This window comes from Sminthopsis crassicaudata, chromosome 1 (assembly GCF_048593235.1).
Source record: "Sminthopsis crassicaudata isolate SCR6 chromosome 1, ASM4859323v1, whole genome shotgun sequence".
Lineage (NCBI taxonomy): Eukaryota > Metazoa > Chordata > Mammalia > Dasyuromorphia > Dasyuridae > Sminthopsis > Sminthopsis crassicaudata.
In genome coordinates, this window is record NC_133617.1 from 252801498 (window position 1) to 252945676 (window position 144179).

General features: G+C 34.4%; 2 long non-coding RNA genes across 3 annotated transcripts; both read left to right on the forward strand.

Moving 5' to 3' along the window:
* The first annotated feature begins 27938 nt into the window (after positions 1-27938).
* LOC141553795 (uncharacterized) lies at positions 27939-96148 on the forward strand. Of its 2 annotated transcripts, none has more exons than XR_012485645.1 (5): positions 27939-28172; positions 86293-86368; positions 86586-86638; positions 95362-95571; positions 95931-96148. It is a non-coding gene; the product is annotated as an uncharacterized LOC141553795 (long non-coding RNA). The 2 variants fall into 2 exon arrangements; XR_012485649.1 differs by lacking the exon at positions 27939-28172 and adding an exon at positions 83143-83300.
* A 7020-nt stretch (positions 96149-103168) lies between these two features.
* On the forward strand, positions 103169-108512 carry LOC141553807 (uncharacterized). Its single transcript, XR_012485651.1, has 2 exons — positions 103169-103281; positions 108424-108512. It is a non-coding gene; the product is annotated as an uncharacterized LOC141553807 (long non-coding RNA).
* Positions 108513-144179: the final 35667 nt, after the last annotated feature.

A 144179-nucleotide genomic window follows, 5' to 3' on the forward strand; every position in this document is an offset into this window, starting at 1 on the left:
GTCCCTCTCATAAGTAAAATATTAAATGAAGATTGAATTCTCAAAACTTATCTTGATAATTATTTTAAAATCTGTAATATTTCCACATAACTCTGTTGTTTCTTTTGAATTCTCTTCCTTCTACCTTGATTTATTCAAATGGTGTTTTAAACCGTTATCTTCCCCTCATTCCCTGGCAGTTGGGGTTAAGTAACTTACCCAGGGTCACACATCCAGGAAGTGTTAAGTATCTGAGGTCACATTTGAACTCAGGTCCTCCTGATTTCAGGGTAGATGCTCTATCCATTATACCAACAAGCTGCCTTAAACTCCTTTGCCATTTTGAATGGCTCTTTTGCCATTCAGATTTTTTCTATTGATTTTTAAAAAAATCCATTGCTTGTTGCTTCATCAAATTCAAATACTCTTCCTTTTTAGACTTTGTCATTTCCTTCTTCCTGTTTACTCATCTCATCACTCAAAGGTGAGCTTACCTTTGTTCTGAATCCCTTTTAAAACCTAGCAATTTTAAAGTGAAGTATTTTAAGAATTCTGTTATGGTTTTTAGGAAGTTGACACTGATCTTCAGGGATCCATTCTCAGGTTGAAGGCAAGTATTAGCTGTTGGCAGGGAAGGGGAACTTTTTATGTCTATGACATTTTTTTTCTTGTTTGATTTCCAACTAGTAAATAATGGAGTCAGTATGACATGGTGGAAAGAACAATGATTTGAAAGTTAGAAGACTTCTGTTTGAAGCCCGCCTCTGACCTTTGTTACTTGTGGGACTTTAAGCAATTTGGGCTTCAGTTTCCTCATCTGTAAAGCAAGGAAGTTAGATATCTTAGATGGCTAGTTATTAGGATTTTTGTGATTATTTCTAACTATAGCACTTTGACTTGGAGGGAACATATTATTTTAATTGTTTATCCAAAATTACTTTGGAACAATTTGGTAGCATTATGGAGATTAAAAATTAGGATTCATTTGTAAGCCTCCTGCTTGAAAAGTAGGAAGCATTTCAATTTACTAGTAATTATACAACAATGAAAAACTTAAACTTGGGTAGGGAAACAAAGCTTTGTGAACTATAAGACATCGTTCTTTAGAGCAGAAGGAATTTTTAGTTTTTCTAATTTAACCATCATTTTACAGATGAGGAAACTGAGCCAAGAGGTGGTGTCTTATTCATGATGACATATTAATAAGTGTCTATGGTGGGATTTGAACTCAGGTTTTCATGACTCTTAAGTCTAGGATTCTCTATCTACTTTCTCCCTTCAGTATGACTTTCCACAGCAAAGTATAGAGCCTCATTCAAAAAGTGGCAAATATATCTTTATTAGCTGGTCAGAGTTGCTGTTTTGTATCACTTTTTCATGCTGATTATTTTAAATAACTTCACTGAAATATATTTGTAATAGGGCCTTTGGCTCAATAGAGAAGGATCAAATTCATGAAGTTTAAAAGCTGACCTAATTCATTTTAATGAATGTTCCTATGAGGTAGCAAGAGCAAATCAATTAAGAAACATTTATGTACTAAGCTAGGTTCTAGGAGAAAAAGGAGACTTTGCTAAAACATTCTTTCTTATCATGAGCCATATCTGTTATTCTGTTCAATTCAGCAAGCATTTATTAAGTAATTATTATGTGGTAGGTGCTGGGGTAGGTGTTAGAAATACAAGGTCAAAATTGAAATAGTTTTTGATCTCAAAAACATTTTTTTTTGGTTGGGGGAATGGATTTTTAAATATATAGTGATTTTGCTATGGGCTAGAAGTTCAAAAAAGGTGACACCTGAACTGGTACTTATAGGGACCCAGGGATTCTGAGAGGTAGAGGTGAGCAGAAAGAATATTGTAGGCATTAAATTTAGGTATGAAGACAGGAGTTGGAAGTCTGAATTTGAAGAAGTACCCAGGCCAGTCTGGTGAGAATATAAAGACCTTTCTAATACTCTTTAATACTAGTAACTGTTCACTGTTAAGAATATCCAATTTATCCTATGTATATCTTGTTTTTATATGGTTATTTGCATTTCTTCTCCTCCTGATGCTTTATCATGTCAGGGAGGTGGCCTTGAATTTTCAGAGGCATAGTATATGCTTTGACAGTACTTTGCTGATCTGGAAAGTCTTAGTCTCAGTGATGCACTGTCTGTTATTTTAGGACCAGCCTAGCTAAGTTAGGAAAGACCTATCATTAGTTTGGTCATGGGAGGATCAAGTTTTTGCCACAGCAATCTGTAAGACTTTTCCAAATTTTAGAGAGTGCCACAGTAATTTGCACATGACATGCCCTTAATAAATGTTTATTAAGTTGAATTGAACTGCCTTACAGTCTTTTTTGGGGGGAGAGAGTACCCATATTGAGATAATGCTATTATTCAATGTAGTAAACCATTTTTCTTAGCTCTGCAAATTTGATAGTCATGCAGTATGCATTCACCAAAGTCATTAATAAAGAGGTTAGACAGGTCAGACCAAGGATATATCACTGAGATACTCTAATAGCCATTTTCTTCCAGGTGGGCACAAATCTGTTGGGTTTTGCCATTCAACCAGATCTGAATCTATATAGTTATATTAAAATTTTAGCCTATATCACTTTCCTGATCATATGAATATTGAGAAACTTTGTCAAATATCCAGGTATATCACTTTTATATTATACTAACACAGTCAATCAATTAAAAAAATAAGCACCTACTATGAGCCTGACACTATGTTATACACTAACAAAAGTGAATTGTATTAAGTTGGAAATGACTTATTTTTAAACCTAGAGTGGCTCATAGTATTCATTGCTTCTATTCCAAGTGCTCATAAAACTACTCCTTTAATAATCAGTTTTAGAATTTTTTTCAGAAATTGACATCAAGCTTTCCCAGTCTATAGTTATGGGTTTCACCTTTTCCCTTTTTTTAGAAATTGTAACAACATTTGCTATTTTTAGTTCTGTGGCACTAATTCTCTATGATTTTTCAAAGATTGCTAACTGTGACTTTAGGATCATATCTACAATTTCTTTTATTATGACTGCCAAGTCAGCTACTGTAGAAAGCAACAATTATGGCATAGAAGGAAAAACAAAAATGGACAGAGTCAGTAATTCACAGGAGAAGATAACAAAAAAGGGAGGCATAAACAATATGTGTGGGCTCCTATACCTTGTTATATCTACATGTAGAAATCCATAATCCTATGGTAGAAATGTAGTGAAGAATAGTTGGACACATTTATATTATATGTTGTTTACAGGAAACACACCTGAAACAGGGTGAGACATTCAAACTAAAAGTAAAAGGGTGGAGCAGAATCTATTATGCTTCAGGCAAAACCAAAAAAGCAGGAGTAGCCATCCTCATCTCAGATCAAGCAAAAACAAAAATTGATCTAATTAAAAGAGATAAGGAAGGGCATTATATCCTGCTAAAGGGCAGCATCAATAATGAAGCAGTATCAATATTAAACATATATGCACCAAGTGGTGCAGCATCTAAATTCTTAAAAGAGAAATTAAGAAAGCTGCAAGAGGAAATAGATAGCAAAACTATAATAGCGGGAGATCTCAACCTTGCACTCTCAGAATTAGATAAATCAAACCACAAAATAAATAAGAAAGAAGTCAAAGAGGTAAATAGAATACTAGAAGAGTTTGATATGATAGATCTTTGGCGAAAGCTAAATGGAGACAGAAAGGAATATACTTTCTTCTCAGCAGTTCATGGAACCTATACAAAAATTGATCATATACTAGGGCATAAAAACCTCAAAATCAAATGCAGTAAGGCAGAAATAGTAAATGCATCCTTTTCAGACCATAATGCAATCAAAATAACATTTAATAAAAAGCCAGGGGAAAATAGACCAAAAAATAATTGGAAACTAAATAATCTTATACTAAAGAATGATTGGGTAAAACAGCAAATCATAGACATAATTAATAACTTCACCCAAGAAAATGACAATAATGGACACATTTAAAAAGAAGAAGAAACACAAGTCAACAAACATGGTCAGAATACTAGATCACTTGACTAATATGAAGTAGTGAATGGGGAGCAGAGGAAATAACTCTAGATTATGAGTCAGAAGACAGGATCAAAGCTTAATTCCATATTTACAAGGTATCTTTCAAAAGGTATATTCAGAAAGGATATTAGAGGCTGCTTTTAGAACCTGGTTCAGAATAACTTGGAGGTATTATTTGGTGAACTGTGGAAACTTTAGGAGAAAACAAGCCTGTCTTCTTCAAATTTATGATGGAAGAGGAAGGGAACACTAGATACAGTCTAATATGAATTCAATACCACACATTTCAAGAAGATCAAGAAAAAGTGGAATCCTGTCATCTCAAGGCAGATGGAGAAAATCAAGAAAAAAACCCAGACAATGTAGTCACAAATGATCCTGCTGATGAAAAAAATAAGAAGCAACTAACATGGCTACAAAAAAACCCAAACAAAAAACAAAAAAACAAAAACAACAAAAACAAAACAAAACAAAAAAACAAAACAAAAAACAAAACCCTCTCCAATGAGCTCAGTATTTACAGAGTTAAAAAGATATACAGAGGGGGCTGTAATCAAGAAGAACCCAAAAAGGCATGGATCAGTAATAATGTAATGTAGGAAAGACTAAACCCACTATATAAACTGAAGGCTGAAAAATACTGAGATCAAAATAAAGGGGCTTTGAAGTGATTTTAGAATTAAAAAAAATTAACAATGAATGGTAGGTCCACTTCTTGAAATATTTGGGATGATGACAGAACATTAAAGAGACTTTGAAGCCAGAACTACTCAACACATTTTGCTTTAGTTTTTCTATTTAGGAGAGTGTTCCTTCAATAAGAGAGATAATGGCAAAATATGTAAAGAGAAATTAAAAGAAAAGTCAAGTAATTATTAAACAATGCTTAACTAATATCAGCAAGTTCAAATCATCTTGTCCTGTCAAAGTATATTCTTTGGCAAGTCACTTACCCTATCTGAGCCTCAGTTTCCTCATCCATCAAATGACAAGGATAATATTTGTCTAACTATTAAACTTTACAGAAAAGTGAGTTATTTTAAAGAAGATATACGGTCCCATTCACATAGTATCTATCTATCTTCTCTGTTATTTTTCTCCTGTGAATGAATTATTGGATATACCTACTTTTATTCTATTGATGGCCTAGATTGCAAGATACAGTATCTGAATTAGCAGTATCTGATTGTACTTTCCCTTCCCACCAATGGCATCTAGAGGACCTGATGTATCATTCGGATGTAACCTCAGCTCACAGTAGGCCCTTATGGAATGCTGGCAATTGTTGGGAGTGACAGTATTCCTTTGCTTTTTTTTTTTTTTTTGATGGCTTTTACCCTATTTCCTTGTCTTCCCACACTTCTTCCCTTGAAGCTTGTCCTTTTTCTTTACTGGACCTTGCTAATAATTAGCTGTGGGATCTTGGGAAAATCTTCCTACATCTCATATTCTATTAAAATAAGCAAATTGAATGAAATGACTTCAAAGGCTTCTTCCAGTTCTAAAATTCTGAGTGTCTGGCCTAGGGTTATATTTTCCTTTACTCTTCCTTTAGCTTCTACTACCTTCCCCTCCATATCTACTGACTACTTTCCTTCATTGATTGGCAAAGGAAGTGGAGGTATTTAGGACTGGAGGTACTGGAAAAAATAGGTTTGGCTCAATTTCTCCCTACCTTGCCCCCTTTAAGTACTGATTCTAGTGCTTAATTCAGCTTGTTCCTCATTTTACAGGATCAAGGCGATGAGAGGACCCTGGGGGCTGGAAATTAGGTCCACAGATTGTATCCTGACGTTAATGATCTAGAGAAAAAGTACTGCTAATCTTTCTTAGAAATGATTTTATTAGTTTCTTTGACATTAATACAGTATATGCAATTGCAAATAAAAACTCATCTTTTTCAACTAGTCTTTTCTCAAATGGTCAAACGGAACAAAACCAACATATTTTGCATACCATGATTTAGAAATTGGTGCATTTTTGTGTATACACAATTGGTCTGTGGAATCTCTAAGTACTCTCTTGATTAGAAATGGCAGGCATGGGGTTATACAAACTTATGACTAACTGAGGAGTTCCTGAATATTGCTGTTGAAGTAAGGGGAACAAAGGCCATGAGAGGGTGTTTGTAAATTACTTGCTCAGGATGGCTCAACCTAGTTGTTCCATCTGTTTTTTAATTAAGGTGCTACTTAATTTAACAGTAGGGCTAATTGTCGCACCAGAAGGTCAGATGCCCTGTTCAAGGTCACATAGCAAATTAGTATTTTAGACTATATTGGAAAACAGGCTTATGGAATTTTCACCAGTCACCCCCACTGTTTCTCTGTGATCCCAACCACTTTAAAAAATCACAAAAATCACAAAAATGATTCTGTTGAATAATAATGAAGTAATTAACAATGAATGATAATGAAAAAACATGCTGAAGATGATGACACACATTCCATCATCATTATAAATCTTTAGATTTAGATCATTATAAATTTAGAGCTGAAAGAGGCACCCTTATCAACCATTTAGTCGAATCCCCACATGTTTACATTTATGGAAACTAGGTAGAGCAAGGTTCAAAGACTTGCTATACTTCACATAGCTAGTGTTTCAGGTTGAATTTGAACTTGTTTTGCTTTTTAAAAATTCTCTCCTGATTCCCAATACTGTGCTCTTTCCAGTATACCATAATGCTTTGTGAATCTTGTAAGAAGATCTGAATAGAAAGGCCTGGAACAGGGGTTCTTAACCTTTACCATGACCCTCTTTGACAGTTTGATGAAGCCTATCCCTTCTCAGAATAATATTTTCTCTTACATTCATAATTGAAGGGAAAGCTAAATTTCATTTAGAGGCTAGTGAAAATAAAGATTTTTTTTTTCCATTCAAGTTCATGGACCCTCTGAAATCTATCTGTGAACCTCTTGGGAGTACATGAACTCCAGGTTAAGAAACTTTGAACCAGGCTGAACAATATGGAAGGCTTTCACATTTGCCCTGGAGTCTATAAAGTTGAAGGCTGACTGTGCAATTCCTGTTAGGATCCTGCCCATAGATGTAAGGTAGCTCTTTAGCACTGAAGTTTTTCATTGGTCAAGTAACCATTTACTTAGGGCCAGGGCAATTAAAATTTTGTCTCCTGGAGCTCTTTTCTTTGATCCTGGAGGGTCCTCTTTAAAGAAGGAAACTTCACCACTGATTGTGTATTTCCATTTCCTCCCCCTTAGGAAAATTCACTTCAGGTTACGCTAAATTTTTGATTATATGTTAAAAGGGGAAGCACAAAAGAGTATTGAGGACAGCTAGACCAGCAAAGTTTCTAGTAATTCTAGGATCTGTAATACATTATAATGTTTCAAAGATTATATTTAACAAGTTCAACTTTGTAATTATAACTGTATTAATATGTATTATTTTCAATACAATGTTATTTTAAATGCAATGAAAGTATCCTCTTAAAGTGAGCAAAGAACGAAGGAGAGGAAAATCCTCCTCCAAAAATATACTAATGTCTTCACTTTGAATACGAAGCTCTTTATGACTCAAACCCTTCCACACAAACTGCTCTGCAATAATTATCCCCAAGCATCCTGTTTGAAAGCCGGTGCTAGTTCCACACAGAACTTTCCTTCTATTTTTCAGCAACATAATATGAGGCAAAGGCCAAGGGTTAAAGGCAGGATCTGTCCAAAGTGTTTTTTGAAGGGGCCTGTTCACCGATATTTTTGAAGTGGCAGAGAGGAAGCACCGGGGCAGTGTCCTTCCTGTCTTTGCACAGCTTCCTGTATGCTTCCCTGATGGAATGTTAGTCAGCGGGACAGTTACAATTCATGCTAAGCCTCCCACGCCATCCTCTGCCTGGCTTGGATTTTCCTAGTCTGTACTATCTGTCCTCTTGTCGGTCTTGCTTTCTGACTGCATGGTGAGTGTACAGGTGGCAGAGGAAGTATGCATGAGGATCCTTGCTGTGATTCAGTCGGAGAATATGAAGACTGATAGACCCAACTCTGAATACACCTGTCTAATTAAATGGGAGCAGACATGATTGCATAACTCAGGAAGATTACAGTCTGTGAATGCCCCAGGATGAACCTTTTGTGGTTAAAGATTCAGAAGCAACTATTTGTTTGCTGACTAATGCATTTTTACACATACACACACACACACACACATACACACACACACAAATCTAGTTCTCTTAATAATATATTTCTAATGTCATTTCACTTGTGCTACAGTTAAAACACAAACTCCCTGCACAGCAATTAGACGTTTAAAAAAATAAACATCATACAAAGCTGCATATCCGATTTCCTGTTAAAGTGGTAAACCTTAGGAGACTATACTTATTTTGGTAATGCTGCTTTTGCTCAAAATATTTTCTAAACTCTTGGAAATCTTCTGAGTTATATTATGAGCCATCAGAGAAATGCTGTTTCATTATTTTATAGTGCCTATTTTTTACTTTCTTGGAAAAGAGGAAAGAACATCATCCTTGTAGCCATATTACCTAGATTTTAAATACCAACTGTACCACTTTCTACCTGTGTGATCTCAGGAAATTCATTGGATTTCTCTGGCTCTGAATTTTCTCATGTGCAAAATTGGGGGCTGGACTCTGTGTTCTCTTTAATGTTTTGTTTATCTCATTAAATATTTTCCAATTACATGTAAAAATTATTAATATTCACTTAAATTTTTTGAGTTCAAAATTCTCTCTTTCCTTCTGATACCTCCCCCACCATTGGAGAAACAATATATCAATTATATATGTGAAGTCATGCAAAACATATCTTCAAATTAGCCACATTGCAAAGGAAAACACATTAACATAAACAAGAAATATAATGAAAGTCAAAAAGTATGCTTCAATATGCATTCAGAGTTCATTAGTTTTCTCTTTGGAAGTAGATAATATTTTTCATCATGGGTCTTTTGGAATTGTCTTGGATCATTGTTTTGATCAGAGTAACCAATTTTCTCATAGTTGAAAATCCTTATGTTATTATTTATACTGTGTATATTTTCCTAGTTTTGCTTACTTTATTTTGCATCAGTTCAAATAAGTCTTCCCAGGTTTCTCTGAAATTATCCCCTACAGCACAATAGTATTTCATTATAATTATATACCACAACTTGTTTAGCAATTCCCTAATTGAGGAATCCTTTGATTTCCAATTCTTTGTTTCCACAAAAAGCACTGCTACAAATACTTTGCATTTATAAATAGTATTTTTTGGACTTTACTGGACTATATGTTCTCCAAAGCTCTTCATTCTCTAAAAATATCGTAATGTACTTCTGAAGGAGGGACTAATTTATTTTTGTTTTTGTATCCCCAAATCCTAGAACAGTGCCTAAAAAATGTCTCTGATTTTATGAAGAAACAATATTACTTGGCTTAATCAAACAATTAAATCAACAAATTTGGTCCCAAGTGAATTTGGCATTTTCTACAAGTCATTTCACCAAAAAGGAAAATTTATCACCAAAAGTTGTTACTAATCAATAAACATCTATTAAGTATAATATAACATAAGCCAGACACAGTGCTAAGCTCTGGAGATCCTAAAAGAGGCAAAAGACTACAGGAAATGTTTTGAATCCTTCCCTGGCAATAGAGTATAATGACTTTTCAAAGACCACTCTAGTAAAGAATGAGAGGCTTATTCCTAGTGGGTTAATCTTTTTATGAGAATAATATTTTGGTTATGGCAACTCATGGCATCAATATAAAATCAAATTGATCCTCTTTGACTGCCTTTTACTTCTGCTAGATCCTCATTCTCTTGATTTCTCAGTAGCCAGTAACATTGTCAATCACTTTCTTGAAACTTTCTTCTCTCTAGGTTTTTGGAACTATTCTATGTTAAATCTCTTCCTACCTCTCTAATTGCTCCTCAGTGTCCTTTAGTGGATTTTTATTCAAGACAGGTCTACTAATTATGGTTGCCCCTTGGGGCACTTTGGTTTTGGCAACTGAGGAGATAATGGAATAGAGTGGGGACAGACGAAGTTGGGAAGCCACCCTGAGGCTATTACAGTAGTCCAAGTGGAGATAGGGACCTATAGTAGGGTGGAAGAAGGAGGAAGGAGAAAAAGAGGCATATATTCATGATGTTACAAAAGTGCAATCTCCAGACCTTGCAAAGATTGAATATGGGGGGTTAAAATATGAAACTTTTTCCCTTTATACTGTTTCATATATTGATCTTGACAAACACCATGAATTTAATTATCATCTCTAAGCTGATGATTCTTAAATCTTCTTTTCCAACCCTAATCTTTCTGATAGCCTCACATCTCCCACTGCTTGTTAGTCATTTCAAACCCGATATATCTGAAAATTAATTAAATATTTTTTCTCCAAACCCTCTTACTGTTAAATGGACTATCCTTCTAGTCCTTCAGGCTTGAACAAACAACAACAAACAACCCAGGAGTTGTCCTTGATTTCTCACTATGTTTCGCCCTCCCCTCTCCCCTCTATTTCCTTATCATTCTACCTCCTCTCCAATCTTTCTTAGGCTTTGAGATTTTGCTTTTGCAACATCTCTTAAATATGCCTCCTTGAAAGGTCTCCCCCTTCCAAATTCATTAATTAATTTATTTAGATTTTTCAGGATTAGGTGAAAGAGGAGATTCTTTGCCTCAATTGCTACCTAGCTTTAACCACTGAATGAGTCTGATCTCAGTCAAATCAAGAGCTGTTGAAGATCTTAGCTTATAAAGGCCAAGGTCTCCCATTTCATCCAGGGCCATCTCCAGTTGTCCTGATCTGTATCTTGCCACTAGACCCAGATAGCTCTGGAGAAGAAAGTGATGTAGGTGACTTTAAACAGCCCTCCCTCAAATCCAATTCATTTGCATGTCATGGCTTCACTGCCATTATGTCAAGAATGAAGGACAAATAACACCCTGCTGTAAGCCCCCATCAACACAGACTTGGATTGTTGTAATAGCTTACTGCTAAGAGTTTCCCCCCTTTCCACTCTATTCAGCTGCCAAAGTGACCTTCTCAAATCATAGGTCTGACTCCCTATCACCTCTAGGATCAAATACAAAATCTGTTTGGCATTCAAAAACTACCTACCCTTCTAGTCTTCATACATTTTATACTCCACCAAATTCTCTTCAAGGCAGTGACCATGATCTCCAGGCAATTTTTGGATTTTTTTTTTTTTGTTCTCCATTCCTTAAAGACACTCTTTCCTTATCTTTGTGTCTTGGATTCTCTGATTTCCTTCAAATTCTAGCTAAAATTTCACCTTTTCCAGGATCCCTCCAATCCCTCTTCTCCAATCCCTCTTATTTCTAGAGTCTTTTTTCAATTTAGGAAATATTATAATAATAATAGAGCTAGTGGTTTAGTAGATAGAATACTGAGCCTTGAGTCAGAAATATTTATGTTCAAATTTGGCCTCAGAAATTTACTAGTTGTGTGAACTTAAGCAAGTCATCACAATGAAGAGACAGACTAAAAAAACAAAAAATCCTAGAAGTATCACAGCCAGAAATCCCTTCATCTCTCTGAGAGGCAGAATGATATAAGATGTAGGAAACAGAATAAGGAAGGTAACGTTTCAAATCCCGCCTCAGACACTTACTAGCATTGTGATTGGAGAAATCATTAGCCTCTTTGAGTATAACTTTCTGTATCAGTGAATTATTGTGTTTCCTGGTCCAATCCAGTTTCAAATCAGTAATCCTAGAATCCTTTACAGGTAGAAAAATATGGTAGCTAAGGGCCATCTAGGTTTCAAAATCAAAATATATGTAATATCTAATAGATGAAGAGGAAAACTAGAGAGGGAAACACAGATTTATGGAAAGTTGGGCATATGATCTAGGTATACCAGATCATCCTGAGAGCTTTCAAATATGAAACTATAATAAGGACAGCATGGAAAAGATCTTTGAAGATTTTTATATTAAATTATTTTCTCTATCAATGACAATAGAACCAACACTTTTCACAATGCTACATGAGAAAGTAGAAATGGTACTAAACCAACAAAGATAAAAGAGCAATTGGACAACAATGAGTAGAGTATACACAAAGAAATATATGCTGGAGATGATGTTGTTTTGAAGGCACTGGTGGAATGTTTCTCAAGAAATGTGAAAAAAGGGGAGATGTTTAAAAAATCATGGTCCCTATAATTTCCAAAGAAAGTTGACAAAGGCTAAGTGAGTTACAGTGCAAAGGTCCCTCGTTCTAGAGGCAGAGGACCTGGGTTCAAATCCTTGGATTCAAATGAAAGAGGAATGGCCAATAGATTTTTAGAATATCTAGACAGTTTATCTCATATATATCTTACAAAATAAATCAATTATGTCAGTGTTATTTTGAAATGAAATGATAGTTGAAAAAATTTCAAATGGACATGCTTCTACAAGTTTTATTAATGTTCAGTGACATATGGAACATGGCTAAAGATTATGTAGATGGGAAACATGGTTTAATTGAAAGGTTATGATATTCGAAAATATAGTTCTAGTCTCAACTCTGTTCTTTACTAACTATATGACCTTAGGAAAGTAATTTCATCTCTTAATTTTAGTTGCATTATTTGTAATTTGTGATTTAATATCCATTTTGCCTGTTTCAAATAATATTTATTGTCAGCATCAAATGATATAATTTATGTGAAAGAGCCTTCTAAATTAAAAAAAATCTATATAAATGTGCATCCTTCCTTCCTTCTTTCCTTCTTTTCTTCCTCCTTTTTTCCTTCCTTTCTTCCTACCTCTTTTCCTTCCCAGAATGAATGGAATGTTGTCTTTGATTCAGAACAGTATGGTGGAAAGATTATTAGGCTGGTTTTCAGGAAAATTTGATTGATTTTGATTTCATTATCCCTAAATTCTTTAGGATTTGATTCTAAATCTGTTAAATGGAGTGAGGGGAAAAGAGGGAAGATGGTTAATAACAGTAACAACAAAATAAAACAACAGCTTAGGTGCTTTAGAATCTGTTCTATTTGGCATTCATTTTTTGGCTGAATAAAGAGAATAAGAAATGTAATACTTTTATCCTTTCATATTATAGAAGAGTGCAGGATAAAATACCATTCTAATGTTATTGGCAAAGACATTCCTAAGTTCAATATACTTATACCAGCTCAAATTTAACCACTACTTTAAGGTATAAGAAAGCACTTTCCTTAAATTAGCTTCAGTAGAGACCAGTAGACACACCATCTTAATAGAATCCTAAAGCTGGAAGGGATCTTACAAGGTGTCAAGTTCATGCCCACCTTGGACAGGAATTCCTTCTACAATGTGCATGAAACATATCCAACTTTGGAGTCTGAGTTTTCTTGGCTTCAAGTGCTTTGTTCTTTTGATACTTACCAACTCACCAATTATATTTCAATTATTCTCTCTATGATAATTAATTTTTAATTGTAAAAGAATTCAAACAATGTAATTCAGTCTTTGAATGAATGAGGTTCATAAAGACATATTTCTAAATAATGAGATAATAGTGCCAAGAAAATGTTTTAACAATCTTAAATTTTAAAATTTAAAGACATTTCAAATTGAATTAAGATTATTTCCTCTTAATTATAGAATGGAAGTACAAATGCATAGATACATACTAAGAGGAAAATAACATTTCCTGCTAAAGGTTGATTTATTGGGTTCTCTATGGGCTAACCTATTTGTGGTTAATGGTTTAGTATTCCTCTTCGGTTAAGGTGATGATTTACTCATGCCAGTTAATAGCTTATGGTCCTATAAAATGGTTGGGTTGGACTTCATCCCAAGAAGATTCTGAATAGGGACCCTTAACTTACAATTTGGGGGTCTGTATGATTTTTTCTGCATCCCTATGTTGATCTTCATTCCGTGATGTAGACCTAACCAGCTAATTTATCTGAACAGGTTTGATGAAGGAGTAGAAGCAGGATTGTTTTTCTATTTTCTCATTGAGCTCTAATTCACTTTTAAGCCACTTGTGATTATTTCAGTTATTTTCCTGAAGACAAAGTGTCTGATAATAGCATGAAACCCCATTTACAAATATAGCTTCATTCTTTTACCTTTTCTGTTCATTTAAACATAAATTTGATATCAAAGGATTTTGAGTAGGAAGAGAATGTAGAGATATCTAGTGGAGAGCTTCATTTTAAAGAAGAAACTAATACCTCAGAGAGTTAAGGGACTTGAGTGACTGAGTTGGTATTTTAACTTCATTCTCCAGACTTCAAATCCAGGGTTCTTTTTTACCATACAATTTATTTTTCAGTCTCTTTCTTTTATAATTGAAGAAAATGAGGCTCAGGAAAGCTAAGAAAATTACTTAGATAGTAAATGTTCAAAATTAAATGTTAAGAATTCAGGCTCACAAACCTACCCTCTGGTTATAAATTTTATGACTCTGTTTCCTAAACTATGATACTTTATTTCTTTTCACATTATTTGTTTTTTTTTTAATTGTCTTGATAATCTCTTTTCTCTTCTTTTCAGAGATGGGGTGAGTATGAACACCTGTTATCATATATTTAATATATTGTTTAGTTTTATAGTTTTTTCTTTTTCCTTATTCTTTACTATAAGGTAGAGAGTAGGCCTCTGCTGTTTTGCAGAAAGAGAAAGAAAAGGACATATCAGAAAACATAGATGATGTAAAGATCTAAATATCTTTATTGATATCAATCAAAGATATCAATAACATTTGTTTTTAAAAAATAATCTTGGTGAGAAAAAATGGCAAATCTGGTAAATATAGCAAGAGTGAGATAAATAATATACAGTTAGAGTTCTCCAGTAATCTCCAGTAATACTTACAGATTATTGAAAGACCTGAAGGGGTGCCACCAATTGGTACATCTTTTAATGGATTATTAATGAGAGTTCATGAATGAGAATCTCATGAGGTGAAAGGGAGTGTTGTTGAGATCTGTACCGGTAAAGTGAATATTCACATTAATGAGACCTTGGGTATATGTTAAATATGGAAGGAATGGTATGAGCATTATTCATAATTATCCATGCAGTTACAATCTCCTTAAAGATCTATATATTTGTTATACTGGCCTAATTTTCTTCAATCCACCGTCTTCTTCCAAAGGTATTGAATAATGGGGAATATAGGCCAGTTTGAAATTTCCCTTTCTCTTTTTGGGAGATTTTTCTTCATTTGAAAATCTTGCTCTGGGCACAAAATTTCATTTGGCAGCTTGGGTCCTATTGAAATTTAAGGGATTTAAAAAAAGGAAAAAACAAGATTTTGTTTAAAAATAGTTTTAGAGAACTAGCAGAACTTTGGTTAAAGTGCTTTGTGTTTTATTCTGAGAAATTAAAGCAACATTTAAATTTTACACAGATTTTCCAGATTGTGGGGATGATAACCCTAACCCCCTGCAACATGGAAGGGATATCTGGATTTCACTTTTCATAATCTTCCATTGGCCATTCACCAGGAATTTAAGATCCTTTTTTTCTTTATTTCCAAATTTCATAAATATAGTTTCCATGACAATACTTAGTTGGATTGCCATATCCCTCCCCTCCCCTCAAAGAAAAAGAAACAATTACCATATGACAATTCTAGGAAAATTGGGATGTGGGTCCAGTTTAATGACTTCTACTTCCTTGCCTCTAGGCCAGGAGAAATAGCTAATATAGATATTCAAATAACAGCAAAAACTCTCTCTTCCAAATTTACGAAAAAGGGAGCAATATCCTATGAAAGTTTGAGAAAACTCAAATTTCCTGAAGAAATAAGGGGTAACACCAGGTAAAGATAGCCAGGTAATTCAGTGGACAAGGTAATTGACTTAAGAGTCAGGAAGATCTGAGTTCAAATCTGGTCTTAGATACTTATCAGCTGTGGGGTCCTGTAAAATCAGTTAATGCCTGCCTATTTTACTTTTCTCACCTGCAAACAGGGTTAATGATAGTAGCACTTACTTTCTGGGGTGGTTGTAAGGACAAAATGAGATAGTATTTGTAAAGTTCCTTTATAAACCTTAAAATGCTAGATATTTACTATTGTTGTTATTCTCTTGTTGCTGGATTGATAAAGCTATGTGAACTGTAAAATGCAATGAAATATTTCCTAAAGGAGTCATATGCTCAATCTATTCCTTCTTTCTTTTGGATGCTTGCAGATACTACCATGAAATGAGAATTGAGATCCTAGTCTTTAGGTATATTGTAATTTCCCATTAAATTTTATAGGTTCTTTTACTTTATCTAGTGAGTGTAGCAATGTCTTTTTTGTTTCAAGATCAGGTCTTTTGCTCAGTAGCTGTATCTAAGGACACTTTTCCAAACATAAAATGAATATATAGCATTCGGTATCCAGTGACAAGTGAATAAGTATATAAGAATAGAGCTACTTTCTCTGTCCAGCTCTGTAGTTGATCAAAGTGGACCATTTTAAAAATGCATAATCCAGGTCAGTTTCCTCTATTTGCTTATTTATTCCCTCCCACCCCTATTGCTGATATTAATTTAGAGGAAGCCTTTCCTTTGTGACCAATTCTTACTTTGTAGTACATTTTTAAGGATTGCATGCAATGCCTTCTACACTGTTGCTGAGCTGGAGCACAGGGATCTTTGGATCTCTGGGGTGGTGTTGCTCTCATGTGAATGATTTCAGTCATGTTTTCCCTTGTGTAGATTGTTCCCAAACTAATGATGCAATTCTCTTTGTAGGAGAGAGATCTTCACTGACCATTGACCATTTCTTGCAACTCCGGAAATCATCTGTACAAAAACTGAATGGGGAAATCAGTCTAGTTGTCTGCAGTTCTATATGTCCAAAGCATTGGCAACATACAGTATAAGGTTAAATTGCTCTAGTTTTTAATGCAGAAGTATAAAATTAAAACTTTTGCCTCCTATAACATTCTGTTTATGGCTTAGAAATTGTATGGTAAGTCCTAAGTGACTTTTAATGTATCACCAAGGAAAAAATATGTTGCAATTGCTTTGTATGTTATCTCATGGCTATTGCTTTTATTCTAAATAATCTTTGTGTTGTTTCCATCCATTTGGGGTTGAGGGTGGGTCACACATAACAGCAGTATTTGTTGTGGTTTCCCCATGACCTCTGGCTTTTTTCTCATCAGCCATGCTAGTAAGAACCTTTTTCTCAGCCCCAACCCCAGAGGTAGTTTGGAAGTTTACTACTGCTGAGAACCTTGTCAGCCATATGGCCAATTCCTACTGCTGCCTTTGCTTTTTTATTTATATCATTCTTAGGTCTTGTTCTCCTCTTCAACTTCTTGATTAGAAAGATGAAATGAGTGGTATAACCAAGATTTGCCATCACATACTAGATTGACTTCATCACTGTTTTTTAAGGTGTGATAACAAAGTGAAAGCAATTATTAAGTCTTCTCTTAAGAAAATAAATACCACCTATATGACTAAATGGTGATGGGAACCAAGTACTCAGAGGGATGCTCTTAAGAGATTTTTGGGTGGAAGTTTGACTCCTGTTTTGCTCTTTACACAGTTCATTGGAAGTATATTTAACTTAGACTGTCATGTACGTGTCAGCAATGTCAATTTTTAGAGAGCACAAGAACAACAGGAACATGTAAATGAAAAAAATATACTTGGCCAGTATTAATTTCCCAAATCCCCTTTTCGATTATTGAAAATATTTGTGTTTTAATAATAACTCTTTTCCTCATGGTTCTGCTTCTCATTTGGCTGGATCCTGCAATGAAGTCATAATTTTGTGTTTATGGTATTAGTTAGTTGCCAACATGGAAATGCTTGTGATATCACTAATTCACAAAGGTTAGGCAAGTGAACTGAGTAAAAAATAGCCATCAACCTTATTTTTGTCCTAAAGTTATCTTTGTTTTAATCTTCCATTTTGAGTCCAGTCCAAAACTAGTCTGCAATTTTCTAGTATAGTCTGTCAATTCCAATGTTTTTCCTCAGGAGTTGGGTGATCATTTCTGGACCAAATTTTATTTCTGTTCTCTTAGGTCCCTGAGATTTTCTTAGGAATAAGGGAAGATGATGTTTTCTGATATTATTTTCAGGTTTATGTATTCTCTCCTCCAAAGCTACTTGTTGAGGGCAACTGGTCAAAATCTGACAAAGAATAGTATATATTAAGTGGAAAATGTTTCTGTGAGGAAGAAATGAGTTTAAACATGCATTTGAAGAAGTACATGGAGAAAAAGGTCAATGAAATTTTAAATACAAGCATACCCCACATAATGTTACCCCAACTATCACTGTGTTATAATAACATCCTTTATACTTTATAACCAGATTTCACTATAAAGTTTTGAAATTCTGCTGAGATGTCATTTAGCCAGTGATTCATAACATTGTCCATTCATAACATTTACAGTGCTTCTCTTCTGGAAAAAACTTATCCCCTATAATGTTTCATAGACTCACATAATTGCAGAGTTTTAAAGGAACCCTGGTAGTTATGAATGCCATTCACACCTCAACAGCAATCCCTTTGAGTGTGGTCATTTTGAAGACTCCTGTGATAGGAAATTGGCTATTTCATTTCAAGAGGCGGCCCATTCAGTGTTTGAATTTATTGTGTTAATTTAGTCATTATTGACTCTTTGTGACCCCATTTGGGGTTTCTTTGGCAAAGATACTGGAGTGGTTTACTATTTCTTTCTCCACCTCATTTTATAGACAAGAAACTGAGGCAAACTGGGTTAAGTGACTTGCCCAGGGTCATAGAAAGTGTCTGAGGCTGGATTGGAACTCAGGTCTTCCTGACTTTAGGTTGTTATTCTATTCATTGTGCCACCTACCCATCTTTAGTACTTGAATAGCTCTAATTATTAGGACATTTTTCCTTATATCAATATGAAATGTACTTAGGCAATTGCTGTGCATTGATCTGAGTTCTTCATTCTGTGGCTAAGCAGATTAAGCCTAATTTCTCTTCTACCTGACAGACTTTCAGATATTTGAAGATAACTCTATAATTTCCCTATTTATGCTTGTTTAATCCAGGAAAAGTTCTATTGTTCAGCCAACAAGCATTTATAAAGCACCATCTATGTGGCCAGGTACTGGGAATGCAAAGACAAGAAAAAATGAAAACTCTATGTTCTCAGAAAGCTTTCTAGCAGGGTGAGATAATATATCATGATATAAGTATAAGTAGAATATATTTTATATATGAATAATGTTGTTTCCCATAAACTAGATAGATGATAGCTAAGTAGACCCACTCTCATTCTATTTCTTTCAATAACTAATGTTCATATGGCACATTTTCTTTTAAATCTACTCACTATCTTAATGTTTACTCTAGGCTCACTTTGTTTTGTTGATAGTCCTAAAATGTAGCATTAAGATCCAAATTTAGTACTCCAGATGTGGTCTAAGAGACTGTCTTGCATTTCTTATTCTGGATATTGCTTCTGTTCTATTTAAGGCTGTCATTTTCCACATGCTACCATGTTTAACAAGAGATTCTTTTTTAAAAAAAATATTTGATTTTTAATTTATGGAATAAAACAAACATTTTCATAATATTGTATAATTAAAACGATGATTATACATGAAAAGCAAATCTATTATGTACAATTTGCTATTTTTAAAAATATATAATAAATTTATGTAAATTTCTTTCTTTTTCTCTCTTCCCACTCTAGAGATGACTACCATTAGACACAACTATATACATATGCAGTAGGTATATATGTGTATATATATGTATATGTTATATATATAAGAAATTATTCTATATATAACTTTTGTTTATAAGTTATTTCTCTGGATGCAGATTGCACCTTTCTTCATATGTCCTTTAGAGTTAATTTAAGTATTTATAATTTTTACAGTCTACTGCAGCTCTCAAATATTTTTCACATATATTAGCATCTATGTCATCCTTTCCCTTTGTTTGTATAATTGATAATTTTTAAGTGTAAGTATAGGATGTCATATTTATCTCTATTAAATTTGTCTCATTAGATTTAACATGTTGTTATAGTCCATCAAATCTATTTAGAGCTAAATTCTGTCATTCAAAGGATTAAGCTATTCTAACTAGCTTCATGCCATTTACAAATATGTTAAACATTTTGAAATTATTCATAATAAGTAACATTTATATAGCACTTAAAATTTACAAGATACTTTCCTCACAACAGGCTGTAGAGAATACATTATAATCATTTTTTTTAATAGATAAGGAAAATGAAGCTAAGGAAAGTAAAGTGATTTGCCAGTAGTTAAATAGTAAGTTTTAGAACCAGAATTGGTTAACAAAAAAGAAGACGAAAAGAGAAAATAAGATTGAACAAAAGAGGATTCAGGATTCCTACACCAATTCAGTGACTTACCTAAAATCGTACAAATGGTAAGCAGCAGATGTGAGATTTGAACCCAAATCACTGAACTTGTCTCATGTAAACTTTATAGCTTTCACAGTGCCCAGAGCAATTACTCAGGACACAGCACATGTAAATATAAATGTTGAATAGAATTGATTGCGGATTAAATTTTCACTTTTTTAGCAAAAGTGATTCACTCTTCCCTTCTCATTTCATAGGAGGGAGAAAACTTCAGTTTCTCCTTATGTCTGCCAACATTTTTAAAAAAGAAAAAGAAAAAAACCCAAGAAACCTGACTTCTTCCAGCTTCTTTCAATGTACAGTAAGCTCAGCTTTTTACCAGGGTGTCCATACTTTTTGGATGTCTTTGGTGTCTGTTGCTTTTTTAGTTATTCCCACAAATATTCTAGTCATTCTGTTAACAAAATAAGTTGGGCAAAGGATAAGATCTGGATCCAACTAGGGACAAATCTGTCTTTTTCTGAAAAATTGTAATTAACATGCCCATGAAAAAGAGAATATATACTGCATTACTGGCTCTGGACTTTAGCCTGATACAGGGTGTTTGTTAGTTTTGCCAGTGAGGGGAGTTCCTCTTTAAACCATTTTGATGAAGGCGTGTGGGAAAGGTTACACTGAATTTGCCCTCACATAGGAATCACTTTAGAGCAAATAACAGTCCTGACATGAGAAAATGATTTTGAGGCATGAGAAAGCTGAAACATTGTTCAAGGACTTGTCAGATCTGTTTTCTGCATTCCCTTCTTCATGTATTTTAGGTTAGGTAAAAACTGAGGGTTTGCAGGATCTCTTCTCTTCCCTGTGGGCTTACTTTAATCAAACTATCACATACTGTCTCCACTTTGCTGGGGTCTACATTACATGTAATTGGGGGGTAATCAACATAAAGAACACTCAGGATGAAGTAGTTCAAAGCTGGACTTGGAACTGAATGCACTATTTTTTCCCCCTTGTTGTTGTAATTTTGGTATTACATTGTGGATTGTAAATCTGCTTGCCAGCACACAAATAATCATATTCATTGGATCTCTTTAGAAATAACTTCATCTTATATCCTATGAAGAGTAGTAGCTCATTGAAAATACTGAGGCAATCATCAATAATTACATCAGCAGCAAGCATTTCTCATTAAGGTGCCCTTTGACAGTCAGACTGTTACTCTAAAAGACAGAAGAATCAGGTCTAATGTGACCTGAAGAGACAAAGTTTTGCGGCTGTTGGAGCCAGTTTGCCAAGGAAGATCTGTTTGCTGCTGCTTTCTCTGTTTGCTTCCGGAGTTATGAATGTGCTCAGTGCCTTCCTGTTATGTTTGTCTGCCTACGCCTAGAGTTTTTGAAGACTAACAAAGGGATTTGATTTCCACTTTGCAGAAGGACTGAGTCAAGTCCTTTTTAACTTCCTCACTAGGGCCAAATTAAAGGAGTCATTGCTGCCCGTTAAGGAAGAGATATAAATGAGTGACAGGACTCAACTCTGGCCCATAGTAAAGACCTCATACAAAATGACTCCATCAGTTTATTTTGGATCTAGATGGGGTGAATGAGAATGTGATGATAGTTAACTAATGACATTGTCACTATATTTTGCATTTAGTGACTATAAAGTACTTCTGAGAAATGGCTTCTTTTAGGAGTTAAATTCACAAGACCATCCCTGACTTAAGATCATATTTTTGATCTTGGAGGCCATCTTGTACAATATCTTAATTTTACAGATAAGGAAACTGAGGCCCAGAAAGATCAAGTGCTTTTCCAATGTCAAATACTTAGTAGTTGCAGAGGCACAATTCTATTTTAACTATACTGCCTTTCTTCATGAGCTTCATTATTGACCATTTTCCGAGACATCTCTTCAAATAGTATAACAGTTTTTGAGACCATTACAGATAATTGCTGCTGGGAACTTAGGTTTCTGGTAGAAGTTTATTTCATGGGCCAATGCTACTGTGGAGTCAGAAGTAATTTGGTTTAGACAACTGGCCATATTTTGAAAGTGGTTGTTGCAGATGATTCCAGATAAACTTTGCCAGATTGGACAAAACATATAAGACTTTAAGATCTATTACATACTTTCCTTACAATTGCTTAAGAAATGATTCAGTTAATTAAAGCTGTGTTTACATGAGATAAGTGTATCCAATTGTACTTTGTTATTTGCCCTAAGCTGTTTTCTCTCCCCACTCCATTTTGGTTATCTGCTCCAAATCTAATAAAACAGAATGAAGGAATCAAGGCATAGTTATGTGTGGGTGTCATAGGTATAAATACTGCTGAATCAGTCCCTAAAGTAATGGGAGGAGATGGAAGAAGAACGCTGTTCAGGGTGGTTTTCAAAGATTTGCTTTGGATATGAAGTATTTGAAGTTAGTATCTTTTAAAAATTTGTGTGGTGGAGATAGACTTAAAAATTAAGTCTCTGAGTTTGTATTAGTAATGATGGGGAGTAGTCCTGTCATAGGACATTTGCTTTAACGAGGAAAGAGAGAGAAAACGGAGGAAATTCATAAGGAGAAGCAGATCTGGGAAGAGCTGTGGCTCAACAAAGTTAATAGACTCATTTTCATTTTAAGAGTGATTCTCTAAGCATATCAAAAATTCTTTCATTCCTTTAACCCTTTTCACTCTAATGATGTCATCAATAATTTCCCTCCTTTTAAAAATCTTGATCTATAAGATGAGGAAATAGCATAATATAGTGGAAAACAGTGGAGTAAGACCAGGAAGCTCCAATTTTTAGTGCTTGTTAAACTGGAAAAGCCATTTAGGCTCTTGGAGTCTCAGTTTCTCTTCTGTAAAATGGCGATAACAGTATGTGCATAACTTTCAAGATCATTGTGAGGAAATATTAAAGACTATATAAATGGAAAAAAAAACTGTATAAATGTTTACAAAATGAGATGGTTGCACTAGATAACATCTAAAGTAACTCAGCTTAAACTTTATATCTATGTTGAAATGCCAGATGGTATAACTAGTCACTAAAAGGGACAGGGTCCTGAAAAGTCACATGCTCAGACTACTAGGTATATGGTTCATCTCCTTGAGAGGGTACTACTCAGGAAAGGCTAAGTGCTCTGTAGTTCTTAGAGAGTGGGTGGCCTTTCATTCTAGCCTGTATGTCTCTCTAGGTGGCCAGACTTCTACTCCAAGGCATTAGTGTAAGGGGCCAGATTCTCCTAGTCTAAGGAATGTGTTTATTATGAATTTACCCAGTCAAAATTTGTACTGGAACCATCAACCAATAAAAACTCCCCCCCTCCCCAATGTACAATATTTAACTGAGCCCTGGACCACTGACCTTGACATAATAAAGTTGCTGGCCAAGTGAAGAGGACTTGCTTAACTGTATAGCATTTTTACCTTTTGCCTAGAATCCTTAAAAGGAAAAAAAAGATATACGTTATATACAAACATACATATACATATACATATACAGACACTGACATACATTAATACACACACATACAATTACCATGCACTTGGATTTATATAGCTTTCCTCAGACCCAGACTGCTCCAAACAGTATTATAGGCAGTCACATGCCCTCCAAAATACATTTTAATGTTCTTGCCCTCTGTAAAAACACAACTCATGATGCAGACAGGAATTCCTATAGTCAATGTTTCTCTGTTCAGAGGTCTGCCATTGGCCTGGACTCCTTACTGTTTCTCTTGACAGCTTAATCATCACTCGTGGAACTAGGGGAATGGACTGAAAGGCAGACCCCAGCAAGGAAAGCCAGATAGCACTCTGCCTTCTTTTCTCTCACCTTAATAACCCATAGCCCTTTCCCTTAGTTGCTACCTCTGGTCACTGCTTCTTACATACATACTCCTCATTCCCATCCTGCTCCAGCTGGTGTGAAGATCTGAACATCAAGGAGGTAGAATTACTTTCCTCTTAACTATTGCTCTTCTGGATCATTTCATTGTCTTCCTCTCTTATCCCTTATAAACAATATATGAAGTGATGTGTAAAGCCATTCTATATTCCCCCACCCCCATCAACCTCAAAACTGGATGAATTACTTTTTCTCACTTTTCAGGAACTTCTTTTAGAGGATTAGCCCTGCCCTATATAGCCAGACAGACTTTTCTTGCCTTAGCTCTAGGAAATTCTTTCAGTGACCTTCGTATTTCTCACCTTCACTTCCCAAATATTTGTGCTTTCCAGGAGAGTTTTTAAGCAGAACAAGAAGCAGAAATCAGAAAGCCACCTCCAGGCACTACCCCCAAGTCAGGGAATATGGAAAATTTTCCTGAAATGTAGTCTCAGAACAGTCCAGTTTTGAAGAATCCTTAAAGCTTGGCCTTAAAAATGGAAGTGCCAGTCTTCTGTGGATATAGAAACTCTTTGTTTAGATGATTTTTATTCCCCAGTCTCTACATTTTTATTTCTTTCAGCAATGTCTAGCATACTTTCTTATTTGGATTCATGATTTCCTTGGTGTATATACTTTACCTATGACAAAGTTCATAACTCCTCTGATCTTGGTAGATAAGTTTTTTTGTTGCTGTGACATTTTCCTGCAATGCAAATTCATTCCCTACCATCTTATGATTGTGATTTATGCTTCATCTTCTGTATAAATCTTTCTTGATTTCCCACCAGGGGAAAATATTTCCCCCCAAAATGACCTTGTACTTATTTTTGTCTCTATTTTTGTAAAAACAGTTGTCTCCTCTAATAGAATCCAATCTTCTTGAGGGCAAAAAATGTTTCATTTTTGTCATTGCATCTCCAGGACCTACCAGAGAGCCTGTATGTAGTAGGAATTTATTAAATTCTTTATTAGGCCTGTTTGCTATTCATTTTTTGCTGGAGTAGGTACTTATGAAGTTAAGGCTTCAACACTCAAGCTTGAATCTCAAGCTTTTCCAGATTCAGAGAATTTGCCATATTTTGTACTCTGCTGATCTAACCTACTAGCCTCCATAGTCATCTTCATGCCAGAATTTCATGTCAGAAAATTTCAATGAAGGATTCTGCACATTTTAGAAACACAAAATGGTTGGTGAACAGAATTTATTTAACTGATCATATCACTACTGGTGATAAAGCATATTTTCCTCATACATTTGTGCTTTATTGCAAGTTACTGCAAAAATATTTGCTATTTGTTGAAATGCTAGCAAATTGTTTTTAGGAATGGTGGGAAATATTTTTTTCAGTTATCATATAGTAGAAAGGTTTATTGCTTGCACTGTAATTTTTGCTCAAAATTATCTCATTGATATTTGCACAGTTCTGTGCTTAGTCCTACAATCAGAAAATATTTCTTTAATTGATGATAAATTGATTTATCAAAACACATTTTCTTACATTAACAGATAAAATTATTAATGGAATAAATGAATAAAACTAAATAACAACCACTACAGAACATTAGAGTTTTTCTGTCATAATCTATTTAAAAAAATCAATGTGTCAATCTTAGACATTATACCAACAAACTCCTTAATAAAGGCTGTATGAAAATCTGAAAAGGCAATGGGACAGCTTTCTTTTATAAAAGCTGTAACCCCAGAACCCCAATAAATGGGAATCTATGGCACACTCTCTAGCTATTGTGCATCCAAAAACGATTATGGAAATTATCCTGGTAAGTCTCAATGACTTCCACATTGTTTGGCTTTATTCCAAGACTACTTTTCTTCCCACTCCTCTTCTGTCATGCTATTCTTTTCATATCCTGGTCTCCGAGGGGGCTCAAACAGCATCCAATAAAATGAGAAGATGTGAATTTGGAGTAGGCATTTTTTCCCTCATAATTATCTCTTGCTCAGTCATCACCTTAGCAAGACTTCTTGGCTTGGGTTAAGGGGGTCAATGGAAATCTCTGTATGGGTCAACTACCCTTGTTTAGTCATCAGTTTGATGAATTTTATGGCCATGGTTATGGCCTATTTTTGCCCATTACTTTTCCCATTCTTTTTTTGTCCTTATAAAAACAATTCTTTAAGCCTCCTATTATCCTCCTTTTTCTTCACCAATTTCTAAGGAAAATACCAGCTCTGAAATTTTCTTTCCAGTTTTTTCATTCCAGTTTGCATTTAGGAAACTAGAATTTTCATCTAATAGGTTTATTTTTTTTCCTTTTTGCAAAGCTTCATAACCTCTGGGTATGCTAGCGGTTTGTACTACATGATTCATTCACCTGATGTTTGTTATCCATAACTGTGCTAAGCATTAAGAGAGAAAAGCATGAGGTTGTAAGGAGGTTGTGGTGCTTTATGTCTTGTAATTTTTTTTTTTTTGATTAATTATCTTCTAAGTTTCTAAAGGTTTTTAGTATGGGAAATTGAATTTAAATAAGGAGACAATGAGAGTGTCATGGAAAGTACTGGATATAAAGTCAGGATATGGGTTCTGACTCTGCCTCTTACTTGCTGTGTGACCTTCATCAAGTTTGTATACTTCTCTGGGGGTCAATCTTCTCTTTAAAATAGGGGAATTGAACCAGATGAGTTCTGATTGAAATCAGAAATCTAATTTGAAGTCAGTGATCCTAAATCCTATCATCCTACACCAACTGAATAGGAGATTAACTATAAAAAAGGAAAGTTTCCAGCCTTGTAGAATAAAAGGATGGACTCTGAAGTCCCTTTTAGCTCTAATTCTTTGATCAACAATTCCTTGAACAATAATGGTATCTTAGATTCATTTGACAATTCTCTTTACATTTGTGTAGCAGCCTATAAAATATTTTGATTTCTCACTGCAACTTTATGAGTTAGGCAGGGATTTTCACTCCTAGTTTACATAGAGAGAAAAGAATGAAATTTAATGTTAGAGTTAGAAAATATCAAGTGATTTGCCTATAGTCACATAGATATGTGTAATTGAAGATAGCATGTGTAATGGAAAAACCAGGAATACCACTTCAGTTTTTTTGAAGCCTTCTCTGCCATCTTCTAATATGGTTCTAACATTTATTTACTTGTGGATCTTTATTTATGAGAAGTTCAGTAAGAGGAAGGTTAACATTGGAGGAAGCAGTCTCCGGAATCAAATTTTCCTCTAATTAAAAAAAAAATTCTCAGCAAGTATACATGATCTGTGAATAAATAAATGAAAGATGATATAATCTTAGAAAGAGGTAACCTAGTGACTTGTGGACAGGTCCCCACTCTGGTACCTTGGCTTCTCTAATCCTATCTTGCTCCCAAAAAGCAAATGCCCTGGTATGTTCAGAGTTTCCCAGGGCTTAAATGGGCTGAAGATGGTTTCACTGTGGTTGGATACTTCCTGGGTAGTTACTAAGGAAGCATAGAAAGAACTGCAGTTTGAAAACTTTCTTGCCTACTTGGTAGAACACTCTCCCTTGCACACACACACCTTCCCTCAATACATAGTCCCTGAGGAGATAGGGCTCTTCCTGGCTTTGGCATATCTTTATTCCCTTCATGAATCCACATGTGAGTACCTTTAAGTATCAATCTCTGAATCATATGAATACTGTACATGAATATAATAAAGATTTGAGAATTGATTGATATTGCTGAGATATGTAGATTGTGTAATTAAAAGAATCGCACACATATATTTCCTTCTACCCCTGACAGCTCTTTGAGACTATTGAAATTATTGAACTGGAGACACACCCAGGAGTTGTTAAAAAAGAATCTGTAGGAATGAACTGAGAGGAAGGAGTCAGGACTGTAAAAACTGAGGAACAGCTGCAGCTGCAGTGAAGAGACAGTTTTCCTAGCTCTGCTTGGGACTTAACAAGCTGAGCCCAAAAGAATGGAAGGCACAATGGCAAAAAGCAAAAGAAGAAAGACAAAGGAAGAAAAGAAGTAAGAAGGGAAGAAAGGAAGAATGGAAGAAAGGAAGTAATGAAAGAAGTAAGCATTTATTAAATAGCTATTATGTTCCAGACACTGAGCTATTTTTTTTAATTACCTCATATGATCTTCACAACAACCCTGGAGGTAGGTGCTATTATTTTACAGTTAAGGAAACTGAGGCAAATAGAGGGTAAATTACTTTCTCGTAGTCAAATAGCCAGTAAGGGTCTTCTTAACTGCAGACCCAGTCCTCTAGCTACTGCATCATGAGACTGAAAAATTAATGAATAGTTGGCTAAATTCAGCAGAAAAGGGATCAGTTCCCTACTGGCAAATTAGAGGAAAGGACTTGGGGAGGGGCAGTTTTGGTTGTACTCACCTCGTCAAGAACTAATGGAAGTTCCAGGAAAAATAAAAAGATTAGTTCTTTCCTCAACTTCCCCTCTTTCGCATTGTTATATATTCTACTTGCTTCTTTTACTAAAATATTTTCTGTATCCTATTTTTGCTTCACGCATAACAAGATAAAAAGTTAGAGATCTGTAAAAATTTAAATTAAGGCAGGAAACCAAACCTGTCTAAATAGTAGGACTTTTCCTAATTGGTGGCTTTGAGACATTCATTGTAATTGTATTGGTAATGAGTTGACCATAGTGAACAGATTCTCCTTTATACAGAATTTCTTCCTGTCATACTCATTTATTACCCTTCACTGAGACATGTTTCCTTTCTGACAACATTATATCCCTAAATATCCTTTCTAGCATTGTTTGTACTTTCTCTCACTTCCCCTTTCCCCATCAAACTAGTCCTAGAGAGGCAATTAGAATATTCCTTTTCCTCATTGTTACTTCCGGTCTTTCAATTTACCTCTTCATTCAGTGACTTTCATGTTTTGAAATCTACTAAATTAAAAAATTTCCACTCATGAATCCTTTTCCTTTCTTAAGGAGAATTGAGGGTCTGACTCATCATCTTCCTCTTCTCCTCAATTCCTTCTTACTTATGAGGGGACTTAAATATCAATGTAGATATTCCCCCAAAACCTTAACTTTCTATTTCCTCAACATTTTTCAGTCCTATAACCTACTACTTCGCTCTACCTGATCCATTACATAGGATTGCTTCATCACACACTAAGTCTCATCACATCTCAAAGTGTTCAAGTTTCCTAATTAGAAACTATTAGACCATTACTTTTTATCTTTTTACCTCTCCTACATCCTCTCTACATCTATTCTTCTCCCTTAACAAATCCTTTAATTGTCCTATCCTCCAGTATCTTCTCAGGCCATAGCCATGTCTTTTGAATCCTTTCAAACTCAACTCAATAATGAGCCATTTTGGTTCTATGCTTTACTGTGACCAACGTGAGGATTTATTTTAAATTTGTCACAAGCTTTTTTTTTTTTTTTTTCTTTTCAATGAGGGGCGTGGTATAAAGAGGAGAGAAAGTAGATTTTTGTTCATTGAACTAATAAAATTAAATATAAAAATAATTTTTAGGGAACAAAGTAAAAAAGGGGCCTTCATACTCTCCTCTGCTCGTGAATCCCTATTCCCTTCTTCTTTCACTTTTCCCCTTTTTCTTCTTCTTTTTTTTAAACCAAATCTTAGTCCTGGATTACTCCTACCATTCTCCTCTTCAACCCCTACTGATAAACTGCTGAAAAAATGCTTGAGGAAGCTTCACAAACTTTCTAATTGGATACACAATAAATGCATCTTCTCCAACTTTAACTGGGCTTTCACTAATGCCAGGCAATCCTTTTCTTTTCCCCTAATTCATCCTATCTTTGTCTTCACAGAAGCTATTCCAAACATTTTTCTTGCCTAACGCTCTACAATTTTCTTTAATTTCTGACAAAGAAATGGCTCTTCATCTTATGAAAGTCAGCCCCTTTATAAGTATATTTGATCCTTTCTGTCCCATTTTTTCTGGCAATTTGATTTTTCAATTATTCTCTTAAATCTTTAATCTCTCTCTCATATTCTCTTCTCTTTCTCAGTCACATTCTTTGTATTTTAAAAATTTTAATATTTTACTCCTCATAATTATGTGTAAAAATAATGTTAATATTAGTTTTTAAATTTTTTTGAGTTGCAAATTCTGTCCCTCAATCCCTCCATTGAGAAGATAAGAAATTTAATATGGTAATACATATTTCCATGTTAGTTTTGTTGTGAAAGAAAATGCAGATAAAAAAAACCTCAAGAAAAATTTTAAAAGCATGCTTCAATCTGCATTCAGACAGCATCATAAATCTTTTATAATACTCTGTATTTCTGAGAATAGCTAAATTATTTACAATAGATCATCATACAATATTTCTGGGACCGCATACAATGTTCTCTTGGTTCTGCTTATTTCACTTTGTATCAGTTCATGTAAGTGTTTTCAAGACAGCCAAACTCTTTGAAGAAGTTGTCTGAACTCATTGTTTTAACTGGATCTCTTTTCATTCACTCCTCATTCCTTTGCAATCTGGATTCTAGCAGCACTCAATTGAAACTGCTTTCTTCAAAATTACCAATCATTTTTTATCTGACAAGTCTGATTGTCTTGTTTCAGTCCCTTTTTCTTCATTTGACACTATTGTTAATCTTCTCCTATTGCACAGTCTCTTCTCTTAAGGTTTTCATGCTACTACTTTCTCCTTGTTTTCCTTTATTTAGCTAAGACTCCTTCTGAGTCTTATCAAAAACATTATGCCCTCTAGTTCTCTGTCTTCCCTAGTATTCTATTTTTGGTACTCTTTCTCCATTTATATGCTCTCTCTTAATAATTTCATGAACTATCATGGATTTAATTATCATCTCTATGTAAATGACTCCCAGATCTACGTATATAGCCCCAGTCTCTGTCATGAGCTTTAGTCAGATATAGCCAATTTCAAACTAGTTATGCCAGAGTTATCTTAAAAGTGACATATTTAAGACTGAACTCATGATCTTCCCTCATAACACCCTTTCCCTTCTTCCAAATGTAGTTCTTTATACTGAAGGCACTACCATAATTGTATATTTGGCATTGCTCTGGACTCTATATTCTCCTTCACTCCACATATCCTATAAGTTGCTAAATTTGCTGTTTTATTACCTTCACAATATTGCTCTCATCTGAGTCCTCTCCATATACCCAGATTATCAGCTTCATATTATTTCCACAGCATCCTAATTTGTCTTCCTTCCTCAAGTCTCTACACCACTCTAATACATTGTTGACAAAGTAATTTTCTTTAAGCACAGTTATTTTCATATAACTTCCTTATTCAGTCAATTATGATGGTTTCTTATTAATTTTGAGATGGGATATAAATTTCTTTCTTTAATTTTTGAAGTCCTATATAGCTTTCCCAATTCCTCATTGAAGCTGGCTTCCTTGGATACTACTCTTCCTCCTATGCTCTGAGATTCAATCAAATTGGTTTTCTCCTTTTCCCTCACAAACAGCACTCAATCTCCAACTTTATCCATTTTTAGTGGCTAACACTCAGACTTGGAAGGCACTTCAACATCATCTCAGTCTTTTAAAAGCCTTTTCTTCATTTAAGATAAAGCTCAGAAGCCATCTTGTGCAGAAAAACTTTTTGTTTCTAACCCAAACCTCTCAAACTAGTTTGTATTTAATAACTTTGCATATACTTGTTTTATTAAATTCATATTTATACTTTTTGCTTTTTATTCATATTTTTCTCTTGAATTAAAGATGTCAGCTCATTATTATCTGAATCTTTTAAGATACATAGAAGGCAATTTAATAAATACTTGACGGCTGATTGATTGATAAATATCAACTATGTCAAAATGTAAAATAGATAAGAGGATCAAGTAAAACTGAGAGCCAATATAATTTTAAAAGTTAATTAATTGTTGTAACACATAAAATATATACCAACATATACATCTATTATATATATATATATATATATATATATATATATATATATATGTACAAACACACACATATACACATTTACATTATATACCTATGTATATACAAATGCAAATAGGTAGATAGATATAGTCTCTCCCAAATACAATTCATTCTCAATTCAGCTAACAAAGTGATTTTCCTAAAGCATAGGCCTGACCATTTTATGACCCCTTGCTCCCTAACTCCCTACTCAATAAAATCTTGTGACTTTTTATTGCTTCTAGGATCAAATACAAATCCTCTGTTTGGCATTCAAAACTCTTAATATCCTAGTCCTTTCTCTATTTTTCTTGTCTTTTTACCTTACTCCCTGACTATATTCTTCAATTCAGTGACATTGGCCTTCTGGGTGTTCCACAACTTACTCAATCTCTTGTTTGGACCATTTTCTCTGGCTGTCTTTCAATGTCTGTGGTGCTCTACATTCTCAAATCCACTTCTCAACTAAAATACCACGTTTTGTGAGAAGCCTTTTTCGATCTCCTTAATTTTAGTGCCTTCCCTCTGTTAATTATTTCCTATTTATCCTGTAGATAGCTTGCTTTATATATATTTATTTGCTTTTTTTTGGTATCCTCAGTGTTTAGCATAGTGCCTGATTATATGTTTATTTACTGGTTAATGTATATTCTAGGAGAAGGTAAGCATTGTTAGGACATGTACTTATTTGTTTTTGTCTCTATATTCCCAGCAATATGATCATAGAAAGTGCTCAATATATTTATTGAATTGAATCTACAGAATGGAGGAGATAAAATAGATAATCCCTCTGATATTACTTGTCTGACCCTGGGCAAATCACTGTATACCTCTGAACTTCAGCTTCTTCATCTATAAAAGAGAGACAATTAAACCTGCAATTCTTAACCTCCTAGGGTTGTTGTGAAAAGCCAAAGAAATAAAGGAGTAAATTATTACTCAGCAATAAGACAGTAATAACTACAATATCAAAGCTTTGTGCTATGCACTGGAATATAAGTATAAGCAAAAAGAAAGGCAGTCCTGTCTTCAATGTTCTAATGTTCTAATACAGGAAAACAACATAATAATGAAGCCAAACATTTGTATATAGTAGGGAGATGAAGATGACCAGAGGAGAATATTAGTATAGTCTAGAGAAGGAGGGGGGATGGCTGGCCTGGAGTCCTCCCCCAAAATGCCAGTTCTGGGGAGAATTCACCGATGGGAGAAGAGGCCTGGAGGAGTAGATTCAGCTAAGACACAGTGACATAGTCTGGAGAATGAGGGATGGCTGATCTGGAATCCACTAAAATATTGCTCATGTTCTGTGGAGACTAAGGTCCAGTTCATACTTGAATTTTGGTGTGCCAGGCACCAACAATCCTGAAGCTCTCAAACTTTAAACTGGTAAATAAATGTCAGTTATTAATATTTGTTATAATTTTCCTACTATAAATAACCTCAAAGATCTTTTCTAGTTTGAACATTTTCTGATTAATGAGGGATTAAATATTCACATTTTCATTTTACAAGTTTTACAAACTGAAGGATAGAGAAGTAAGACTGACTATAGCTCAAGTAAAAATAAAGTAAGAGTTGGCATAACATCCTGAATTTTCCACTTGCTAGGTTGGGCATTATATAGAGCATTGCATGGTATCTCTCATAATATTGTGTACATGCTTCAGAAAACAGGAGATTTATAATAGTTCCTTTTTCTGTGAAATTGTTTTAAAATTTTGGTAATAAGGTAGCTTTCATATCTCAGAAAAGATGGAGCAGCTAGGTGGCATTGTAGATAGAGTGCCCGGTAGAGTCATGAAGATTCATCTTGTGAAGTTCAAATCTGACCTGAGATGATTACTAACTGTATGATCCTAGATAAGTCACTTAACCCTGTTTTTCTCAAATTCTTCAATTATAAAATGAGTTGGAAAAGGAAATGATAAGTCCTTTCAATATCTTTGCCAAGGAAACCCCAAATAGGATAACAGATTCAGACATAAATAACAAAAAATTAAATTGGAAATACTTAATCATCCCCATTGACAAAACTGCAATTGACTCCTAAGGTATTTCCTTTAATTACTTTCTTTATGTCTCTGCTCGGCAAAGACTTAGAAATCATATCAAAGGAATCATACCTCCTAAAATAAAATATTGTATAAGTCATCACAATCATGTATTAAATATCCATCTCATTGCGACTGGTGCTACTCAGTGAGAGTGAGCATAAATGATACAATCCCTTCCTTTTTTATTTAATAGTTTTTATTTACCAGATATATGCATGGATAATTTTACAACATTGACAATTTCCAAACCTTTTGTTCTAATTTTTCCTCTCCTCCCCCCATGGCAGGTTGACCAATACATGCTAAATATGTTAAATTACATACAATCCCTTCCTTTGAGGAGTTACAACCAAAAATAATAATACAAACATCTGTTCAAATGGTCTTTTAATTATAGTCTACTCCTAATTTTCCATGTTGGAAATTGTAGAAATTGTCTTTAAATTGTAGAAATTTTGGTAAACTTCTCTTTTTCACCTTCAAATGAAAAAATTTGACTTCTAGTTCTAGATCTAGGATTAGAATATCGTTTCCTAATTTCTACTATAGTGGGTTTAAAAAATTCCATTGCATTGTCAGCATACTATTTTTTTCATTTTTTTTTTCCTTTGGTGAGGAAATTGGGTTTAAGTGACTTCCCAGTGTTATATAGCTAGGAAATATTAAGTATCTGAGGCTGGATTTGAACTCAGATCCTCCTGACTGGATGAGTACTCTCTAGGTGCCCCCATTATACTCTTAATTTAGTAGGATTTAGTTGTGCATATTTAAATTTTCAATTCACAGCTAGGAGGCACACTATTAAGAGTACTGAACATGGAGTCAGGAAAACATGAGTTCAAATCCAGCCTCAAACACTGATTAACTTTGTGATTTTAGGCAAATTATTTAATTTGTTTATCTCAGTTTCCTCTTCTGTAAAATGGGTAATAATAATATTTTGTAACGAGCTGTCGTCTCTAGAAGCTGCCGGATTACTCTCTGGGAAGAGATCTGCTGTGTCTTCTACTCAAATCTCTCCAACAGATTCTTCTTCCTGTAACGAACCGTTGTCTCCAGGCAGTTGCTGTTAACTCTTGTCCAGAGAAGTGACTTCCCTTCCTGCAGGGAGCCCCGTCAAGCCTGATGCAATGCAGAGTCTTCTTCTATCTCTGGGAGTCCTCTCTTTTATTCTCCCAGAGAATGGGCGTGGGATAATGCAAGGGCTTCTGGGAAGAACCACCTCAGCCAATGAGCCTGCTCCTTCCATCAAGTCAACCTGAGTTCTCACCTTGTAATTGTCCAACCTGAATTCTCACCTTGTCACTATCCAGACAACCCGAGTTCTCACCTAGTAATCCCAACATCTCCCCCTTTCTTTTGATTTAGAACATAGGACAGTCATGATCTTGAAACATAAATCCATCAATATGGGAAGTATTACACATAATTACATAAATTACATAAGCACATAGTAACATAGTAACATAATACATGCTAGAAGTATATGACAAATAACATAATCAAATAATCATAAATTGAAAATTTATAAATGTCCATAAGTCCATTGTCCATTAGTCTCATCTTGTGTGAGGAAGTCCAATGATTCCTGCTGGTTTTTAAAGTTCTTTAACAGTCTTCTTATTATCCATGCTCTTTCAGTGTCAGATGTTTCTTAGATCTTCTCCTTTATTTTGAGGTCTTTCTCTTTTTCTGTCTCTCTCTGATGGACAAGGCTAATATGACTCGTTGGCACCCATCTGATTCCTTTTCCTGCTGAAGAAATACAAGCAAACCCTCTCCCCCAGGCAGTTAACCTATCTGGTCCCTTCCATTCACCACTTTCTGGATCTCTCCACATCACCTGGCGATTATCTTAGGACAGTGGAGATGCTCGCACTGGACACTGCCCTTCTGGTGGGTTATAAAACCTGTCTGCCGGAGCCAGTGCATCTTTGTCAAAAATTAGAAAATTAATGGTATAGAGAACTAAATTTAGAAGTTCCCTAGGGCTACCTGTGGCTCCCCCTTTCTTTTGTTTTTGGAGGAGTGTCTTAATATCTCTGTTTCTTCTCTCTACTATTGCCTGCCCTTGAGGATTAAAGGGTATGCCCGTGGTATGTAAAATCTTATACTGTGCACAAAAGTGTGTAAAATGTTTGGACGTATATGCAGGTCCATTGTCTGTTTTTATTGCTTGTGGCACACCCATAATTGCAAAAGCTTGTATAAGGAATTCAGTGACCACTCGGGCTGTCTCTTTTGCTGCTGGCATTGCAAATGTGAATCCTGAAAAGGTGTCTACCACGACATGAATAAAAGATAGACGACCAAAAGATTTATAATGGGTCACATCCATTTGCCAGATTTCATTGGGTCTCAAACCATGAGGATTCTTCCCTGGAGGGAGTGTAGGAGCGTGGAAAGGAAGACAAGCTGTACAGCTTTTTACTATGCTCCTAGCTTCCTCTCTTGTGATTCCAAATTGTAAACGTAAAGCTCGAGCAGCCTGATGATATTTAGAATGAGATTCTTGTGCTTCCTGAAATAAAGGACTACTGGCTAACATGGTTAGAAGGCTATCTGCCTTTGAATTTCCATCAAAAATGGGACCTGGAAGTCCACTATGTGAGTGGACATGCAAGATATAAATCTTGCCTGGATGTTTTCTCACTTGCTCTTGAAGTTCCTTAAAGAGCTGATAAATATTGGAGGCTGCAAATTTTATTTGGGCTGTGGCAATTCTTTGTACTACACCTACTGAATAGGCTGAATCAGTAATTATATTTACGTCTCCTGGGTAATAAGTAAGAGCTAGCATGATAGCAAATAATTCATTCTGTTGAGTGGATTGAAAAGGAGTCCTGATTACTCTCTTTATGGTTAAATCATGAGAGTATATGGCACAAATATTTTCTTTGGAGGCATCTGTAAAGATTGTTGGTCCTTTAAGAGGAACCTTAGAAACCTTTTCTTCAAAAATCCATCGCCAATTATGTAGTAGCCAGGTAATCTTTAATGGAGATCCATGTGCAAAATTTGGAGCGGTGGCCAATAAAATTTGCCATTCTGGGATGGTCTCACAGCATACATTAATTTGTGCGTTAGTATAGAATGTGTATATTTTTTCAGGACTTATTCCAGATAATTGTGTTACTCTCTTAATAGCCTTTAATAAAATCCTAGCCACAAGCACTGGGTAAGGTGTAAGGCTTTGTTCTGGTTGTGCTGGGAGGTTCACCCACTCAATCACTCTGTCTCCTTTATGAAGGACTGCTGTGGGTGCCTCTTTTGTAGCAAAAACTGATATTTCCAAGGGTTTTTGAGTGACTCTTTCAACCACATTGGATAAAGCCAGTTCAACTTCTCTCAAAAGCCTTTTGTGCTTCTTTTGTAAGCAGGCGTGGTGAATTTAAAGCACTGTCTCCCCTTAAAATGTCATATAGAGGTTGTAGTTGATTGGTAGTTAAGCCTAACACTGGACGCATCCATTGGATATCTCCTATTAATTTTTGAAAGTCATTTAAGGTGTTCAACTTCTCTGTTCTTAAAGAAAGCTTTTGTACTGTGAGTGTCTTAGGATATACTTCATATCCTAAATATTGAAAAGGAGCATGTCTTTGAATTTTTTCTGTAGCTATATGTAGTTTGTAGTACTTTAATGTTTCCATGGTCCTTTGTAGACATGCCTCTAACATTTGTTCCTCAGGTGCACATCCCAAAATATCATCCATATAATGTAACAATATTACTTTTGGAAAGGCTGGAGCAAGAGCAGCTGCAACATACATTTGGCACATAGTAGGGCTGTTTTTCATTCCCTGTGGCAAAACTGTCCATTCATATCTTTTATAAGGCTCGGCCAAATTAACACTAGGCACTGAAAAAGCAAATCTTTTCATATCCTCCTTATCTAGAGGAATAGAATAGAAACAATCCTTAATGTCTATAACCCATAGAGGCCATTCTCTTGGCAACTGAGTAGGAGATGGAAGTCCAGGCTGAAGAGTTCCCATAGTTTCCATCTGTTCATTTACTCTTCTTAGATCAGTTAACATCCTCCATTTTCCAGATTTCTTTTTCACCACAAATACTGGGGAATTCCAAGGACTTAGAGAAGGCCGCAAGTGTCCTTGGTCAAGTTGTTCTTGCACTATGTCTAATAAGGCCTGAATTTTATCACTTCTTAAGGGCCACTGTTCTACCCACACTGGTGAATCAGTCTTCCATTGAATAGGAACTGGTGAAAGTGCAGGTAGGCCTTCAACAGCAGCCCTGCCTAAAAAGCCGAAGTGCTTATTTGTAATCCTATCTGCTGTAAAATGTCTCTTCCCCACAGATTGATGGGGATTTTTTCAACCACAAAAGGAGTAAAAGCTCCTGTTTCTCCTTCAAATACCCATCTCAAAGGCCTAGCACTAACTTCTGCTGCTATTGATCCTCCCACCCCAGACATATAGGTGTCTGCTTTAATCTTTGGCCAGTGACCGGGCCAATTGGCACCTTTAATAACTGTACGATCTGCACCCGTGTCTACCAATCCTTCAAATGGTATTCCGTTTATATAAATAGTAAGCATAGGTCGGTCAGCTGTCACAGCTGCTGTCCAATATATTCCTGGATTTTGTTCATTGGAGTCAAAATCTAGGCGACTATCACTAGGTTGCTTATTAGGGGTCCGTAACAATAAGCCTGATGCTACTACTTCTCCTGGTTGATAAATCACACGTTGTCTGCCTGTGTTAGTGACTGGGATATTAGATACATGTTCTCCAGTCTCCCACATCAGTATATGGATGGACACTGTTTTGTAGGCACTCTCAGAAGGTGAAATGGTCAAGCCTACTGTGCCTGGAGGCAAAGGATCCATAGGCTCAACAGGAACAGGCGTCCCTGTTCGGGCGCCAAATTGCAAAGGTCTGGTCTAGCTCCTCTTGTCAGGATAAGCAAAAGTCCTTGCCCCACGTTGGGCGCCAATTGTAACGAGCTGTCGTCTCTAGAAGCTGCCGGATCACTCTCTGGGAAGAGATCTGCTGTGTCTTCTACTCAAATCTCTCCAACAGATTCTTCTTCCTGTAACGAACCGTTGTCTCCAGGCAGTTGCTGTTAACTCTTGTCCAGAGAAGTGACTTCCCTTCCTGCAGGGAGCCCCGTCAAGCCTGATGCAATGCAGAGTCTTCTTCTATCTCTGGGAGTCCTCTCTTTTATTCTCCCAGAGAATGGGCGTGGGATAATGCAAGGGCTTCTGGGAAGAACCACCTCAGCCAATGAGCCTGCTCCTTCCATCAAGTCAACCTGAGTTCTCACCTTGTAATTGTCCAACCTGAATTCTCACCTTGTCACTATCCAGACAACCCGAGTTCTCACCTAGTAATCCCAACAATATTTGATTAAAATGACTTAATATTTGCAAAGTATTTTACAAGCCATGAAGTGATATGTAAACATTGGTTGTTCCTTATGTTGTTCTTATATTGTTATTAAATGTCTTGTGGAAATGGATATATAATATCTAAATCAATATAATTCTTTTTTTTTTCCCACAGCAGGATGAAATTCAGTGATTTTGTTGGTATGGGAAACTTCCTATGGTTTTTTTACTCATGCACATTAGCAATTCTGCTTTAATTCCTAGTCTTAGAGAGTCACTGTGTAACACTGAGAGATTAAGTAATTTGCCTATAATCATTTGTCTAGTATGCATTAGAAGAGAACTTATGTTTATGTTTTTGTGACAAGTTTGGCCCTTTATTTACTACAATATGGGGCCAGTCTAGTAACTCAAAAATGAAGTTCAGTTTATCTGGGTTGGTTCCCGGTGAACCCATATTTACTCCCAATGATCCCCCATTTCTTTTTTTAATGTGTATGCACCATCCTTCTATTTTTTTTAAACTTTTATAAAACCATATAGATTGTCTACATTGTACCTTATTGTGAATTAATTTGGAGTCCTTCTCTATTGTGTAGAATTGCTTTACACAGCATTACTCTCCATGGCAGGACTCCTAAGTGCTTGGGTGCCACATAGTCTTTTTGCTCTTAGCTAACCTGATTAGGTAGATTAAATTAATATTACCTCCTGGATTTCTTTATGGCTAAAGGAGAATGTCTTTTTTCTTGTGTGAATGTGTGGCAAAATAACTCTTATTATGAAAGCCTAGGACTTTCAAATTTAGTCTGAGAGTATATACTTATAAATATGAACAGAACTAGTGAGTTTAAAGCCTTACTGATTCAGGAAATGTCCCCTTCCCTCCCAAATTTCCCTAGAATGTCTCAGAACTTCCAATTTGCATAGATTGAAAAAAAAGGATATTGAAAATGCTTTTTTTTTTCTTCATCAGTCTGTAGCTAAAAGCCCTCAAACCTATAGAATTTTGAAGGAGAACAGAAGGAAGTTTTTTTCCCAAAGATTACAAAGCCATCTTATTATATTGCTTAGTTTCCAAAGAGAAGAAAATAATTCATTTTAAATTAAACAAAACTGTGTCAAGTTTTTGTGCATAATTTGAGCTAAATCCAAAAAGCTGGTTTAAATTTCACATTTTAATTTCCACCTGCCTTTGCTTCTGCTGGTTTTTACAAAGCTCTGTGGTTCACAACTTTGCTTTCATGTAGGCTAGAGCGACTAACCCAAATTGTATAGAAAGATATATTCTAGGGTATGATCTCTTTGTGTTTCAATTCTTTACTATAATCACATTAATTAATTAATTTAAAAAAGCATATACTAAGTACTGTGTGCTAGATGGTGTGCTGTGTACTAGGAATGGAAGGATAAAAAAAGATATAGTCCATCCCATTTAGGAGATTATATTGTTAAAATGCTCTCAGTTATATCTGACTCTTTGATCTCTTTGGGGATCAAGATACTGAAATGGTTTGCCATTTCCTATTCCAGCTCAGTATATAGATAGAGAAACTGAGGCAAACAGTATTAAGTGACTTGCCTAAAATCACATAGCTAATCTGTTTCTGAGACCAGATTTGAATTCAGGAAGATGAATCTCCTTGAATCCATATTCTGCACTCTATCCACTGTGCTACTTACCTGATATACTGTATCATATTAATTATATTTTGTTATATTGTATTGCCTTATATTATGTCATGTGATACTACATTGTAAAAACTATTAGACATGCTGGGAATATAGCATCAAATAAAATGTCAACATTGGTTAGTATTTCTGACCTTCTAAAGTCTTTTTTTCTCTTTATCATTATTTAGAATCTTAAATCAGGAATTGTGGGTATAGACCTTTTTCTTGGTGTATAGTCTGATAAGGAATTCCAACATTTCTATGCATATGTAAACAATTTGTTATGGTGGTGGTGTTATTTATTTGCTTCAACTGTGCCTAATTCTTTGTAACCCCATTTGGGATTTTCTTGGCAATCGTACAATCGCAATTTCCTTTTCCAGCTCATTTTACTGATGAGGGAACTGAGGCAAACATGGTTAAATGCTGAAGTCATGTCACTTACACAGCTAGTACATGTCTGAGCTCAGATTTGAATTCAGGAATATTTATTTTTTCTCACTCTAGGTCCTTTACTCTAAATACTGTGTTACCTAATTGCCCTCCATAGAAATAATTAGAACTTTCCAAAAGGACTACCACTGAAGGTTGTGGCTTCCCCTCAGGGATATTCAAGCAAAGGTTGGTTGACCATTTCTCTTAGTTCTTTTTTTGGATTACTTAGGATAAGATCCTTGATGAGATCATGTCAGGATTTTGACATAATTTGAAACTCAAAGGTCCTATGACCATGACTATATCATCTAAACATTCTGGACCTCTTTTCTTATCTTTAAAATGATTCCTTTTGAATTTTAAAGTCCCTACCTGTTCTAAAATTTTACAAAAAGTTGCTCTTCTCTAAATTATTTAGACTTAGTCAATGATCTAATCAAATTCAACAGAAAATTAACTATACTTTGACCATGGCTTTACATAAACACCTATTGATTAAAGGACTTCAATAATTCAAAGCTCTGTGGAATCATTGGTGAGCGTAGTTTTATAATGCTCTCTGCTGTGGTTGATGGACTTCATGAATTGTGATAGCTCAACAAATTTACTCTCCATTGGCCAATTAGATTGGTTCCTGGATGGCAGATATACAGTATACTTGTCAGACCTATATCTGAAGCTTTGTCAACTCAGTAGGACCTGGCAGGTTTTACATTGAATGGGAATAATCTTTGAGAATCACTTTTAAGTCAACTCCATACCATTATGAGGCATCAGAAAAAGACTTGAATGGCTTCTAGTAATCCCTCTAGTGCTTTAAACATGCTTACAAACTTTAAAATAATCAGGAACATGTTTCAAATATTATTAAATTCCACAATTTATCTCTGATATAATTTTAATATTCTGGAATTTCTAGAGGAAAATATTCTCATCTGGTTCTCAGTCTATAGTCTCAGGAACCCTGAGCTGAAATTTGAGCTTTGTTCATTGCTACTTAAAATAATCCTGATATTCTTTAGAGTCTAAATATTTGACATTAACTTTTAGATTACTGGCTTCTGGATTCCATCATATCTTGTTAAGGAAAAATGAAGCCACAATGCTATTATTAGATTTTAAAAGATCAGCAATAGGTGTCTACAATAGAAAAAAATTGACATATAATATGTTTTTTTTTCCCTGTACAGTACAGGAAGAGCCAGTATATCCTTTTGAAATCTTTCCAGCATATGAATAATACTTTTTTGAATATGGACATTTATCTGAAAAAAGCTAAATGCATTTTATTTAGGGGGTTTAGAAATAGCATTATTTTGGGGAGGGGAATACTAGGAGGAAGCATAAAATAAAGGAGAAAGGACTTGTAACCAAAAGACCTGACATTTATGATCAGCTCTTCCATTAATTAATTCTTTAACTTTGGGGGTAAAACACTAAATGCTTCTTGGCCTCAGCAGGCCCATTTGATTGTACCATAAAATATTCAGAAGGGAGTCATGTGTAAAGAAACTAGAAAATGGGTCGGAGCCAGGTGGTTTAGAGCTTAATATCAGAGGAGTTTATATTTTATTCTAGTGGTAACAGAGAGTCATTGGATATTGGATATTGAATAGCAAAGGGCAGGGAGTGACATGATCTCATTGGCTCTATAGAAAAATCACTGGCACTTGTGTGGAAGATATATTGGAATGAGGAAGAAGTTTGAGGCAGAGAGATCAAATAGGAAGTAGGTGACTCAAGCCTGAATTAGAATGGTAACTTTATTAATATATGAAAAATGTGGTGGAGATAGAAACCATAAGACTTAAAAAAACTGATTGGATATATATAGTGAGTTAGAGAAAAGAGTTGATGATCACTGGAGGGAGGCTATCTACTCTCAGCAATTTTAGGGAGGACAAGGAGAGAAGTAAGTAGGTTTTTGGGAAATACGATATTTGATTTCAGTCAGTGAATACTAAGAGAAAGAAGTAATCATGAAAATCAAGGAGAAAGTCTGCAGATATTAAAAATGATTGTCAAAGTGTGCAAGGAAGTTTTGGAAGACAAGAGAGGTCAAGGAGGATGAGGATTAATGAAAAATTATTATTATTAGCAATTAGGAGATTACTGGGTTTCTGAAGACTATGATCTATCTAATAAAAGTCTGGCAGTAGGGAACAAGCCAATAGATACTGAAGGTTAATTTTCAATCAACCCTTTGTTAATAATTACTACAGGTTTTATTTCCATTTTTCAGCTGAGGAAACTGAGGCTTAAACAAATTGTTTGATATACTTGTAGTTTCATGACTAGTAGAAGAAGCAAGATTAAAATCTGATTGTTCCTGTCTCCAAGTCTACCATCCTATCTACTGTGCTACATAATGCAACTTTCTAAATGAAACAAATATATTGATCCTCCCTCTAAAGTATAATGAAAGTTAACCTTCATCTAGTTTGCAGAATGCTTCACAATGTTTCTTATTAAGAAATTATTTAGCTTCTTCATTGTGCCATAGCTTGGAAGAAATATATATCTCACAGTTTCATCCTTTAGCAGATACATCAGAGATATCACATGCAAAAATAATATAACAAAATGTAAACATACCTCAATTAAAGTTCTATGCTAATATCTAATTGTGGACTGCAGGTGACTCTAGTTTTCTAAAGATAATGTCAGCTTAGTGCAAATTATGTCAAGCTTTATCAAATGTGAGTAACTTTACATAGGAAAACTGTACTAGGACCAATATAGACATTCTATATAATAACCAAAACATAATGTATCTATGGTCAGAGATACTCAAGGGTAGAATTTGGTGCCTAGAAAATTAATATTTTGGTAACAGCAATTCACAAAAACAATTTCCTAGAGCTTAGATGTGTTTCCCTCTATGCTGCTATTGGCTGTAGCTTTGTAAGCACTGAAGTAGGTTGTTTATAGAGGTATTAACATGGCAAAGGGAGAATTCCCTGGATGATAAAAGAACTATCCTCAGAGTTACAAGGATGGTTTATGAATAGGAAAGCATGTTATAATTTTAAAGGTCGTAAAAGCAAAATATCTTTATAATAAAATTTAAAATTATTTTATTTCTGCCTTAGAAATAGATACCAATTTTTGCAAGGTGAAAAAAGATGCAATACATAATGAAACTGATTTATAATCATTTATTAAATAAGTCAGACACATAATATTATTTGAATAATTGCAATGTAAATCAGTCAATAAACATTAAATGTTTAATGTTTGCTAGGTAAAAGGTAGGGTTAGAGTGCAGGGATTAGAGAATGGAAGATGTTAGTTCAAATATGACCTTAGACATCTACTATCTGTGTCATCCTGGGCAAGTCACTTAACCACTATTTACTTTAATTCACTGGAGAATAAAATTGCAAACCATCTAGTATCTTTGGCAAGAAGAGCCAAATGGACAACATTGTTGTTCTACTGTCCATTGGATCATGAACAGCTGAATGACTGAATAACAGCAATGTGCCAGACACTGTGCTAAGCACTAGGAATACTAAAATAAGAGGGAGAACAAGTCTCTGCTCTCAAGGATCCCAAAGGGAACATAATAGGCAAACAACTATGTACTAACAAAATAAATTGGATATAAATTGGATAAACTGGAGAAAATCACCAGAGGGAAGGCACTAGCATTAAAGGGAATCAAGAAGGGTTTAAAGGATTCCTGTGGAATGTGGGATTTTCAGTTGGGCCTTGAAAGAGGATGAAGATGAGGGAAAATTTCTAGGCATGGGGGATAGCTAGAGAAAATGCCCAAAGTCTGGAGAAGGAGTGTTTTGTTTGAGGAGCAGCAAGGAGGCCAGTGTCATAGGACCTCAGCATATGGAAACAAGTAAGATGTAGGAAGAAAGGAAAGGTATTAAGTTATTAAGGTCTTTGAAAGTCAAATATAAGGCTTTCTATTTGATTCTGGAGGTGATGGTGAGCTACTGGAATTTATTGAATGGAGGGACGGTAGCTAGATGATACAGTGGATAGAGTAATGGCCCTGAAGTCAGGAGGACTTGAATTTAAATCTAGCACAGTGACTTCTAGTTATTTAATACCAATTACCTCACAAAACAAAACAAACAAAATAATTTATTGAATGGGGGCTAACATCTTAAAGCTCTGCTTTAGGAAGATCAATTTGTTAGAGAAATGGAGGATAAATTGAGATGTGGAGAAGCTTATGTCCAAGAGACTAAACAGTAGGCCCTTTCTTTTTTTAAAAAAATTGTTTTTTTCTGGCTATACATGTATATTAACTTTTAATATAAACATTTCTTTATGAATCATGTTGGGAGAGAAAAATCATAAGAAAGAAAAACTACAAGAGAGAAAAAAACAGAAAAAAGAGACGTGAATATAGCATGTGCTGAGTTACATTCAGTTTCCATAGTTTTCTTTTTGGATGCAGAAGTCATTTTCTATCCAAAGTTTATTGTGATCCCTTTGAATCACTGAACTGCTAAGAACAAAGTCTTTCATAGTTGATCACCACACAATCTTGCTGTTACTGTGTACAATTTATTCCTGGTTCTGCTCATGTCACTCAGCATCAATTCATGTAAATTTTCTATGTCATTCTAAACTCAACTTATTCATCATTTTTATAGAACAATAACAATTCATTACCTTCATATATCACAACTTATTCAGCCATTCCCCAGTTGATGGACATCTACTCATTTTCTAATTCTTTGTTATCATAAAAAGATCTGCTACAAACATTTTTGCACATTTGGATCCTTTTCCCTCCTTTATGATTTCCTTGAGATACAGACCCAGTAGTAGCACTGGGTCGAAGGGTATAGATGGTTTTATAGCCCTTTGGGCATTGTTCCAAATTGCTTTCCAGAATGGTTGCATCAGTTCACAACTCCACTAGCAATGCAATAATGTGTTTCAGTTTTCACACATCCCCTCTAACATTTGTCATTATCTTTTCCTATCATCTAGCCAATCTGAGAGGTATGAGGTGGTACTTCAGAGTTGTTTTAATTCAGAAAGCCATTTCAATACTGTAGACATGAACTTATGAGATTATATTAGTTGTAACATAGGAGAGAAGGAAATATATGAATGTGACAAGTAAAATAGACAATACTTGGTTAAAGATTGGAAATGGAATGAGAAGTCAAGGATTACACTTAGGTGGTAAAATTATATGATAGGGTTAATGGTGGCCCATTTGACAGCAATAGGAAAGTTTGGAAAAGAGGGAAGTTTTAGGGAAACAGATAATGAGTTTGGTTTGGGACAAGTTGAATTTATGAGATCAGGTCTAGATATCCAATAGAAGAGTTAAGTATGGAAAACAGCAGAGAGAATAGGGCTAGAGAAACAGATTTGAGAATTGTGAATTTGTGGAAGCTCATAAAGCCCCGAGCAAAATAGCATGTAGAGAGAAGATAAAAAGGTTAGGACAGAGCCTTGGGGAATGCAGACATGACATGCTGAAGATCCAGCAAATTATACTCAGAAGTGACACGGGTGGGAAGAGAAACCGTTTAGAATTGTGCCTTGCAAACATAGAGAAAATAAAGTGTTGAGGGTAAGAAAGTGGTTGATAGTGTATTATCAAAGACTGAAAATAGGTCAAGAAGAATTAGGATTGAGAAAGAGGCATTAGATTTGGCAATTAAGAGATTGTTGATAACTCTGGAGATAGAGCTTTTGGTTGAATAATGAGGCTGGAAGTATCTCCCCCAACCCAACATAATTCTTCTATTGAAGAGAAATATTTAGAAACACTACATGAGCTGATGTTTTGGGCCAGAACTCCGAACTTGAAACAAAGGATTCTTACAGAGTGCTAAGTCAGTGGAATTGATAAGGGACAATGGTTATGTAGTTTAGCAAGGTTCAGTATGATAGATTTAATCTTACAACAAATAGTGGTTTCCTAATAATATAATGATTGGTTTATACTCAGTGTAGAGCATATAAGCTAGGAGTCTCAGCCAGAATTCACTTGGAGAGATTCAGAGGACAGAGAAGACAAGCAGGTTCTCAAGCTCTCAGAACCAAGGAGAGAGATAGCCTCTAAGAAAGCTAACTGGGCCCCAGGAAAGGAGACAAGACTTTGAAAGAGATAATAAAGGATTTGGATTTTAACCCCTGGCTACTCTTATTGTGATTACTGAGCTGAAAAGAAGGCTGCTCCCAGAGATCCTAAGAAAACCAAACAAGAGAACATTACAAGCTGGTAAAATTTTTCACTCATTTACAAGGTTATCTTATATATATATATATGTATATATATATATATATATATATATATATATATATATATATATATATATATATATATATATATATATATATATATATATATATATATACATATATATATATATATGTATATATATATATAATGTATATACATATATGTAAATATTCCCATAAAATCTACTCTTATGTATATACACATATGTATACACACATAAAATACACTCATATATACATATGTAAGCAATACATATATTATATATCACACATGCATATATACATTATACACACACATTTATTATGAGAGGCAATGTAACATAGTGGATAGATAATTGGGCTTTAAACCAGAAAGACAACTTTGAGCCCTGTCTTTGACATATAGTGGCTGTGTGATCCTGGGAAAAACACTGAGCTGCTTAATCCCTGGCCAACATTTTAAGAAAGATTAAGCTGTAGAGAAGTTACCAATCTGCACTAGCAGAGGGAATTTCTATTCCTGGGAGTGCCATGTTTTTATATAAAGGTTGTTAAGTATTGTTTTAAAGTCACCCAGTCCTTTTTTTTTTTTTTTTTTTTTTGACTATCAATGAGCATTTATTAAGTGCCCTGCTCAATGGGTTAAAAGAAAAGAAAAAAAAGGTAAAATCCAGCCATGTAAAGGCTTACATTTCATTGGCAAAATTGTAAATAACTAACTACATATCAGATATATGGAGAAGGGATGGAAGAAAAGGGATGGAAGGTAATCTCAGAGAAGACATCATAGCAGTTGAGAGAAAGAGGAGAGAAGCTTTCCACAGAATCACCTTGTACTTTCAAGTTTTTTTTAATTGTTTTATTTTTTTCTAGTTATACATGTATATTAACTTTTTAATGCATTTATTTACGAATCATGTTGAGAGAGAAAAATCAGATGAAAAGGGAAAAACCAGGAGAGAGAAAAATTTAAAAAAAGTGAACATAGCATGTGGTGATTTACATTCAATCTTCATAGTTTTCTTTCTGGATGCAGATGGTGTTTTCTATTCAAAATTTATTAGGATTGCCTTGGATCATTGAAATGCTGAGAACCAAGTCTTTTTTAATTGATCATTGCACAATCTTGCTGTTACTGTGTACAAAGTATTCCTGGATCTAATTTTTTGCTCAGCATCTACTTTTGAGTTCTATGAAAATATAGTTGTTCTAATAAAAGGCTAATGAGATGATTCAGGCCAGTTCCAATGATCTTGTGATGGAGAGAGCCCAGAGAGAGGACTGTGGGGATGGAATGTTGATCACAACATAGTATTTTCACTTTTTGTTGTTGTTTGCTTGCATTTTATTTTATTTCTCATTTTTCCCTTTTTGATCTGATTTTTTTTGTGCAGTATGATAATTATGGAAATATGTATAGAAGAATTGTATATGTTAAATACATATTGAATTACTTGCTGTCTAGGGGAGAGAGTAGGGGAAGGGAGGAAGGAAAAGAATTTGGAATACAAGTTTTTGCAAAGGTGAGTGTTGAAAATTATCTATGCATGCTTTGAAAAAAACTTTGATAAAATAAAAAAGAATATTCTATCATTTTTTTTTCCTGTTCACCACATGAACATTTGCTCTGTGTGAGTTCTCTATATAATAGACTTTTGGGCAAGCCTGTTTTTGGCATTTGAATGATATGGTTAGTTCAGTGGAGTAAAGTTCTCTGTAATAGAGTTTGAAGGTTTGGTTTACACAAATGGAAACTACAGTTTCTGAATATGATCACTAACAGTGCTTTGCATGCAATAGATACTTAATAAATATCTGCCCTCAAACAGAAGAAAAATGTTTCAGGTTTTTTTTTTTTTTGGCTATGAGCTTTTTCTCTAGCCTGAACTTATTTATCTTACTTTATTATAATTTTCCTATGTTTTTTAAAGGATTTATTATTGCAAAAATGATGTATTTCTTGAATTGTTTGATAATATTCTTGAAGTAAAAGTTTGATTTGAAGTACTCTAGAAGACCAATGATTTCATTTCCTCTGGCAGATTGCCACTCTTTCATGGCTGAGTAGATGGTCTTCATGGATTCTAGTGACCACAGAGTCATTGTTAAGTCTACAGCTCCTTCAATAACTCGGTGTAAAAACGTATAGACCTATTTATAGTAGACTAAATAATATTAGACTGTGAAAGGAAGATTGTTTTTTGCCTTTTTTTTTTTTTTGGTATTCTCAGTGCTTTGCACAGTGTCTAGTAGGTAGTTGGTGCTTAATGAACCCTTATTGACTTGATTCTGAATGAGGAAGAAAGAGGGGCTGAGTTCAAACCTGTGATTCCATTGATTTGTGGAACTTCTCTTTTGGAAACTTGGCTACCCATACAGACCATCAATTCATGTTACTTAGAATCCTCAAAAAGTTGTCTGAGGCCTTGAGAGCTTAAATTTTGTTGTTCCTTTATTTCAGCTGTGTCTGACTCTTCATGATTCCATCTGGGGTTTTCTTGGCAAAGATTTTGTATTGGCTTGCCATTTCCTTCTATAGTTGATTTTATAAATGAGAAAACAGAGGCATACTGGGTTAAGTGACTTGCTTAAGGTCACACAACTGGTAAGTGTTGAGGCCAGATTTAAACTTGGGGAGATGTCTTCTTGCTTTCAGAACAGTCTCTCTTTCCACTGCGCCATCTACCCACCCTGAGAGGTTAAATGGCTTTTCCTTAATCATACTTGACTATATGTCAGACACAGGCTTGAACTCACATTTTTTTTTTATTCCAAGGCCTGTTTTTAATCCATTATACTAGAGGTATTAAACAGGCAATTAGATACTGAATGGCTACTGTAAAACACCTGAGTGTAAGATTAAAATGTAGTTCCTATTTGATTTTATTGTCTTGATGTTTTAATAAAAATAAAATATATAAATATGTATATAATTTTCTAAATCAATATATAACCCATAAGGATCCTTATGTATTCTTTGCTGGTCCCTATTTCTATTTTAATTTGATGTTACAAATTTTGTTGTTCAGCCATTTCAATTGTGTCCAGCTTTTCAGGACTCCACTTGAAGTTTTCTTGGAATAGATACTGTGATGTTTTGACATTTTCTCTCCAGCTTATTTTTACAGAGGAGTTGAGACAAACAAGGTTAAGTGATTTGGTTAGGGTCATACAGCTCTATAATAAATATGTGAGGCTAAATTTGAAACTTGTTTTCTCTCAATAGCATTTTATTTTTTCAAATACATGACAAAAGATAAGATAGAAAACTAAAAATGCTTTCCATGATTTATTCATTCTTCATTCATTTACTTACTTATTCATTCATTTATTATATATCTATTTGTTTATTTATATGTGTTTTTATTTATTTATTTTTGCTGAGGCAATTAGGGTTAAGTGACTTGCCCAGGGTTACACAGCTAGGAAGTGTTAATTGTTTGAGATCACATTTGAACTCAGATCCTCCTGACTTCAGGGCTGGTGCTCTGTCCACTGTGCCAACTTAGGTGCTCTTCCACATTTATTTTTGTAAAACTGTGTGTTCCAAATTTTTCTCCTTACCTCCCTTTTCTCTCCCCTCTCTACAATAGCAAGCAATCTGATATAGGTTAAACGTGTAATCGACAAACAAAAAGCAAGCAAGCAAACACAAATTGGTGAAAATACTATGCTTTGAACCACATTGTGTTTCCAGAGTTCTCACTTTGAATGTGGATGACATTTTCCATCCCAAGTCATTGTAATTGTCTTGAATCACTGCATTATTGAGAAGAGCCAAGTCAATCACGATTGTTCATCACATAATCTTATGTTACTTAGTACAGCATTCTCTGGTTCTGCTCACTTCACTCAGTATCAATTTATGTAAGTTTTTTTTCAAGCTTTTTTGAAATCATCATGCTCAAAAAGATGTTTTTTTGACTTCACACCTGATACTCTATATGCTATGCCACCCAGCTTCTCCTTTCATCAAAATAACTTTCACATATTTATTACTGTCTTTCAAATACATAGACTTGTGATTAATAACACAAAACTTATTTTAAATCATTTTAAAATTAATTCAATTGGTTAATTCGGACAACCAGTTTAATTAGCCAACTACTTGATTTAAGAAAATTTATTTAAAATTATATTTCATTTTTGTTATTGTATATCTTTTTAATCAATTAATATTTATAATATAACTCTCATATGAAGTTAATAATCTTTTTGTCATTAAAAGAGATCATCATATTTAAAAATATTGGGAATCACTAATCAACTTGAACCACTGTATTTTGCCTACTGAGGCCCCAAGAGATCATGTTCTTAATGAGAGATTTTATGTCTTCTAATTCCAAGTTCAATTCCAACACTCCCTTTTCTCTCTCTTTCTCTTTCTCCTCCCTTCTTTCCCCCTCTCTCCCTCTCTCTTTTTCTCTTCTTCCCTCTCTCCCTTCCTCCCTCCCTTTCTCTCTGTCTGTCCCTCTCTCTCTGCCTCCCTCCCTCCTTCTCTGTCTATCTGTCTGTCTCTCTCATTGGATCAAATTGACTCAGACTTGAGCTACAATTGAATAATGTCTGGGGCTTTTCCTTATGAGGCAAGGCATGAATAGTTTAAAAAAGAAAAAAAGAAAATTAATGGAGACTTTAGGTAGTACAAAAGTTTAAAATAGACCACTAATGAATTTTCATTTGAACCTATAGAACTTTTCATGGTAGATGTGAAAATCCACTATAACTTTCCATATCCAAATCGACTAATAAATTGCTAAAATAGCATTCAGACCTGCCCTGACTGTGGGTGGTACAGCAAGCTTCACCATGTTAGTACAATTATCCAAGTATTTTTAGATAGGACTGATATGAATGATTGTCTTACTTCAATGTACCTCATGGCAAAATTGTATTCATTTTATTAGGTTCTTATTCATGGATTTTTTAGTTGTTGATGACTTTTAGGTATTAAAATAGAGTTCTAAGAGTTAGGAAGAGAAATAAAATGTTTTTGCTCAGCTTCTGCATCATTTGAATTTCATGAAGAAAAATCAAGTCATCAAAAAGTAAATGAAATTTCTTCTCTGTGACATCCACTTTACTAAGCACTAGGAATATGAAGGAAGACAAAAATAATTCTTGCTCTCAATGAGAACATAGTACAAATCCAAGAAAATTTAAAGAACTTTAAGGAAGATAGTGTCACTGGATTATAGCCCATGTTTCATGGAGAGAAGGAAAGTGGAAGGTGAGGAAAAAGGTGAGATTCAAGTATGATAAGTAATTTTTTCAAATATCTTCTTAATAATACTGGGAAATGGGAAATTTACTGAAAATTACTGAAAAAAGAAAGGATAACTAGCTCTAGGAGAGGGAATTATAGTTTCTACCTAGTTATGAAGTTTCATGGATTTGGACCTTTGGAATAAAAATCTCATTGGTTGCATGGGACTTGATTATAAGGCCCCCATCATATTAAGGGTACTTAAAAGGTGGGTGGTGATCAGTGATATAACTAAGAGTAGAATGATAATCACTCTGAGAGACTGCCCTGAAGCTTTGGTGAATAGGACTCCATGGGTTCAGTTCTATGCTTGCTCTTAATAGGGTATCCAAAGGAACTTGAGCAGTAAGGTGAAGGACTCTGAGATCATGCTATATGAATATTGACTGAAAAAACTGAAAGTTTATCTTGGATAAGAGAAGACTTAGAGGACTGGTTGATAATTTGAAGAGACATTACATTTGTTCTTCAAGGCCCCAGAGGACAAAATAAGAAACAAAGTGTAAAAGTTGAAATGAGGCAAGATTTGGTTTGATGTTTGCAAAAACTTAGTAGAATAGTAAATTGATAAGGGAGAGATACTAGGATTATCTACATCAGTGAGAGTCCAATTGAGATTGTATAACATTAGTTTATAGAACACTTCTGTGATTTTCTATATTTTTATTCAGCAGTAAGTATATGGGAGCAATGGTGCTGAATGATGGGAGTGATTCAAGGTTGAAGTTTATTTGGGCATAATTGATAATAGAATGAGGGGCAGTGAACAAGGAATTCAAGAGGATAAGACAGTATAGAATTAAATTAGTCCACAAGGGGTCAAAATGGAGAAAAGAGAAGAGAATAGTTAGAGCAGAGGACAGGGCATGGAAAAAATTTAAGGGGATAGGGCATTATGGTATGAACAAAGGGTAGGTTTTTGTAAAGGAAGGCAGAGGAAGATGTGAAAAAATATATTATGGTCAAATGAAGAGATATTAGAATTCTTGAACATAGAAGTAGTACATTTCTGAGTAATGGAAAGAACAAGGGTATGACCATTTTTTTGTGTATAGTTATGAAAAGTGAGTAGGTTGAGGGACTGAATGGTTAGGATGTTTGAGGAAGAATTGAAGTTGTTGACTTCCCTTTGTATAAGGATAGGAATTGGGGAGGAGAGAAAAAATTATGAGTCATGTCCTCAATTCAATGAAAAAGCAGAATGACCTAGGGAACTATAGGTAACAGATAACTAGGATTTTTATTGGGTGACATATATGAATGGTATTAATTTTAAGGCACAGAGGTTACTGAATAATAGAGGCAGGAAGAAAACTTGAAAGTGGCTGTGTGGAGCAAGGAGTATTCCAAATTCCCTACTTTGACCAGTGATTAGCACAGAATGAGCAAAGTAGGAGCCAGGATTGGAAAAGATGACCAGGGAGGCTGTGTCCTTGGGTGGGTGGGTGGGTGGAGCCAGGATTTTCATTAATAATTAGCAGTTAGGAGAAGTGGACAAAGGGAAGATTTAAAATGAAGAGAAGTTAGTTATCTATGGAACACAAATTCCAGGGGGCAGAGTGTAAGGGATGGGTGGTATACATTCTAAACTTTGGGATAGAAGTATTTAGGGGGTTGGGGATGTTGAATTTCATGGTGACAGGGGAATGGGTTTTAGATGATGACCTAAATGGGTTCAGCATTACTAGGATATATGAGACATGACTTAGTGTGAGAATGTCCATCATTGAATGAATAGTACCACTCCTCTTTCTAAAGGATGCTGTAGACAAATGCAATATGATTTTGGAAAGCATGTGGTCAGCTAGTTGGTAGAATTTACTCATTTTTCTTCCAAAGGCTGGAGATTAGGTAGGAAAAAAGCTCAGCTGGAAATGGAAGTTGAATATATATATATATATATATATATATATATATATATATATATATATATATATATATCCATTCCCCACCAACTTTCTTCTCTTTCCCTCAAAAGTCAGGTATAGCAGGAGATACAACATGCACAAAACAGAGCTCATTATCTTCCTCTCTCTCAGGGAATCTTCCTCTCTTAGCCCTGAAGTCAGGAGGACCTGAGTTCAAATTTGGCCTCAGATACTTAGCACTTCCATCTGTGTGACCCTGGGCAAATCACTTAACCTCAAATGCCTCAGCCCCAAACCAAAAAACCAAAAAAAAAACCCAAAAAACTTTCTCTCCCTTTTCTCTTTTCTATTACTGTAGAGGGCAACATCATCCTCCCTAGTCCTATCAGATTGAAATTTAGAAGTCATCCAAGATCTCCTCTTTCTTATCCCTCATATTCATTATTTTGCCAAGGCCTATTGATTTCATCTTTGTAACATCTCTGAACTATTTCCCCTTTTCTCCTTTGATACTGAAACTTCTCTGGTGCAGATAATGATACGTACTCAGTAGTGACACTGCAGGATCAAAGGGTATACACAATTTTATAGCCCTTTGGGCACAGTTCCAAAATCTGATTGTTCCTTTTATAACACTCCATCTCTCAAACATTTGGGCATTTTTTCTGTCTATCCCATTTCTACTTTGCTGATCTCCTTGGCTTCACTTAAGTCCCATCTTGCTGGAAGCCTTACCCAAGCCTTCTTTTTTCTGGTGCCTTCTTTCTGCTAATTATTTTTTATTTATACTCTATATAGATTGCTTTGTATGTATTCATTTACATATTGTCTCCCATATTAAATTATAAGTTCCTTGAGGGCAGGAACTTTTTGCCTCTTTTTGTAACCCCAGTGCATAGTATAATTCCTTGCATATAGTAGGGGCCTAATAAATGTTTATTTTTTCTTTCTTTCTTATTTTTTACTGAAGGAAATGGGTTAAGTGACTTGCTCAGGGTCACATAGCTAGTCAGTATTAAGTGTCTGAGGCTACATTTGAACTCAGGTCCTCTTGACTTCAGGGCCAGTGCTTTAACTACTGTGCCATCTAACTTCCCCTTAATAAATTTTTATTGATTAATTAATGGATTTCCCTGAAGCATTACTCTTTAAATAAGTCTAGATGGACACATGGAAGGGATGTTATAGAGAAGTCAGCCATTCTTAACTTGAGGTCCATAAATTTTTTTTCTTTAATCTTGATAACTAAATTTTACTTTTGTTGCTTTCCTTTGTTATTGCATGCATTTTATTTTGGGTATTTAAAATATTATTCAGAGAAGATATTAGTAAGTTTCTTCAGAGTGTCAGTAGGGTTCTTGATAACTACAAAAATTCAGAAGTATTGATGTAAAAGGATGATTCAGGAATGGATTGGATTACATGGTCCCTCAGATACATTCCCATTCTGATTTGTGTGACTGATTTCTAGCCAAATTTATCCCTCATTGCTAACTGTCTGGAAAATTAGATTGTTTTTATTTCCATGTAAATATTAACATTGCTTTATCAGATACAATTCAAACAAATTTATTTGAATCTAATTCAAGACAAATTTATTGTGTCTACTTTGTGAAAGGCACTTAATTGCTCCTGGAGTTTAAAAAGATAGCAATAAAGTAGGCCTTGCTCTCAAGGAGCTCATATTCTTTTGGAGGGATATATATTGAATACAGTGAAAAATATAAGGAAGTATAAGGAGGAAGAGATCACTGTAGAAGAGAGTATTCAAGATAGGATTTTTGTAGGAATCAGAACTGAGCTGAACTTTGATGAATAAATTCTTTTAAAAGGTGGAGATGAGGAAGAAATCCATTCCAAGCATGGAGGACAGCCTGACCAAGGCATTGAGATATGAAATGATCAGCTGAGTTTTAGTAACAATGTGACAGGAACAGAGTTTATATACAAAGTAAATAGTATGGAATAGGTGTAGAAAGGTAAAAGGGGAGTCATTGTTGGATAATATATACATCAGATTCAATAGTTGGTCCTTAATCATAGAGGTGATAGATATGCTCAAATGTGGTGATTATTTTGCTAGCTAAGCAAAGAATGAATTAGATGGGAAGAAAATGGAAGTACTCAGCTTACTTGGGGGCTATGGCAAAAATGTAGGTGAGTAATAAAGAGCTAACCTAAGGTGATAGCCATGTGAGTGGAGAGAACTGGGTGTTTGATAGCAATGTTGCGTAGTTAAATTTAACAGGATAAGGCAAATGGGAGGTGGTGGGGAAAAGATTTGTCAAAGATGACCTTCAGACTACAGATCTGGATGACTAGACCAATGTGATGTTCTCAACAGAAAAAGGGAAATTGAAATGAGGAATTGAAAGAGGGGAACATGAATTTCACAGTTGGAGAGAATGGGATTCGATTTATAGATTTGTTAAGTCATTGGCATGAAGATTAGGCTAACTCTATCTCTCATATGTAATAGCTCTTTGTCTATTCGAATTGAAATGTTTATAGTGACTCTTTTAGTTTTATTTTTTTAGGTTAAACAGTTCCTTTGACCATCCATCATATGCTATGTATTTAAGTCCTTTCCCCATCCAATGAAAACACTTGTTTGTTAATGTCCTGTTAAAAATGGTGTACCAAGAATTGAAAATAATGCTCTAAGTGGGATCTGACTAGTATAGAGGGCAATGAATAAGCAATAAGAGATTCTAAGTCAGATCTATGGGGGGCAATCACAGTAAGATTATAAGATGGATGATGATCCAGGAAAGGAAATTGAGAAATTGTCAGAGAGGTGAGATGAGATCCAAGCAAGAACAATGACTCAGAACTAAAGGATGAGGCAATTCCCAAGAGGGGAGGTAACTAAGAGTGTTTAAAAGCTTCAGAGAAGTCACATGGAATATGGACTAAGAAAATCTTTGGATTTAACGGGATTGTTCATCAGTAACTATGGAGAGAACAGTTTCAGTTGAGTGGTCATATTAGAAGCCATATAGTATGGGTTGAAAAGTGAATTGAAATAGAGAAATGGAGGCAGTGGGTGTAGTGGCTTCTTAAAACCTTAGTGGATTTTTAACATTTTCTTATGTAAAAGAATGGGATGGTCTTTTTGCCTACTGTCCAGTATTCCATCTGGATTTTTTTATATTCCCTCGAAATGATGCTGCTTTGGATAATGGGAAAATACACGACATATACAATTTATTTATTTATTAAAAAAACTAAATGCAAAACAAGAAAAAAACAAAATAGAAAAAGAAAGACAAAAAAAAGGAAAATTTAAAAGAAAAAAATTGTCATATGCCTAGAAGAACATCAGGGAGGATTCAAAATATGTAACAATAAATTTCCATTTCAAAAAAGCATATGTATATAATAGAAAACATTATATTTATGACTATCTATTGTTTCTTTGCTTCCTTGTAGGTTATTCTTTTGTTCTCTGCTTTTTAGTTTTTACTTTATTCTTTTTTCCTCCTTTTATTTCCTCCTACTTTCCCTAAGCAGGTTACAATTAAGCATGGAGATATATATAAATATATATATGTATATATATATATATATATATACATATACATATTTATATATACGTATTTATATATATGTATTTATATACATACACATACATATACAAACACATATATTCACACACATATTTATACATATGTTTCATACATTTATACAATTTATTTATAACATTTGTACTTACAAGCAGAAACTGTTTTTCTTTTTGTTTATATTTGTATTCCAAATACTTAGTAAAATGCCTGGTATATATTAAGTGCTTAATAAATGCTTATTGACTTTATTATAATTTCTACTAACTAATAATGGGGATCTAAATTTATAGAAAATGATCCATTTTTTTTTAGGATTTAGCGTTCATTCCATAGCCATTAAACAATAATGAATCAATTTTAAAAATTCCATTGGAGTACTAATAAGTTATACTACCTGGTTTTCAAAAATTTCTAAATATTTACAAAATACTCACAAGAGATAGGCAGATATACAGAGGAGGAAGCTTATTTTCAGTAGATTTATTCGATATTACTCAAGTAGTTAATGGTAGAACCAGGCCTAGAACTCAGGTCTTCTGACTACTTATTTGGTGCTCTTCCCATCACTCCTTATCAAGAGATAGCCTTTTAGCTTTTTCTTATGATCTGCATCAAATCAATCTTATCCTGATTCCATTGTACAGGAGAAAAATAAGTTGCTTTCTTTGATTACTTCATGTCATTTTTGAGAAAACTTCATTTCTATTTTATTATAACCTCTTTCAATTACAAAGCAGGTAGAGAGGATTTCAGTGATAGTATCATGGTTTTACCTTGTTTTATCTGTGCCCACAGCATCCCTATGTCTTCAGTAGAACTGTCCATATTTGGCAAAAATAGTGTAGCCTTTATAGAAAATGATCTCTACTTAATTGAAATTGAAGAGAAATTCACACTCCTTGTTCTAGTGGAGAAGGAAAAGAATAGGTGAATAGTAGGTAACAATAACCCATTACACTTTGCTATTTTTGTTGTGTCATTTCACAGCTACAATAAGGAATAATACCACATTTCATGTAAGGGAAAAATATTAGAAAAAGGAATTGGAGAGGGCATGAATATTCCATATTTACTTATAATAAGAGCTTCCCTGTCCTCCCCCAAAAGAAACTCTGAAACACTACATTTTTTTAGTTCTTTTATTGATCACATGTGATTTCCCTTAGGGTCTGATGTGAGTTTAGTTTGTGAGAGTTTTTTTGGACCTCCTCTATTGCCTATTTTAGAAGCAATAGTGATAGAAATGCCCTAGGTTGTTACCGTGCCCTTTCTACATGCAAGCAAACTCTGCATCGTTCTCTCTTAGCCAACATATATTTATGGTATCCTTCTGTATTTCCATTTTAACTAGGTCCAAAGCCATTTGCAACTTGGATGAGCTGTTCTCCTTCATCAACACTTATGGTGATTCAAACCAGGCGAGGTGAAGTTCTGTGCCCGAAATCCACATATATGAAACTATTGAAAATCCCTAAAGTGTGTATAGAGAACATTTGTTCTTTCTATTGATGCCTTCAGGATGGGTTTGGGAGCAGACCCATGAAGTCATTTATCTTCTGGGGAGAAGATATATTCTGTATGTGTGTGAATCTTGTATAACACAGAAGAGTATGTCAGAGAGCTTAAAAATAATTTAAAGTAATAATAGCATTATAAGATTTGAGGATCCAAAATTTAGAACAATAAGAGATCCAAAAGGACATTTAATACAACCTCTCTTTTTTCCCCCTGTTTAAAACATGTACAGATATATCTATCTGTAGATTCGTAGATACATACATGCATACATACATACATATGTACATACATGGACAGACAGATTGATTTGGTGTAAGATACTCCTTCCTCCAATGCATAATAGCTATTCTTTTGTAATATATAGAAGCAGATACATGGCACAGCAGAAGAAGAGTTGGATTTGGGAGTCAGGAAGATCTGAACATGAATCCTACCATGGTTACTTGTTTGCTGTGTGGGCCTGGACAGATCACTGAACCTCTTTCAGCCTCAATTTCCTAATCTGAAAAATGGGGATAATAATTACCTTGTGTGATGTAGTTGCTGAGATGATTAAAATAAATAATATTAAAGGCCTTTGCAAATCATAAAATAGTTTGTGACTTCTATCTATTAGGCTTAGAGAGTTGTCTGAGTCACAGAAAGATTAAGTATCTTGACCATTATCACATACATAGTCATACACATCTTAAGGACTTGAATCTAGACCTTTTTGACTCAAGTCTAGGCTCCCTTTCACTCTGTTACATTGCCTTTTTTGTATTTTTTCTTTTGTATTTGAGCTGAACGTTGCTTTCCTGTGATTTCTAACCATTGGTCCTTGGTCTGCTCTCTAGGAACAGGTGGCATCCTTTTTTCATAGGACATTTCAAATGTTTGATGAACTTATCACATCCACCCTAGATATGACACAAATTTAAGTCACCAGCCATTTAGTAGGCCTGGATGCTTTCCATATTGCCAGTCTCTTCTAAAAAGGTGATGGCCTGAACTGAACTCAGTATTCCAGATGTTGTCTAACCAGAGCAGAATGATATGAGATTAATATTGCTTCTTCATGCTTTAAGGCTACAAATAAATATTAAGATCATGAATGGTTTGTGATGTGGAAGTTATTTCAGATTGTTTGTATTTATATCAGCTGTTTGGAACAAAGGTCAAAGTAATAATCACTAGCATTTACATAATGCTTTAATGTTTGCAAAACACTTCACATATGTTAATTTATTTGATCCTCACAGCAACCCTTAAGAGTTGCTATTATTTTCCCCATTTTATAGAGGAGGAAACTAAAGCTGAGAAAAATCAAATAACTTGACTTAAGTCACACAACTATAATAATCTGAATTGTGTCTGAAATACAATTCAAACTCAGCTTTTTCTGACTTTAACGTTTGATAAACTGCACAGCCAAATTAAATTATAAGAAAGAACAAGAACCACTATAATTATAGCTATTCCAGCCCAAATCTCTTACTTAAACAGGTTAACTTCAAAATATGGAAATGAACAAAAGTTTTGATACTTACTGACCAGTATTAGAAAAATTTACAGAATGAAAAACAATTGCCCCAATGAGGAGGCTAAAGGATGCCAGAAATTGTCTCTGCCAGTAGTCATTTATTCTACTTGTCAAACCACAAGAAATAGCAGCCAAGGATAATACTATTCTACAGAAGAAGCTCACTAATAAAACTTTACAAAGGAAGAAGGCAGATTTTGAACAATATCACTTTACAAAACTAAAAAAACCAACAAGTTTAAAAGGATGAGAAGAAGCTTTTAGAGAGACAAGGCTAACCTATATTATTCTGAAAATCTTTGAAGATAAAACTGGAAGGTCAGTAACAAAAAGAAGCAAAATGGAATAGGCCTAGAGAGAATTATGTTAGTCTGCTCTAATTAAGGACAGTAGTGAAATAATGATGTTTGGATTTTACCACCTCAGTAACCAAATTACTATCTGAAGAAATGGAAACATCACTATAACTTTATGTAAGGAAAACTGGATTTAATCAAAGACATATAGAAGAAGTGATGAAATTTTAAAGACACGAAGGGATGGACTTTCAAGCTGGAAAGAATCCTAAATAATTGAAAAAAAATCATTGGATAATTTTACCAGAAAAAAAGGAGCCTGGAAAGATGTTAGCCATGATTTCTTTTTTTTTTTTAAGTTTTATTATAAACTTAAAATTTAATATCATTGCAACTATACTTGTTACCAATTATTTGCATTTAAATTAAGTTTAATGTATAAAATATTATAGCACTTTTTATTTTTTTCTAATTCAACTTCAACTATTTATCTCTCATTCACTTTTCTTCATATAATCATAATTATTAGTATATACGTAATTTTTCTGGGTTTCCTTTTTTTTTTTTTTGCACTGCAACGTGTTATAAAGAAATTCAGCAAGTTGTTCTTGATTGAAAACACACAAAGAGAATTTGCAGACTCTTGTTGCTGAGATTTTTCAGCAGGCCATGTATGATTTTGCTTGAATAAGGAATATAAAATTATTTTGCACCTATTACAAAAAAAACCCTAACAAATTATTTGATATCAGGTATTTTGATACATTTTGATAGAACAAAATACATCTTTAAAGGTTCTCTTCAAACAAGTTAATACATGTACTTATGTTAAGATAATAAAGGATTTTATGATAGATAACTATGCAACAATGTGCTGAACTTTAAAATCAAAACAATGTGAACTATAGAAAAACATATCCTAATTGATTCTTTTCCAGTGTCATGGAGGATATCCCTAACACTATTCAAAGAGAAGAAGGATTTCCTATCAGTAGTAATATGCTCCAAATCCTCCTATTTGCAAATAATATGGTAAATTGTCAGTGGATCTATATCACTGGAACAGTGATATTTGTGAAAGATTTTTTAAAAACTACTCACAGTGGAAAAACAAGTAAATGAAAACTATAAATGTTCCATATTATAAGATGCAGTGGCAAATTTCACTGAGTTGGTTCATCATTATATACAACGCAGATCAAAACTAATCCATATCTAACCATTCTTTATCTAAGGTGTTCCAATAGTCACTGCAGATTTAAGTTACTAAAATTTAAATTAAAATATCTCATTCAGGTACTACTGATAAATAATGAATGAGCTGGCTTAATGTTGATTGTAGAGTTGGGAGAGTACATCTTGGGAGATGAATGTTGTGTAATTTCAACTCTGACACTAGCATTAATCTTACATGGTTGCACATCATGGGTCATCATGTTCCATGTTTGAAAAGTGTCATAAAGTACATTATCAAAGATCTAGATAACTGTAATATGTGATAGATCACTTGCAGAATGAGAGACATTAATTAGACAATATAACTGCTAGTCATTGGTACCCTGATACAATTGCAAAAAACCTCAAAAAATTTCCTCTAATATCTTGATAGCTTTTTCTAATGGAGGATTTATAGAAAGTCATGTATAAGAATTATATTATATGAATGTTGTGATCTGCCCAGAGGGAAAGTATACACACACAAATAAGATCCAGTTAAGAATCAATCAAAAAGCATTTGTAAATCATCTAGTATTACAATAGAATACAGGATGTCCAGACATGAATTAGTTGATACCCATTCTGGGTATAAGAAGGAAGGCTTGGATTGCATTGTTGGAGAGAATACACATGTAGATGGAATGATATATTCTTAGGCTTGTAGACATTGGATATTGAATACAAAAAGAAAATCATCCCTATCTTCAAGAAGCTTAAATTCTGTTGGTTTAACTACATGTTTAATATAATAATATATAACAAATTAACTTTTTCAGTAGAAAGGAGACACTAAAAGAGGAAGAGAAAGTCCCAAAAAGCCTCATGGAGGAGGTGTGATACAGAGGCATAATACACTTCACCTGAATTTTGAGGATGCTAGATAGCTAGATATTCTTAGAGATAAAAAGATTTCCAGTGATAATGCAAAATTCCATGTAAGAAACAGCAAGTAAGTCAATTTGACTGGAAAGCAGAGTCTACAAAATGGAATAACGTGTATAAAGGCAGAATTATAAAGCATTTTGGATGCCAATAAGATTTATTAATTTAATTCTAGAGGCAAAAAGGAGTCCACTAGTAAAGCATTTTGGGCTATGGAATGATATGACCTGACTTAGGCTTCAAGTCTATCACTTTGGTAGAGGATAAATTGGGGTGAGAAGAGACAAAGGAGGAAGACCAAATAGGAGATGATTGCAATAGTGCAGGCAAGAGGTGATGATGATGGTGGCCATCTGAGTGAAAAGTTATTTTGTTTTTGGTTGCCACATTACAGTATTGATGCTTATTTTATAGTAAAATAAATTTCTTCGATTGTTTCAATTTCCAGTTATTTGCTGTTACAAATATTTTTGTACATATATTTGCAGTAGCAAATAATTGGAAAAAATGTTTTTAGTTTTGACTCCTGATTTAATTAGTCTGAACCTTACTGAAGTATTTGCAAATGTAAGCTTCACATACTTTTGCAAAAAAACATATATCCATATCAGAAAAATCATAGAAAATATAAGAAAAAGAGCTTAAAAGATACCAATTTCTGAGCCAAAGTTTTTGCATGTCTTCTTTTTCTCTATAGAATATTTGTTTAATCTTTATAACCAAAGGGTTTCAAATTATAGAATCTTCTTACATGATGTTCAAATTTTCACATATGAAGGAATGGGAGTAATATTTCTTTGGTATAAAATTCATGAATGGCAGAGCCAAGTCCACACTTGTTTATTTTTTTAATAGCTTTTTATTTTCCCCCAAAACATGCAAAGATAGTTTTCAATTTTCTCCTTTGTGAAACCTTGTGTTCTAAATTTTTCTCTCTCTTTTTCTCCTTTCTCCCTCCCCCAACACAGGAAGTAATCTGATATAGGTTAAACATGTACAGTTCTTCTAAACATATTTCCATATTAATCATGATGTGCAAGGAAAATCAGATCAAAAGGGGAAAAAAGTAAACAAACAACAACAAAAAGGTGAAAAAAAAACCATGCTCTGAGTCACATTCAGTCTCCATAGTTCTTTCTGGATTTGGTTGGCTTTTTTCCTAACAAGTCTATTGGAATTGCCTTGAATCATTTTATTGTTGAAAAGAGCCAAGTCCATCCATTTGATCATAACATAATCTTGTATTCCATTGCATTCATATACCATAACTTATTCAGTCATTCCCCAATTTGGGGGCATCCATTCAGTTTCCTGCAACTCCAATAAGGGCTGCTACAAACATTTTTGCACATATGGGTCCTTTCCCCCCTTTTAATGATCTTTTTGGGTTAGAGACCAAGTAGAGAACTGCTGGATCAAAGGATATATACAGTTAGGTCCACGCTTTGATTGACTGATAGGGTCCTTATGAAATATAAATATATTCATTCCTCTTGCCTCAAGCTATTTCCCTAATTCCCACTTTTCACAACCCAGCTATGTCCTAAATCATTCTTTGATAATATGGTTTGGAACTTCAAAGTCTAGAAATAGTTTGGTCTGTAGACCAAAGATAGAGATGTTTGGTCTGTAATATGAAAATTTCTAGGAGGCCAAGTTTATTCTGTTACTTTGATTCTTTTGCAAGAAGGGTTTCAGAGCCTAGGTGGTAGCCCATACTTGCAATCTCTATTTCTGAAGAGATTGAGGCCACTGTATTGCTTGAGTTCTGAAGTTCTGAGCTTTGGTATGCTAAGGATTGATAAGTGTCTGCCTTAAGGTTAGAATAAATATGGCATGATCTGTCAGATGTTGCCCAAGAGGAGGCAAACCAGACCAGATCCTAAATAGAAGAGATCAAATCCTGCTTCTAATCAATAGTGGGATCAAGCTTAAGAAAGGCCACAACTGTTAGTGAGTTAGTGAGATCCAATCTGGAGAAAAAAAGTTTTTGGTGAAGAATTTTAGATATTTTTCAGTTTGTTAAATGACATAAATAGAAGCAGCAAACTGGCCCTCTTTCTCCTCTTACCTTCTTCTCATTGGAGAGACCCTCAATCTTTCCTGTCCTCCAAGAAGCTCTTCCTAACATTGAAGCTTTAGAGCAGGACTATACTTGCCAAAACTCCATCCTTTCTGTACCATAATCAGAATTCTGATCCGTGCAATAATCAATTGTAGTTTCACAGGACTAATTGAAGAAACTTACCTATTTCCTGATAGGAGATGGACTAAATATGCAGAAAGAGACACACTTTTGGATATCAGCAATGTGGCATGGGCAACATAGGGATTTCTTTAGCTTTTACTTTTGTTTTGGAGGGACATGGAGGAGAAGAGATGAGAGGGAGTAAAAATAAATGCCTTTTAACTGAAAAAACAATCCCAAACCTTTTTGACTAATCTATATGTAAACTGCTTTCTGAGGCTGAAGGGCTGATAGAGCTGGCACTGTCACTTGATATTTGCTCAATTATGCAGTATTCCTCAGGATTACTTTTCTCCCTGTTCCCACTATTCTGATCAGCGGGACGTTCTATTACTTCTCTTGATCTTGATTTGATTATGAAGCTATAGTTGCCCTTTGTCTTTGGATTCATTTAATAAAGGGTGATTCAAAAGTCTATGCAGTTTAAAGCTTTAATAATTCAAAACATCATGAAGACTTTTGGGACAGTTTGCATCATTAACCAGGCTGTTTCCTTTATCCCTTGTACTTTCTCCAGGACCTTGTTTTAGCAGTCATCTATACTTTCTCCATTTTTCTTCATTGATTCAATATCATCAGGCCTGGAGTCAGGAAAATCCAAGTTCAAATCTGGCCTCAGAAACTTCCCAGTTGCATGATCCTAGACAAATCACTGAACTGCTACTTGCCTCATTTCTCTCATTTATAAAATGGGGGTAATTAGATTATCTATCTTCCAAGGTTGTTGTGAGAATCAAATGAGATGAAACTTATAAAACACTTAGCACAAAGTACCCTGGTACATAAGTGTTACATAAATGTTTTCTATTAGTGTTAGAAACATATTTGAGTCTTTCTATTCCTAGTTAAGGTTTCCCTTGGTCCTTTTACCTCATCTAAGTACTGTTCCATATCTCTCTTCCTCTTCACTGTCAAACTTTTTGAAAAAAAATTATGTATTCCTTTCACCTCTACTTTCCCAACTATCTACTTCCTCTCTAAGACTATGTAATGTGGCTTTTGACCTCAGCCCTTCACTGAAACTGCTCTCAAAAGCACCTCTGTCTGTTTAATCTCTAAATCTGAAGAACTTCTTCTTTTATTTATTTACTTATTTGTTTATTTGTTTGTTTGTTTGTTTATTTATTTACTTATTCACTTATTTATTTATTCATTCATCCATTTGTCTATCTATCTATCTATCTATCTATCTATCTATCTATCTATCTATCTATCTATCTATTGATTTATTCATTCATCCATTCACTCATTTATTCATTTATTTATTTGCTTATTTATTCATTCATTCATTTATCTATCTATCTATCTATTTATTTTTCAGGGTGGGAGGTGTTCATCATTCTTGATCTCTGTTGCATTTGGCACAATCCCTCCTTACTATGGAGTATTCTGTCCTCCAGCTTTAGAGTAACCTCAGTCTTTGGTTTCTCTCTTACCAACTACCCCTTTGCCTTTGTCTTCGCATCCTCATTGCCTGACAAATACTTAAGGTGTGTTTCCATGTTATGATACAGTAGTAACGAACTCAGCAACATTCAAATGCTATCTCTGAAAATAATGTAGCTTTCCTAGGCTTCAGCTTTCTCATCTGTAAGTGATAAAATAGGACTGGGTGTACTCTGAAGTACTATTCTAGTCTAGATTTATAATTCTATGTCAAACTTGAGTTTATTAGCCATTCCTTGCCTCTTTTCTTCTAACTTCTGACTGCTTCTGACTATAGTACCACCATTACTCTGTCTCTCATATTTGTGGTATTTTTGTAATCTTGTACCCTACCCTTCCATTTCCTTTGACTCACTCTATGAATTTGCTCATGCTATTCCTGATGCTGAGAAATATTTTACTTCCCTCTCTATCGAATTCATACCCACCCTTTAGAGCCCAAGTCACTTGCCACTTCTTTCAGGATGCCTTCCTTTGATGCCTCCAGTTAGTGATTTTCTGCCATGATAATCATGTAGAATTTTATTTTATTTTATATCTCACTAGTGCATTTACAATATGATATTGTGTACTGTAGTTATTCTTGTTTGTTTTTTATCCCCTTACTAGACTGTAAATTCTATGAATACATGGGCATTCTTTCTTAGTGGCTAGTACAGTGATCTTACAGTATATGGGCTTAATAAATGTTTATTCAATGAATGAATGAACAAATAAATCTACCAAGGAACCATATTTCTGTCCTTCAGTATGCCATTTTAAACTTCAACCTTCCAGGAAACCTTTCCTGATGTTAGCAAAGAAAAGACTCTGTGGTAACTTTTAGCATCAGACAAATTATTCAGGAGCATCATATGTCCTTTTGGGATAATTTCTGTGTATGAATGAGAAGCCAAAATATGGAAGTTGGAGATTTCCAAAACTATTGATTCATTTATATTCCAAACTCCTCCCTTGTCTCCCCCTAAACTGAAAGAAGATTGTTCACACTTTGGCACAGGTATTCTGCCTCTGAGGGATTCTGACTCACTGGAGGCTGCAAGTCTGATATTTGCTTGACCTTTCGTAAGTCACTTTTGGCCCTTAAACTGGTAGCACTTACTGGCCTAAGGGCTCTATTCATGAACACAAGCCATACATGATTGGGGCGTATTGTTCTTTCATTTTTCTTTTCCACTGGAGTTGGCATGTGTACCATATGTGTGATTCAGAAACCAAAATTCCAATTCTCAGCGAGAAGCCCTGACATGTGGCACACATTTACACAAAGAATTCAAGCATAGACATGGAAAGAAAAGGCCTTATTGGGGTGGTGTTTAATTTGAATTGTTTGTGGCATGATGTGTACATAACCCTTTTAGATGTGTGTGTGTGTGTGTGTGTGTGTGTATTAAAGGCAAATAGAAATGTATATATATATATATATATATATATATTTATCCATCCTTATATAGTTTAAAAAATTTCATGATTTCATGATTTCTTTTTTAATAGTAATATTTGAGGGATGATGATGATAATGATGATCATGAAAATGATGAAAATAATAATAAAAATGAAAGTTTTAAAAATCATAGAATTAGAGCTGGAAATCACCTTATGTGCTTAAAACTAAGGTCCAGCCCCTTCATTTTATGAATGAAGAAACTGAAACTCGAGGAAATAAAATGATTTGCCCATAGTCATATAGATATGGCCATTTAGGTAGCCTTTCTAAAGTTTCTAAAGTATTTTTCTCACAAAAGTAGGTAGTCCAAATATCTTTATTTTATAGAACAAAATTCAAGTTCAGAGAGATTAAGGGAATTCTGAGCCCAATCTTTTTATGAATTGCTCAATATTTCACACAGCTAATAAATATGAGTGCCAAGATTCAAACCCAGGATCACCCCTGGCCTTGTCACTAAGTAGGACAAAGGTATTGTGTTTTCTGAACAAGAAGCTTGACATTCCTTTTTTTGTTTTTTCTTCCTCATCTTTCTCCTTTAAGGAAATGGGCCACCCTGCTCCATAGTGGGTAGAAGGTTATTTTCCTTCCCCTCTCTCCCCCCAGCTTTTTCCTTTTCAATCAAGTTTCAGGCTCTGAAATAGCAGTTCCAGTTAATTTCAGAAATTCTAAGGAAAAGGGGGTGATTGGCTCACCTTTTGTTGTCCCAGGATTTTCCTGAAAAAAAAATGAAGGCAAAGGGTTATGCTCATGCCAGAATTGTTTGACTCTTTCAGACTTCTTCAGAACTAATTAAGATTTTAAAAATAAAGTAAAAAAGAGTGCTTATGGCAAACATATATTAAGCTTGTATGGTTGCTGAACTCATTAAGGGCTTTCCCAAGAAAAACACTGAACCACCTCATAGCAAAGTAATGAAATCCAATTGAAGCTGTTACTTTTGGCATTGGAGCTAATCTTTTATACATACATCTGATGCTGAAGATTCTGGGTCATTTTCCTTTCTGAAGAACAGACACTGTGTTCTAGGTTGGGTTTTTACTATTGTGTCTTTTATATGAGAAACAAGGAACTTGTATGAAGAATTGAGCCTGTTAAATGCCAGACTACTTTGCAACCTGATAAACTAAAGGAGATGATTGTAACCTTTCTCTAACTGAAGATGATTGTAACCTTTCTCCAACCCCAGGATAGGGGGAGAAGTACCACAACCAAAACTGATTTATAGACCTAGAATCTTCATTGATGAATATCAAATATTTTGCCCACTCTAAAAGAAAAATAATACCCCAAAATGCTCAGAGTCCTATGAAGGTGCAGTCCATAAATTGGAGAATTTGCAGCCAGCTGTAGGCTGAATTCCCCGAGGCACGGCAAGCAGGTGGTTTGAATTCTACTGACAGGTGTTATCTACTTCCTGTGTCAAGGACAGCAGGCTTTTTACCTCTTGCACAAACACTGGAACCAAAATATTTCTTTTTAAGGAAACCTTTCAAAGCCAAACTGATTTGTTTCTGTCACAATCTAGAGGCTAATTCCCTCTGTGATGTTAGTTACAGCCTTAATTACACAATATCGAAAGTGCTTGCTCTGCACCTCACAATGTGCTGGTGGAATAACTGGATTTGTTTTGGCTCCACTGTTCCTGCTTGCTCAATATTCTGAATCTTGGCAATGAAAGGAGAGCCAGAGTCCAAGCACATATGACTTGGAGTTTGCAATGCAGGGATATGTGAGGTCTCTGTGTGTCTCTGTGTACTTATTGCTATTAAAACAGTACTGGCAGTTGAGTTAGGAAAATGTTTGCTTTGTATAACTTGAGGAAAAAAAGAAATAGAAAGGGATGAGATGATAAATGACCAGGTAAACATTATTGGCTTGCAAAAAAGTATTCATCGAAGTGTATAATTAGTGATATTCTTTGGAATATAGGCAAGCTGGTATGGAGACAATAAGGAAAGGGAGGGTGTTGGAGGAGCCAAGTTGGGGATAACACTTGTCAGTTCTCTTAACTTACCACTTTGTCTTCCTGTCATGATAATAATTCATCTTTTTATAGCACCTTAAAATTTTTCATACACTTTCCTCACCAGAAATGTGTGAAGTAGGTGCTATAATGCTTGTCTTCATTTTACAAATAATGAAACTAAGGCTCTAAGAGATATGGGAGTTAGCATAGTATTTTCCATGGCTCAGAAAACAAAAACAAACAAAAAATCTTCTTGCTTCTGGCCTTTCAAGGACAAAGTCCAGCATCATAGAGGTTGTTGGATCTCTGGAAGAGGACCATAACATCAGGGAAATGAACTATGACATGCAAGTGAATTGGATTTCAGAGAGGAAGGGCTGTGCAAGGTTACCTGCCTCACTTTCCCCTCCAGAGCCAAGACGATTGGAGATGGGCATGGATAAAATGGGAGACCTTGGAAGACCAAGGTCTTCAACACATCTCAGTTTGACTGAAGCTGCACCTATTCAGTGATTAAGGCAAGGTAGTAATGGAGGCAAAATATCTCTTCATTCACCTAGTCCAAAAGAATCTAAACAAATGAATGAATGAATAAAAGAGAGGAAAGATCCTCAGGAATGACTACTATTTACATTCAGTCTGAGTCTATCAAGACCCAAACAGGGCTTGGCCTAATTTATTAGAATCAGTAAGCCCTGGTCCTTAAGAGAGAAATTCAGTAAAAACACCAAGAAATCTTGAAAGGATGCAGAGGTGCAAAAGAGAAAAAATGCTCCTAAGAGCATTTGTAGGTAAGAGTATGACACTCTATGTGGATAGAGGAAGGAGAGAAGGAAGGAAGGAAAAATTAAGAACACAGGAGCACTATAATTAGAAAATGATATGAAAACTTTTTTCTCCTTTATTCCTTCTTAATGACCTTTAGATACTGCAACTATCCAGTGCTCAAACATCCTCTCAGGTTATGCCTGTTTCTGTCATGTACAAACTCTATCAATGCAAAAGTTGCTGCCTGTTTTTGGGATGGAAAAGTCTATTATTAGGGACTAGCCACTGACATGCTTAGAAAGCTATGAGTGAGCTTATATAACTCCCAAATGTCTTTGCCCCAACGTAGCTATCATTAATTTCAGGTGGGAGCAAAGATTATTATTGGAATCATAATGGAATTACCAGCACCTCAAAAAAAGAAGAATCAGGCCCTTTCTACCATTTGATGGTCCAAAAGGGAATGTCTCAAAGAGCCAAGATGATCTCTTAGTTTATTTTTGTAGACCATGGAGAGGAGTTCTTCACTTTCCTCTGAAAAGAGCTTGTACTTCTAAGTTCTGGTCATCTAACTGAAACTGCAAAGCTATTATGTATAGATTTACAGCTTCATGTGCAAGCATCTTGTTTTTTTTTAATCATACTATCTTAGGGAAATGCTCATTTTATTCCACAAATTAAGAATAAAATAAAATTTTAAAACATTGTTGGAAGCAGTGTTTGTTGCTGGAATCCAGTGAAATTTTATCAATTAATTGTCCTCTTAATTCAGTAATGTAGGTACCTGTTCTTGCTAGGTGAAGAGATAGTCAAATCTGTGGGAAGGAAGAACTCCCTGGAAGCAGGATCATGGAGTAAAATCTTAAAATGATTTATAAATTCTTACAACTTAGGTTTTACAATCTATGCTGCATCTATATCCCATCTGATATGCTGTGATCTCTTTATCTCAGGATTCTTCTGCCAAAAAGATCTTCAAAGGTTGATAGGCTGCATAAGTTTTACTTGATCTTAAAAGTGGTAAAAGTCTAGGAAAGAAGTTGGGGATAACAATCTCACAAATTTAGAAGGATATGTAAAGGAAGACAAAGTGACATCTACTTGCAAGATATTACTATCATAATCTCACCACAGAAATATGGTTGCTGGGGAGACTGCTCCTGTCCCAGCAACCATATTTCTGTGGTGAGATGATAGTGAATCTGTACCTGTGGGCAGAAAATGATTCAATAGATGAATGATGCCCAAAGGTTAGATAGATACATGTTTAGAGCTGGAAAATGGGCTTCAGTTAAAGAAGAATTATTATCCAAATCCAGAATGCAGGAGACTCTATTTGCAGAAGACATAGGAAATCCTGAGTCTAGACCGTCTAGAGTGCCATATCTGACTGAAAATTGATCAGAGAAGATACTAAGTAAAATGTATAAAGTATTCAGATACAGTTTTCTCTGAAAATCAGATGGAGATTTATTGCTTACTGAAATATTAGAATTGCTTAATAACTCCAAAATTGGGGGTGTCTGGGTTTGATCATAGAAAATATAACTGAAAACTCCTGGGTTTAGGTTATCCTAATAGAAAGAGTTAAGTGCAATTTGAGTATAATTGTATATAATTTGGTAAAACTGCAAATTGACTATATTATTTGAGCATAGAATTTGAGAAGTGATTGTTTTAACATTTTTTTTACTTCTGTGGGTAGGAGTAAAGAATGTATAGAGTTAAGCAATTCTTTTTTTTTCCTTCTATCCTCCTTTTTTTTTTTTTTTTTTTTTTTTTTTTTTACTATCTAATAGTTTTTATTTACCAGATATTTGCATGGGTAATTTTACAACATTGACAATTGCCAAACCATTTGTTCCAATTTTTCCCCTCCTTCCTCCCCCCCCCATGGTAGGTTGACCAATATATGTTAAATATGTTAGAGTATAAATTAAATACAATATATGCATACATGACCAAACAGTTGTTTTGCTGAACAAAAAGAATTGGACTTTGAAACAGTGTAATGGCGGACAAAATTAGAGGCATTGGGAATTCTATGCAGTGGTTCATAGTCATCTCCCAGAGTTCTTTCGCCGAGTGTAGCTGATTCAGTTCATTACTGCTCTATTGGAACTGATTTGGTTCATCTCATTGTTGAAAAGAGCCATGTTCATCAGAATTGATCATCATACAGTATTATTGTTGAAGTATATAATGGTCTCCTGGTCCTGCTCATTTCACTCAGCATCAGTTCATGTAAGTCTCTCCAGGCCTTTCTGAAATCATCCTGTTGGCCATTTCTTACAGAACAATAATATTCTATGTTATTCATATGCCATAATTTATTCAGCCAATCTCCAATTGATGGGCATCCACGTAGTTTCCAGTTTCTGGCCACCACAAAGAGGGCTGCCACAAACATTCTTGCACATACAGGTCCCTTTCCTTTCTTTAAGATCTCTTTGGGATACAAACACAGTAGCAACTCTACTGGATCAAAGGGTATGCACAGTTTGATAACTTTTTGAGCATAGTTCCAAATTGCTCTCCAGAATGGCTGGATGTATTCGCAGTTCCACCAACAATGTATCAGTGTCCCTGTTTTCCCACATCCTCTACAACATTCTGCATTACCTTTCCCTGTCATTCTGAGTTAAACAATTCTTATGGGATTGACTTCATTATGCCTGCTCATGTGGTTAAAGTGCATTGAAAGCATAAAAGGAGAAGGGTAGAGCTTACTTATAGATAAGGCCTGAGCCAAGATTCTATCTGGATAAATCTACAATGACCACATCTCTAGACTTATCTGATGAGTTCTGCCATCCATTAAAGGATGTTTTTTTTTTATTAGAATTCTCCATCTTTATGATAACTGAAAAGAATTTGAGGTTTCTCAGTTATCTTTGTCTGTTAAGTAAATTGGAATCATAATGGAATTGCCAGCACCTGAACTTTCCTCATTAAAAAGGATCTGGTAACTGCTTAGTAGTATTTAATGGTTTCAAAAATACAGATGAGTAAACAAAGCTAAGAGAGGATACATGTACATGTGTATTATATTATGAACATGATATACAAATAATATATGCACAGATGTTTATATATGTGTAGATTATATTATATACACATTGATGAATAACCTCTGTATCCCTCCAATTATGTGCATGTATGTGTGTGTGTATTTGAAGATTTTTCTTCTATTTTTTGCTGTGAGAAAAATTAGGACAAATACTTTTGAGTAATTATAAATCTTACTTAGAAGTTCCTACAATATTTCAACAAAGCAATAAAAGAAAACATAGCACATCTTATAAATGAATTAACATAAAATCATTTGAGAAAGGAGAGAGAGCTCTGACACCTGGACAAATCTATAGTATATTTCACAAAGATTTGGTACCTAAACTGTGCCCTGAAAGAAGTTAAATATTTTAAGAATTAGGAAGAACAGAGTGCATTCCATACATGGGGTTCAACCAGGACAAAGGCATATTTATGTATTGTAAAATGCATTTTTGGAGAATTAGCTAGTCATTCACTTTGGCTGCAATATGAAAGGAGGGTGGAAAGTCTAGTTGTGAAGGGCCTTGATTCACTTGATGCTTTTATATTTCTATTTAAAGACAATAGGATTGCACACAAGTTTCTTTCCTCTCTGAGCTCTGGCCCTGCAACTGACAACATAGCTAAACATATAAGGAGGACAGAATTGTTGTTAAATATGGAATATGTTATAGTGCATTCCTCATAAAAATTGTGAAGAAAATTGAAATTAGCCAGTGTGTCAAGTATACCTATTAGTTCTGTGTCGAATCCAAAATTAAGAGATAGGCTTCGAAAATCTGGAATTGTGGATCCTGTATCCACACAGTAGATGGTGGTGCATGGACCTACAATACTGCCTCTGCAATCACAGACAAATCTTCCATTAGAAGAATAAAGGAATTGAAAGACCAGTAAAATCTTCTTATTAAATATTTGTAGCCCATAGTCCAACAATAAATGAGTTAATTTATGGGGGAAAAATGAAAACAATAGAGCTCTCACCATTTAAGGGTTTTAAGTAGGGGAGTGACATGGTCAAATCTGTGCATTAGGAATTTTAATTTGATAGCTATATATTGGAATTAGAAGAGGCTGGAAGAAATAAGACCACATAAGAGAGTATGATGAAAGAACAGAAGTCAGAAAAGTTTGAGCTAGGATAGTGTGAATAGTGAGTAGGTGATAGATGGAAAGAATGTTATAGATATACATTAATAAGATATAGCAACCTCTTCTTATGTTTTTCCTCCCTCCCAACTTTCTTCCCTTTTTCTTCTTCCATTCCTCTGTTCCTCCTTCTTTTTCTTCCTTTTTGCTTTCAATCTTGTTTTTCTTCCTTTTTAAATTTTTTATCTTCTATCTCATGCAATTAGTAGTCAATGCTTAGTCCTCTTGTTGTCCATACTCAGTAAATCTGTAAATACCAGTCATTTTGACATGGTTTTCTCAGAGTTCTTATTTTCTGTTCTACATTCTTGACAACATGAAGGAAGAGAAGATCTTGGAAGCTGGTGACTGTGGAAGGAGGACTTTATTTCCAAAGCATCTTTAGTTTGCCCCTTCTTCTACCCTTCCACAAATCAGAAACCAGAATTGTAGGAGAAGACTGAGTAGTACTGGGTGTTTCAGATAGAGAATTTATATGTCCTGCAGTATAAGGTGTTAATACTCCATCTAACAAACAAAAGGTGTTCAGTTTTTTAAAAATAGCATTTATAATTGAGTGTCTGGTAGAAACATTCCAGGAGAACTTGATTAGATTGTTAGCAATATCTCAAATTTTTAATCATTTAGTGCAGTGGTATCCAAATTGTGAATATTTACCCTCTGGGGGCTTCAAAAGTCACTTCCATGGGTCTAGCCTATTAAATGATCCAGAAAAACAAACAAACAAACAAACAAACAAAAAACAAAAACAAAAACAGAGAAGCAAGCATATTTCCTTTAAATAGAATTAAGACAATGTTTCATGATAGTTCCTTCCTGGTACCCTGCCCTTTCCCTCTACCCCAGCCAACTTTCTTACCTTGTGTGTTCTTTACCTGTTCCATGTCTCGATTGTAAACTTGTTGAGGGCAAAGATTATATTTATTAATTATACCTGCAGGGCTTTGCATAATGCCTGAGTCATTGTAGAGCCTTGATAAATGTTTATTGGCTTGGTAAATGAGATTATAGAAAGAGTCTTGAAAAAAAGAATAGCATATGATACCAAGTGCAAGTTCTTGTTAAGAACAATAGCAATAAAAAAAATCCCATACTAATTTTTCTCAACATGTCCTTTACAAGCCACATAGTTTTCTTAATGTTTTGACAAATTGAGCCTGGATTGTCTTGAATCCTTCCTGTTAGGAAATTAGGTACTTAGGGGAATGCATCAATTCTTTGAGGCAACAGATATGGCATTTACTTCCTTCCTGTCCTAAGCTAAGGAAGGTCACATTTGACCAAGTGGCCAGGAAAGGTAAATTGAGAAAAGTATCCTGGGAGTGATAATTCCTCAAATTTATATGGGTTAGCAAAGCAATATCATATTCATTACCTCATTTGGTTCTCACAATAACCCTGAGAGATGAATAGAATATGGACTTCAAAGCATAGTTTTAGTTGGAAAACACTGATTGGGCCTTCTATTTTATACGTGTTGCAAATGAACAACAAGAAGATTGTATGGCTTGTCTAAGTTCACATAGGAAGCAGATAGGAAGATAGGTTATATCAATCTATTGCTCAATCAATGTATTTTAGTTATATATAGGTGTTCAAAGGAGAGAATTGTCCTTATCCCATATATATACATATGTATATTAGCTTATGTGTGTATATATATATATATATATATATATATGTGTGTGTGTGTGTGTGTGTGTGTGTGTGTGTGTACACACCCATATATATGTATACACACATACAGTATATTTATAGACAACTGTATACTTATACATAATTCTTTCTTTCTTGCTACCTTTCTATCTGTTATTTTTCTATTGTCATGATGGGTAATCAGGTTTTCTGACCCCAAGCCCAGATGCTCTCCATTGCGATGAAACAATGGTAGATATGTGAGAAAGATTGCTTTGCATGATGAAAACATCAGTGTTTTTTTTTCCCCAAAGGAAACTTTGTTCCTAATAATGTTAATCTTCACATTCTCTCTATCAGAGACTTCAGTCTTCTGCTTTTCTAGCAGTTTTTCAAACTCACTTTTCATCCTTTTTTGGTCAGGAATGACCTTTCTTATCCACATTAGTGCTATCTTATAAAATACCATTATAATTCAGCCTGCAACTGCTTCTTCCAGGGGCCTCTTAGTTGTTTTTGTACAACTTACTTTAAAAAACTTTCCCAGTGAAATAAAACCATGTGCAATTTTTTCTTTAAAGATTTTTATAGTCTCATGGCTAATTTCAACATATGCATGAAGATTTCCCTGCCAATATATAGCTGTCTCCTTTCCCCTTTTGTGTCTCTTCGTCAAAGTGATAATTCCTTAGACAAGGTGTCAATTCTCCTTACCTTTAATCCTGGTTGATGAAGCCTTTGACCCAAAGCTGACAATTTTACAGTGATTCTGGCACCTGAGTTATGCCCTTAAGGTTTGATCTTTAAAATGGAGATAAGGTATAGATGTAGTGGACAAAGAGGGTCTACACACAGCCATAGACTGGAGAAAAGGCCTGCTCATGCATGTAGTATCTCTAGGAGACCATATGGCTCCAGAGAGAAGAAACTGACACTTGATGAAGAGACAGAATCGGAAGGGAATTAAAGGGCTGGAGGGAGGACCTGGAGAAAGGCCAGTGCATATGTGAAGCCCTTCAGAACAAAAAAAGAACTATTACCAAATAAGGATGAAAAAGTAGCAGTTTAAATAGGAAGGAAGAATAAAGCAAGGGATGGCAATGTAAAGAGCAGTAGAGCTATTCTCTGCTTGTACTTTGATTTGCCTGGCCTTTATTGGTCTGCAGAGGAGATCTACCAGAAAGGAAATTTGCTAAGCTTCCTAATTGTCCTGAATTTTTCTCTAATTAGAATTAGGGATCCAACTCCAGGTTTATGTTATATGAAAGTCAACTTTGATGCTTCCAAGTTTGAACTTGATCCATGGGACGCTATAGCTCAGTTCTGAGATATGAGTTACATTTTGGGGGTTTGTCTAGAATAATTTTTGTATTTGAGCTAGAGTATTTGCTATATAGAGCTAGCAGCCCATGTGCCAGAATAAATCCTCCTATTTGGCAAATTGTATCTGATAGTTTACATTATTTTTTTAAAAATTAGAATATTGGAATAGAAGATAATTATAGGTTTGCATTGTATGACTATGATAAAAAAGCAGTATTTATGACTCTCGGGTTCTAGGGGAAGATATCACCTCTTACATCTTCCTATCATGGAATCTGACATTTCCTCATTAGTGAATTGGTTCCTAAGTTTATCAGTCAAAAATATGAAATACTTCTAAATATTGGTTATTGTTAAGATAAAATGCTTCTTGGAGTCACACTTTCAATGTCAGTTATAAAGAACTTAGTGCAAATTAGTCTATTAGATTCTATTTGTGACAGTTAGCTTATCATAGGTTTTGATAATGGAAATTAAGAGATATCTCTGGAGCATCATCCATCTTGTTTTACAGGTAAGTGGGATCAAGTATTCTGGGAAAATAATAGGAAATAATGGACTTGAGCACAAACACAAGTTTGAGCACATTATGCATGGAAGAAGAACAAGTTAGGAGCTGGGGATAGAATAGAGAATTACAAAAAAACAAAAAAACAAAAAAAGACTAAGGCACAAAGGCACAAACATTGTTTCACAATCATGCCTAATACTTTATAACTCTGTAGCTTAGGGCAACAAATTTCAAAGGAAATAATATTACTCTTTGTCACTTTGTAAATATGGTGATCTTTGTTAATTCATAGTGTTATCTCCAATAGCCTTTATTTTCTTTTCTCCCCCTATTTTCCAAGAATTTTTCTTCTACCTATTTCTCAATAATATTTATTATTGGATTCCATACAGTTATGTCCTCTAAAGTAGCAAGTTTCTGTTTCAAGTTTCTGATTCTGGTCTTCAAGGTATTGGTTATCTTTCACTGCCATGATCCTAACTGAAAGTTTCAATGATAATGTGCTATATATTTGGGAGTTTCTACATGGGGATATTTTCTTTAACAATGCAAGATTTCACATTTTCCAGACTTTAAAATTTTTTCTCTATCCATTCATTCACTTAATCAGTAAACATTTTTAAAGTATCTACTATGTGCCAGACACTATACTAAATTCTGGGGATGTAGAAAGAGGTAAAAAGGAGCTCACAATCCATTCTAGGCTATTCCACAAAGACATTTTTGTGCACTTTCCTAAATACATAGATCAATCTCTTTTGGTATATTGATTCCCCTATTATATTCTAAACTCCTGGAGGGCAAGAATTGCATCTCCTCTAAACTCTCTAGCCAGGGTTGTTGGAACAGTGAAGCCATACACATGTTGGGGGCTTAGGGATTATCGTTTGGGTTACTATTGCAAGGGATTGCCTGAGGATACAGACTTGAGTCTGAGCCTATTCTGCAAGATGTGTGTGTGTGTGTGTGTGTGTGTGTGTGTGTGTGTGTGTGTGTGTGTGATGCATTTTTAAAAGGAAAGTCTCATTGTTCCTTAAAGCCACAATTTCTTCAGCAGGTAAAATAATACTGAACTCTGAGGTTTTCTGAGAAAGGATCTACAGGTGATTCTAAATGGACTTTCCCATATGAAATAAATAGTAAAAATGCAAAAAGAAAAACAAACTTCTTTCTTAAATGATTACTTTCAACAGGGATATTTTTCCTCATTACATTTTTGTCTTTTCTTTTTGTGTTTTTGCAATGATAGATGCTTTAATTATCAAGTCCTGTAGCTTACATGAAGAAAGGTAGGCAGTGATTTTTTTTTAAATAAAAAGGTGGCTGAGTAGACTTTAGTAATTATTGACCCATATGTATATTTTCTAAGTTTTATAAATTTTTTTATGAGAATGATCTGTGTGCATATGGAAGGCATCTTCAATGACAGAGTACAAGGTGTCATGAAAATAACACAGCATTTGATAGCCAGAAGCTGAACTCTCTGTAAATTATGTGAGTCTGACCAAGCCATATTACCTCTCAGATTCATTCAGTTTCTTCTATGATGAGTCACACTTAGACTGCTTTTGCTCAGTGCAATTATGCAGAAAGAACCTTGTTAAATGCTCTCTACATGTGAATTATTATTATTATATTTATTTAAAATACGAGGAAACAACAAATAGGCTATATAGGAGCAAAACAAATTTAAGATTTAATAAAGATGGTAATTTCCAGCTTATAACAAGCTAAATTCTACATGCCTGATATTTCATTTAAATGTGTTTTATTCATTCATCCATCCATTCTGTCAAAATCCCTTGGCTTAGCAACTATTTGTGCAAAGCACTACCAAAAATGTGGGCAAATAAATATTGTTAACATATGGTTCTTGTTCTTATGGAGTTTACTTAAGTCTATGCAGTTTGGCTATGGAATTGATGAAGCATGAAATACATACATGCACACATACATGCATTTATATATATATATATTTTTTTCAATATTATGAAAATTATGATGAAGTTTCTTGTTAGAATAAGAGGAGAGGTACATAGTTTCAGATTCAGATTTAGAAAGGACCTTAGAAGTCAGCAAATCCAATACTATATCTTTATAGATGTAGAAATTGAGTCTCCGAGATTAAGTGATTTGTCCAGGTCCACATAGCTGGTAAATGTCTAAGCAGCATTTAAACCAAATTCTTCATGATACCAAATATAGTACTCTATTCATTTCACCATAATGCTTATTCAGTAACCAAATTTCCTGGGTTCATACTATTACTCTTACTTCCTAATGTGTGTAACTTTGATCAAGTCACTTTGCCCCTTGGAACTTGGTTTCCTCATCTAGAAAATGAAGGTTTCAGTCTTACCAATCTCTAAGGTTCTTCAAACTTGAGGTGTGCTAATAAACATTTAACAATTGGTTCTTTAAAAAATACTACCCACAAACTTCATTCTAGTCTAATCAACATTAACATTTACTCACTCCATCACTTTCTTTAGGCTCACAAAGCCATATATAAATCCTTAATTTGCATCATTTGCTGATTTCTGAGGTGTAAATACTTAAAATTAGAAGTTAATCAACTTTTTCAAGCTATTATGAGCCAGCTCTAATGGATGTGTATACACTTATATCTATATATAATCTTATATCTATATCTGTACATATATATGTATGTATAAATATGTATGTGTATATATGTATGTGATTTTACTCCACAGTGTTTAATCATGCTCTTATAAATCTCCATGTAAATTATGTTTTGTGAATTGACTCATTTATAATGAAAAATGGAAAGTTTTCTATTTAGGAGAATCAATAAATAACTCATCTTAAGTTTAGAACTTTTCTGTATTTGGAATTTTTATTCCTTAGTGAACTTATTTTGTGAATTCTTATATTTTTGTATCTCATATTTTCTTTGGTTAAATAGAGTATATATTTATATGCTCATATTGTTACACTCAATTATATGACTTTGTCCATGTTGCATTGCTATTCAAGGAAGTTGCATCTTCTAATAAAAACCAATTACCCTTGAAAAATTATAATTATTTTTGGCCCTGAAAGAAATATTGCAAATATTTGAAACCAGGCAGAGATAGAAGCATTGGCCAGGGTAGTAATAGAAACATTTGACCAAAGTATACAAGGTAGGTTTTCTTATTTGTTATATGAGGGGATTGGACTAGATGACCAGAGAAATGTAGGTAGTGTACTAAATAGAGCATTGCTTTTTGGAGTCAAGAAAACATGAGTAAGTAGCTGCATGATCATGGGCAAATCCTCTAACTTCTCTCAGCCTCAGTTTTCTTATCTGTAAAATGGGGATAATAATAACAACAAGCTAACAGAATTGAGGGAATCAAATAAGGTAATGTATGTACAGTGATTTGTTGTTGTTCTTGTTTGTTATTCAGCATTTTTAATCATGTCTGACTCTGTGACCCCATCTAGGGTTGTCTTGGCAAGAATCCTAGAGTGGTTTATAATTTATATGTGTTAACTATGATTTCTTCCAGTTCTAACAACTCTGATCACCTATGAACTAATTCAAACTACTCTATTTTCATGAAAAAATCTAACTATTATGTTGGGAAGACACATAATTTCAATATTTCAAATAATTAGATCAGAAAATATTTCTTTGTTATGAAGTGAGTAGGTATATGGAGGAGATTGATAGGGGACTTAATATGTGGGAGTGTATGGGGGCCTTGACTATAGGTTTATAAAACAACTGTTTTGGGACTTTTTAAAACTTTGAATTTAGCTCTGATACAGCTTTCCATTTCTTTCTTGCTTTATGACCAGCCTTCTCAGCATGTTCTGAAAAAGATTCCCATTGAACACTCAATCATTTGGTGAGTGAAATGCTTTCTTGAAATTTCAGGGTAAAGGAGACCAAAATAAACTTCAAATCAACCTTTTTATACTTCTTCCCAAAAGTGAGAGGACTCTTTTCCTGTCTGTGGAGATGGAGTAGAAACCCTTAGCCAGACAAAGAAAAACAGTCTCTCTCTCTCTCTCTCTCTCTCTCTTTTTTTTTTTCTTAAAGAAAAGTGAGGAAGCAAGACTCTTGCCAGCTTATGATAGAGATTAATACACCGTACTCACTTAGCAGAAAGAGGCAAAAGCCCAAGAATAAATACTGGTAATGATGAAGTTTGAGGATACATAGGTATCCTCTAAAAAAAAGAATGGAGTTCATTTCCTGGTTTTCTTGATTGGATCAATAAGAGATATTATCTTTTGTTCTTTTCAATGAAATACTTAAAGAATTTCTTTCCAAAAGCTTACTAATTGGCACAATTAGACTAGCACTTTGTGTCTAGGTTTAGAAAGATAATGAGTACACTGCTGCTTCATATTCTTAAACTACTGCTCATATCATATAACATAACCCTTCCAAAACATCTGCTTATTATTAAAGAATCACAGTATGTTGCTGAATCCTTCTTATCATCCTCTTTGGGATGCATACATCAAATAGCCCAAGTGGAAGAAACATTTTAAGACTTAGGAAAGGGTTCAAGATAAAAGACATTTTGAACATATCTGAAGAGAGTTCTTAAAGACCTGCAAGCTGAAGCCCTCTTTACTAAGTTATAGAATCAGCAGGGTATAGTCCAAAGAAATTTTTTTCTTTGAAGATCAGAAGCATTAGATTTAACTGTTACCAGTGAAAAGTGCCTCAGAGTTATACTGTTTGATATCAGCTGCTGTTAAGGCAGCCCTTGCTGAGCATGATAAATACATGAGGCTGGAAATGTCCTATCTTCCATGTGAAAAGGGAGAAAAATCCTTTCATCAAGTAAGAGCCATCTCATGACAGACTTCCGGTGGGCCGCCTACATTTAAACTCTGTAGATTTTTTTTTCCTATTCAGATATTTGGAGGAGAGCACCTACAAGGAAACACTCTATAATAATGTAAAATCTATTCAATGACTGTAGTCCTAGACCAATTATCAGTACCATATTCCAAAATCTATATTAAAGAGAAATAGGGTAGGTGGGAGAGTAGGGTAACCCGTTCAATTGAGAATGAAAATAAAACTCAACACAGAATCCTATATAGTATTTTTATTAATTATTATCTTCCATGTGAAGATCATCTATGAACAAAAAAATCACATAGCAACTATTCCTCCACTTAAGTCTTGACTTATAGTCTTTTCAAGTTAAATAATTTATCATCAGTGTGGTCCCTGACCTTGACACCATTTTCTTCTTCATCGAAAGTGTTCAAAAACATTGCAAAGAACATCATTCTAAAAAGCATGGGATCAATCACAAAACATTGTTTCAATCCACTGGGAATTGGGGAAAATGAGACCATTGTCTATTATCCAAAGTCTGGGCAAACATGTCATCATGAAACTGATATACAATACTGATGAACTTCTGCAGGCAACCAAATTTTAGTCATGATCTTCTACAAATCCTCAAGATCGATAGCATCAATCAATCTTGGATATACTGACAAGTGCTGTGTAGAGAGCCCTGTCTTGCTCCTGGCATTCTCTGGGAGTTGTTGAGCAGCAAACATCATATCAACTATTGCTCAGTCCTTTCAGAAGCCACGCTAGTCCTTGGGTAGATGATTGTCTTCCAGGTAAAGGATCTGTCTATTAATGAAGAAGCTGGCAAGAATTTTGCCAGCAATGACTAAGAGACTGGCCCCATGTCACAGGATGACCTATTCCTTTTTCTTTATAAAGATGGACAATAGAAACATCTCCTAAAGGATAATCTCCTCTTGCCACATAACCCAGGAAACTTCTGACAACTTTTGTATGAGCAATGCCTCATACATTTCAGCTGGTACTTTGCCATACAAGCAGAGCCTTTTTCAGTTGGAAGATTGGCTAGAGAGGGATTGATTCTACCTGAGATATATTATCAATGGCTTCCACATTTATTAATAGTTTGTTAAGAACAATATAGAAGTGTTTAGCCAATCTTTCTAATACATTGTCCTTAACACTAATCAATGTGACATTATCAGTGCTGAGCAGTTTAGATGCACCATAGAGTTTTGGTCCATCAATAACTTCCAGGGCATCATAAAAGTGCTTTAGATTGCTACTATCAGTGTAAAACTGATTTTCATCTGTTTTCTTATTGAGTCAAGAATCCTGCATCATTCTGAGTTTTGCTTGCCCTTTATCTTTGATGGAGATAAACCCTGCCTTCTTAGAGATAGACAAATTATCCTGTTGGTAAACCCTGTGGAGTTCTTGTTTTTCATTTAGCTACTTCCAAATTTCCCCATCATTTTCATCAAACCAATCCCAATGTTTTTGAGTATTCTGGTCTAAATAAGTAAGCAGAGTACTGTAAACCAAATATCTGATTTTCTATTCCACCATTGCCAATTGTGGATTGGCTCAGCTTTCTTTCCAAGTTAACAATGAACTGTTCACAGAGAAACACTCTAATTTGTTGACCATTAAGCCTTCTGATCATCATTTTGCCTTCAATCCCTCACTTTTATTGGATCCAAATGTTTAGATGTTTATAATTGATACAACTCTTGGCCTTTGTCACTCTTACATCTTGACTGTTTCTTCTTAAAATGACAGTTTATTAAATACCAATACTTGCTGCAAGGGTGTATACATGAAGTTTAATTGCACATCCATGAATGGAAGATGGAGCTAGTGATGAGGAGATAATGATATAAACAAACCTTTAGTAATAAATGATTCTTGCTGTTTTTAACTCCATTCCTCCCGAGAACTTCCTTCCATATCTATTAGTCTGTGATTACTCTGGACCTTGTCCTCTTTCAGCATTTTTGATGATGAGAGGCTCCAGGTCTTCATAATTTTTTTTTCTTTGACCTCATCAGGATTTGTCATGATGGGAGCATAAGCATTGATGACTATCGCAATTGCATTGACTGAGTCTGCCATTCATTTCTTTTGGTAAGTACACAAGCTTCATTGACTAGATTCATTTTGATTGCCAAACCTACATGAAATTCATTGGGCTTCTTTTCACTACAGTCACTCCAGAAAAACTTATATCCAGTTCCAATTTTGGTGAGCTGAACGTCATTTGCCAGTCTTGTTTCATTCAGGGCTGCTATTTGGATGCAAGAATTGCTGAGTTCTCTTACGACAAGAGATGTTTGTTTTTCAGGTCTGCTGGATTTCATGTTATCCATAAGAATGCTCACATTTCATGTACCAATGGTGAGTGGAATATTTTTTTGCAAAACTTCTTGTATATTTTTAATATGTTTTGACCACAGTATGGGAGCCCTGCCTGCTGAGGTAAGCAACCTCAATGTGGGTAAAGTAGAAAAATTTTAGGGACCATTTTCTAATCCTTTCTTCACACCAGGTAGTGAGCATTGTGGTCCTTATAAAAGATGTTCAGATACCCAGGGTTTTGCTGAATCCTACTGCTGCTTCACTCCAATGAGAAGATGACCCTATGGCAAGGGCTGCCTGTGTGCCTGGTTGTAATTAAAACTCTCAGTATATTTGCACTGTTGCTTTTTCACTTGCCTGTCACCATAGGAATTTGAGATAGGTAAAATGGTAAAATGGTCTGGATGTCTTTATTTGCACATAAAATGGATTTAAGGTGAAGTAGTCAATCTCACTCTGTCTTCTAAAGTTATTGAAGTCCAATGATAAGAGAAAAATCAATATGACTGGTGATGGCCTGGGGTACAGTGGATGATCTTGACATATTCAATGTCTCATTAAGTTCTAAGTGCTTCACAGTGCCAGGTTCAGCCACCTTCATGGCCATTGAAACACATTTTTCTCATCTATTTATTTTTTCACATATTGGGATAGATACCTCCTTAACTCATCAACATGTTTGAGACCTCCCAGTTACCCTCACTCTAGTTTGCTGCTGAAATGCTTTACAAGAGTGTGGCTACTGCACATGCTACAGCTTCTTGGAGTCACTGGTGAGAGTTGGGTGGCAGGTGGACACCAAAGATGGACACATAGTCCTACCCAAAAAAATATCAACAAGCCCTCATACCAGAGGGACTAGTCTTTCCTGAACAATCCTGAAAAATCCTAATCATCCAATTAACAGAAAAAAACCCTGGATACTGATCCTGAGTCAGAGTTCCAAGAAAGACAGAAGTCTGAGGCTTTAATGCCTTTCTTTAGTATTTGTGGAAAACTTGACTCATGGGACATAGTCACTTACTTCCTATGAAACAGGTTTTCCGGAAAAAAGCAGTCAGCTTCCTGAATATTTTCAGTGGAGTTGAGGAAAGGGTATATTGGTAAATTTTTTACAACTGACTTTCACCAAATTTTAGGGCATTACACACTTATTCTTAATCTGCATTATTAACATTTTCTCTATCATTTTAAGCAATTTTAAGACAATCAATGAGAGTTGTATCAAGCTCTGTTCTGCAATATTTACTGATTTCTGAGGTATAAATGATCAATTTAACTATTGACTTTCCAGAGGCTTAACAACTGACTTTCCAGAGGCTCCACCACACCATTAGATTAGGGTACCTTTCAACCCCTAACTGATTATGAGTCAACTGAAATGTTTTCTCCATGAAATTTCAGGTCACTAGGAAACCTTCAATCCTTACCCAATCAAGAACTTAAATCCAGTTTCTGTGGGGTGAAACACCTTAAGAATCACCATGGAGTTTTGAACTGATCCAACCATTCTAGAAACCAATTTGGAACTATCCCCAAAAGGCAGTCAAATTATGTATACCCTTTGATAAAGCAATGCCACTCACTATTCGGTCTGTATCCCAAAGAGATCATAAAAAAGGAGAAATAACCTACATGTACAAAAAAGTATGGCACTCTTTTTGTGGCAGCAAAAAATTGGAAATTGACAGAAAGCTCATCACTTGAGGAATGGCTGAACAAGTTGTGGATATGAATGTAGCTATTGTGCTATAAGAAATGATAAGCAGGCAGATTTCAGAAAAACCTGGAAAGATTTCCATGAACTGATGCTGAATGAAGTGAGCAGAATCAGAAATACATTATACATGTTGGACAACGATCAGCTATCTTAGTAATGCAGTGATCCAAGACAATTCCAAAAGATTCACAATGGAAAATGCTATCCACATTCAGAGAAAGAACTGATATACAGATTGAAGCATGCTGTTTTCACTTTTTTGTTCTTATGTGTATTTTTACCTTTTGTTCTGTTTCTTCTTCTACAACATGACTAAATATGTTTAACATGATGGCACCTATAGCAAATCACTTGCCATCTTGGAGTGGGGGGAGAAGAGGGTAGGAGGAAGAAAAATTTGAAAGGAAAAATCTTGTAAAATTGAATTTTGAAAACTATTTTATATATAATTAGAAACAATAAAATATTTATATAAATGAAAAAAATTAAACACCATATAGATATCTAAAATTTGAAATGTCCAAAAATAGAATTTACTTAAAAAAAAAAACAATTTCTCTTCCAAATGTCCTTATTTACTTTTGAAAGTGCCACAATTCTCTTAGCCTCCAAGATTTGTAACTTCAGCATTATCCTCAATGTCACACTCTTTCTTACTCTACATATTATGTTAATTATCATAACTTGCCATTTTTACCTCCAGAACATCCCTCCCATATAATATTTTTTTCCTACTTATGTAGTTAAATATGAGATAGGGAAGAAAGACAGCATTTGGGGTTATTTGGAGAAAGTTTGTGGCTTGAAAGAAGTGGTATTCTTAATTATACCAGCTATATAACTTAGTCGTACCATTTCCCATATATACAGACACACAGAAACACAGTGTATAGTATTTATATATTATTATTATATCTTATTATGTATTCACACATACATATTTGTAACCTTAGTTGTGTCCAAATCAAGACTTTAGTTCAGGCCTTCACCTTTTCTTGCCAAACTTTGGCAATAGTCTCTTAATTGGTCTCATGATCTCATCTGTCTTCTCTCTAATTCAAAGTACACATAGTTATCAAAGTGTATTTCCTCAAGTGTAGATCTTTATACTAATGGCTTCCTATTGTCTTTAGTATGAAATATGAACTTCCTATTTTTTAAAATGCCCTATACAAGCTGGTCCAAAGCTATCTTTCTAGTTTCATTATATACTACTCCCTACACCATACAACCTATCCAAGTTGCTCTTCATTTTATTCTTCTTTCTTACATATTACTCCATCTGCCACCTCCAATTTTGCACTAGCTATTTCCCATGGCAGGAATATACTTTTTCCATACTTCTGCTTCATGACATCCCTCTCTTTCTTAAAATTGCAGCACATGTATCATTTTTGCTTAAAGCTTTTCCAGATAACCTCAAATGTTGATATTATATATCAAGTTATTTAGAAAATGTAAAAATTTGATTCTTTGAAAAATGTTCTTTGGATCCTAACAGAATTATCAATTAATTTATTAACTTATTAATAAACTAATATATTAATATTAATTAATTAGTTAATGATTAATTAAATTAATAATTTATAAGGGAATGCTAGTATTCCCTCTACTGAAGTAAATCACAAACTAAGTGATACTTATCTACCAGTCATACCCATCTATTTTATGCAAACCTTGTCCATGGTTGCTTGTAAGTTCGTTACACACCAATATGTGGTGTCCTTTTCTAGAGTTTTCTTAATATCATCAGAATACCAACGGAATACCCACTTTTCTTGCTTACCAAGTGACCAGTTCATTTTCTTTTTTAGATAATACATTTCTCTGATGATATGATTCATATTACTTCTATAAAATTCCTTGTTTAAAATATGTTGAAACTTGAACTTTTTCATTGTCCTTTGGCTCTCTACTTCAGTTCCTTGGAAACTATGTTATTCGATGATGCTCAATCACAAAATATTTCAAATATTCAATGAATGATCATCTAATATCTTACATTAAGCTATGCACTTGAACCCATATATGCCTGCTCATACTGTGCAACTCTTAGCTGTGTCGTTCCATAAGTTAGCCTCAGGGGTCCACCCAAAATGCTTTGGACATTATGAAGCTACTAGTAGACTACTCAGGCTATTTTACTCATCTTTCATCCTCTCTTGCCTGTGACTAAATTAATTTTTCTTCCTATCAATTTTCCTGATGATATCATTGCCATTCCTGATAACTCTTACAACTTCCTGATCAGAACTTAATATCAATTCATATCCTTTTACATGTCTTTCTATTAACTTCCATGTAATATTCATTTTGAATTTGGACACTTACTCAACATGACTACTGAGGTCTTTGAGAAAGGTAATTGAGAATGCCATGCAGAGGAAGACAATGAATTAGGTATTGGAGACACAGAAAATTCATAGAGTAATCTAAAGATCAGTAGAAAACAAGGATGAGGAGAGGGAAATATTCATGGATTCCATGAAATTCAAAAGAGAAAAAGTTAATGAGGAGCCACTAATAAAAGAAAGGCCTGAAAGGGACAATAGAGAGCATGGGGTATTTCAATTGTTTCATCTGGCCATGTGAGTGAGAGGGATGAGATAATCAGCCTCCTGTGAAAATTGCAATAGATGTAATTGGCTTGAATCTGATGAATAGTAGAATTGGATTTTTTCTTATTCATTTAGGAGTTTTAGTTGACTTGGAGAAAGATTATTTATATTAAGTATGAATCCTTAGAATACTTTTCCTCCTCAAAATTGATAAAAAAGTTATAATTCTCCCTTGGAATCAACTAGATACTTTCTAGTCCTTTAGAAATTTATTAATAGTCAAATTTCTTCTACCAAAGGATATATATAATCCAGTTTTTGAAGCTCATCATATTCCTGGTCCTCACTCAGAAGTCTCTGAAATCATCTACATGGCTTAAATGCAGGCTGTGGTATTCATTGGTTAGTTTATAATTGGTCCGCTTCCAAATGTGTGGAGTCCATGTGACATGGAAAAGCCCCAAGGAAAGAGGGCTGCAGAAGAAAAAAAAATCTTCCATATCATCAACTATATAACATATATTTGTGCCATTTCCCCTGAGGTGTTGCTTTCTTTAAAAGCGTTACAGCCTGGAAGCTGTTTTCACTATACTCATCTTGAAGTCAACTTTTCAGCCTTTAGGTACAAGTATATTACTGAAACAAGTTTAATAAAGAGGCCTCAGGTGTTTTTGAAAGAAAAATCAGATTTGCAATTAGTGTTTGGTGGTAACTCAGAATTACTAATTGGCATTATCTCACCATCTGAGTTGATGATGAAAACATTTATTTGTTTTAAACACTCCTTAGGCATTTACTTATATCAGTGACACATTCAAAATGAATTCACACTGTGGCAGTGGGTAAGTGCCTACAATGTAATAGGACCCCTATTTTTCAAAATGCCAAATGAAATGACAACAAAACACAACATAAGATGTTTCTTTTTTATGTTTCTTTATTTCTCCTGTCCACACTTATCATATGAAGGAAGAACAATAGAAAACAAACACCTCTCAGTTAATGTCTATAATTCAAGGATCAGATATGGTTTAAGACCACTAAGAAAAGTTTTCCAAGACAGGTCTATAATTGCTGCAAAAAATGATGGTAGAGTCTTTCTCTCTCTCTGTCTCTCTCTGTCTCTCTGTCTCTCTCTGTCTCTCTCTGTCTCTCTCTCTCTCTCTCTCTCTCTCTCTCTCTCTCTTCCTCTCTCTCTCTCTCTCTCTCTCTCTCTCTCTCTCTTCTCTCTCTCTCTCTCTCTCTCTCTCTCTCTCTCTCTCTCTCTCTCTCTCTCTCTCTCTCTCCTCTCTCTCTCTCTCTCTCTCTCTCTCTTTTTGCATACATGCACATATGTTTTTAGGGGGAAGATCTATGTTTTCTTTCACAACATGACTTTTGTGGAAATATTTTGCATAACTTCACTTTCTTAATGGGGGCTAAGGATGGGAATGAGAGAAAGAATTGAACTCAAAGTTTTAAAAATAAATGTGAAAAATTAAATACAAAAATAAAATTTAAAACAATGTAAAAATGGTGAATAGAGCAAATATTTGGTAAATTTGGACAGATCATTGGATCAATCAGACTTCTGCATTTTCTAGGTGGACATATTAAAAACAGATTTGATAAAAGGACTGATATGCTTCTCAGTTCCATCAATCACAAAAAGGAGGAATACAGAAAAGACTGTACTCACAATACAAATAGTCTTTCCTTTACCTTCTTACAATGAAGAATTTTGTATGGAATCCATTGCAGCTAATTGTAAACAGGTGCATCTTACGCTTCTTCATAGCAACCTGCTAAGACATGTCATGGCTCCAAAGCTTAACTGGGTCTAATTTACTGTGATTTCTGATTGGTGATGGGGACCTGGAGTGCTTTCAAGAATTGCCCTGCTCTTACTTGTTGGTATCTCTACAAGAATACTAGGGTTATTACAAAAACACTTATTATATTTGCATTCACGTTCAGACTTGCTGTATGTTTCAGCTCTTGAGTCTTTAACACAGATATGCTGTTGTTCATTTCCCCCTTCACTGAATGCAGCTGTTTGGTAGCTTGATACCCAGAGATGCTGAAGCAGGATAAACATACTTGATCTCTTGATGTGGAGAATTGTTAGAAATATTTGAATTTTGGTAGTGAATTCTGGATCAAAAATTCAGATACCTGTCCTTGAATATAACAGCTCCATTCTAGCCACACATACCAAAATTTTTTGTAATTCTAAACACAGTTAAACCCATTGGATCATGACTAAGTTGACTCATCTCTCAAGTAAAGTCTTCCATTATTCCTATATACTAGGATGGAGACCCTTAAGTTTATTAACTTAACTTATATTTTCTGTCAACTTACTTTTTTGGTCAATCCATTAACTTTCCAAATGTGTACTGATTTTTCCCCTCTTGCTACTCCACTTTTCAGAAAAGTCCAAAAATGTATTTAACTGTTTTCTTCCAGTAATCAGCTATGTGACCTTGGCCTAGTTATGTAATATTTCTGGGTTTCAGTTTCTATCTATAAAATTTGCATGATAAAATTTCCATGACCAGGAATATAGTGAGGAAAGTTTTATATATACCTTAATATGTATAGGGATTGTTGGTATTATCTATAAATTTAGAAACAGGCTCTTGGGCTATATAATTTCTAATGTTCTGCTGAACTCTTAAATTCTCTGATCACAAGCCATTGCTATTTGGTCACTAGTTTTTTCCATTTTTTTGGCGGGGGAGAGGAAAGAACCCAGATCTTCAATTTCATCTGTCTAGAGAATACCTGTTATAGAAACTTTGCCTACTAATGAAGTTTGATAACTCATTGATCTCTAGTATTTTGATGAAATAGTATGATATAATACCATGATGTTAAATAGAAACATGATCCATATATAAGGATTACTATGAGCTGTTTATTGACTTTGTTTTAAAATATATTATCATCTATATTTTGTTGTGTTTTTATTTTGTTAAATAGTTCCACATCACATTTTAATATGGTTTAGGCCACACTTGGGAATATTGGGATCACATGAAGCCCATGGATCACATATTTAATATCTTTGGTATAGTGAAATGTGCACTGTTTTTAAAAATTCAAGAACAGGGTTCTGTTTCTAAATTTGCTACTTACTATCTATCAGTGTTGGGCAAGTTACTTGGCATCTCATCATTACTGTTAAGAAACAAGGTGTAGAGGAGAATCTACTAACTTCTAATCTATGCTTTTCCCACTAGACCATACTCCTAGGGAAATAGCCCATTTCTTTGACAACGCACCCTGGGCAAAACTAGCAATATTTTCAAATACTTCTTGAAAGAAGATTATTTTGCAAAGGTGGGGAAAAAATCAGAAGCTGGGATGAAAGACTTTTTGGGGACAGAGAAAGAGGATAGCTAGGCCTTTTAGAATCGACTGCAAGAAACATGTAGAATAGTGCTAAAAGAAACATCTCCCTACATTTAAACAATAAGTTCTCTAAACTGAGGTTAAATCTAACCAAGTTTAGAGGTCACCCAAACTTGTCCTTTAACCTTGAAGCAGTCCAACAGAAGAAAAATGAAAGGCATCAGTAGAGAATTTCAACTCCTGAAGCTAACCTAATGGTGGAAAGTTTGCCAAAGAACTTCACAACTCTTTCTGAAATTGTTTTATTGTTTAATTACCAATCACTAAGTTGAAATCTGTTGGTATTTCATAGGCTCTTTGATAATGTCTAGAGCTAGAGAAGACCTTAGAACTCATCTATGAAGGACTCACATTTTAAAGATGAAATGAGTAAAGGAAACTTTTGTAGGCTTTACCAAAATAGAAATGAAATCCTCATGAAAGTTTTTCAATGAATGTTTTACTCAAAGAAATATTTTTTAAAATTAATTTGAAGTTAACAGACATTATAGTGGATCATAATGATATGAAATTCTCAAGTCAATCAAAGTTTTTTTTTAAATTATTGCATCTTTGTGGTATTAAAATATTTGGGTTCTCCATCTATATTTATATGCTAGCAAACCAATAGTAACAAACTAGCATAAGTGGATATTGTATATAACTTTTTAAGGAAACTAAACCTACCTTATGTAATGTTTAATCAAAACTGTACTATCAAACTTGGGTCATTCTTATATGCAAATAGGAAAATTAATTTCAACCAATTAGTTTAGGTTAAACAAATTGAACTTCTGTTTGTGATTGGGAAATTTTGTCAAATGTTAAGAGTGAACACGGTGACAAATTGAGATCAAATCTTTTGACCAGTGGATCAGCAACAGAAAAGTACTGAAATTAAAAGTTATATCCTATTTCTTAGTAAATAGTACAAAAGAATGAAAGTTAGAGTTTTGAGTCAGGTATGACATGAGCAATGTGCCCCATTTTGCATCTCTGGAAGATGCTTCAATGTGACATTGTGAATGATATACTGACCAAAATTTAAATCTAAATAAGACCTATTTGCGCTGAACATTTCTGCTTCATATTTCTTTCCCTGACTATAGGTGACTGAACAGCAAGAGATGGACTTTTGGGAAGTTGCTACCTCAGTAGTCCTTGGATTTCTTAGTCAAAGGAGATTGATAGCAGGTGTTTTCTGCAACAACACTTTGTCAGAGAAGATGACCACTGATAGGAGCATGAGTCCAAATTATACCAGGACTTTCTGGAGATATGGACCTTAAAGGAATTATTCACATTTATGTAGGATTAAGGTAAAGGTCAAATTACTATTAAGCTATCTCACCAAATATTTCATTTAAAACTATTTCAAGTATCAAACTATTAGGACAATGTAATAATACTTTTGGCTTGTTTCATCCTTTTAAGTTTTTGTCAATGTTCTCTTATGAGACTTTTGTATATTATACTTTTTTTGTGGGGAGGAAATAAATACTTGTGTTATATCTGATCAATTTTGTATTTTTAACATATCTCTCATATATATTGAAAAATCTCTAGGCTTGAATCAGACCTAGCCTTTAAGTGATATTTCCTACAGGCTTTGGCAGAAGATATGTAAATAACAAGATGAAGCAATATAAAAATAAAAGCCTTATCTTTTGCTTGATAGGTTAGGATGGATTCCCCAGGACTGAATTCAGTCTGTGGAAGGCAAGAGCTGAAAATCCTCTGCAATAGAAGATGCTTCTGCTCCTTTGGTGAACAATAGACTGACATAATGGATATTGATAAAGATAGAGATAGTTATCTACTCAGGAATATACCGTATGCTATTGTAATCAAACTTCCAATGTATTCTTACAGGAAAAAGATGTAATGTGATTTTACAAGAACATATAAACTTAATAAAAATATTTCATGCTTTCTCTTTTGTCTTGCTTAGTTTTTATCATTCTTATTATCACTACCCTTTAAACCCTACTTTTGTGTCTATTGTTTTATTCTGTTCTTTAAATTTTATCTCAACCTGACAGCTGAGTCTTTCCATATACAAAAATGATCATGTTTCAATGACATTTGTGTGAATAGGACTATACTTACACATAGATTTGTCCTTAACAACTATATAAATATTGTCATAGACTATACATCTTTATTCTCACTCCTAAAGGTTCAAAGCAAGATAATATAACTGGATACTGTGAATAACTTTATGATTCCTCAGCAGTTGTGGCCATAGTGGGTTTAAATTTAAAGCACTTTGAAGGCACTCAGAATGGATAGAACCAATGGAAAAGATGAACACCATCACACACACATATACAAATCACACACACATATATAACATATACACATTTCTCTCTCTCTTTCTCTTTCTCTATTTGGGAGAATATAATTTAAGGAAACTGGAATCATACTGAAGAAATTTGGAGAAGAAGAGTAAAATCTAACCTACTTGGCCTTTTAGGCAATGAGTACCAAAAAACCCTGAAAAAGTACTAAGACCTAACTTACCTAGTCCCCAGGTGGGGGCCATAGAAGCCAGTGCTATATAAGACCATCTCATTGGAGAAAAAAATACTTCTTTTGTTTTACTTAGAGTAGCATTGGTTAAATTGTGTTTTGTGGATGACTTATGGTTTATGACTCCACAAAATTATCTGAAAAGTTACACAAAGAAAGAAAAGTTATAAAGCTAAATTATAATACACTTCAGACTTTGCTTTGTCCTACTTTGGACATGCGTGAATTGTAGTTAATTGATGGTAAGGATCACTAGATTTTGGGTTTAATAAGTTATGGGGTTAAATTTGCCCTCTTATTTGATCTAGATTGAATTACTGAATGAGATAATTGGATCAAATATGGAAGAAAACTCAGAGAACTGCAAATATGATGACCTTTCACATTTCTTTCCCTTGTAAGAAAATGAAATCTCATTGAGGTAAAGTGACTTACTTATTGTAACACATGTTAGTAAGCATAAGAAAGGAGATATGAATATATTTTCTCTGACATGATATTCTTTCCACCATACTACACCATTCTATATAATATCTGTCCATTTACTGTCTATTTTTATTTTCTTAAGATATAAGTGCCATTTTGTCTAATTGACTAAAATGAATATTAAGCAAGATACTGACAATGAAATTAGTGTTCCTAAGGAGAGGGATGGGGTATGTAATTGGGATTTCACTGATAGTGCAAATCCTTGGGTGAGAACACTCGATTAATATAATTTATTATTTTAATTAATTATACCAATACACTAATTATACAAATATTATAATAATACCGTTTTCTGAAATTTAGAGTCAGTGACTTGCCTGGGACACAGCACCATTCATTCAAGATATGTCATGGTAAAAATACAAACTAGGTTAAATTCAAAATTCCACATACATGATACAGGACAATTTTGGGCCCTATACTTGAGCTAATGATAAAAAAGCAAGCAAACAAGAACTTAACAATCCCTTTCAGAGATCTAATATGTATACAGCAAGTTAAGTAGAAGACACATACAAAAGAAACAAAGTCATTTGTGGAAGAATGGAGAACTAACAAATGGGGGGAAGGACATAAAACTGCTTCTTGTAAGAGATCATACTTAAATTGAGTAAGTTAGAGAACCCAAGGAATCTGGGGTGAGGAGAGAGGATATGAATGACAATCTGTGCAAAGGCATGGAAGCTGGAGATGAAACAGATGATGTTTTCTGTACAGAGGATAAATTGCTGTCTCCAGTAGATATGCTACTCTAATTGCTTCCAAACCATAATACACTTCATGCTAATAAATAATCATCTCTCTTTCATTAATGGTGGGTTAATATTGCAATATTCAGAATAAGTGGATCTGAAAATATAAGTAAAACAAAACCAATTATATATAATGTGGTATTATTTAGTCATATTTTTAGAAAATAATTTTAAAAATATTTTAATGCAAGTCTTCTGTCCTTATTAAAAAACTGAATAATTGCCACACTAGAGTAGGAATCTCTACAGGCCATGAAAGTACAAGATGCTTTCCTTACCTAGAGTGATGTGATTCACTGAGTAAGAATAAAGTTGAGTTTATCATTTAGGAAAATTCCATGCAATTCTATGTATAAGGTACCATGCGAGGTGTTGATACAGAAATGAAATGATAGAAAGGAGATAAGACAAATATGTGACTAGTTATAATATAAATTCCAGTCCCATTTAAAGCCCTTCACAATCTGGTTCCACCCTGTCTTTGTAAGTTGATTACGTTAACTTCCTAGCATTGCTAGCTACATACTGTCCAAAGTTATTATTGTTGTTGAGTCATTTCAGTTATTTCTTATTGTCTGTGATCCCTTTTGGCAGAGGTACTGGAATGATTTGCCATTTCCTTCTCCAGCCCATTTTACAGATGGGGAACTGAGGTAAACAAGGTTAAGTGACTTGTCTAGGGTCATACAGCTAGATAAGTGTCTGAGGCTGGATTTGAATTCAAGTAACTCCAGGCTCTATCCACTCTGCCAGCCTGGATGGCTATTACCAAAGTCATTCTTGTCATCCTCTGCACAGAACATTTCACTGATTTCATCTCAAGGCTCCATACCTTTACATATCCTTATATCCTCTCTCCTCACCCCTGCCTCCTGGGTTCTCTAACTCCCTTCTATATCAGTTGACCTCTATATCAGTGTGACCTCCTTTAAGAGGCAGTTTTTGATATCCACTATTTGTTAGTTTTCTAGCCTCCACAAATGACTTTGTTTCTTTTGGATGTCTTATATTTACTTTGCTGTAAATATATATTAGATCACTGAAGAGCACTGTTAAGTTTTTTTATTTTTATCATTAGCTGAAGTACAGGGCCTGACAATACACAGCAGGGGCTTAAGAAATACCTGTTGAATTGTATTGATGGTTTTTTTTTTGAAAAAAAAAAGACATGCAAAGAAAATGCTATAAAATTCATTTGAGGGAAGAGAAATCACTTCCAGTTAGAGCTTCATGGGAAAGATGCCATATGAGCTGAACCTTAACAAAAGGAATTGCAGATAGAAAGGGATAAGACGTACCTATTTTAGGTATGGAAGATAGTTTGGGCAAATACATGGAGTGGAGGAAAGGATATGGAGAGATTGGGGAACAGTTAGCAGTTCAATCTGACTTGACTATATATATAGAGTCCGTAAGAATGTTGAAAGAATGGAACTGTAGATTGAAGCCAAAGTAGGAAAAGGTTTGAATTCCAGAACAAGGAATTTGACTTTTATTATGTAAACAATGATTGTCACTATAGGTTTTGTAGTAGGAGAAGGATGGGATATGAGTGGCTGTTTAGTAAGATTAACTCTAACAGAGATATATGAAGATATATGAAGAATTAATTGAAGTAAGGAGAGACCTCTGACATTTTGTTTTGTTTTATTTTGTTTTGTTTTGTTTTGTTGTTTTTAAATGGAGAGATTTACTGGGACCAAATGGATTCATAGTTGGTCCCAGGGCTGAATGAGACTATTGTCTCCAAGAATCCTGCCATGAATGTCAGATATAAGATTCTTTTATAGGGTAACAAGAACAATGAAATAATGGGGGAGGTACCTGGATGGGGATGATCTAAGGGGGGAGGAACCTAATCATCCTCTGACATTAAAGGCAGCTAAGTGGTATTTTGGATAGAAGACTTAATCCTGTAGTTAGGAAAACTTGAGTTAAAATCTGCCTCGGAGACTTACTGGCTGTGTGATTCTGAACAAGTCACTTAACTGCTCTTGCCTCAATTTCTTCAGCTGTAAAATATAGATAACAATAACAATTGACTCTTAAAAGTTTTTTCGAGGATCAAATGAGGTATTGGCAACATAAACGATAGGTGATATAATAACAATAATGATCATGATAATTGTTTTTCAAAACCCTCCATATCTGGCCCCTTCCTACTTTTCTGGTTTTATACCTCTATTTGCTTCATGATTCAAAACACTGGATGGTTTGCTGTTTCTTTCACATGACACTTTATCTTCTTTGTACAGGTTGTACTCATACTTGGAATGCTTTTATTTCTTCACCTCCACCTCATAGCTTCTCTAGCTTTCTTTAAGATCACCTAAGTTCCACCCTCTTACCTGATCCTCTGCTACTCCTTCTGTCTCTTGAACCTTCCTGTCTAAAATAACCTTTCATTCATCTTGTGTATATCTTGTGCAAGGTGGCACAATGAATAGAGCTCCCTGTCTGGAATCAGGAAAACTCCTCTTCCTGAGTTAAAATCTGATCTTAGACACGTAATAGTTGTGTGACCTTGGGCAAGTCACTTAATCCTGTTTGCCTCAGTTTCCTCATTTGTAAAATGACTTGGAGAAGGAAATGTCAAATAATTCCAGTATCTTTGCCAAGAAAACACCATATGAGGTCATGAAGTATTAGGGATGATTGAACAAAAAAAAGCATTTCTTGTCTGTACCTAACTATTTGTCTCTTCCACTAAAATATTAGGTTTTTTTTTTTGAGGTCACAGACTGATTTTACTTGTCTTTCTATCACCAGCACTTAGCATAGTGTATTTCACATGGCAAGTATTTAATAAGTGCATGCTGACTGGATGACTGGAGGCAAGGAGAATGGGTAATTGGAAAAATGGTATTATTCTGTTATTTCCTATTCCAATCTCTTAAGGAATTAGTAAATTAATCTTAATGAGCTGCTTAAATACTAATAGATAATATTTTTAAACTTAATTTTTTTGGGGGGGATGTTTTTTAACTTCCAATCAAACATGACTTAGTGTAATAGATTGTTTTAATTATTTAGGAGGGTACAAATGAAAGTCTGTTTTGGAATTTCAGATTTTTCTACTTCTAAAGCCAATAAATTACCATTATAAGAGCTGTTTAAATTGTTATTTCTCTGTTATTTCAGAAAATGAAGGACCAGATGATGAAAATGGATTGAACGGATAGATCTTTTTTTAAAAATTGATTATATTCACTCATTGGTGATTAACACCTTTTCTCCAAGTTTGCCCTCATCAGGCAGATCTTATTGCCTCATCAAGCATACAGAAACCCAGATGGCTTTCATCATTTGAATAGTACTCTTTGACAACCACCAACAATAGTTTTTTAGCCAGAAAGCAATCAGCAGTTTTCCTGACTATAGGAGGGAAAGGGGGAAAAGGAAAAAGTCCTATTATTTCACTAACTAAGAGCTATAAATCAGGAACATTCCCATGTCACAAGCAAGATCTAAATGAAGTGAATAATGGCAAACAACTCAACTTTCTAAATGGTGGTCATCTCATTTACTAAGTGTGTGTAAAGACCACTAGGAATATGGTCACTTCATGTATATTTAGAGTTCCTTTAGATAGGCAACATTTCCTTATTAAATGTGAAAAGAATATAGATGCTTCCAGTGTTAGAAAAAAAAAATTAAAGCAGAAACAAGGCAGAGAACCTTACCATAAAAATGACAGAACCAATCAGTTTTAGCTAATATGTATTTTCATTTCCAATGCTCTCTCAGAGGTTACTTGAGGTGGAATAGATCTATTAGGAGGACCCAGCTTCAGTTTGTTGCTCTTGGGCTCTGTATCACATTTGATCACACATAGCCATGCAGAGTTAGCTTAGCTTGATTTCCTACAAGGAATCCGGCAGGGTTGGAATACCACATACTAATGATTTGTAGTCCAAGGCTATTCCTTATTGGGGGACCTTGGGCAAATAATGTAACATTTCTTGTTAAAATTCCACCCCATGTAAAACAAAGGGCATAAATATAATTTATAATTTAAAACCTACTTTTAATCTACCTTTCAAGTCTAATTATATATAACTCCCCTTCAGGCACTCTATAGTCTAGCCCAACCTGAATGACCTTGTTACTATTTCTTCCTCAGAAATGATGTTTCATCTCCTTTCTCTGTGCTTTTGCACACCTGTGCCCCACACCTGTTATGCATTCACATTCCCCTTTGAGAATCCCTACTTTCTTTCCAAGCTTAGCTCCAGCTCAGCACCTCCCCATGAGGCTTTTCTGATCCTTCCAGATGCTAGTATCCTTATTTTAAGCTATTTTAATTCATTCAAAAAATTCTATGTCTTCAACCATAGCACAGGGCCTGGAAAATAATAGGTTTTTAAATGCTATGGCCTTCATTGTCAAATATATGATTAAGCAGTGTTGGGCTGCCTTTGCCTTCCATCTACCAATATTCTCTCATTTTTATGAGAGGCCACCTTTACTTTTTGGGTAAATTACAGAACAATCCCAAGGCACTATTTTTTTTTTCATTGTAAGGAAAAGACTATAAGAACTAGTGCCCCAGATAATTTTATGAATGGATCCCAGCTCCTCAGTGGGGTTTCGATAGAGTTTCAAATAAGCATTCTTAGAATGCTGAAATAATGCCTTTCAGTGCCATGCCCGAAAGTGACTTTATTTTTGCAAATTTAGAAGGTACTCATTTCTGGATACTCACCTTGCACTCTTTGCATCCCTCCTTTTGTCTTTTAGGACACATAGGTGAGTTTCAAGTTTCTCTGTTTCACAATTTTTTTTGAGGCTAGGAGTTTATTTTTCTCTTTCCTTCCCTTTTCCTTTCCCTTCCTTTCAGGCTTTTAAAATCAAACTCTGAATGTGATTAATGATGACAGAGATTAGGAGCATAAAGTTCAAGAGCTGAACTGTTTATTTGTTTAAGAGAGTTGTTTTCTGCATGTTTCTCTCCGGAGCACATGCTCATGAAATGCCTCAGCCCTGTCACGGGGCTGGAAGGACATTGTTTGAGAGGAGGGCTTATGTTGAACATAGAAATTAAGAGGCAGAAGGTTGCTCTTGTAAGGGATTCCTGGGCCCCTTTAAGTGGGACTTTTTTAAAGCCTCGGGCAAAATGAAATGCATCTCATTTGAGGTTTACCTCAGATTCTTCTCTTCTTCCACAGGCAGGAGTCTGTCTGATTGCTGGATCCAACATATAGTTAGAATCAGTGGGAGTTCTGCATGCAGTTTGAAGAAGGAAACAACTTCAATGTATGTATATTTTATTATAACAATAGATATACAGTTGGAAGGAACCTTAAAGGTCATTTAGTCCAATCCCCCGACCCCATTTTACAGAAAGGGAAACTGAGGACCATAAAGGGAGAGTTACCTGCTCAATAGTCATATCATTAGAATTTAAACTCATACCTCTTTTCCCTATACCACATTGCCTTGTGATTAGAAATATGGATCAGGAATCAAGACACCTAAATTCTTTAAAATTATTTTTTAAGATCCAAATTTAGTAGGTTACACTCTGGATCTAAATCTTAGGAATCTTCTCCCCACCTCCCCCCACCCCCTGCACTGACGAGTTGCATGACTTCCCCAAGCAGGCTAGGAACAAGTTTATCAAGACTATTCTGGGATACTTGGTCATAGTTCTTCTTTTCCCAGTGGAGAGATGAGAAGAAAAGTTTCTATTTTCTAAATGGCTACTCAAAAAGTTCCAATCTCCCTCTGAGGTTGAGGTAGCTCTGCCTCACTGTAAGAGCTACTGTTCCAGTTCTCTCCCACATCATTCTTCCCTTTCCTTCTTTACCATAAGCAAACCAGTTGTATAGAAGTGTTGTTTTTTTGGAAGCCAGGTCTTTCAATTCTGGGATGCCTTTTTTTCATTTGTTGCCTTGGAAGGTGTACGGAACTCCAGGTGGTTCAGTGAGTTAAAGCTTCAGTGTGTAGGGCACAGGTACTTATTCAACTATTCCTTTTACACTAGTGCAAACTGGATTTATATAACATGTGTGGGGATTTAATGTCCCCAATTTTGAAAACTAACAGGACTCCAGTTAAGGTTTTCTACAGCTCTTGGCTATAATTTGCTTTATTCAAAGCAATTATTTTGATTGACTTGAAGAACCCAATTTAAACATTGTTTAGCAGGTCTTGGGCACCTCCAGGTGTGGTAAACATATGCCCTAGGGAGTACAAATTCCTATCTAATCCAGAAGTAGCCCTTCTGCTAGATGTGTCTTGCTCCTTTTAAAGAGCACCTCTGCACTTAATTATTTCCCTGTGATTTTACAGCGACATTTCCGTGGGAAAGAGAATAATGTTTCTCTCAATTATTGTCATTTTTTCCTTTCAGATTCAACATGATGAACATATTAGCTTTCAGGAGGGTAATTGCCTTGACAAAATGATCCTCTTCTGCTTTTCTTCATCGGAAATGGATCATAATTGAAAATAAATTGATTTTTCATCATGCCACCCTTCTATTTTAAAGGAGGACATTGGGCTTTTCAATTCTTTATTGCTCAGGCACTTTTAAAAGTTTGTCCTTCCTCCTACTTCCATGCCAAAAAAGAAAAACCTGCCAGAAGTCAAGTACAAAATGCTATTTTTTATTATGATTTGTTTTGAGGATTTTCAATGTTAAATCTTGAGGTTTAATTTTTCCCCCCTTTTAAAAATCTGGGATCCTTATTCTTAGTGGGTTGATGCCAAATAGTTCTTTAAAATTATAGCATCCTCTTCCTGTTTTCAAGAGCTATCTGAAATCAACTGCTCATATATAGTCTTGTTGCAAAACACAGGGATTAAATTAGGCTGTGCAAATCTAACAAGCAAAAATCCTAGCAGAGCAGGTGTCATACTAAGCCCTTGCAAAATTGAGTATTACATTCATGACAATATATATGTAATAATATATATTGATAGAGTGCCAGGCCTGGCGTTAGGAAGATCTCATCTTCATGATTTTAAATCCTGCCTCAGACACTTGGGAAAGCCACTTAACCATGTTTGCCTCAGTTTCCTTATACTTAAAATGAACTGGAGAAGAAAATGGCAAACCACTCTGGTGCCTTTCACAAGAAAACCCCAAAATGAGTTATTAAGAATCAGACAGGAGGGAAATGATATCATCAATCATATGTGTTCATCCCTCTTTCCCTTCTTCCACCCTTACCATGTCAGTTAAACTTTTAAACAAGACTCTCAAACTCTGTATAATCTTTTTCTAGTAAAGATCATTATTTGTAGATCATACATGGGTCAGGCTATAGAAAAGCAGCTGAGCCAATGAGAGTAAAGGTTTTCCTCCAGAAACAGATGAAGAGATAGAGGACCTGGATCTTTTACCCTGATGATGTTACATGACAGGAGAAAAGAAATTGTTTTTTTTTCCTTCCCTTGTTTCTTTCTTTTTTCTTTTAATGTGATTTACCTTGTCATCAAACTTGCTTTTCTAAATCCCTATCCCCAGTATATTTTCTTTAAAATTCTCTGAATTTTTTCACTTTTCCTTTTGCAGTTGTAAAAATACATTTTGTTCTAATTAAGATTTGTATTGATATAATCAGTACCAGCACACATTTGAGAAAGAAACACCAATTTAATTCATTATGTCAATAATACCAGAAATTTAGGGAAAAAGTAGTAGAAGCACAGATTAGGTAGGAGAATACATTGGCTCTGTGTTTTAGTAATGGGAATTAGTATGGTTTGCAATATATAGCAATCTGCCTTAACCCTCTGCAGTTTGTTTGGTACAGTTGATACATGCTGAACTTATAGTTAGGAAGACCTGAGTTCAGATCCAACCTCAGACAATTTTAAGTAAGACACAATCTATTTCAGCCCTAGCATCTCCATTTATAAAATGGGTGTAGTAACAGTGCATACTCATGGGATTGTTGTGAAGATCAAATGAGATAACATATATAAGGTTCTTTGCAAAGCTTAAAGCACTAGGTAAATGCTCCTAGTTATAATTAATCTTAAGAGGAAAATTCTTTCCAGAAAAACAAAATCAGAAATAGCAGAAAGAGCTACATCTTTCTTTTTTCAACATTAAAAATCATTTGTGTAACACAAGGATATATTTAAAAATAATGAACACAGAATATTTTTTTTCTGTGGGACACATTTGAATATTATTGAAAAGTTTGAGATATGTAGTGATTTCTATCCTACATGCATGTGAAAACCTACCAGCCCTATCACCTAGTAACTGGTACATTGGAACTAAATAAATGTTTGTTGATTAAATGATTAAGGAATTCTTATTGAATCTATGTGAGTTGATGATCTAATCCTTTTTGTCTTGGTATGCCCTGCTTCTCCTCAGAAACCAAACTTGGAGATATTATATATGTGAAGTACAATGAATGGTACAGCAATGTAAGTTATGATAACGACATGAATTATTATTAATACTAATCATTATTTTTTTCCAGAATGTGTCATTCCATCTCCCATGGCTGCTTTCTATGTTTGTAGAAGCGTTGTTTTTGTTTTCCATCATTCTACAATATCATTCTATTGCATCTAATTTCGCTGCTGACTTTTTTCTTGTCATCTTACTTTGGTTTGCCATCAAGATCATCTACTGAGGTGACTTGCTGTGTTTATTATATTTTCTACCCATGTTCTATCTGTCTACTTGCATAATAACAAGTTTCAAGCCTATGTTGGCAGAATCTAAAGGCAGAACCTGAAGATATCATGGTTGGGAAATTTGAATTTTAATCCAGATATTCAATAAATGTTATTTATAACATATTGAATAAAACTGAAATCTGAGATTTAAAATTCATTAAGAAGCCAAATGAGACGGAAAGGAATATGGGTGGAGTTCCGAAGCTAAGAGCCACATAGAAGAAAACTTAATACCAGTTTGATTTATACTCAATATTTTTGAGAACCCCCAGCATTGGGTTTTTGTATATGTGAATTATAGTTATTGATTTTTGCTATATGAAATTAAGATGGATAGATTAAAATTATTAACTCCTTTAAATAATAATCAGCCTATTTTATATTGGCATAAATAGTATGATTTTATGAAAATAACTATATTTTCCAAAGTAAAAAGATCGGTGAGAAGAATAGCATAGTTTTACATATTTTTGCAAATCTTTTTAATGTTTGACTTAATAGAAGACAGCTGGAATTTCATATCTCCTTCTGCAATAAGTCTGTTGTGATAAGTTTTTTTGGTTGAAATATATATGAAGGAAATCCAGCCTTATACATATGTATATTAATAAGTGAATAATGTATTAATATTATTATGAAAATAGTTTTGACCTCAAAGGCTCCCCTGAAAACACCTTGGAAAGCTACAAAGAGCTAGTAGATATACTTTGAGAACCATTGCGATAGAGGAAAAAATAATTACTTCAGATACTCTAGCTACAGTAGACATATGGTAGATAAAATATGTTGTGATTGAGGAAAAAAAGATTTGATCTTTCAAGCACATTGATTTATTAAGCAATTTATGGTCATTTCCCAACAAACTGGGACTAGACATTCTCAGGTTAGGCCCAGACCTCAATATAGGGGGACTGAGTTTTATACATTAAAAACAACTAATCAAATAAAATTTTAAAATTTTAAAGAAATTAAAAGGAAACAGTGCAACATTAATTTGATTTCTAATTAGATGAAAGAATGGGAATTTTCAACTTGGAAGGGGAAAACAAATAAATACATTTCCTTGAATTTAGAAAAAGAGGTGACCCACTCCTCCCCAAGTATCTGTAAACAAAGTGATATAGAAATAATAACTGATGAGTATAGAGCCAGTTTTCAGATAAGGCATATTGGTTGCTTGAGATGTGTAACTGAGAAAACTCCTTGCATCAATCTTTGGATCTAATCATGTTTCTAAATTAGGGCCTAATTAGAGGAATAATTAGGTCCTATTTAGAGAAATACTCTAAATAGCAGGGAAAGGTAGTTCACTTTTTCAGCCACATAGACCTAGGTTCAAACAATATCCAACTGAATAAAGCTTTCTCCCAAGTCAGAAGTTGAACTAGACTCATAATTTAATAGAAAGGGCACTGAACTAATTCCAGAATTGAGTTACAAGATGGTTTCAGTGTGGTTCACACAATTCCCACAACTCACTTGTTCTCTTAATCCCTCCTTCCCCCAATTCTCTCAACTTTTGAAATACAGGAGTTAATAAGCAGGAAGAGAATAAAGAAAAAAAAAAGGATCTTCTGACAAAGTTCTTAGGCTTTGGTATAATGGATTTCTGGTCTATCAAATGTATTACTTTCATTCTGCAGGTTGAAACTCATCCATGTGTTATCAATATGTGTATTTCTTGTTCTTATTCCACCAATACTGCTTTGATAATATACCCTAAAAAGTCTTCTTCTGGGTCTTTTTTAGGTATTTTGCAGAGACCAGTGCAGGACTTGAGCAACCTACATCTAACTTCTCAGCCTCATGGCTTGATAAGAAATTCAACTCATTTTCTGGTATTGTGTCTTTAATGATATCTGATATGCTATTTTTTATATATGAGCTTATTTACACTCTACGTATTTTCCATTACCTTTGTCCATTAGTTCATAGTATCGTCATTGCAGATGAAAATGATTTACACATTGTAAGAGGACTTATGGGACTTTTCCCTATCATTTGGAATTGGGGCACCGGCAGAAAATACTCTTTTAAACCATTATGCCATGTAGTTAATGGTGGGATAATATGTACATAATATGTGTGAGCATGTGCATACATGGACATATTCATACACACATGTATTCACTGATATACATGTGCATATATGTGTGTATATATGATATGTATATATATATATATATATATATATATATATATATATATATATATATATATATACACGTTGTACATATTCCTTTAATTTTATTTCTTTAGATATCATGGCATTTTGTGATTTGTAACATATAGAGTTAAAAAGTTGAGCTTTTGTAACAGAGTATCATCTGGGCCCGCTAGAAGTGCAGAGGAAATTCCCAGTGCAATCCATTCCGATGTCTTATTTTTATGCATTTTTAGCTAACTGATGATCTGTCTGTATTAACAGTCCAAAATTGACATGCCAGTTCATTGGACTGTTTATGCAACTACATGTCATCATTTAGTTGATATGAATTTGTCTTCTACTTGATTTTAGGTCACTCTCTCTTGAGTAACTCATTATAGAAGTCCTATAGAGTACCAGGGCTTAATGCAATTAACACAGTATTGTCAATAAACAAGAAAATCTGGAGAAGCTCATTATTTTCGGACATTTGGACTTTGCACAAGACATCTTTCATGACATGCTAGCAAATTATCACCCACATTTGGTTTCCAGGATTTGATATGAAAATGAAGGTCATTCAAGGGCTTATCAATGACTAAAAGTAATTATAAGAACTAGGAATCAAATAAATCCATTTCACCAATATTGTATAAATATAGTTTAATTTAGAAATGAAGTAAATTCACCATTCTATAAAATCATAGAATTATAGAATTTCAGAATTAAAAACCACCTTAGAGATCAAGTCCAAAGCCCTAAAGATGGAATGTTCTTTACAATATAGTTGATGGAAAGCATCTAGGTACTACTGAGGCCTTAACTATTTTTTTGAGATAGTTATTCAACTTATGGAGTATTAGACAATTTCTCTTTATGTTAAGTCAAAGTCCACCTCTCTGTAAACTTTTGCCAGGTGGTTATGGTTCTGCCCTACAGAATTCTAATGAAATTGAATACATGTTTCAATTTATTAGAATAAATTTAATCTCTCTTCCATTGTAACAATCCTTCAAGTAATTGATTAGGGTACTTCTTAATACTTAAAAATTCCAATATATTATCTGTTTGTCCTTGTGTGGATCTAGAGACAGCTATGTGGTAGGATAATAGCTAGAGTGCTAAATTTGGAGTTAGCCTGAGTTCACATTCTGCTTCATATATTTATTAGTTATGTGACTTTGAGAAAATCATCAGTTATCTCACTTGCAAAATGGATAATAATATCACATACTTTACAGAGTTGTCATTAGGCTCAAATGGAAGCTCTTTGTAAACATCAAAGTGCTATAAAATGTGAACTATTATTATTATGATATGCTACTCCTTTATTTAAGATAGTCAAATACTCTCGGCAATTGTGATCATGGGAAACTTGGCCAATAGGAATATCTGGAGACTCTCTGTGTGGAGCTCTTTAAAAATGTCACTTTCAATCAATGAAAAGATAAGAAATTTAAGGGTATTATGAAATATGTCAATATCTCTTGCCATTATGATCTAATATGAAATGTTTTAAATAATCTAACAGACTAAGCATTACATTCAAATTAATGGGAGAGGGAAAGTATCTTTGGAGAAAGATTTCCATAAGTAATGCAAAAGTTGGAATTAATTTATTTAAATTAAAACAGGAGAGAGAAAATTTCATTTTTATCAGTATATGTGTAACAGACTATTCAGAAATCCTATTCCTAACTGATCAAAATTTAATAACAACTCATATTTAGAATGTACTTTACTGTTTGAAAACAACCCTGTAAAGTGAGTAAGATAAATATCCATTTTTCTTATTTCATACCTGAAGAAATTGAGGTTTACAGAGATTAAATGAGCCCATGTTCACAACACTAGTTGAAATATCAGATCCAATATTTGAATTAACTATCTTCTAGGGCAGTCAGAACTCTTTCTACTAAACTGCCATGGAAGAAAAAATCTATAGAAAACTTCCATACTATCCAAATTTCAAACCCTGAAAAGCTTATAGGATATAATTAAGAGATGCAATTATAGTCAGTAATTTATTAGGAATTTGGACAGACTAAGATATGAGAATATGTTATCTTCAAGATAATTATTTTTAAATCATTAGCTTAATGATATATTCAAATATATAAGAATATATACATTTGTACACATACATACAAAGTTGTATGTATGTGTATAAATATATATATATATATATATATATATGTATACATATGTGTATATATATATATATATATATATATATATATATATATATCAATAATCAAATTTAGCACCAACTAATATTGTCCAAGATGAGAAAAAAAATGAGGAGCTTCAAAGAATTAGGGGCCTTTTTAGACTTTTTCCTTCTTAGGTTATTGACTTGATTAAGATAAAGGTTACTAGGTTGTCTTAGACCAAAAGAAAACGGAAATATATTTCAATTTTCATAAATACTCTTAAATTTGTGAAACTTTCTTTTCCCATTTAATAACATATACAAAGTTTGAAATGTAAACAAAGTAACTCTTCATTATTCGTAATGGCTTATGAGAATGGGATGGGATCTTGAATATCATCTCCTAATTCTCCTGCTGGGGAAATTAGAAATTATTCTCTTTCTAGTTTCCTTACACATATAGAAACATAAATAAGTTCATTAAAACTTAAAATATCCTGAAAGGAATTAGACTTATTCTTGGTGAAATCAAAATAGAAAAAGTCACACTTTAAATAATAAATTAAAGGATGACACATGTTTTTATAGTAAATTTCTTTAAAATAAAGAAAATTTCTGTCTTTGCACATATCATCACTCATGGTAAGATGTAACAGAAGGCTGTTGTTTTTTTTTTTTTAAACAAATTCTAGTTGATAAACTTTTTGGAAAAACTTCTTATCAAAATGTTCAAAATTATCTCTTGATATCAACTTGCACAATTTTCTCAAATTACCCAAATAGTAAAACAAAAACAAAAACAAAAACAAACAAAAAAAAACCAACCACCACCACCACCAAACATTTGACAAATAGGCTTGTGGGAGCCTATCTTTAATCCATCTTTAACTAATGACAAGTCCAATGACTTGAGTAATAATAGGAATTTGGCATCCTTCATAGATTGGTATTTAAAAGAGAGTTTGTTTTGTTTGTTTCCTTCAAGATTAGGAAAAGATGGTTTCACATACTCTTGCCAATGGAGGAGATTAACTTTCAAATACCTCCCTCCTTTCCTCTTCTTCCACCTATTAATGATGACTTTCACAACCCTTTCAGTTTATATCACACTGATAAAGAATGTATTTCTCTGTTTTCCAATCATATAATAAACAACCGAGGTTCCAGAATAGGTATCTGGAAATTTAGGCTACTTTCATCATTGCAGCTGAGCAGCATCGTAAGTTTTTAATAATGAAATTGTCATCACATTGCTATTGGTGGTTCTTCTTTGGAGACTTCCTAATGTTCCCCAAGCTACTGATTCTTTGAGCTTGAAAAATATTGGGAAAACTTGGACACAGTGACTTAGTGTAGCATCCCTGAACATTTATGGTGGTAGGAGGGAGCCTTAACATGAACCCTATTCTTTTTGTTTTGTTTTGTTTTTTTCTCTCATGACCTTAGAGTCTAAAAGTGAATATTTTCTTCAAGCTTCTTTCCCTTCCCAGAAGGGATTAACTTTTTGAATTAACTTCCCTTTCTGATTAACTATTGGCCAAACTGGGATTAGACAAGAGGAATTTCAACCTAAATAAAATGATGACCTAAAATATATCATGAAGGAGAATTTTAATGAAAATGTTTGCATTATCCTTGTCCCTTGGATATGCACATAACATTCTGAATATTCCTATAACATTCTGAATTTCATATTTATTTGGTGACAGAGTCAATGACCTGAGTCATGATGAAAATTTGGCTTCTTTTGTAAACTGGCACCAAACAAAGAGATTGTTTTATTTTGTTTGTTTCCTTCTCACCTGCAGGCCATATTAAATTGTCTCCTAGCTGTTAAATGAATTTGTGCCCAGACAAAAAATTGCTTTGAGGTTTGCATAGAAGAGTTAGGAAATCCTTGTCATTCTCCATCACTATTAAGCAATCAGTTTCCCCAGAAACCTGCTTATGTTGGACCAGATAAGCTGTCAGCACTCTGAGTGGCCTTTCTTTGATGGAGAACTTCTTTTCTTCTGTTTACTTAAAACCAGCTTAATTGTTAGAGTGTATAAGGACTGGTTAATAGGTTCCCTCAAAACCTCTGAGGAGTCTTGTCCTCTCTTTAGGGGTATAACTGAAAAAATCATAAGTAAAATGTCAAAAGATAGGTTTGCTAATTTCAAGGAGAAAATGGGAGTTTATGTATTGTAAAAAAACTATAGCTTTGTAAAAACCTTATGAAAGAGTCTTGGTTTTTTGGCCCCCTTAGACTGGCTTTCTTATAACAGATTGAGATGTAGAACAGTTAGAATTTGGGAGTATAAGCAAGCCAATCTGTATTGTTTATATAGAAAGGTTCCCCAGAAGAGAGGCAGAAGCAGAGACATAAGTAATGAGCACATGTGTTTGGAAAGAGTATAAGGTACTTATAAATATTATAGTGGCGTCGCTATAGTTAAAGGTCTGGCAACATTTCCATTATAAATGCTCATTGTCAGGAGTTTAAAACTCAACTGTAAAAATTCCAGGTTGCAGCTTGGCATTCAGAGATCAACTTGGGAACAAAGCTTTTACTCTATTCCCCCCACCTCCCTCTCCACCATCCAATTTTAGGCAGGTCTTTTATTCAATTAGAGTGCAAAGCCCATGCTCAAGTCTCTCTTCTCCCATTAATATCTATTACCTTAGGAAAGTTTCATGCTGAGAAGGGGTGAGTCTATGTTTTCCTTGAGAGCATTAGAGGAGGGAAGTGAAAGGGAGATAAAGAGAGGCCTTGGGGTTATTTCCCTTTGGAAATACCCTACCCTGTTAATGTTCAGTGTTGCTGAGGAAATCTAGGAAATTGTAGTGGGGTCCCATGATCAGTAGGACTGTGGTACTGGGAATATACACATAATAGCTAGTGTAAGACTTTTAAATCCTAAAGAACTCATATTTGACAACAGGACATTTGCCTCAACAGTTTCTTTAGGATCCATTAATGGTTTATAGGGGAAATCTCACTGCTGCTGTCCCAGGAGATTTCACTCTCCAAAGTAAGGAATATGTTTTATTTTTGATCCACAAACTTTACCATTGAAGTAGAATTGATTGGAAAATCTGGCACAGAGAAACAGGAAAGTAATGAAAATATAAGTAGAGTGGAGCAGAATTCAGCTGCAAACAATCTTATGCTAACAAAACAACTTTTGAGAGAAACATCTTTTTTAAAATGCTAGTATCATGGAGAGAACTGAAATTAACAAATGTGCTTTTTGATGAGTATTAACCTAAAGTTAAGATTAACTTAAACAATAATGGTCTATAGTGTGTATCAACTTCATGTCTCCTGTGGATTGTGCTGGTCACCAGGAATTGTTATGTAAGAGGTAGAAGGCACATTGTTCTATGTGTAACAGCCTGATTGCTATAATTGCACAGAGACTTAGGGACCTGGCTCTGGCGCTGACGTTTCATGAAAATATCATCTAATCTAGTCCTCACAGCCTCTGTCTCTTATACCACTAAATTATCCTCTCTATTGTTACAGTCTTGTAGCAACTGCAAATGAATGTATTTTCCTCAACCATCAGACTGACATGAGCTGTGTCACCAGAGACATTCTGAATTGTTAAGGCATAAAGAAAAGATCCCCAAGACAATTTATCAGGAAGCTCAACAAAGCCGAGAATGTGTGCCAGGAAGTTTGTGGATCTTAAGATGTTTTTATTTGTTAAAATTTTCTTACCTTGATGGATGTAAGGCAAATGTGAAAAAAGAGACTATTTTAAACATAGGAATGCAATATTTGTTCTATCCATGACTTTATCACAATGAGTCATCAAGTAGGGATGAAATTTAAGAAAGCCATTTTAATTTTTCTTCCTCTCTTAGTCTAGAATCAAATTTGACCTTAAACTAGTGTCAGCCATTGAATTACACTGTCATTTCTTTTTTAGAAGAGAGAAAGATTCCAGATCAAAGGGAAAATTACCAGCAATTACTATCTCTTCTTCATTCACATTTGCTAAAATAGATGATTCTCATAAAGCAAATTGAGAAAGCAGTTTCTTGTGGTGGAAAGAGTACTGGGTTTGAAGTTTAAAGACTTGAGTTTGGATTCTAACTGTGCCACTTATAAGTTATGTGGCCTTGAACAAGTTACTTCAAGTTATTTGTACCTCAGTTTCCTCATTTGTAAAGTGAGAGATTTCTCCTAGAAGATTTACAAACTCCTTTTCAATTTTGTGTCTATCATCCTAAGATTTAAATGCTCAGGAAAGCCAAGCAAGCAAACAAAAATCATGTGCCCACTGTATGTAAAAAAATGCACAGGAAATAAAAATACAATAAATGAAGTATTCCCATGGAATATAATTGCATTCTTGCCATGATGTAGCTCCCAAGCCATCCAAAAAAAGGAAGATGTTCAATGTTAATATTTGTGATTTGACCCTATTGGATCATAGAAACTGAGATCTAGAATTTATGAATCCTCAGAAGGGGTCTAATCCAATTTTATTATTTTACTGATAGGGAAATAGAGGGCCATAGAGATTTAATGGATTCTTTAAAGTCACATGGAAGGGATTCAAGCCCAGGTTCTCTCTAATACTTTGATATTTCCATTGTACCTCTCTAAAAATAATATAAAAAGAAAAAATGGAAAAAATAAATATAAAAAGAGACAGGTGGAAGGAGGAAAGAAGAAAGGGAAAGCTAGATAGAGATACATATATAGACAAAGACACACACATGCACACACATGCATAGAGTGACCACATATGGTGAATCTTGAATTAAATCTGAGAATCAATATGGATTTTTAGTCTCACCTCTAAGGGTTTTAGCTTTCAATTGGACCCTAAACTAGGAGAATCAAATGAAATTATACTTTGTTCTAGTGGAATATGTGCCTTCTTCAGAAGCATCAGTAGTGAAAAGAAAAAAAAATTAAAATCCCCATTGTAGTATTTTAAGTCAATAATAAAATCAAAATTTTAGCAGTTGTAGATATAGAAATTTGAACATTGTCAGTAAAACTGAAAACTGCTGAAATGTGCTAATTATCCGAACAGGAACACTATTTCTGGAGACTGGTTACCTGAGTTTAGTTTTATATGCTTGTATTTGTAGGCCGCCATAGTTACAGATGAAGTGTGATTGTGTCTAAAAAACTAAACTGGAATTATTTTTTCCCTCCTCTGCCTTTCCATCTTTCTCCTACCTTGCCTTTTCTTGTTAAGTACCACCATATATTTAAATTGCTTTGTATTTGTTTCAATAGAGTAGTACCCAAATTCTGCCCTGGAGATCTCACAATCTAAAATAAGGTGGTAAGTGTGTAAGCATTTTAAAGATTGCCTTCAAGTGAAAAATAAACAAGGATATTAAAAAAAAAAGCTTTTCTGCTTTCATCACAAACTTTCCCTAGGTTTTTATATAGCCTTTTCCATCCTTTTTTCATCCTTTAAACCAAGGACTTGAACTGAACAAAATCAGAATAAAAATTTATACTATTTTATTATGTTCACCAGACAGAACTGAATTAATATTTCCTTTAATTATGTCTGTTTTATTAGATTTTGGGGGTAGCTTCTGTCATTACTTGCCTTTATAAAGGCTTTTCCTTATAGAAAGAAGGAAGAGGGAGGAAAAAAAAAGTATTGACTCTGCTAGGACTTTTTCAGTTGCCAGGAAGATGGAAATCTCAGACTAATTTTGACCTTTTTAAAAAAAATTGGTTGGTGTCCTTATTTCTTATGTTAAATTAAGGGAAGTAGTTAGTTTTTAGCACTAGCTAGAGCAGCCAGTTCCTAACATAACTATATTTGGCACAAGTTATAAATTCCTCTGTGAGTCTATTATATCTCTCTTCATAACTAGCCTAGCTAACATTTGTATTTTTTCTTCTGAATAATATGAGGTCTAATGAGCGTAGACACTATCCTTCTGGCTACATTAAATCTAGCACCATCAGTGTATTGGAAGAAGGAGTATCTTTAGATTCCTTTCCCCAACTGGAAGATCAGGGGGGGTCGTTTTTGGTTCTAGACAACCATACGGTAGTTTGGGGAGGCTTGCTTCTGCCCTTGTATGACTTATCACTGAATTTTACACTTGCTACTATAAGACAGTAATGTCAAATTCAAATAGCAATGGGACTATTAATCTGTGTAAAAGGATCCCTCTTGAACTTAGTTTACAAATGTAAAATTACCCATGTCTTAAAGCATTTTTATTTATTTTGTTAAGTATTTTCTATTTACATTTTAATCTTGTTCTGGCAGTACTTGGAAGTATTGTGGGCTACATGTTTGGCATTTCTGCTCTGAGATAATAAAGACTTATGTTATTGGCTACAAAGTCAAAAAAGCTGATGAATCAGTGGATGTGTGAAAGGGGTAACGTTTCCTTTCTCTTTTCCTTTCTGGCTGCAAAATACATAGGTTTGTTTTTGAGTTGTATCCCAAGAATCAGATGGGAATAGGGGAAGCTGCCCCATTCTCCACCATAGCCTCTGTGCAATCTCAAACATATGGCAGTTAAAGCATATTTCCTACCTAAGTAAGCTTCAGTATGCCTGTATTTGCGATACCCCATTTGTGCTTCCTTTGAGAGTAATGCCTAATCAGAAAACCCACAAACTTTATATGTCCTTATAATACTTAAATATCATCCTTTCAGTAGATTGTAACAGTAGTTACATTAGCCAATTTTGTCCTATTAATACGGTTTTATGATTCCTTATATGTTTAGCATTCCTTTTGTATGTAGAAATAATTTACTTATGGCATGTCTTATTCATATTGTACACCATACTTTTTTTTTTTTTTTTTTACTACTCCCATTTTAGGTAAATCCTAAACATGTGAACCATACTCTAAGCTATAAATATATTATCCTGGAGCCTTAATGAGTCATTGAGTACGAGGAGATTGATTCTAGACAAACCCAGTTCAAATTAAGTGCTTGGGTTGCCTTATTTTTTATTTTATTTTGGAGGGGCAAAAAGCGATAACAAAATTTTTATTCATACTTTGTTTTTACCACACCAATATTTCCCAATGGACCCTTTCCTCACTTTTCCTCCCAGAGTATCTCTCTTATAAAAATAATTTTAAAATAGGAAAAAAATGATAGTTCAGTAAATTTATCCAATATACTGAGATTTTAAGTAGTGTTTTATTTCCATAGTCCTCCATTTTTGCAAAGAAGCAGTGAGAGCTATGACTTCATCTCTTCTTTAGGTTGAAGCTAGATGATTATATCTTGCTGCAATTTATTCTGAACTTAAACACCAAATAAAATGACCACTCTCTTCTAAAAAGTAGACCAAAAAAAGAGTGTTATATATGAAACTGAGAATTTCTCATGTGCAACTTGGTTTTATTTTTTGAAAAAAAATCTATTTTTATTTTTTGTCTGCTTGTTTTATTATTTATTTTTAATGCAATTTACTTTATGGATCATGTTGGGAGAGAAAAATCAAAACAAATTGGAAAAAACATGGGAGAAAGAAAACAACAGAAAATGAAGTGAACATAGCATGTGTTGACATATCTAATCTCTATATTTTTTTCTGGATAGAAATGGCATTTTCTATTCAAAGTTTATTGGGATTGCCTTAAATCCCTGAACCACTGGGAAGAATCAAATCTCTCATAGTTGATCATCACACATTCTTGCTGTTATTATGTGCAATGTATTCCTGGTTCTGTTTGTTTTGCTCAGCATCAGTTCATGTAAATCTTTCCAGGCCTTTATATACTCAGCTTGTTCATCAATTTTTTTATAGAACAACAATATTTTATTGCCTTCATATACCACAATTTGTTCAGCCATTGATGAGCATTTAGTCATTTTTCAATTCTTTGTTACCACATAAGGAGCTCCTACAAACATTTTTTGCATATGTGGGTCATTTCCCATCCTTTATGACTTTCTTGGGATACAGATCCAGTAATGGCATTGCTGGATCAAAGGGTATGCACAGTTTAATAGCTCTTTGGGTATAGTTCCAGATTGCTCTCCAGAATGGCTGGATCATTTCATAACTCTACCAACTATGCATTAGTATCCCAGTTTTTCACATGTCCTCAAACATTTATCATTATATTTTCCCATCATTTCAGCCAACCTGAGAGGTATGTCAAAGTTGTTTTAATTTGCATTTATCTAATTGATAAGTGATTTAGATAATTTGTTTTTTTCATATGACCATAGATGACTTTTATTTCATCATTTGAAAACTGTCTGCTCATCTTCTTTGACCATTTATCAATTGAGAAATAACTGGTATTCTTATAAAATTGACCCAGTTCTTTATATACTTTAGAAATGAAATCTTTATCAGAAACACTGATTGTAAAATTTTCCCCTGGTTTGTACTTCCCTTTTAATCTTGTTTCTGTGGGTTTTATTTGAGTAAAATTTTTTAATTTAATGCAATCAAAGTTGTCCAATTTGCCTTTCATAATGTTCTCTTGTTCTTTTTTGGTCATAATTTTTCCCCTTCTCTGAAAACCTGATAGGTAACTTATCCTTGGTTCTCCTAATTTGCTTATGGTATCATCCTTTAGGCCCAAATTATGTGCCATTTTGATTCTATTTTAGAATACATTGAAAGATGTAGGTCTAGAACAAGTTTCTGACACTATTTTCCAATTTTCCCAGTAATTTTTTTGTCAAATAATAAGTTCTTATCTCAGAAACTAGAGTTTTGGGGTTTATCAAATATTAATTACCATAGGCCTTGATTATTATACTATATATATCTAATCTATCCCACTGATCCACGACTCTATTTCCTATCTATTACCAAATGGTTTTGATGACTGCTGTTTTATAATATAGTTAATTTTAGTTCTGGTACTGCTAAATCACCATCCTTTGTGATTTTTTTTTTTTTTTGTTGTTGTTCTTTTGTTATTCCAGAAGAATTTTATCATTACTTTGTCTGGTTCTATAAAATAATTTTTTGGCCATTTGATTGGTATGGCATTGAACAAGTAGACCAATTTAGGCAGAATTGTCATTTTTATTATAGTTAGCTTGGCCTACACATGAGCATTGTTATTGATAACCATGTTAGTATCATCATCAATTATGGCAATAGTTTTCCCAATATTGAACCAGTCCTGCATTTCTGATATAAATTCCACTTGGTCATAGTGTATTATCTTGGTGATAAGTTGCTGTAATCTCTTTGCTAATATTTTAATTATTACATCAATATTTCTTAAGGAAATTGGTCTGTAATTTTCTTTCTCTGTTTGGGCTCTTCCTAGTTTAGGTATAAGTACCATATTTGTGTCGTAGAAGGAATTTGGCAAACTCCATCTTTGCCTATTTTTTCAAATAGTTTACATAATATTGGAATTAATTGTTCTTTAACTATTTGATAGAATTCACTTGTAAAGCTATCTGGCCCTGGAGATTTCTTCTTAGGGAGTTCATTAATGGCTTGTTGAATTTCTTTTTTCTAAAATGGGATTTTTAAAGTAATTTTTCTATTAATCTGCATAATTTGTATTTTTGTAAATATTCATCCATTTTGGTTTAGCTTGTCAGATTTGTTGCAACACAGTTGGGAAAAATAGATCCTACTTATTGCTTTAATTTCTTTTTCTTTGATGATAAGTTCACCCTTTTCATTTTTTATGCTGGTGATTTGGTTTTTCTTTTTCCTTTTTCTAATCAAATTAATCAAAGGTTTATCTATTTTTCATTTTATAAAACCAACTCTTCAATAGTTTAATTAGTTTCAATTTTATGAATCTCTCCTTTGAGTTTCAGAATTTCAAATTTGGTATTTAATTGGGGGTTTTTAATTTGTTCTTTTTCTAACTGTTTTAGTTGCATGCTCAATTAATTAATCTCCTCTTTATTTTATTCATGTAGCTATTTAGAGATTTTAAAAAATCCCTTAAAATTGCTTTGGCTGCATCCTATAGTTTGGTATGTTATCTCATTATTGTCATTCTCTTGGATTATTATGGATTGTTTCTGTGATTTGTTGTTTGACCCACTCATTCTTTAGAATTAGATTAATTTCCAATTGGTTTTAAGTCTATCTTTCCCTGGCCCTTTATTAAATATAATTTTTATTGCATTGTGGTCTGGAAAGTAAGCATTTAGTATTTCTGCCTTTTGAGTGTGAGATTTTTATGTTCTAATATATGGTCAGTTTTTGTGTAGATGCCATATGTATTGTAGAAAAAAAGGTGTTTTCTTTCTGTCCCTATTCAATTTTCTCCAGAGGATTTTATTGACCTCCTTAGTTTCTTTCTTATTTGTTTTTTGATTAGATTTGTCTGATTCTGAGAGGGGAAGTTTGTAGTCCCCCCACTATTATAATTTTTCTGTCTATTTATTGCTGTGACTGGTTTAATATCTTCTCTAGGTATTTGTATGTTCTACCACTTGATGGATATACATTTAATATTGTTTTTGCTTCATTTTTAAGGTACCCTTTATCAAGATGTACTTTCCTTATCTCTTTTAATTAGAGCTATTGTTACTTTTGCTTCATCTGAGAGCAGAATTGTTACCCCTGCCATTTTTTATTTCAGCTGAAACATAATAAATTCTGTTCCAGCCTTTTATCTTTACTATGTGTCAAGTTAACAACATATTGTAGGATTCTGTTTTTTAATACACTCTGCCATTCACTTCTATGATTACCAGCCCCCCTATCTTATTTTCTCCCTAGATATAATTTTGTTTTCTCTTTCTACTTTGTCTTTATTAGTCTTATTTTTTTTAATCTACCCCACTTTATCTTCTATTACTGATCTCCCTTTTCTTAAATAGTGTTTGGTTTTTTTTAACCTACCCCACTCAATACCTCATCTTCTGTTACCCCTCATCCCTTCTCTTACCTTTTATCCCTCTTGTGCTTCTGCCCTTCCTTCTGTTCAGGCCCTCCCTTTTCTCTCTTCTTTCTGAGTGCTACTTCTTTATAGGGTTAGATAAGATTTCTGTACCCAACAAAATGATTAAGTTATTCTCTTTTTGATCTCTGATGAGCTCAAACCTCAGACAATATTCATCCCTCTCTCTTATTTCCTCCATTGTCAGTTTAACCTTTAAATAATGTGTCTGTGTGTATATATGAGTGCGTGCATGTACCTTCCCCCTCCCCTTTTACTTTTCTGTATCTCTTGAGTCCTGTGTTTTAAGATTGAATTTTCTGTTTAGTTCTAGTTTTTTCAACAGAAATGTTTGAAAGTCTCTTACTTCATTGAAGAGGCAATGGATGAAAGATGATGCTCAGTCTCTCTGGACAGTTAATTCTTGGTTATAACCCCAGGTCCTTTGCCTTCCAGGATATGATATTCTAGACCCTCTGATCCTTTATTGTAGAAACTGCCAGATCCTGGGTAATCCTGACTTTCATTCCTTGATATTTAAATTATTTTTATCTGGCAGCCTACAGTATTTTTTCCTTGAGGTTGTAGTTTTAGAGTTTTGTAACAGTGTTCCTAGGGAGTTTTCATTGTGGGATCTCTTTTGAGAGGCGATTAATGGATTCTTTTCAATGACTATTTCCCTCTGTTTCTAGAATATTGGAGCAGTTTTGATGATCTTTTTGTGGTCATTGTCTTCAGGTAGACCAATAATTTTTAAATTCTTTATTCTGGATCTATTTTCCAGGTCAGCTATTTTTCCAAATATTTTATATTTTCTTCCATTTTTTCATTTTTTTTTTAGTTTCTTTGATAGATTCTTGATGTTTCATAGTCATTAGCTTCCATTTACTCCACTCTAGTTTCTAATGAATAATTTTTTTCAGTTAGTTTTTGTATCTCTTTTTTCCATTTGGTTAATTCTACTTTTGAAAAGTTCTGTTTTCTTCAGTGGATTTTTTTTTTTTTTTGCATTTGGCAAATTGTATTTTTTAAGGAATTGTCTTCCTTCTCCAAAGTTGTTGACTCTCTTGCATCTCTCATTTATTTTCTTATCTTTTTTCTACCTCTTCTATTTGCTTTTTATAGTTTTTTTATGAGCACTTCCAAGTAGCCTCTTTGAACTTAAGGCCAATTAATTCCAGTCTTCGAGATTTCCTTTGTGGACATTTTTTCTCATTTGAGTTGGTGTTTTTGTCTTCCCTGTCACCATATTCATTTTCTGTGACCAAGGTTCTTTTCTGTTTCTTGCTCATTTTTTTCCTTTTATTTTGGTATTTCCTCATTTTTACTTTTATGGTTGAGCTCTGCTCCTGGGTAGAAGAGGCTCTGTCCCAAGCTTGTTCTGCAGGTCTGAACCCTGCCTTTTAACATAGGAACTCCTTATGTTTGCTTTACCTATTCTTTCCAGGAAACAGAATTTGCTTTCTGAGCTGGGACTGAGAACTGCTTCACTGTTTTGCTCTGCTAAAGAGCTAAGACCAAGGGAGTTAGTTCCTGACCTTCTGTGATTTCCCAGATTCTGTCTGAGCTGGGCTTAAACACTCCTTTTACCCCAGTGATATTGACCTTTCTTGAAGTTTTTCTAATCTGTTTTGAGCTGAAGAGGGATTTCATTTCATCAAACTCTGATCAGACTCTGTTTTAAAGGACAACTGGAAAAGTTCAAGCAGCTTCCTGGCTTTACTCTGCTATTTTGGCTCCACCCTGGAACTCTTGGTTGCATTAATGGAGAAGGATGTAGGATAGTATTCTGTACTCAAGTAGCTAGGAAGTGCCATAGATAGAGTTCTGAGCCTGGAGTTAGGAAGAATTAAATTCAAATCGAAGCTCAGATACTTACTGTGTGATTCTGAATAAGTCACTTAATCTCTCTTTGCCTCAGTTTCCTCAACTGTAATATGGGGATAATAATAATACATACCTCACAGGGTTGTTATGATATTCAAATGACTTAAAGCACTTAGGACAGTTTCCTGGCACATGGTAGATGCAATATAAATGCTAGCTATTGATCATCATCATCATTACCACCATCACACCTCAAACCCTATGAATCTAGCATAAATGCTAATTCAAAATGTACTCAAAAGATGCCAAATTACAAAGAAGTTGCTGGTCTTCATTGGAAGAGTATGGAATTCTTGCCTAGGAAACTATCTTCATTGGAAGAGGTAGTTTCCTAGGCAAGAATTCCTTATAAGAATAAAATTATAGATCTGGGACAAAATAAAAACACCAACACAAAAAGCATAATTTATTTATTTTTCTTATCCATTGCCCAATAAATCAATTGAATGAAATAGACAGAAAGACTGATCCCATGGATATTTATCATTTTGGTGCTAAATTAAGGACATATAAAAGAACAATCAAAAAGAACCTTTGGTCTCACTGAGTGAAAATTTCTTATTTTGTATATCATAAAGCTGAAGGTCAGAGTAGCTAAACAATTTGCTTAAGATTTCATAGCTGAAAAACATCTGAAGTGGCAATTGGATCCATCTTCCTTACTCCTAGTCTAGGCCTCTATCATACTGTTTCAGGTATGAATTATAAGTGATTTAGAATCAAAATATAAACATTAGATCTTACTACTTCATTATTCTACTTTTTATTTCATATCAATATCCCTCAATTAATAATTGGTATTTATTGAATACCTTCTACAGTGTAGTGATATTGATGTATATTTTTTTACAGTCTTCAGAAATATTTTTAAGTAACAAAATAGAAAAGACTATTTGCTGGAAAAGGTGAATTATAAAAGCAGGAATAAATTCTTTGAATTCTTGCTAGTGGTTAGTTTGGTTGTTTTTCTTCAATCTTGCAGAGGACCAAAATGACATCATTATGCTAGGGTCAAGGTACAGTGTGTGCAATTATGGCTGATTAGACCAATACAAATTTGGGAAAGCTGTACCACAGGTGGGGCACAAATAGTCCATATGAACATTTGGAGAAGCAATGTCTCTGAATTTGTGCAACTCACATTTCTTTTGAGCTACTGCAATTCTGATGTGCTCAGAGAGTACAGTGCCTTCTTTGATGCAGGTATGCCATGTGGGGCAGTATTGTGCCAGTGTCTCCATGTCTAATAATCTATTCACAGTTTTTCAGAGAGACCTTGAGTGTCCTTGTATATACTTCCTTGTGATTTAGTAGTCCTATGTATACAAAGATGATAGGAAAGAGTCAAATTTTATTTACAAATAGAGAATTAACAATGGGTAAGAAGCCCTGCCAATTCAGAAAAGTTTTTCTTTTTAAAATTCAGATTATTCAACCCCAAATAATTAATTATAAAACATATGTTGGGAAAGGAGAACTTTTTGAAAATAGAGGGACAACTTTAGTTCAATTTCTCTAAAGAAAAAAATTGTAAACTGTTAATAGAACAGAAATATCTTTTTGACTAATTTATAGTATATGTACACTACCCACCATCCATACTTATTATTTCTTTAATAGGTGCCCATGGGTTAAATATTAAAGGGAAGAAATATCAACTAAATCATGTATTTTAAAATATTTTATAAATAATAAAACATCTTATTTGTTAGATCAAGTAAATTATAGGATATTTTTTGACTTTGTTGTAGCATTATTGCCCTTTAACAAGATACTTAAAATGTGAGGGTTCAAAATCTTATGAATTCCAGCAAGCTAATCCTAAATCACATTGTCTTCTAAACACTAATAATTGATTTAAGGTTCAGGTTGTTTCTCAAGTTATATTTACATAATGATAGAAAAAGCTCTAAATAGCACCAGTGGGATATTTATATTAATTGTATTGCTGAGTCAAAGTATATGCACAGTTTTATAGTCCTTTGGGCATAGTTCCAAAATTCTTCAGAATGGTTGTACTATTTTACAACTCCAACAGTGTCCCAGTTTTTCTACATTCTCCACAGCATTTCTCATTTTCCTTTTCTGTCCTGTTAGCCAATCTGATAGGTATGAGGTCGATGTTAGATGACTTTTCCAGTGACTCACAGTAAGTGTCAGAAATGGAGATTTGAACATATATCTTCTTATTCCAAACCCATTACTATATCCCCTATGGTTAGGCTGCCTCCATTTAAAAAAAAATTAGGCTCCATTATTTTTATATATAATACTTATTTCAACTATACTTGCAAGAGGTACTATCTACCTAAAGCTCATTTCCTCAGCTTGTTGGGGTTCAATGAATTTATGAGGAGGTTGACCTAGAGGAAATAGCAAGATCTTCCCTTTTCCCTCTTCAAAGGTGATTTGCAGGTGCCTTTTGTTAGTTCTAATCCTAATTCTTTTCCAACTTTCTTCAGTCTTCAACATTGTTGACCACCCTCATCTCTTCTTTATACTCTTTCTTCCCTAAGTAAAGTAAATAGTTTTCATGGTTATGGATAGGATCAGAATTCTTGATTAAGTAAGTACTAAATATTTTCATGAGAGATAAAATAGAAAATTTTGATAATATTAAATTGAAAGATCTTTGTGCAAACAAATTCAATGCAGTTAGAACTAGAAGAGAAGCAGTGAATTGGGGAAAATACGTTTACAGCAATTTTCTCATTAAGGCTTCAAATTCCAGACACATTGGATATTGATATAAATGTATAAGAACAAAAATCATTCCCCTATGATATATAAATGTCTAATGACACGAATGGGCAAAATACCAAACTGGCCTGTAAAAATGACAAATGTAAATTAGCATAGCAAATATTTTATCCATCACTGAAGCCCCACTGTGATGCCTTATTATGGTGGCAGTGAAATACAGGCATGGGAAGAGTTGCCAACCTGGCAAGCTGAAAAGTTGTTGTGTGGGGAAAAAATGGACTACATACCTGTCATTTGAATATCTGACTGGTTAAATTTTGAGAAATTCATTGTCAACTTTGTTATAGGCTGGCCCATATTTTTACATAATAATTCTCAAAGCCTATAGACTAAGATAATTAGCATTGATGAAAGGAATCCCTATGCCCATACCAAATGAAATGACAGATATTTGAGCTATCTGAAAATAAACAAGCATATAGTCAATAGCAGAAGTAGAAGAAAAATATATTAAACACTTACAATATTGTAGACAAGGTTTTAAAGAATGAGAATACAAAGGAAGAAAAGTCCCTGCCATACAAGATTATATCCTAATGTGGCAACAACATGCAATTACCTAAGTACATATATATATGTGTGTGTATATATATATATATATATATATATATATATATATATATATATATATATATATATATATATATATATATATATATATATATATATATATGTGTGTGTGTGTGTGTGTGTATGTGTATATATATATATATGTATGTATATGCATTATATATGTATATAGATGTGTGTGTATATATGTGTGTGTGTGTATGTGTGTGTATAAAATGGAAAGTAATCTGTGAAAATAACAGAAGGTAGAGTGGCAAGAAAAAGCCTCCTATAAAAGGTAATATTTGAGCTGAGTCTGGGAAGAAACCAGGGAAGCTAAGAGGTACATATGAGGAATAAAAACCTTCCAGACATGGAGTTATTGTTTGTCCTTCATTTTTGAAGAGACCAATGATATCACAGGATGATGTCTAGACTCAAATGTAAATTGATTGAGATACAGTTGCACAAACTCATCACCTCACTCTCTCTTTGACAGTCATGATGTCCAGTGGCAATTCAAAAGTCAGGCTGACTGGCAATGGTTCTGAATGCAGTAGATGACCTTAGCATCTTTGATGTCTGATCAGTCTCTAAGTGGTCAGTAGCACTTGCTTTAATTACCTTCATGGTCACTGGACCAAACTATTCTCACCTGTCCATTCCATTGTGGAAAGTCTTAACTTGCTTGGGGTAGAAATCTCAACTCATTGATAGTGTTGTGGCCTGTTGGTTTGCTCAACCTGGTTTAGCCTGTTTGCTGAGATGGTTTGCTGGGGTATGAGAATCAGACTTGGTATAACCAGGATAAAGTACAGATAATGAGGCATGGAAAGTCATGTGTGGGGAGCAGTGAGTAGGCTTTTGTAGATAGAGTGCAGAGTAGGTAGAGGGAGGTTAAAATATAAAAGGAGAGGAAAGGTAAGAAGGGGTCAAGTTATGAGGAGCTTCAAATACCCAAGGCTCCTAGAGATAAGAAACTGCCAATGGAGTTTATCAAATAAGGTTTATCAAACAGACTTGTGTTTTAGGAAAATCATTTTGTCAAGTGGAATATTGGAGTGAGGAGGCACTTGGGACAGAAAATCAAATTAGATATTTTTTTAAATAGTCCAAATAAAAAGCAATAACACCCTAATCTAAGTGGTGGTTATATGAATAGAGAAAAAAGATGTATTTGAAAGATGGAAAGGTAAAAATGACAAGATTTGGCTATTGATTGAAATAAGATGAGGCACATAATAAGTAGAGGCCTAGTGACCAAGAGGAGCATAGGACCTTTGATAATAATAGAGAAGTTTGGAAAGGGAAATGGGTTGGGGAAAGGGGAAGATGAACTCTATTTTGAATATGTAATTCTTTTTGGAGGGGATGTGGGAAAACTGGAACACTAATGGATTGCTGGTGAAGTTGTGACTTGATCTAGCCATTCTGGAGAGCAATTTCAAAGTATGCCCAAAAGGGCTGTAAACTGTACATGTCCTTTGATCTAGAAGTATTACTACTGAATTCTTCTCTCAAATAGATAATAAAATAGGGGAAAGGAGCCACATGTCCAAAAATGTTTGTAGCAGCTCTTTTTGTGGTGGTAAGAAATTGGAAACTGAGTAGATGCTAATCAATTGGGAAATGGCTCATAAGTTATGGTATATAAATATAATGAAATATTCTTGTTCTATAGGAAATGATGAGAGGCTGATTTCAGAAAAACCTGAAGTTTCATGAATTGATGCTGAGTGAAGTGAGTAGAACCAGGAGAATATTATACACAGTAACAAGGAGATTGTGGGATGATCAACTATGATAGGCTTGACTCTTCTCAGCAATAAAGTAATCCAAGGCAATTCCAATAGACTTGGGATGGAAAATGCCATTTGCATCCAGAGAGAGAACTTTGGAGATGGAATGCAAATCTTTAAAATTGTTGTGGTTGCTTCTTTTTTCTTATGGTTTTTCTTTTTGTTCTGATTTTTCTTTTACAACAAGACTAATATGGAAATATGGTTAAAATGATTGTACATATATAACCTATATTGGATTGATTACTTGTCTTGGGGAGGGAAGAGGTAAAGGAAGGATGGAGAAAAAAATTGAAAATCAAAATCTTACAAAAATGAATATTGAAAACTATCTCTACATGTAATTGGAAAAATACTATTGAAATAAAAAATAATATGTAATTTTAAAGATCCTTATGGGACATTAAGTTTGAGATATCCAAAAGGTATTTGGTATAAGTTTAGGAGAGGTACTAGACAAGAAGTAGAAATATAAATCACATATTATACTATTTTAAAATATAATCCAAAGGCAAGGAACATGTATTTAGTATATTATATGACATAGGAAAAATATTTAACAAACATTAAATAAGTAACGCTATCAGTAGAGGACATTGAAAAGGGTTCTAAATTTTATTGGGGGTAATTCAATGAGTCAACAGTGTCACCTGGCAGTTAAAACCTCTAGCTCCTACTCCAACCTAACATTAATCTTGATTATGTTAAGAGAGGCATAGTATACAGGAGAGAATGCTCTTTTAGGCAGAATTAAATAGACTACATTGGCATACTGTGGTTTTGGTACTACTTTTTAGAAGAGATATAAAAAATTTGGATGCAAACTGAAAAAAAGGAATTTGTATGGAAAATGGAACAAAGATTATGACATTAAAGGATCACTCAAAAGACTTAAAATACCTACTGTAAATAAGAACACTTGGTGACTGTTGATAATGAGAGTGGGAGTGGGGAAACAGGATATGATAGTCATTTCTAAGCATTTGAAGAGCTATCATATGGAAGAAGGATTATACTTGTTCTCCTTGGTCTCAAAGGACAGAATGGAAACAATGCGTGGAAGTTTCAGAAAAGCAGATTTAATGTGAGGAAATCTTCCTAATAAGTAGAGTATAGCTCATGGATTTACACTAATATTTGTAGGTTGTTTCACCAGAGCGTGGCTATTAACTATGGTTCTAACGTAGTCTATAGATTTGTATTTCTAAAACCATAGCTCATCAATCTCTACCCATGAACTTTCCTTTAATAGTTAACCAATAGAAAACATAACTTAAATGATATTTACTGATATGCTATTATAAAAGGAGTAGTAAATAACATATTCCCCTCATAGAGTTAAGGCATGGTCATAGGCAAATGTGCAATATTTTGGGGAGACTGGACACAAACTAAAAGTATACTGACAAAATAAAGTACACATATAGGGAACACATGTGGTCAAAACAACTCATGCTTCTATTACTTCAGGGATTAGATACCTTTTCTTTTTTGTGTTATTATTTTTTTTTTTCTAAGCACAGATTCTCTTTTGGTCAGGTACTTCAATTAAGCTTCCTGGGTCAAACTTGCAAGAGCTTATTTCTTACCTAAATATGTAGTTGGCTCTCTTCTCTGTTTCTAGACATCTTGCTCCTTGAAACTTTCTGCCCCTAACTTTCTGTGCCTATTTATCTGTTTTTTTTTAAATTTAATGTATCCTACTGCATATGAATGAATTACTCCACTGCCAAATACTATACCTATTTTGGAGTGAGAAGAGAAAAATTTCTACCCCCTTTATGCTGTTTTGCCATAGTGCAAGAGACCTACCTCAAACTCTCAAACTGTTAACTCATTCTAGAGCTGGTAGTTTTAGTTTTGCAAGGGTTGTTGGAGACATGACCAATTTTCACCCAGTCAATGGTCAGTTATCAATCAGAGAACGCAGAGAATTTAATTTTGCTTCTTAAAGGAATGTCATGATGTATTTGTTTAATTTATTAAGAATGAGTTATTTCTGTTATGTAGCCCTTATTTTTGGTGATTATATTAACTGGTTAGTAGACAGAAACAAAACTGAACTTCTTGCCTTCCTTCATAATTAAAGCACTTTTCAAAAGTACAATTGGATACCTTGGCTGGTTCTAGAAAACTTCAAGCAGAGACCAAATGGTCATTTAGAGATATTACAGAGAACTCTTGGTCAAGTAATGGTTGGAAGACACTGTATTGTTATTTCTTTATTCACTTAGATTGTATGATTTCTGAGTTTATCAATGGCTAGAATCCTTAGATAAGAACAATGCTACCTGTTTTATGAACTGAAAATGAAAGATTTGCTTTTCTGTGCCCATAATAAATATTTCATATTGATGAATCTGGCATACTGAATAGAAACCATTTTTTACGTATACCAAGTTCTTCCCTGGAAAGTCTTTCCAGTGATGTCAAAATTTTACTATGTCTTTTATTTTCTTTAAGTACTGTTTTCTTGAAGTTCCTTTATTTGTGCCACCATATAAAGTATGTCCTGCTTTTAGCACTTGCCTTCCAGGATCCACATGAATCCTGTATTTGGTATTGGTTATACCCTTCTTAGGACAGGCTTAGAGTTGGGCTACACATTTTAAATGATGTAAAAGGAAATAACAGATGGAATCTAACTACTGTATTAACAGTTATTAAATATTAAAACAACAAGAAAATTTCTACCTTATTGGATTCTCTACAGAGATTTTTGTGGTAACAAATTAATAAGAATCCATACTATGGAGGGAGTACCCACTATGAGATCAATGATACACAGAAATATAAGTAAAGCCTCTGCTTGATTCAAAGAACAAACAAAATAAATATTAAAAAGATGGAGAACAGAACTTTTGAGGAAAAGTTTAAGGATTTGGAGGGATTTATTCAGGGGAAAAAAGATTAAGGAATGAATAAAGTCAATGACTAGATAAGTTCTTCATCAAGAACCAAAGAAGAGGAGGATTTAGAGTTATATTACATCAGGAGAGTTTGTTTAAAACTCTCTCTAATCACTTTAAGAAAATTATTAGAAAAAGTTATTAAAAAACAAAAGAGTTTGTCATTGGAGATTATGGAATCTCTAACCTTGCGAAAAGAAAGATTAAAACATTAAATGCACATAAATGTACCTTCAATTCTCTAATTTCATAAATTCATTTTTTTATTTTGAAGGGTTGATTTGAATTTTAAAAGAATGAATGATTTTTAAGTGAAGCATGTTATTTTATCCTTTTTCAATTCTATAATTCACGCAAATCAATATGTGTAGTTGTGCTTAGGCCAGTCTGTGGTTTGGTTGGGAATCTAGAACTGTGACTTCATTAGAATGGAGAACTCCTGGTGAAGAAATTCCTACAGTTGTAGAACAATTTATCTCTGCCCAAAGTCACACAGTTATTTTGTTTCAGAGACTACATTTGAATTCTTATCTTGTCCCTCCTTCCCTCCCTCCCTCCCTCCCTTCCCTCCTTTCTTCCTCCCTCTCTCCTTTCTTTCCTTCCTTTGTTCTTATTCTTCTTGATGGCAAAGTCACTGCTCTAGTCATTATGTCCTGTTGCCTCTCTTATTACATATATTTATGTAAATTAGCATATGCATATGGATATTTTGAATAATTAAGGAAATCATCCCCTTTAAAGGGAGCTTTCTAGAGTTTCTTCCATTAGAAAAATCTATCAGGTAAAATTTGCATAAATATTAGAAGTATTAGTACTGAAAAACAACTCTGCTTTTTGCCATCCACAGCTATTGCCAACTAGATACATTTCCCAGTTGGTGGACATAAGGTATTTTTTACTGTAAACATACAATAAAGCAACCAATCTGGGAAGGAACATCTTTAAGGTGCTTAGTGATTAGCATTTATGTTTCAGATGGCAATTTGCCAACTACCTGTTGGCTGGAATAGGAAGCCAATCTCCTGACAGGCTAACTTCCTTCCATTTGTATTGTTTTCTACAGAAATAGACTATCATAATAAGTCCCTTAGTACTCTTCCTTCACTGTCTGGACTGTAAATGCTAATCTAGACCTGGACAAGCATGATGCATTGTTTGTTGACTTTTCATCATGAAGTGGCCAGTGGCCAGTAGGTTGCCTTTGGCAATTGACAATGAAATCGGAAATGAGCCTGTACTAAATATTACCATACAACGCCCTACTCTGACAATAGAGTGTAAGGGTACATGGAGACATGTCAAGATTAAGGTGGAGACACTACCGGTTATCAGCCGCCTCTGTGTGTCTGAAGTTTAAGCTTTTACAAGAAAAGGTATGAATGTGCAATCATCAATAGCAGTTGGGAGAGAAATAACATAGAAAAATAAGACCCAACAATAATTTAGAAATATCATTTCAATTCAGTTTTAACTTTTGAGAGTCAATTTAACTTAAGTTATCGAGTTTACCCAAGTTGTTGAGAAGTTTTCAAGTAGATGTATTTAAAGTTGGAATTTTAATAATTAGGAAAATAACCAAAATGGGGGAAGAATATAATAAAATGGCCTGGAAATCTCCTCCCAAATAATCAGTGCTTGAGTCATCTTGAATTAATTGATAATATACTAATGGAAAAGGATTTTTGCATGTGGAAGGAAGAGGTCCAGACTTCTGTGATTTCTTTGGTTTGATGGATTCTCAAAAGGGAAACTCCATTGACTTACTCTATTGATAAACTATCAAGGCATTTGCTAATTATAGTATTTGGGACAATGAGATTTTAAAAGCCCCCAAAATTTGACCACAGGTAGTATATGTCAAAGGCAGGACTTGAATATAAGACTTCCTGACTCCAAGGTAGACCCTCCAGCCACTATGTCCTACTTGTTTTTGCAATTAAGTTAATGTCTAACCAGTAAGCCCTCACTGGGATATTTGTGATGGTAACTTGGCTAACGTAGTTAATCTGGAAATTTAAACCGCCTGCAAAGTTCTCATTTTTGGAGTATCTATGTTGACCATTTTCTTTTGTATCATATTTCCAAATGATATATCATACCTTAGAGTGAGATGTTTTTCTTAAAGAGGGAACTTATTTATGATGTAATTTATACTTTTTGGAGTTAATAGCCCCTCTATCTTGATTAACCATATCAGAGTCATAAATTCTTAGGGTTTGTGTGGCAGTTTGTTCTTTGGCTTCCAGATGTAGGAATCTATTTCAGTAATCCCAAGACTTACAAAAGACTTGGAATGATGCACATTACTAACAAACATCTGTCCTATGAAGAACAAATTTAAGTTCCTGCTTATTAATATATCTCATGGGTAAGTCTTTTTTGAGCTTTTTCAGACCAATATTGCTTAAGGCTACTCCATTTTAATAATTTCATATAGTTAAATGGATTTCCTTACTTATGAGCCTTCTACATATGTGTTCCATAGGATTGCATATAACAAATACAGAGGAAATGAAAAGGAAGTTGAATTTGTATTAGTTCTGGCCAACTGCCTCTGATTTCAATTGCTTTTCAGGGAATGAATAATGTTCTTTTGATTGATCTGCTCACATAATTTAACCCGCGTTTCTGAAAGCTGCCACAAATCTATGAAAGGATCCACCAATATTGTTAAAAAGTGGCAGAAGTGCTGGATTTACTTATCCCACATGACTTCAAAATATAGTACAAAGTACTTCAAATGTCCCTGTTTTCCACATCAAAGAGCAATCTTCCCCATGACCTCTTCAGATGAAAAAATGGAGCCTGATAGAATGGTGCATTTCTTGCCATAGACCTGTTGTGAGTTAATTTCTTTTATTTTTTTTCTCTCTACCAACAATTTTTTTATGGATTACTGTCTCCATGAGGTTTATTATCTGAGCCACATGTCACTTGTTCACATGATAGCCAATGGGTCCCACCCCACCTTCTTTTTCAAAACTTTGGAAGTTACAATTAAGTTAGATCTGAATTTGTGTGAAAATTTTAATGTGGATAAAACTGGGGATTTATCACTGGAAGTAAATTTAAAAAGCTGGGAATAACAGCAGTGGACAGCTTGATGATGATGATGATTCCATTGCAGAAATAAGTTTACTTAACTGCTTTTTTCCTATGGTCTAGTGACTCTTTCAGAAGAAATGTGTGTCTCAAATAGAAAAAATTGAATGAAAAAGAATTAGATGGCAAAGGGTGATTATAATACATTTTTAAAATCCAGATTAGGGACAAGACAGTGTTTTACTAAAATGTTTTAATTTGTGTGAAGTTTTCAACTGTGATTATCATTTAATTAACAAAGTTTCAGATATAATTGTAGTAGAATAAATCACTTGGAAACATATTTTTATTTTTACCCAGAGAATATGAATATGTATCTTTGTAATATATTTTATAGTTACTGTTCTTTGTACATGCTATTTCCCCATTACATGCTAAGTACTTGGGGCATTGGAGTGGGAGGTAAAGTTTCATTGTGATCATTGTATTCCTAATCTCTATCTAGCACATTAGATGCATTTAATTAAGATGATTTTAATTTAATCTTTTGGGACACAGGAACTTGTTTATAAAAAAAGTTACTTTCCTAAAGAGAGACAATAATCATTTTCTCATAAATGGGGTAAGAGAATCTATAAAGTAGGCATTTAAAAAAGGTCATTTTTCACTTGTATCCAACTCTCTGTGACCCCACTGGAGTTTTCTTGAAATGATTTGTCATTTCCTTCTCCATATCATTTTGCAGTTGAGGAAACAAAAATAAATCAGATTAAGTGGCTTGTCTAGAATCACACAGCTAGTAGGTATTTGAGGCCAGATTTGAATTCAGGTCTTTATGTCTCCTGACCGTACTCTTCATCTGCTATTGTTACATAGTTGCTTCAAAGTAGGGATACTGGACTTTGCAAAGGGTAGAAACAAAGCTGTAATGGGGCAGGGAACTGGGGATTTTCCCTTAGGTTCCACTATTTGGCAGTAGTATGAAAACACCTGAGTTTATCACCTTGCTGATGTGCATGATGCTTGAAAATAGTAGGCTACTAGCTGAGGAGAGTTTCCACCTTATGACTGACCAAGTTCCAGATGACATGCCCAAGTAGAAAAAACTGCTTTGTTGGATCTCTAGATCCCTGTCTCCTTCTCTTAACTAAATCCATCCTTAAAAAAGTGGTTTAAGGGAACATTTTGCAAAGCTTTCCCTGGACACAAAACAAAGTAAATTATAGTTATGAATTTAGGTGCAAAAACCTGATGAAGACCAGAGATTTAGAGATCTCTTCCTATAATGATTCCTATGCATTTGCATTCTTTGCCCATATGTAAGACAATTCAAAAGAAAAAATAGCAACAATAAAACACAGTGAAGAGTTGAAATTACTTTACTATACTATTGGGCAATGAGTTACAAAATAAGAAAAACTTAGTTATGATTTTTTTCTTGTGATAATTGAAAAGAAAGAAAATCTCTGGGCCTGGTTAGTTTGTGATGATGCAGCCATACTGTTAAATAATCAATTCTTTAAAAAAATTATGTTAACCCTTTGATGCAATTAAACAAGGTCAAAAGTGATCCTTATCCTCACTGCTCAGTTTCATACCTTCATAAATATCATTTGGCATCATGAGGTCATTCTGAGCCAAGCAAGTTAGACCATTAGATTGCTTGTTAAGATTCTTGATAATTTTATCAAATAACTAAGCACTTGGATTTTCTTTATGTGACCTGATCTTTTACTCCAGCTGATAAGATTGACATTTACTTCATTTGAAATGGTTTGTGTGAGTACAGATTCCAATGGTCTCTAAAATTTTAAGTCCTTATAAAAATCTGAAACTCTGGAATAATAATAAATCCTCCTTTTCTGAAGAAAATAATTTACATATATGATGCTTTCATTGAACTTTAGCAGACATTTGTGTCTGGACTATTTGTTAAAACATATAATGTGTAATAGAGTTGTGGGAGAAATGGGTTAAGGTGGATTTAAAATGCTACATTCAAAATATTACAAATGAAAGAAATTTAATCTGAAAGCCAGAAAACTCAACTGAATTATCCTAGCTGTCTAAACACTGCACCCTCAAAGCAATGGGAGGTAATCCACTCTGCCTAATAGAGCAATAGGAAAATACATTTAGTTAAGAAAGTGAGGGGGTGCTTAGTAGTGGGCTAGCAAGTAATGTAAAGTTAAATGTTAATAATTTTCTACTTATCCTGTATAAAGCTTGTTTGCATATATTTGTTTGCATGTTGTCTCCCCCATTAGACTGTAAGCTCCTTGAGGGCAGGATTTGACTTTTGCCTCTTTTAGCACAATGCCTGGCACATAGTAGAAACTTGATAAGTACTTATTAATTGATTATGTCCAGGATAAATAGCTGATCTCATATTTGTCCTATTTATATATATGAAAAATTTCCAAAAACCTTTCATAGAACTCATATATTTGAAAGGTCCTCCTTACAAAGTCATCTGCGTGGTCTCTCTGCATTTCTAGAGTATCAAAATGAAACACTGTCACAGAAATGAGAAATTGTTTCTATTATATTAATTCATTTATTTCTTCACAAATGTCCATTTAAAACTTGCTTCATGTAAAACATAACGCTACAAATTTAATAATTAAAATGTCTGTCATCTATTGTAGACAAGATGAAAGTGCAAAGTTAGTAGAAAACATGGTCTCTGCTTTCCTTTCACCTATAATCAGATGGAAGAATATAACACTTAAACAAATGCTTGTCATAGAAAATAATAATGAATAAAGGCAGAGTACAAGGATATATGTAATAATACAAAGGTAGTAGAGGGTCAAGTTCTTATTATCATTGAGGAATACATTATCTTGATTGAGAGACAAGCTATACATACATCCATCTATATGGTGTCTACTTACCTACAGACAGGCAAACATAGACATAGATATAAACACATATACAGAGATAGACAAACAGAGATAGACACAGCAGAAAGAGAAAGAGACAGAGGAGAGGGAAGGAAGAAAGAAAGAAAGGAGGAAGAAGGAAGAAGGAGTGAGAGAGAGAGAGAGAGAAGGAGGGAGGGAGGGAGGGAGGGAGGGAGGGAGGGAGGGAGGGAGAGAGAGAGAGAGAGAGAGAGAGAGAGAGAGAGAGAGAGAGAGAGAGAGAGAGAGAGAGAGAGAGAGAGAGAGAGAGAGAGAGAGAGAGAAGGGGGGGGAGGGAGAGGGAGGGGGGGAGGGGGGGGGAGAGGGAGGGAGGGAGGGAGAATTTTAACATATGCCATTTTAGCCCTCTGAAATTCCCTCTAGAAGAACAAGCAAGAATAATCACATTACATCATATAATAATGAAAAAGAAATAGTTTACTTCAAATAGAAATTCAGGATAATTAATAAAGATTTTTGTTTTGGAACCACTATTAACCACCGTCATGATCACCACCAATGTCCCCAACTCATTTTCAAAAAAAACCAAAAAATCCCTCCCTATTTCTGGGGATAGAAAAGCTAGATATAACATATTTTCATATTGTACCAGCACTTTTAGCCCACAGTGCTCAATTTAGGCAGGGTTATCAATTTTCATATTAGATGATCACCCAAAGCATTGCAGTTATTTGTGTTAGACAAAATTGTAAATTGGTAAATTTTCTGATTCTACAACTGCTACTTTTAACCTAAAAGGACCAAAATCGTAAAGGGCTGCCAGAATATTATTGCATCAAAATCTAAAGTCCAACTATGACAGGAAGGGCCAGGGAAAGTAAATGTCTACATAACACAGAGTGAAGAGACATCTCAAAGGTTATTCCGTAGTCTTTTCCTTTACCTCATTTTACCCCCCCCATATTCCATTTCTTCCTCTTTCTCTTCCTTCATCTTTCATCTCTAGTGTTCCAAATGACTTTTTAAGTGTCATTACTGCCTACTGAATGCTAATAGTTAATAGACTTTTAAAAAAGGAAATATTTGTTTTGTTTGAAAGAGAAGGGCAGAAGATCTTTTTGGAGGGAGGAAAAGCATGAGTAAAGGTAACAGAAAATAGAACTAGGTGGATGAAGCAGTGTATAGAGTGCTGGACCTGGAGTTAGGAACACCTAAGTTCAAACCCTGTCTCAGATACTTTCTAACTGTGTGACCATTAGGCAAATCACTAAATTACTGTTTGTTTCACTTTACTCAATTGTAAAATGGGGAGAAATTATTGTGAGTATCCAATGAAATGATATTTGTAACATGCTTATCAAAATGCCTGACATATATAATAGGTGCTAGATAATATTGCTCCTATTAACTTCCTTTAAGAACCCATTCCATTTATTTATATTTGTAACTGCCTTTGATATGTATACAGTATGTATATATATGTATATATATACATATGTATATATGTACATGCTATGCCAAATGTACATTTAGTATGTCATATATTGCTATATATTATATTAAATTATGTGATATGCACAAATTTAATTTTTTCACTAATAATTTAAAACAGTTGTAATTTTATCACTATAGGGACTCTCTCCACAACCACATATTGCAAATCTTTCATATCATAGCTAGAGTTACTATATTACAATGGACACCAGGAGGGTCTATATTCAAGTATTCCCTCTGATATCTACTGAATAAATCATTTAACTGAAAAGTCTCTTAGATAACATTCTGTGATTATAACTTGCAAAGAAAGAGCTGATTTTCATTGGTAAAGAGAGTTTCCAGACCCAGAATTTCCTTATACCAATAAAAATCACAAACTTTGTCCCTGTTCCTGTTCTTTATATTCTGTTTATATAATCTCTGAAAATTCATGGTTGTAATTAAACCAGGGAAAGCACCAGAACAGGACTTTCTTAGGAGACAACTATTCTAAATACCTTGATTTTAATGCAAGTATAATTTTTTGGGATTTGTTCTGATTTGCATTAAAGAAAAACCAATTACTGCTCCCTCCAAATGCTTTGTAGTCCTTTATTAAATCGTTTTCTTCTCCTTGAGTTTAATTTTCCCATGTTGATTAATTCTTCTTCCTCTCTGATTTTGCAAAATTTATTTTTGTCAGGATGGAACAAAACGTTGCCTTTTGGTTTGTCTATGGCAGAAGTGGAGAATGTCCAGCCCGAGGACTATATAAGGCCATTTACTAAGGCAATCATAAGCGATGACGAGCTGAAAGCTAGGTACAACAAACTTTCTCTACTTGAGTTTTCCAAGTTGATAATTTTGTATGGCCTGTGAATAATGTTAAAAATATCCAAATGGATCTTGGCAGAAAAAAAGTTTCCCTACCCCTGGTTATACGATTAGTACAACTTTTTTAGAACTAAAAGAGAGCTCATAGATCATAGCTAGATCTTCAACAGTACTATGTCCAAGGGAAAGATCAAGCCTTTGCACATTTCCAATGGAAGAATAGATAAACATAGATTTAATGATAATACTGGAGGAGGACAAGACTTTTAGCTGTTAAGGATTGCAACAGATTTTAGGCAGAGGTTGGAAGAAGGTTTTAGTGGTATAACATACAATTTAAGAATATAATGTGATATTCATGTAGTAGGCCAGGATTTCAGAGTAGGAAGAGTCCTAAACATACAAACCACACAGAAAAGGAGACTCCACAATAACACATCCTACAAGTTCTCATTCAATTTCTGATTAAAATCTGACTGGCAGTGAGAAGAAAACAACATCTGGGGTGGGCTATTTTATATTTCAGTTAGGGCCATTGTTAGAAATCTTTTCCTGAAATCAAGTACAAATGTACTTCTGCAATTTATACCCATTGATCCAGGATCTACCTTCTATGGCCAAGTTGAACAAAGAAAATGTCTCTTATATATTACACTAATTCAAATAATTCAACATGACTATCATGTCCCCACTAAGTCTTTTCTTTTCTGAACTAAAATTCTCCATTTCCTTTGAAACTATGCTAATATGGTGTTGTCTCTTCACCATCTTAGCTATCCTTTTCTGGAAAGTATCCAGTGTCAATATGCTTCATAAATCGTGGCAACTAGAACTGAACACAATACTCTATATGGAATCTGCCATGTCTAATTTGTGTTTGTCAGCTATGGCAGGGTGTTGCTATCTGTGTGAATGGATGTCCTGGACTATTCCATTTAATCCTGGAGGATTCCTGCTTCCTATCTGTGAAGAGTGGGATGGGTGAGGTTTAGAGCTGCAGCAGCAGGGTGGGAAGCTGCTTTGAGGTCTCTGTTTCTAGTGAATTTGTGGACAAGGTTACTAATTTCTGCTCTCGAATCTCAGGGGTCTTTGAGGAGTTCAGAAAGGAGGCTTCAAGTGGTTTATTGCAGAGGGTGGGAGACACATTTTATCAGAGGTTGCTGTTCAGGTCCCATTTATCAGGTGGGCAGGGTACTGAGTTGCTGATGAAGGGGTGGTGGGATCCAGTGGGGGAGAGGAAAGGTCACTTGCTAGGAAGGGATACAGGTTATGGTCAACAGATGTTGGGACTCTGATCTGTTGAAAAGTCCTGGCAGCAGTGTGCTGGGGCTGGCTGGAATGAGCTTAAGAAGGCTGGTTAAAGTTAAATTTTTGTTGTGAGCATTTACAGATTGCAAATCAGTAAGTTACAAACCAGGCCTTGATAAATTGTTTTGTTCATGGTCTAGATTTAAGAAAACAAATGTTAACATTGCAAGCTTAACTTAAAAGAGCATCAGACCTACATCTTTTGTTTTTTTTTCATTTGTAGAGTGTGATGTTTATATTTATCAGCATATCACAAGATAGATTCCTGTGTCCTCAGCAGCCAGTGAGGAGGGCTGGGAGCAGATACTGGTAAACAGTTTTTCCTTAGCTGGGTGGGCTTGGCTTCCAGGGACCATATAAGAGTCCCTTGATGGGGCCCAGTTCAGAGAGTGCTACAAGAGTAGCTCAAGGTCAGAGCTGCTATAGCCCATTCCCAATCCATGAGGATCTTATATATGTGATGTTCAAGTGATATACTTATAATCAGCATTCAATAAACACATGACAAATGCCATAAACCTAATCTACATGTTGTATATATCATCAGGCAAGTCTAAGGATTTAGACATCTCAAGTTTGCCCCTCAGAAGTTCAGGTAAAATGTTCTGGCAGCTGCATAGATGGTTAATCTCACTAAGGTTGGCAATGTTGCAAATGGCTGCTGTGGAATCTCAGTCCCCTTGTCATCATGTATTTGAGATGCTTTTAAGCTGAGGAGGAGTCTTGGGTACATTTAGTTGGGGAGGGCCTCTGAGGACTTTAGTAAATACAGAAGGACCTTATTACTTCTTGAAGCTTTGCTTTTCCATATATCCCAATATCATATTTACTTTTCTTTTTTGGCTACAAATTTGTTACAGATTAATTATTTGGTGAGAATGAGTGCTCAGATTATAGGAGAATTACTTTTATCCTTAGCAAGATCGGAGATTATAGGGACTAGTGATCAGCAATGACTGATCAAAGGTGGATGTGATAGCAGTTGGATATCGCTCCCTATACCTCTTTTAGTTAGGCACATTGGTGGTTTCAGTGTTAGCCACCCATACAAATAGTGAAGATAAGAACAGTAATGACTCCTTTCCCAGACTGATTTTATCTCTCAAATGCTGGATGCCACATCAGCTCAAGGGCAACTCAAAAATAAAAGTTTTTGTGGGTCTGAACAAGGCTCTGAACTTTCCTCCTTTATTTTACAACCCTATTTCTTCCTACTTCCACAAAGTGAAGTACTTTGTTTTCAACATGATTAAAGTTCCACTACCCTTGGGGGTATTTCCTTACTCTGATTCTCTGTACACAACTGGAACTTAGTGGGAATTGCAACAAGACCCAGCCAAAGCCCACTCCAACCCCAAATCACATTGCTGATTTCATTACTGAGCTCACAGTCTACTAAAAAATCACAAATCTTATTTACTGTGAACTATCCTCCTTGTCTTATACTTGTGAAATTGGTGGGGGGTTTTGAAGCCAGATACAAGATTTTACATTTATTCATATTGAAATGTATCTTATTGGTTTAAGCTCAGTGGTCAAAATTAATCAAGACATTTTGAAATTTTGACTGTCTTCTAGTAGGTTAGTTACTCCTTCCAATTTTGTATGATTTGCAAATTTGATAAGTATGCTGTCTATGCTCTTATCTAAATTACCGATGTTAAACAGCACAGGACCAATGAGACATCTTCAGGTCACTACTGGAGATCTGCCAAATTCACATTGAACCATTAATGAATCCAGCCAGCTAGTTATGAATCCTATCTAATTTTATTATCACATATTTTTATCTTCATCAAAGAATAAGAGATGTTTTATCAAATACGTCCATAAAATCAAGGTAATTTACATATCCATCCAATTTAGAAATTATCATAAAAAGGAAACAATTTTAGTTTTATATAAACTCTCCTTAAAGGTGGAGTTCTGTAATCATGACTTCTTTTTCTAGATACTCATTATCAATTTACTAATCTTTCATAGAATTTTTTTTTTCAGGGATTGAAATCTAGATCTCACTGACCTTTAGCTAGCAAATTATATTCTCGTGACCTTCCTGCTCCCTCACCTTTAAAAAAACAAAACAAAAACAACTAGCACATTTTTCATTTTCCTTTATTCATATTTCTTACACTAATTGGGGCTCAGCTGTCATATCTGAAAATTTGCTTGAGTGGGCCAGGAGCATGAATTCATTTAGAACATCTAGGTACTCTCTCAATATCTTATTCATGTGTGTCAATTTCTTGTTAAACTTTTTTTTTGTCAGTTCCATTGCAAATATCATTTCTTGGCAGAAAAATCAGAAGCAAAATAGGAATTGAGCAGCTAGGTTTTTGCTTTTTTTGCCAGTTATCATAGTTTCATCCATATCAAGTATCAACCCTACCTCTTTGATCTCTTTTTCCCAATATGGCTTTAGAGAATTTTTTTTGGTTATTCTTAGCTTTCAGGACTAATATCAACTCTTTTGAGTTATAAAAATCATAAAATAATTTTTCTGAGTCATTCCATACTCATGATCATCATTTAGTATTTATTTTTGCTTCAATCTTCTGTACATGCTCTTTTAAAGATAAGTTCATTGGTGAGCTCCCAGTGCATTCACATTAAATACTTCCTATTACCACATTTACCTATGTGATAGGAATTATTTTCCTTTATGTTTTCAGAATTTCATTCTTGAGGGTTTCACTTTCCTAATTGCTCTTTATGAAAAGGTTGTTTTGAAATACACATTGACATCAAAATTGATTCTGCTTCTGCTTCTCTCTCAATTGAATTTCAGCCTAATACCCTCTGATACGTTCTCTTTTCTCTCCTTTTCCCTCTCTTTCTCCTATTTGCTCTCTTCCTCTCCCCCTCCTTCTCCCTCTCCCCCTTCATCTAACATTTTTTTTACCAATTTGCTATGTATCTTGGATACAAGACCATACTTGTTTGC